This window comes from Fundulus heteroclitus, unplaced genomic scaffold (genome assembly GCF_011125445.2).
Source record: "Fundulus heteroclitus isolate FHET01 unplaced genomic scaffold, MU-UCD_Fhet_4.1 scaffold_42, whole genome shotgun sequence".
Taxonomy (NCBI): Eukaryota; Metazoa; Chordata; class Actinopteri; order Cyprinodontiformes; family Fundulidae; genus Fundulus; species Fundulus heteroclitus.
In genome coordinates this window covers 476,892-617,957 of record NW_023396835.1, presented here as the reverse complement: position 1 = coordinate 617,957, position 141,066 = coordinate 476,892, and the positions used below count along the sequence as shown (strand labels likewise).

General features: G+C 44.4%; 2 protein-coding genes across 3 annotated transcripts; both read right to left on the bottom strand.

The window, feature by feature from the left end:
- Positions 1-7,627: 7,627 nt before the first annotated feature.
- Positions 7,628-20,814, bottom strand: cavin4a (caveolae associated protein 4a). Its single transcript, XM_021312685.2, has 2 exons — positions 19,928-20,814; positions 7,628-9,540 (listed from the first exon to the last, which is right to left on the bottom strand). The coding sequence occupies exons 1-2, from the start codon at positions 20,333-20,335 to the stop codon at positions 8,989-8,991; spliced, it is 960 nt and encodes a 319-aa protein (XP_021168360.2). The 5' UTR covers positions 20,336-20,814; the 3' UTR covers positions 7,628-8,988.
- An 8,144-nt stretch (positions 20,815-28,958) lies between these two features.
- Positions 28,959-125,758, bottom strand: tmeff1b (transmembrane protein with EGF-like and two follistatin-like domains 1b). 2 transcript variants are annotated; one of them, XM_012856168.3, is made up of 10 exons: positions 125,195-125,758; positions 80,119-80,228; positions 75,549-75,678; positions 64,520-64,549; positions 56,513-56,609; positions 53,243-53,391; positions 38,570-38,629; positions 32,875-32,998; positions 31,246-31,407; positions 28,959-30,328 (listed from the first exon to the last, which is right to left on the bottom strand). In XM_012856168.3, the coding sequence occupies exons 1-10, from the start codon at positions 125,355-125,357 to the stop codon at positions 30,244-30,246; spliced, it is 1,110 nt and encodes a 369-aa protein (XP_012711622.1). In that variant the 5' UTR covers positions 125,358-125,758; the 3' UTR covers positions 28,959-30,243. The 2 variants fall into 2 exon arrangements, with proteins under 2 accessions (XP_012711622.1, XP_035987227.1); XM_036131334.1 differs by lacking the exon at positions 38,570-38,629.
- Positions 125,759-141,066: the final 15,308 nt, after the last annotated feature.

Genomic DNA, 141,066 nt, shown 5'->3' with positions numbered 1-141,066 from the left:
ATAAAACAATGCCCCCTAGTGGTAAATGTCAGAACAAAGACCCAGCTACCTTTGGTGGGAATGTTTGCTTAAAGCTAGGGTCATCAATCTTTCTGGAAGTTTGCCCAAGTCCCTTTTTGAATAACTGCTCATGCTCAAGACCGCCTTACCTGCTCTGCCGCACTTCAGGGGGATCGCGTAAAAAAAAAATCTCCACTCTCCACGCCATTTCTTTGTACTGAAGTCTTCCTCTTCTTCTCATAAACATGAATGTGGTTCGCTTTTTGCAACTTTCAGCCATGTTCAAAGTCCACGGTGAGAGTAGCAGAGCTACAATGAACGGCTAACTGCTAAGCTAACAGGATACAGAAACATTAGAGCTGTGCATACGCAGCCAGCAAGCAGAAACTCAGAAGGAACGAGCACGCACACTGGAGTTATGTGAGCGCGTCAGAATGATTGGCATGTGGGACAACCAGTAGATAATGTGTTATCCCCAGACTCGAGGGACAGAGGGACTAATTCCTGCCATTTGGTCCAAACGGCAGGGATTGGTTGGTTTTTACAGGCCTGCAGCTCCCACAGAAAATAATTTTTTTAACCTCCTTTTTCTGAATACATAATGTATTAACTACTTTCAGGATGTATGAATGATTTTACCCAGTATGACAAAAAGTGTTTCTGAACAAGTTTAGCAACTTTAGCTTCAACACAGAGGTTTTCTGTCAGAACGTCAGTCAGATCAGCGTCTAATTATATGAATGCTTTGGCTATACCTTGATTTATTTCTTTATCAGTCATCCTGCTGCAGACCTGCTGTTGTGTTTGGATCATTGTCCTGTTCAGGGCCCAGTTTGGACCTGGTGTCAGTTGTCAGATTGACTATGACTCTCTAATACTTTGGTCTTCAATCTTTTCCCCAGGGTGGAAAGTTTTATTTCATAATGAAAAGTATGGGCCTAAAAGCACGGCATGACTGAAGCATCATTAGTTAAACTTTGTAGTCCAACTGTTTTTAATATTTGCTTTTAGTATCTATTTTCCCAAGTTTTATTTTGTTTCTACATTTTATTCCTACTTCCTTTTATCCTGTTTTGTTTTCCTGTTTTAATAATGTAAAGCACTTTGCATTGTTGTTGTACTGAAATTTACTGTACAAATAAATTTGCCTTGCCTTGCCTTCATCAAGAATAAAGAAACTTTTATTGTCACAGCATGTTACCGTGGTAAATTTTTTTACAGGATATACTCAGGCTTGTGGTGCACACAACAAAAAACAGATGATAAACAATGGGTACAGTTTATTAATTTTATATTTTTAGATCGAGATTAAAGCATGCAAGACAGTCTTTGGGTTCTGCTAGTACTCGCAGCAAATCCCGAAAGTCAGACCAACCTAAACACGATCCATTGTGTTGCATTAACCAGTCACTCAAAGCTTCGTTGATGATGTATTCAAGTTTGTAGTAAATCTTGTACAATGTTCCTAAACCTTCATATACAGAACTGTGCAATGAAACATTTATGACAGTTAAGAGTGTGCAAAAAAAGTATGCATTGGCAGTATTAATGTTGTAACGTGTACAGACTCAGTCTTGTCAGCAGGGGGCGAAGTTGTTTCTGAGTCTGCTCGTACTGGATTTGATGTTCCTGAAATGTTTATCTGATGGCAGAGGGGCAAACAGTGCATTGCCAACCATTGTCAGCCCAGTGACTGAAAGGCGCCCAGTTCCTGTAGTCACCAAGCAAATCCAAACCATCATCCCTTCACCACCGTGCTTTTATATGAGGTTTCAGATGCAGCTTTCCAAACTTACATCAAGCCGCTGTGTTGTTTTTAGAGACATAAGACTTTTTTCCTTTGACTCTTCCGAGCAAACCACATGAGTCTTTGTTCTAATAGACCCCTTGCATCTGACGTCACAGTCACGTGATCGGGGGTGCGCGCCTCCATCTTGGTGGGCAGGCTAGCCTGACAGCCCGTCTACTACATGACAAAACGGGTGATTTAGAGCGTACTTTTAGTTAGTTTATTTTTGGAATCTAAGCAATGCCTACGACTTGTTGTGCTCCCGGTTGCACAGAGAGGCATTCCAAATCGTTGGAGGTACGTTTCTGTCGTTTACCGAAGGAGGAAGGACGAAGAAAGAAATGGATATTTTCAATGAAAAGAGCGCAGGCAGACACTCCCAATGGACTGGGGGAGCCATCATTCTACGACAGAATTTGCAGTCTACACTTCATCTCTGGTAAATACAACTTAATTCTGCTCTAGTCATTTTTCTACTTAAATAGCGGCGGGGGGGAGGTGGCGATCGCTACACAGGCCGCGGCGGCGGAGGTGGCTCTCCGGCCCGTGTATCGCTACACGGGCCGGAGAGCCGCCGCTGTCTGAAGCAGCAGACAGCGGCGGCTCTCCGGCAGCGGAGGCGGCAGCGGAGGCAGCAGCCGCGGCGGCTGCGGCGGCTCTCCGGCCCGTGTAGAGCCGCCGCTGTCTGCTGTCTCCGCCGCTGTCTGAAGCAGCACCCGCTTCCTGCTGCTCCAGACATCGGCGGCTCTCCGGCCAGTGTAACGATCACCACCTCCCCTCCGCCCGTTCACGGGCGCTAGTACTTCTGTGTTTACGCTGCAATGTCGCCGACACCCCCACCCATTTTAAAAAGACAAAAACACCAAAATAATCCGTAGTTTGTGATGTTTTTTTAACCTACCGGGCGGGTCTTCCTCTCTGCTTTGTGCTGTTACACAAACATGTCTGAACATCCATCCATTTTCTGACCGCTTAATCCCTCATGGCGTCGTGGGCGTTGCTGGAGCCTTTTTCCTGATATAGAATAATTGCAGCCGTCCAGTGGTTTCAGGGGTTTTCATGCTCTCTTGTCTGTACTGGCCTGCGTGTTTATAAGGCAGCTGTATGTCGTGGTACGAAACCCTTGGCCAGCATTTCACAGACTCGCTCCGTCCCTTCAGGCTTTTGCTGTGTGGATCTGGCAATCTGACACCATCAACCATCAACTTACTCTTAAAACGATCTTGTGATACGTTATCTAAAGAAGAAAAATACCTGGAGAACTCGTCATTTCGTCAAATGGCGTGCCAACCAATATGGCCGCCACGCAAGGGGTTCTGGGTAACGGAGTCACGTGGTTGCAAGGGGTCTATTGCGTAGGCTAATGATCTTTAACCTTTGGGGCGACTGTGGTTTGATGGGTTGAGTAATCGTCTTGCAATCAGAAGGTTGGATTTGCTGGGATGTCCACTCCTGGGTTGATCAGCAGCTGTTTTAAATGTTTTCTTTGTGGCCTCTTTAGGGACCATCAAATGAAGGAACATGTGTTAATCAATGCATTTAAGGAAAGTTTGACTGTAAAAATATGGTAGATAGTTGAAATGAACATCATTAGAAAATTCTTAGAACTCATACAGGCGCTAGAATATGTAACAAAAACAACAGATAATTGACTGCATGCTTACTGACACAGGTACATATCAGCGGTGGGTCTGCTGATATGCCTGCACTGCTTCTCCTCCGCCTCCCTGCAGCCAGACACCGCGTCAGCCGCCGGCCCGGCCGCCTCCTCCGGACGCGCTGCCGCCGGATGGAGAGGTAATTGGGAGGAGAGACGAGGGTGGACCCACGACTTAACCTGAGAGAGGCGGTAATGATCTGCGGCTGCCGGGGGAGCCTCATCAGCCTGCTGGCCATCATTCACTCAGCCTGTTTATGCTGTTTTTACTGAGAAATATCTCAGGTGTGAGGATCATTACACCCCTGGATGTTTTCAGAGAGAGGTGATAGGTGACAGGGTTTTAGTGTTTTCAGCTGTAAATTACCACATGGGGCTGGGCATGCTTGTCAAGGTGAGGAGGAGGATGTTTCCACCAGGCTTCGCTGCAAAATAAAGATTTCTAAGCATCAGTTTATTCTGGTGCTTCTCAATTATCCAGGTAGAAAAATACAAAAAAGTGGAGTAGGTCCTCAGCGTGGGTTTTACTTTAGCTTTTATTTTATTTTTACTTTAAACTTCTTCAACTTTAGAAATGGCCAAATAATTGGGATCTTATGTAATAGTCAAAGTAATGCAGTGGGAGGAAGCGTGTAAATGGTTTAGGATATTTCTAACAATACAAATAAAATCTGAAAAATGTGTCAGTTTTTTATTTTTTACTGCCAGGCTTAGAAACTAACCTCAGGATTCACTTAGTTTACATCATTTTCCACATCTCAATGAAGAAAATATATAGCTAATCTTCTTTTGCAAACTGTTTTATGTTTTTCTTTATTTTAATCCATCAAAATAGAAATAAGAAAATTGTTCTTGAAGCAGAGATGTATCAAAAATTAAAAGTTGTATTTTTTTCAGGCGGTCAGGCAGCATTTGAGACTTTGAGTAAGTTTTATTTAGCTGGACCGAGGGGGAAAAATGTCACTTTGGACTGGAAAGGTTACAGACCACAGAAACTAGCAGATAGAGGGCAGTAAGAGTGAAAATCATCATGAGCAGCTGGTTTTAATAGTTGTTTGTACCCAGGTGTGACTCTCTGCTTCATCTCCATTCTTCCTCTGCTCCAGAGGAGAGGCTGTGCTCCCCAACAGAAGGCTGCTTTACCCTTTCACCTGCCTGAGGAGTCATTATTTTCCCTGAGATCTGTTTGGACCAATAGCTCTCCCATGTTCACAGCAGCAGCAGGTTTGTGACTGTTTGAGAATATATTTTCAAAAGTATTTACACGCAATGGGCTTTTTCCACATTTCGTCACATTGAAGACCGAGGATGAGGGCAGGCAGGTCTGAGTTTAAGAGCTACACCAAGATCCCAAGCGTTGAACCTCTCACAGAGCTCGGGTCTGATTTTTAGGGATTTTTAAGGAAAAAGGGACGAGACGGTTGAGATGTTGAATGAAAGCCAAACAAAGTCCTGCTTGAAGTTTCCCACGAACCTCGTGGAGGACGCAACAAACGTGGAAGAAGGTGTTCTGGTCAGATGAGGCTGAAACTGACCTTTTTGGCCAACAAGCCAAAGCACACCTGCAGATCAGCATGACGACACCACCCCCATGGTGAGACAAGGTGGTGGCAGGAACCTGCTGTGGGGGATGGAGAAGCAGGTCAGAGTTGATGAGAAGACGACTGGAGCTAAACACCGGAGGAAAACGGGAAAGAAAACCAGGTTCCTGTGTTAGACTGGCCTAGTCAAAGTCCAGACCAGAGGGTGTAAAAGGTTGCATGTGAATCGACCTGAAGGAGGCACAGAAGAGTAAATTTTATAACTCACAACCAGACATCCCTGTATGAACCTCTGACTGCAAACTAAAGGCACCACGTCATGTGTTTCAGGGGAGAACGTTCTGATTTCCAGCTCCGACGCCCACATCTGACCCATTTTCTGAGTCACGTTCAAAAAGGGCCCCAAACAGACAGCTGTCAGGCTGATGTTTGCTTTCTAAAACCAGATCCATTCTATCAAGCAGAGATAACTTCACGCTTTCATGTTGCATTATGTCCAATTTATTCAGTTTCCGCCGAGAGTGAGAAGCTTAACCTGCAGTGATTGTCTGTAGCTGCTCAGTTTGATGCTGGTTGTTGAAATAAAGCTGGAAAAAGCTGCATCAGTTAAAGCTGGAAAACACTTTTTATCAACGTTTCACGCATTTAAAAAAAAAAATCTGACCCGTTTATTTTCTTCTTCAATGACGTCAAATCCAGTTTTTTTGCTTTTCCTCCCCTCTGGTTATTTACATCCAGCTCCTGTTCTGCTGATGCGTCGCGTTCTTGCAGGTGAATGTCTGTATGTGGAGCAGAATTGGGTTCTGTATTTGTGTTGTCGGATCTTTTCTTGGTTTAACTCATTCCTGCAGCTGTCAGAGCAGACAAAGGAGAAACACCGGTTGCCTGCAGCCTCGGAATGCAGCATTTTTACTTTATGAAAAGGAGCAGAGAATAGTCCTGGACCTTGTGTCCCTGCTTTACCTGTGAACAAATTTAATCTCAGTCAGACTCCTCGAGTGTTTTTGGCACCGGGGAAGTGCTCCCACTCTGAAGGGGAAAATGAAAACGTCTTAATGGAGCTCCTCTTTTCCTTCCCCGCCCAAGGCTGTTCAGCAGATTGCTTGAAGAGTTCAATTGTGCTCAGCTAATGCATAACAAACAGATGAAGCTGAGCGCAATCAGTCCGCCGTGGCGTCTCCGTCTCTTTCTCTCTGAAGTGCTGAAATAAATCAAAATTATGGTTTTTGGGACTGGATGGATTTGGCCCCGAGTCACGGGCGGCTGAGGAGGAATTCATCACAGCCGTTTCTACCTCCCCTCCTCTGAAGCTTTGATGTTTGTCGACCTGTAACAGGTGAAAAGTGGTAATATCTCTGGTTGTAAGAACAGGTGGTGAAGCTGAAATGAGAGCGAGCTGCAGAGCGGATCAGGCGATCACGTTTAAAGCTGTCGCTGCCGCGCATCGATGAACACATTCAAGCTGGTTCCCTTAAAACTGATATCAACATCACAGTCAAAAATTTTTTTTACAAATATGTGCAACATGATGATAAATTACTGAACTAAGTTTATTTAAAAAGAATAAAAAAATCGGAGAACATCTTTTAAACAGTTGTGTATATTTCTAGGCCTTTATTTTTTCACCTGAAACTTAACCTCTCCTCAGTGTCTGTGCAATTTGTAACAACATGATTTTTAAGTTTGTGCAGAAAAAGCAATAAAAAGACAAGAAATTCATACAGAGAAATGCATGCATGCATATTTAAGGGGAATGAGACCAATTAAAGCTACAGTTGGTAATCCTGTTCAGAAGCACTTTTTGTTATACTGGGTAAAACCGTCCATCCATCCTGAAAGTATGGAAGACCGTCTTACCTCTCTCTTGCGCTCTTCAGGGGGATCGTGTGCAAAAAGTCTCCGACTTCCACTTTGGTCCTTTTTCTTTCTACTGAGACCTTCTTCTTGTCATAAATATGAACATAGTTCGCTTCATGCGAGTCTCAGCCATGTTCAAAGTCTACGGTGAGAGCAGCGGAGCTACAATGAACGGCTAACACCGAAGCTAACCGCTAAGCTAACCGCTAAGCTAACCGGATACATAAACACTTGAAGTGCGCATGCACAGCCAGCAAGGAGAAACTCAGAGGTAACGAGCGCGCACACTGGTGTTATGTGAGCGTGTCAGAATGACTGACATGTGGGACAACCAGTAGATAAGATGATACCTCCAGAACTTGAGGAACTTGATGGTGAGAGCAGGAACAAAACTCTGACCAATCACTGCCATTTGGACCGAACAGCAGGAATTGGTCAGTTTTTACAGGCCTGCAGCTCCCACAGAGAACGATTTTTAACCTCCTTTTTCTGAATACATAATGTATTGACTACTTTCAACCAATCTTTTTGACAGTTGAACAAAGAAAAGCCAAGTGCAGTAAAACATATAGCAATAAAATAACCTGCAATCTTCTTTAAATCACAAAACTATCACTTTTAAAGTGTATTTGTTTTAAGTTTAACTGTCTATTATACTGTGTAATTGAATTCAACATAGTTATAAATATATATATTTAAATTAACACCCTCAAAACAGAGACCTGATAATTGGGTCAAATAAAAAAGAAATGGGTACCAAAAGAAACACACAACACAGTTGTATATATTTTTTTGATCCAGCAGAGGTGATTATTTTGTTTCTGGTGAATTTTATTAATACAAAATCACAACACAAACAATACAGTGAGAGAGACACTAACTGTTATGGTTTCTTTTCTCGTTTCAGCATTTAGGACTTTCTGAGTAATTCTATTGAAAACAAAACAGATGTCGAAACTAAAATATGGTCAAAAAATGAAAAAAGAATAAACCTAAATAAGTTTCCCTACTGCAGTACATGAATAGTAGCAGTACAAAGACATTAATACCATAGAGATATTCTCCTGAAGAAATCTAATGAACTGTATGTGTTTTAAAAGTCAAGTTTCTACTGGAAAAATTAAGAGCCTCCGATGATTGAAGAGTAGAAAATTTAAAGTCCAATCAAAGCGGTGAACTCAGTAATCATCTCAGGTGAATTAACTCAGTGCGCTGGCTGCACTTAAAAAATCTGGTCATAAAAAGCAGCAATTATTTTAACAATCATGTAAGAAAATGACCCCAGAACTAAAATGGAAGCTGTTCACTTCCAGATGATTAATTACAGACTGTTTAAGGTCAGTGCTGCTTGGAAGAGGGCTGCATTACTCTTAAATCTACATTTTTATTAGTTTTTATCACAAAAATCACGATGAAACTGCTGCTCTGGAGAAAGATTTCCAGGCTTCGTAGGCCAGATGTTGGGGAAATGTGCACCAATTTTATTCAGGTGCATCATAAATACAAAAAAAAGTTGTTTATGATGTGACAATCCTGACATATTTGTAAACAAAGACAGTGTGCAGCCTGATCTATGTTTAAAACCGACGCCGCGTGGCGTTCGTGCGCTCTGCAGGCAGCTTTCAGCTTCTAGGCGGTCGAACCTCGTTGTGTCTTCTACGCTTTGCTCTATCTAAGCTCCGGCCGATGTTCTGGCTTGCAGACGGAGACTAGTCTGACGTCAGACCAGCTGAAGCCAATTCGCCTTCTGAAACTGGACGTTTGTACAGGATTATATGTACATTTAGATAAACGACTGTTACGCGAGTGAAAACCTTCAGCATCACTTTCCAACTTCACCTTCCTTCCCTGCGGTCATGTTTAAGCGACAAACCTGCTCCGCCTCATCGGTTCTCCGATCCTTCGTATGAATCAGAGAAGCTTCCTACTGAACCCTAAACCTGATCACGTCTCACAGCTTTAGATGTTTAAAAGATTAGAAACAAACATCTGATTCCCTGGATTCATATACTTTATAAATAATTCCTTCTTTAAGATTTAAAGTCCCCCCCACCCACCCAAATAATTTCTATTTATTGGGACAACCATCTCTGATCTCAGACCTTGCTCCAGTGTCCTGCTTCCTGCTTCTAGGAGTTTTTCTGTTACTCTGATATCCGGGTAGCTCCAGCGTCCTCCACCGGTCCCTCCCTCTTTGTTTCCACAGAGCTCCCCGGCTTCTCCTCTACGGCGCCGGCTGGCTCCGCCTCCGCCTCGGCTCCCTCCTGGCCCTCAGCCACGGCCCTCTCCTTCTTCAGCTTGATGCGGAAGGTCTCTTTGGTTGGAGCTTTCTTGGCGATGTTCTCCTTCAGCCGCTCGCCGGACTGCTTCAGCCTCTCCCCTGCCTGGTGCATCTTCTCCCTCCTCTCCGGCGGCATCACCTTCTCGCCCAGGTTGTGGAACCTGGTGCCCAGGTTGTCTTTAGTTTTGCTCATGTTCTCCTTAGAGAAGGCGGCCTTCAGGGTCTCCGTGCTCTTTACCATGGACTTCTTGATTCGAGCGGCTCGAGAGGGATCTGGCTCCTCGTCTCTCAGGTACTCTTCGTCGGAGGAGAGGTCCGCAGGGATGTCGTAGGCATCCGGCTCAATCTCCAAGCCCTCCAGCCCAGGTCCTTTGGGAGATTTGGTGACAGCCACGGAGGGGACCTCCGTCTCGCCCTGCAATCACACAGAAACTTTACATCAGCGGAGAAATCTTGAACAGGCCTCAGCAATCTGAAAACATGTTGGCTGAAGCAAAAACATCTTCAGGGCAGTGTGCTCAAGTTGCAATTGCGTAACAACCTCCTGGATCAGTTTATACAACATGTAAAACATTTTATAGTTGGTTAAATATATAAATAATTGCCAGGTTCAAACACCTACAATATTTATTAAACAACACAAGGAAAAAAAAGACAACAGCCGTTAATTTCTTGCAAGGAGAACAGCAGAGAGATGCATTCAGTTACATCTTTCCTACTCTTCTGAAACATTCTCTGCTTCAGCCTCGCTTTTATTTTCATGGAGGAACCTAGTTACAGAACACGTTGCAGGGCTTAAGGAAGCAGGGAGACATTCTGCAATGTGACCTTTGACAAAATAAATTAGCAGTTCAGGTGTGCAGAACAACCTTAGCGATGGAGCATTCAGTGATCAGGAAAAGGAGGAACAACAGATGGCTGGAGGCAACTCATCACAGATAAGATAGAGCTCGCAAAAACATTTATGGTGAGGCTGTTTGTTGCACCAGAACTCACTCTGTAACGTAGGAGAGAGATATCAGTCATCTGAAAAACACTCTGATGTCGGAACAAACTCAAACCTTAAAACCTTTTTAATAATAATGAGTAAATACGTGATAAATGCAATGAACATAGTAAATAAAATAAAACATATATCCATCCATCTATTTTCTTACTCGCTTTATCCCTCATGGGGTCGTGAGGGGTATTGGTGCCTATCTCCAGGAGTTCATAAAACATATACAGAATAGTAAAAATAATTATAACAATAATTTTGTGATTTTGTTCAACAGTACCAAAAATCTCATCTGCTTCTGCAATATTTGGAATTTTCTTCTGAATTTATTGTTGGGACTCTTTTCTGGATTGTAGCAGGCAGTAAAAAAAAAAAAAAAAAAAAAATATATATATATATATATATATATATATATATATATATATATATATATATATATATATATATATATATATATATATATATATATATATATATATTCAAAGTTTTACTCACAGATACCAGACAGAAAAGTGAGGACGAAAAGCTGCAAGGAACTTTAAGCATCCGCATCAACAGCTTCTGCCAGGATTAGGATTGTTTAGACAAAATGTCTCCGTTTGAAGACGTTTCTGGATTATTTGACCTTCAGCACAGTTCCATCTTCTGCACAGATCTCTGTTTTCTCAGCGGACGGCTCAGCTGTCCACGCTCAGATTAATCTGATCTCTTCTATCCATTATGGATAAATTACTCTGCTGCTTATTAAACTGAAAGCAGCTCAGACAGAAACATAATATTCCTCAGAGATGCTGTTAGACCTGACCTCCAGCCCCTTCTGTCCGTCTGAAAACACCAGATCAAGTTCCTCTATTTTTACATATTAGGAGCTGATTGAGAGAAGAACCTGCCGGCACCGCAGCAGTAATAATAACCTCCCCGCCTGGTATCTGCTCCTCTCAGGTATTTATAATTCCTACAGAAATAATCTGACTGCACATTAACCTCAGCAGGTATTCGTCCCTTAATCATCCTTTCATTTTAACATCTAAAAAACTTGGATTTAACATTTAAAAAGACGCAGACAGCTGCTGTTTTCCTCGGCGAACAGGAGGTGCAGGAGGAAAATCCACCTGCTGCGCCCCACAGACGACTTTGGCTGTGAAAGAGAGTTAATCACGCCGAAAGCCGCGGCGGCCACCTGCAATGATCACACTCATTAATCATGGAGGCGTTGTCAGAGCGAGCCTGAATGCGGTGAACGACACGATAATTACAGCGAGCGGGAATCTGGGTCAGCGTATGTATTAATAACCTGAGAGGTGATGAAGAGAAAGAGCCACTGACAGCAGGTTCAGACCTTCAGACCTGCGTGTCTGCCTGATTACAGCAGCACAGCTTACAACCAGGCTGCTGCCCCCCTTCATCACATGGAGAATCTGAACTGCTGCTTTTTGAAAGCAAGTTCAGGTTTCTGCAAAAAAATCACTCCAGTCAGGATCAGTGGAGCTGCTGAGCTGGTTCTGACCTGGTTTAGGAAAAGAGCCATGAAACGACGTGACTTTGAGGATCTTTTCCAGCTTATATTTTACCGGACAGCAGTTTTATAACCAAGTGGGGTCCACCGGTTAATCAAGTTGTGTCTTAACGGCAACAATCTAGTCTATAATGTCTGTTCAGATGCAGCTGATGGTCATGAAGGCCCAGCAAGGCAGCTGGGAGGAAGAAATGGATCCGCAGCGATCCGGGCAAACGGTATTCAATAAAACTACAAACACTTTTTCTATAAGCTGCTTTAATCAGGATTTATGAATCCTGAAGCTAGAAGTGTTTTTCGACGGCTGTGTGTGGTCCACTGACCAGCATCAGCCTGGCAAACACCAGCACCACACAAGCTGAGCAAAGCATGCTAGTTTAACCAGACAGCAGTGCTGAACCTTGGTGTTTTATTCTGTTACAAGTTAATGTAAGTGATCAATAACCTCAGTGTGTTCAAAACATGTTATAAAGCCAAAATGCAGTTTACAGTTCGGCAAATTAAAATGAATAAGATGAAGGGATGTTCAGGCCCTTTGAATTTTCCTCATATTTTTGGGATTTTTATGTGAAAGCAGGTGACTGGATGGAGATGCACCCGTGAAAGTAACATTTTGTTGTCATCATTGTTGCAGATTCTCAGTTAGAGTTCATCCTGGACTTTGACTAGGCCATTCTATCACATGAAAATGCAGTGTCTAAACCAGGCATGTCCAAAGTGCCCCCCCCCCCCCCCCCAATTGACTTTGTAGAAAGATTTGGCCAACCAACACTTTATTATTTATAATTATTACAGACAAGTTAAAATGTTACAGTTACATGTTGGGTACAACACAAAAAAAAAACATCTATCCAGCGACTTTAACTTAAATGCAGACTTTGTTGCACTAAAGTCTGTTTGGAATGCATTTATTAAAATTGGCTAATTACAGATAGTCTAACTTGTTTATTTAAAATGATCATATTTTGTAGAGCAGATAAAAAATGTTTTGGTTATGTTCTTTTTTATTAATGTTTTGGCCCTCGAGTGCTTTTCACTTTATCATTTTGGCCCACGATCCAAAACCTTTGGGCACCCCTGGTCTAAACCATCCTATTCTGGCTCTGGCTGAATGTTTGCGGTGGTCGTCCTGCAGGAAGGTGAACCTCCGGCCCAGCCTCAGGTCTTCTGCAGCCTCTGGACGATTTTCCTCCAGGATTTTGCTCCGTCCATCTTCCCTTCAGCTCTGACCAGCTTCCTTGTTCCTGTCAATCTGCAGGGAGGGTGACGTTCTCCAAATCACTTGTCCACCACATGCAGCGTTTTGCATGTTGCCCAAAAAGTTCAGCTTTGGTCCCATCTGGTCTGTTTGTTGTTGCTCCTACAGAACTTGTGGCAAACAAGATTGCATAAATCTTTCTTTCAGGATTAGTTTTAGCTCACCATTCTGCTATCAGGACCTAATCTCTCCTGCTGCTGATTAAATGCACTAGCTTTTATTCAGGGGTGTCCAAGGAACTAAGACAGAATGCACGTGCACACCACACTTGTTAGATTTCAATTGTTGCAATGTTTTAAAAAGATGAATCATTATTCTTGCAGTTCACAAATGTGCAAAACTTTGTTGCTGTAATTTGAGGAAGTGTAAAAAAGGGGGTTGAGTACTTTTTGCAAGGTGTTATATGTGAGAGATGCAACAAAAAAAATCTCATAATCAGAATTTGCAACACCAAGGAAGTGCACAATCTGTGCAGAAATTAAAAACAGTAAATAAAGCAGCAAACTAGCTTCAAAGAATCACAAACATCTTTAAAGTGATCTGCATCAAGAACTGCATCACAGGTAAAAACAAAACGCCTTTAAAAAACATAATGCATGCATAAACACCACAGAAACATTAATTAACCAACGACACACTGCAATAAACTAGTTTACTGATGCAATAAGTGTATCAGTTATGGCTGAAATTATTGTTTTACCCACGCACGGAGCAGCAGGTCAGTGGGAATAAATTCAAAATTAAAATATTGCAAGAGAAAGCTTCACAACACTTCGTTTTTTTTGCCTTTTTATCCATTCATTGGCCTTATTTTGAGTAAAACCGCGAGCTTTTGGAGGCGTGTTTGGCTCCAGAAAATGTTCCCTGTTGTTTAACAGGTCACTGCTCATCACTTCACACAGAGCCTCCCAAACTAAAAGCCATTAACTGGTCTAAAATTAAACGTCTCAGTAACGTGTGCTGCAGCGAACGGCAGCGGCAGCCGAGGGGCTCTGAGCGCAGAGCGGCGGCCATTTATCTTTTTCTTATTACTGTCCACTATCATCATTCAGCCTCCAGCGACGAGCGTCTCCAACAAAGAAGTCCTGCTTTAATGACCGCAGCTGAAGCTCTATATAAGGACATGAAGTGAGGCCTCAGAATAACGGACAGCACATCCGTCAGGAGGAAACTCGACTCTCTGAGCGTCTCGGTGCGCAGGCCGGACTGCTCAGAGCTGAACCTGGACCCAGAGGGTCATCTGGAGGAGCTGAGGGAACCGTGTGGAGCATCTGAGCAGAACATTCATTAATGATGAGGCTTCACCTCCAGTTGGAGAGCAAACGCAGGTCCATTTCTCAGCTGACAAAAGAAAACAGCAAAAAAAAAAAAAAAAACACACTGGAAACTGACTAAAAATACCCTGAAACAGATTCAACAAAAACCTTCAGGGTGATAATTAGTCAGTGAGTCTTAACAGTGTTCCTTATATGGGTTTTTATTGTTAACATGCATCCTTTGTCCGTTTACAAGGACAAATAGACACAATAGAATAATTGTTAGACACATATTTTTTTTTTTTTGTAATAACATTGATCCATACCGAGGCAGAGTGATTAACTGAAAATGGTTTAAAATACAAAAAAGAAGCAGTTATTGGTCTGTTAAAATATGTCCTAATCAAACTTTTTGTGTTTTCAGGCGATGGGTTTTGCAGACGTTGAGTCCAGATCCATCTGTGCAGTTTTTCTTATCCTTCTTTTCAGAGTCACAGATATTTTCTGCAGATTAGCATCAATTAGCCCTTCAGCACGGCTTAGCTTGGTTAAGAAAGCTCGTTCTGACAACACTTCACCTGAAACATGCAGGTGAAGGACCCAGCCACAGTCTTTGGTGGACTGGTCAGATGTATGCTAGGCTAATGCAGCTTATTTGTGTTTTCACCTGTTAATAATGTGCTAATCCATATGTATATAAATCACCTAAATGTACATAAGTAATTTTAAATCTCTGCTTTATTTATTTGTTTTCTCTCACACTGTATATACCTTATGCACATTTTCCTCCTTTTGGTACCTTCTTTTGACTATTGAGCCATTGTGACACGTGAATTTCTCCACTGTGAGATCAATAAAGTCTAAATTATCTTATCTTAATAAGACATTTCAGCAATGTTCCAGTTGTGTGCGGACATTACGTGCAGAAAACCTTCATCGTCCTGTACCTTAATGAACTTGGCACCATAATACAGAGGGGAGTTGTGTTTTTCCCCTCTGGGTTTCCCTCAACTGGCTTCCTGATTGGCGACATGTCAACAGGCTATAAGTTTGGTTTGTTCTTGAGGAATATGACAGACGCTAGGATATCGGGCCGAGACAATCCAACATGCTGAATATCGCCAATCTGAGGTCGGAGCAGTACCGACGTCCTTCAGAGCAGACCAGATCACTCCTAACTCACAAAAGAAGGCAGGAATATCTCAGATGATTATTTTAGGAGACACCCGGATGTCCTTAAAGGAGCAATAAGTAAGACATTTACTGTAAAATCAACCTAAATCATTATTATCTGTCACCCAGGATGGAAGTAACATTCTCTATAACCAACTGGTCCTCCCCATCAACAATGTCTTAGTCACGTTTTTCTCCTTTCAAACCTAGAGGTACGGTCTGGTTCAGAGTGTAGTCCGTGTTTACTTCCTGGTTCCTTGAGCCAATCAGATGAGAGTTCCCAGGGTTCCTAAAACAGAGCGCAGCATTTGGTGTTTTATCTCGTCAAAAAAGCAGCAGCCTGCAGACATGGAAGCCAGTATGAGAAGCGGATCAGAAATAGAAGAGAAAACATCACAGACCTGTCCCGTGGAAGTAGAAACTCAGAACGGTTTCACACCGTTTAAAAACGGCACATTAGATTGTTGTGATTGGCAAGCTGTTGTTCCGATTTGAGCCACAAGGTGTCACTATTAGCTCCTTTGTATCCCCGGTGTAAATACAAATTCATTCGGGCTTCACAGCAGCGATGGACCGTTGAGGAAACGAACTGTTCTCTGTGAAGGCCTCGTTTGTGTGTGGTTCTGATGTGTAACACTGGGTGTCGGTATTACTTATTGGTCCTTTAAGATTGTCAGAAAGGCAAAAATCGGCATAATTATCTTGGCGTGTGAATCCGGCAGAAGTGATTGCTCACCTTCACTAATTGGTTTGGATGCAGCGTGACCCGATGATCCATTTTCACTTTCTTTCTTCCACAGACTTTCTGCTCTTCTTCCCATTTCAAATGGACAGCTGTATTTTATCACTGACCATAAATAAACTTGCAGTTGTTAAGGTTTACTGTTTTAATGTGAAAATAACCAATAAGTCTGTACATTTTGATGCTGAACGTTCACCTAAAAATCCATTTCCATGTGTCAGAAATACCTAGAACGTGCCTCTGCTGTTACAGAGGAACAACTCTCTGATTGGGTGACTGGAGACAGCTTTAAGCTCATTGGTTGTGTGACATCACACAATGTTGCCTAAAACTCTGCTTCTGATTGGCTGCCCCTTTCCCCCCCGAACCACATGTGTTCAGCATGTTTTTACTTTGCAACCAAACCTGACAAAGACCTGCGTTCCCAGATAGGAAGCCGGACCCAGCTGAGTCCCCTGGAACCGGACCGTTTTGGGACCAGTAGATGAGATGGATCTTTGTTTTGAGTCAGTTCCCTACACCAGTTTGTACTTTTGTGACACTTCTGTCCCCCATCTTAGACCTTTCTTTAGGCCAGGAGGAAGCTTGACTATGTGGTTACCCAACCGGGTTCCGAAACACAAAGAGGGGAGCTTCCATAAATCATGAAAGCCGGAACCAGAAGTGGGAACTTGAACTATAAGAACCTCAGGGTTTGGAACCGTTCTGACATGGCACTGTTAATGTGAGCTGATGCCTGAACTGCACTCAACAAATATCCATCCATCCATCCTGTCTATCCCTCATGGGCTTCTGAGGGTTGCTGGTACGTATCTCCAGTTGTCTATGGTGAGAAGCGGGGTTCATCCTGGACAGGTCACCACTCTATCGCAGGAACTGAACAACTAATGAGGATTATTTGTAGACTCCCTCTGCGGCGTCGGCGTCAGTAATCCTCAGATATTCCTGTTTCGCATCATTTCAGGCTCCTCTCTTCCTGTCCTTTAACAGCTGTTCTCAGGGTGAGACTGACGGACGGCCGCCCCTCGCTGCACATCGATCCGTGCGTCGCCTCAGACTGGGACCCGGGGTGACAGCAGTTTATGGCCTGTCCCTCCTGGCAGCGCAGGAGAATGCTGTGATCCCAGAATAGGCCCCTCTGTCACAGATCCACAGCAGCTGTCTGCTGCACACAGAGCTCCCGTTACTATTCTGACAACCTGGACATGAGCGGGGCCAGAAGAGCGAGGGCGTCTCTGCCTGCAGAGCTGCACACTAAGGCCAGCTTTAAGCTGCAGGCACATTTCCACACGCAGCGGAACCGTTTACAAGCAGCTGAACTGACACATCGCATTTTTATCTCAGATAACATTATTTAGAATAAAAAGGAGCTAAAAGAGAAGCAATGCGATCTGCCAAACACTAACCGGAGAGCAGGACACAGCAACAAGAGCTGCTCATTAATGGGACGTTCTACTCAGTCAAGTAAAACGGATTTATCTGCTTTAATTGCTGCTGCTGGATGTGTCCTGGTGGTGGCGCTAAGCAAACTGGTGAGGTAACCTCATCAAACGTCTCATCCGGTAAATGTTTGACCCTCATTCTGCGTTTATCTTTGGTGGAAGATCAAACGTATGGAGGGTAATACATCTGAGCAAACAATTCTATTAAATTTTATTTATATAGCGCCAATTCATGAAACATGTCATCTCGAGGCACTTTACAAAGTCAAATTCAATCATAATATACAGATTGGTAAAAAATGTCCTATATAAGGGAACCAGTTGATTGCATCAAAGTCCCGACAAGCAGCATTCACTCCTGGGGAACCGTAGAGCCACAGGAAGAGTCGTCTGCATCGTCCATGGCTTTGCAGCAATCCCTCATACTGAGCAAGCATGGAGCAAACAGTTGGGCTTATTAACCTTATTGTAAATAAAAAGCGGCGCAGGTGAACGCCTCACCGTCCCAGTCGGCTGATGTCTGAGCTAGAAAACATTTGCAACGGGGTTTATTGAAACCCTCTGGTGATATTAAAAACCAAGAAGAAGCGATGGATAGAGGGTATTTGTGGATCCAGCTCTGATGGAGCACCGTGAGGCGCATTAGCCGGGGTTTGAAAACCTCCATGAAAGGACATCCAGGATGCTTCCGTACCAAATTAATCTCCTGGGGGTCTCTCTGCTGAGAAGGTGCAGCCGCTCTGAGCTCCTCCTGGATGATGGAGGATGAAGGTCTAATCTGGATCCGCCGCCGTTTTCCAGGGTCGTCCTTGTGGTCATGACCACCTTCACCGTGACAAAGGCCTCCTGGTCACCCTTGAGCAAGGTACCGAGATGCTTGAACTTCTTCACTTGAGACAAAGAGTGGTTCACCTTTTCCTGGTCGAGAACACTGGTTTGGAGGATGTCTTCTCGTCTCTGTAGCCTTCAGCTGCAACCGCTGGTCTGAAGACACCAACCCAACCAACCATCCAGCAGAGGCGAAAGGAAAGATCCTCTATCGTCCCACATGGGGGAATTCAGGAGTCCAACCAGACGCCCTCTTCTCTACAGCTACACATTTAGGTCCTGTCCATGGAGACCAGAACCAGGACCAGAAACAAGGAGCAGCCTTGATTCAACCAATCAGCAATCAGCCCGTGTGTTTATAGGGGTTATATCTGGATGGGCCTGGCCAGCAGATGCTGCATCCATTGGCTCGCTCCGTTGAAGACACAGTTGGAGTTTTCCAGATGTATGAGACGCTAGTGGGGAATCCCATGATGCCTTCTGTTACCCTGTCTTAAGCCATAAACTCTCCCAAGATTTCATTTTAAGAGGAACTGGCTTTTAAAAACAACAGCAGCTGATTATTTCCATCAGAGATTGTGTCCAAAGTCCATTTGGTTTCTGCCTCCAGATTCGCCTTTAACTGAACCAAACTGTGACAGACGTTCCTGGGTCCAAACATGGCTGACCTGACCCAATAGATCCATCTTAGTGGTGTTGATTTGGTGGAAAAAGGTTTTATGAAAAACAAACAAACATTTTCTAATTGAGAGAAAATGCTCAGCTAGGCCCGACTAGGCCAAGACATTTACCTAAAGCCATGGAGGTAAATTACAGCCTGATTTAGGAAGGAAACAGACAGCAGTGCTTTATTAATCAGAGAGAAAGAGCTTGGTAAGATTTGTTATTTAATGCAGGTTGTTTAAATCTAACGACACATAAAAACCAGGTTAATCTGTAACTTAGTCTCCGCCCCGTCTGATCTTTCTTCTGGTTAAAGTCTGACACAGCTCTCCTGTCCGACCAACGCCGACCCGTCTTTGATCAAAGGCAAAACGCCTTCAGTTCAGATCAGCTCCTCTTTCTGCTGGACCAGCAGCTTCCAGAGAAACGCCCTGGATTAAAAAACCATGCCTCCCCGTCCGTTTCCTCCCCAGCAGCCCTCTTTGCATGCAGCTCAGAACGCGTCTCCATCTGGACGTGAAAAACATGCTTCAGGGCCATTCCTCCATGAATCGTGGAGGTTTTCCAGCCGATTGAGGCCTTCATTGGGCCCTCCTGCTGTAAAGATGAAGCTTTTTCTGAAAAGGGCTGTAGAGTCAAGGGCCCCTTATAGTTTGAACTTCGACCGCCTAATGACGAGAGTCATGGTTCATCAGAGTTAAGATCGCCCAGTTTTGCCCTCATGCCTGGCACTCAGCTACACTCCAGGCCTTTTTCACAGACTAAACCCAGTTTTAAGCTTCAGTTTTTATGTTTTTCTTCACCAGGTGAATTTGTTCTGCAGTCAGATGCGAGTCAGAGAAAACCCCCTAAACCCATCGCCTCCAGGCTCTGGTTTCCAAAGAGCGCGCTGACAGCTGGACGGACCCGCGCGGCGTCTCGTCTTACCTGGTAGATGACCACTCTGAACTTGTTGCGGGTCAGCAGCTCGTCCTGCGTGGACTCCACCTTCTTGACGCGGACGTTCTGCTTCTCCACGCGGGCGCGGACCTCCTTGACGTTGGCGCTGACCTTGCGGGTCTTCTGCAGGAGCTTCTCCACGGTGCCGCTGGTGTCGCCGTGGTCTTTGGCCAGCTTCAGCACGTCGCCCTGGATGGTCTTGATGTTGTTCTCCAGCTCCAGCTGACGCTCCTCCATGCGCTGCTGGCAGGACTGCACGTTGTCGATGATGCCGGCCACGCGCTCCAGCAGGGACAGGATGGTGAGGGCGCTGATGGGGTTGCCCGCCTCGTCCTCCACCCCGACGATCTCCAGCTTCTCCTGGACGCCTGCCGAGCGAAGCTTGTGCTGCTCCATCGGGATGTTGGGGAGAGGTTTGGCAGAGGATGGGAATCTACAGGTTGAGTCAGGAGACCTGGACCAGGAGCGTTGGGGTGACCAGCAGGAGAGCGGAGAGTGGCAACACCCAGCCGCTGTGAGCCGAGCTGGGGTCTGGGAGCGGGGGAGAGGGGAAACTCCACCTACCTCCCTTTAAAAACAGGTGTCAGGACACTAAATGAGCAGGATTCAGATCTCCATGGGATGTGGGCCAGGCAGTAAACTCAGGGTGGAGCGTCAGTGCCCCCCGAGCTAAAAATACCAACCCTGTAAGACGACACGTTGACATTTTGGGAAGATCCAAAGTGGGGGACGGTGGAAGCGGCCCTGCACCACTTTGTTCCACCCATGCACGGTGATTCATAATTTCCAATCATTTCCACAGCTGTGAAACGCGTACATCAGCGAGAGCTCAACAGGCCGTGCGTCTCTCTGCAGCGACCCAGGCGGAGAAGCTCCAGTTGTCTGTTCTGATTACTCAGAGCGGGGATGTTTTCAGGGGATTAGACGCCGCCGCTCTGGCCTTTTTACGCCCCCCCCCGGGACGCCAAGTCCAAACATTGACAGAGATTGAGATCTGAAGCCCTTTATAGAGATGACTGACAGTAACGCCCGGCTCTCCCAACACAGAAACTGATCTAGGCTGAGTACAGCCGGTGCCATGAGAGGAACACTGAGACATAACGGCTCTTTGTTATCCACGATTATCATCTATAAAACTGTAAAAACATTCAGATTTACCATATTGAGGATTTAAGTTAGCATTAACAATCGAACAGAAGCATTTTTTGTGGGTTTTCTCCATCCAGCATCTTTCAGATTTATTGTCCCTCCTGATAAAGAACCATAAATAAACTCATAATCTGAGGTTTTAACAATTAATAACAATTCCTATAAAATATAAATGCCACTGAAGTGCTTTTGTGATTTTTTTAAATTTCCTTTTTAAAGACGTTGTGTCTAGGAACTTTTAATTAGTAAGAGTCAAATTCTGATTGAATTTGACTTTGGAAAGTGCCTTGAGATGACATGTTTCATGAATTAGCGCTATATAAATAAAACTGAATTTAATTTAATTGAACAGCTAAATAACTGATAGCAATGAAACAGATGCCAGCTTGTTTTAGTCGCTCCTCAAAATGGGAAAGACAGGAGAGAACGGCAGATGCGTGTTGGTCATCATAGATCAGAAAACCTCCAAGGTCGTCGGATGACTTCAACCAAGCAGCTGGTGAATTTCAGGGTGAATGTCAGATTTCCAAATGCCTGTCAACGCATCACCAGAACCCACTTTGTACCTCCTTCAACCGACCGAGGAGTGAGTTTGTTTTCTCAGGACCAGCCAAGACCGGCTCCGGTAGTTAAATATACTGAGGATTCCTACAGCGGCAAGAAGATTTAAATAGAACCAGGGCCAAGTCTTGTAGAGGAAGACAGAACACGAAGTCCTGCGAAGGGCATTCGTGACAATGAAAGAGAGACGATGTAGGAGGAAAGATCGTCTGTGAATAAAGTCATATTCACTAAATTAGAAGCTGTGTCTCTGTGAGACCTGTCAGGTCAACATACGTTTAATTAAGCCTACAGTTCTGTATCGAACATGTTTTTTTTATTGGTCTGCTGTAATATTTGTGTGGTTTTATTCACTGTAAGCAGAAAATCACCAGCATTAATCGAAACAAATGCATGGAAACATCAGCTTGTATCGAATTAATGCATGTAAAGTGCTTCACTGATTGATGAGTTACTGAAATAAATTAACTTTTGAATAACAGTCTGCATTTCTAAAAAACATTTACAGGTACTTTTAGTGTTTTATTGTGGAATTTTAATGCAATTATGCCATAAATAAATGTGAAAGCTGCTAAAACCTGCATTTGTTGTTATATTTATGTTCAGGCAGAGTGACTAAGGACCAAAGAGCCTCCGGCTGCAGAGGCGCCTCAGTCCGGCCTGCCTGGGGTTCCAGCGGCTGTTCCTTCCTGATCTGCAGGTTTTCATGAATGAAAGCTGGAAACTGGTGTAACAGCGTCGGGCCGCCGGATCCGGTGGACCGGGCCCAGCAGCTGCAGCTGTCGCCCTCGCTCCTTCAGGCTTTAAATATATATTTACAGGCCCAGCATGCCCCCCCCCCCCCCACCACCACCACAGAAATGCATGACACACAGTGGTGTGAGGGCAGCCGGTAACTTTGGCTCCAGCATCTGTTTTATTTTAATATTCTTTTAATCATCGGATAAAACACGTGCTCCTTGTGACGCCATCTTAGTTTAGATTCTGTAACTTACAAAGAATAAAGAAAAGGAGAAAAAATAGCGTAGCAGCAACTAAATGAATGTCAGGAAGCAAACGACGGATTTAAAAATAAGGTTATTGTCTGAGCTGGAAGTCATTAGAACGGCTTTTCGTTTTTAATTAGACGGTTAATGATGAGCTCCCTCCTCTGGCAGGTGGGCGGAGCTTCAGAATAACAGCCGAGGGCCACAAGCAGCCTCGCCTGTCCCTGTGTGCAGAGCACAAAGTGCCAGAGCTCCTGTGATTGTTCTGATATCAGCACGTTTTAGCAGCTTCTGCCGTCAGCACTGCTAAAGCAGGAGAAACCCTGATGGAGATGAGACAGGAGGCAGCTCAGTTGGAGGAGCTGAGACGATGACGTGTGGTCCTGTAAACGGAGATTAACAAGGTTATAAAATCTATAGTCACTGCAGAGTTGATCTTCTGCCTCTGTGCTGCTTCACACTCCTGTCAACATCAGCTGTTTGTCTTTGAACAACGTCATAAATGCTGATTTTTTTACTCACAGTGACCAAACTGGCCAGACTGAGTATCAAACTCACAATAAAACGTCACAGTTTGTTTGGCGGTCTTGTTTTAAATCGTGATCCAGTGAGATAAAATTCACCCAAAGAGACGTTTGCATGCTGTGTTTTTAATTCACATTTGCTGCCTAAAACGCAGCCAGATATGCTGGGAACGGTGGGTTACCCGCTAATCTGGTGATGGAAAACGCACAGAGGGGGTCTGAAAGGGTCTCAGCTAGTTTTCTAGACCATTTATCCTGCTTTGACCTCCAAGAAGACCGTATCAGGATGGTTGGAGAAAGGAGCTGAAAGCTTTGCTCCGTCTCCAAAACACGAGACGTTCACCATCAGCTCTTTGCCCATCTTACTCATATTCATCACAGAGAAAGGCTGGGGGAAGACGCCGTCTCTGCTGGAACAGGTCTATAGCGTCCTGCAGCGCCGACCTGCAGGTACGAGCCTGGTGTGCAGGATGTGTGAGGTCTGCAGAGACGTTAGCTGCCCTCTGTCAGAGCCCAGACCTGGATGAGTCCAGGATGGAGGGAAGGTCACGCCTCGGCTCTCTGCAGGAGGAAGTCAGAGTGCCCGGAGAGAACCCATGCACGCACATAGAGAACATGGAGAGCATGCAAACGTCACACAGAACCATCTGTACGATCTTCTCACCTGCAGCAGGGAAACGTGGTGATGTGACTCCAGCAGATTATCCTGCAGCCGGTTTCTAACCGTAGTCTTGGTTTGATCTGTGGTCCTGATCTGTCACCTTTTATCAGAGCCAATGAGAAACTGAACCACAATCCATAGACGTTTGTAACACTGACCTTCAATCATGATGTATTTCTCTCTGTTAGACTTTTAAAATGATTTTACTACCAATAAAAAAATGAGCTGATATACAGAGGATAACTATAAGGGTATAAAATCATTTGTCTTCAGGTGGAAAGTGGAAGAAACTGACCTGAAGCCGTTTATAAGAGAAGCTAATGTGTCAACAATAAACTTTAATAATCATTTAAAATGAGCGCGTTTAATAATGATCCATAAAAACTGGTATAAAACATGGAAGAGTAGAGCAGCAGCACGGCTCGGGTTCATGGAGCCAATTAGGTGAGAAATGATGGTGCAAGTGAGACTTTCATTATTACTTTTGAGTATCTGCATTGCAGCGTTTTAATAAGTCGGGTCAATTAGACGCTGCAGGGAAAATAACAACGCAGGCTCTATAAGGCAGTTCTGTTATTGTTCCGCTGATGAATAATCACTCGGTTTACACCGGCAGATTAAAACGGACAATGAGACGGGGATGTTACGCAAGTCGAGAGGAAAAACGGACAAATCAACGCTGAACGCTACAGGAAGCAGAGAAATAAAGACATAAATCACGCAATAGAGCGGCGATCAGGTCTGAATACAGACGGATTTATTTTATCAGAGATTAAAACAAGATTCCAGGATCTACATGCAGAAGATTAACAGGCAAACACTGAGAGAGCAGGAAAAATGGCCGACAACGAGGAGAACCAAGACAGAACAGAGAACCCAGTCTATAATAGAACCCAGCCTGAAACAGAACCAACCTAAAACAGAACCCAACATGAAACAGAACCCAGACTGAAACAGAACCCAACCTAAAACAGAACCCAGGATAAAACAGAACCCAGCCTAAAACAGAACCCAACCTAAAACAGAACCCAACCTTAAACAGAACCCAGTCTATAATAGAACCCAGCCTGAAACAGAACCAACCTAAAACAGAACCCAACATGAAACAGAACCCAGCCTGAAACAGAACCCAACCTGAAACAGAACCCAGCCTCAAACTGAACCCAGCCTAAAACAGAACCCAGCCTGAAACAGAACCCAAACTAAAACAGAACCCAACCTGAAACAGAACCCAGCCTAAAACAGAACCCAGTCTAAAACAGAACCCAACATGAAACAGAACCCAGCCTAAAACAGAACCCAGCCTGAAACAGAACCCAAACTAAAACAGAACCCAACATGAAACAGAACCCAGCCTGAAACAGAACCCAGCCTGAAACAGAACCCAACCTTAAACTGAACCCAGCCTGAAACAGAACCCAACCTAAAACAGAACCCAGCCTGAAACAGAACCCAACCTAAAACAGAACCCAGCCTGAAACAGAACCCAGCCTGAAACAGAACCCAACCTTAAACTGAACCCAGCCTGAAACAGAACCCAACCTAAAACAGAACCCAGCCTGAAACAGAACCCAACCTAAAACAGAACCCAGCCTGAAACAGAACCCAACCTGAAACAGAACCCAACATGAAACAGAACCCAGCCTAAAACAGAACCCAGTCTATAATAGAACCCAACCTAAAACTGAACCCAGCCTAAAACAGAACCCAGCCTGAAACAGAACCCAACCTGAAACAGAACCCAACCTAAAACAGAACCCAACCTGAAACAGAACCCAACCTAAAACAGAACCCAACCTAAAACAGAACCCAACCTTAAACAGAACCCAGCCTAAAACAGAACCCAACCTAAAACAGAACCCAACCTTAAACAGAACCCAGACTGAAACAGAACCGAACCTAAAACAGAACCCAACCTGAAACAGAACCCAGCCTGAAACAGAACCCAACCTAAAACAGAACCCAACATGAAACAGAACCCAGCCTGAAACAGAACCCAGGCTAAAACAGAACCCAGCCTGAAACAGAACCCAGCCTGAAACAGAACCCAACATGAAACAGAACCCAACCTAAAAGAGAACCCAGCCTGAAACAGAACCCAGCCTGAAACAGAACCCAACCGAAAACAGAACTCAACCTGAAACAGAACCCAGGCTAAAACAGAACCCAGCCTGAAACAGAACCCAGGCTAAAACAGAACCCAGCCTGAAACAGAACCCAACCTAAATCAGAACCCAGCCTGAAACAGAACCCAGGCTAAAACAGAACCCAGCCTGAAACAGAACCCAGGCTAAAACAGAACCCAGCCTGAAACAGAACCCAACCTAAATCAGAACCCAGCCTGAAACAGAACCCAGGCTAAAATAGAACCCAGCCTGAAACAGAACCCAGGCTAAAACAGAACCCAGCCTGAAACAGAACCCAGGCTAAAACAGAACCCAACATGAAACAGAACCCAACCTAAAAGAGAACCCAGCCTGAAACAGAACCCAAACTAAAACAGAACCCAGCCTGAAACAGAACCCAACCGAAAACAGAACTCAACCTGAAACAGAACCCAGGCTAAAACAGAACCCAGCCTGAAACAGAACCCAGGCTAAAACAGAACCCAGCCTGAAACAGAACCCAGCCTGAAACAGAACCCAGCCTGAAACAGAACCCAACCTAAAACAGAACCCAGCCTGAAACAGAACCCAACCTGAAACAGAACCTCTTTGATTCATTTATCTGGACCTCAGCATGGATCCTGGCTCAGTATCAGATTAATTTCCTCAAAAACAGAAGTTTCAGTTCAAAGATGCACAGAAAACACACAGAAAAGAACAATACTGCCCATAAAGTCATAAAAACTTCCTGATTATACAGTTTGGAGCTTTCTGGGGAACTTTAACTGGTTTTGCATTAATTGTGTGATAAATATAAAGATAACAGGCTTTGTAAAGCTGAATAAAATGAAACAGGAAAGTTGCTGACTGCGTCTCTTTTCCAGGTTCATTTCCTGTTAGCTGTCTTTAACCAAGTTTAGAGTTTCATTTTCAGATTGTTCCTGTCAAATTATTACAGATTGCTCAGCAGTAAACAGGATGCACAGAAATTAAATCAGAAAGTCCTGATCCTGAAAAACAAACGAGGAGTAAACAGTAAAACACGTACAACGTTCAGCTGGTACACATTTATTTAAATATGTTTTGTTTGCATGAAAAACTCCAAAGGTTTTTTTTATGTAAATATTCCCCCCAATCTTCAAACTTCAAATGTCCTGTTGATTCACGGCCACAAATTAAACGGCTCACATATTTAATAACCCGTGGAGATTACACGGAGGAGACGATTATTTTCCATTTAACTCCAGGGTCAAACCTTTTGTTGGTGCTTTTATTAATGTTGTCCTTCCTGCAGCGGCTGCTTCCCTCGTTGCTTTCATTCAGCATGAATCCGGATTAGTTGTTCTGAGCGGCACCAAGACCAAAGCAGACTTCAACCATCTTAAACAAGTCTGACCCAAAAAAAAGATATATAATGTATGTCTACAAAGCTTTAAACATCGTCACATTAGCATTTACACAGAAATGAGTTATTTAGACAGGAACAGTGATCAGGGTGGGAGTGCACCAGAGGTCAGGGATTATAACACAACCATAAACTACTTATAGCATTAATACTTATGATATAAATCCATCCACAGTGGCTTGTTTTGTAAATAATAATGGCGACATTATTTTAATGTCGCCATTCTCTCCTGTCTTGTCCTTGTTGTTGTCTGACTCTTCCGTCAGAATCTGATTGGATGAACAATGACGTGAACGTCTCTGATTGGCTACAGGAGCAGAGAGCGGCAGCGCCCCCTACTGACAACACCCCCCTCTGGACACGAGGCTCCACACTGAGAACTACGGTGGCTGGGAAGTGCAAACCAGCAATACGAATCTGAAACAAATTTATGTGTCAGAAAACTTATTTTCATTTACAAATGACAAAATCAACCAGAAAGGGAGGAATCTTCATCTTCAAAGCTAACCTGGAAGTGATAACGTTAGCGTTCATGGTGACCCAATCGAGATCCGTTTGCCCGTTTTGTGGCACATTTACAAATAGATTAATGTGTTTTATTTTTCACATGGTCAGAACTTTGTGAAGTGTTTCTGAAATGTAAATTTATTTCACATTTTGTATATTTCGGTTTGCACTTCCCGGCCGCCGTAGAGAACGGACCACACGTTGAAATGGAAAACAAAGCTGTGCAATAAAACATCTTTCATCTCACACTATGATTTCAGTTTCAGGTCAGTTTCTCTGACCAGAAACCACATGGAGCCGTTCTGGTCAGAGAAAACGCTAAAGTATTGAAGGGATTCAGGTGAAAATCTTTTTTTTTATACGCTGCTGCACTTTTCTGACAGGAAATGTTTGATGTTCCGTCGTCAGGATGCGTTTCAGACAGGAAGATTATTGGTGACGCACCACCTCCTCGCTCCATTTCACCGGCTTCTTTGTAAATAATCGCCCAACGCAAATGTGATGACGATTCAAAAGTTCAGAGAAAACACAGTTTGCCTAAATCTCTGACATTTTTTAAAATTAGAGCTGCTTTGATTTATTTGGTCCTGGCTTCTCTCAGGCTGGCTGTTAGAAATCTGGACTGAAAATGATGAACGGAGGCCAGTTTTTCTACAGCATGTCAGAAAATAATTCCTCTCAACATTTTAACAGAATTACATTTCCAGTATGGAGAACCGTCTCTTTAAAGCGGACAAGGCCGATCAGCCGGCACCAGGCTGTGGAGCAGGTACTGGAAACCGGTCCATGCCTGGTTTCTCAGTCCATTAATAAAAAAATGAGATGTGAACATTTTATTCAAGTTATACATTTGTTAAAGATGATTAGAAAATGTAAACAATCTATATCTAGTGTTCCCTGTTCTACTGGAAGAACTGACAGCGGCCCGATTCTATGATGCCGATGACATCTTTGTGAAACTTTGTGACGTTTGGGGCTTGTTTGCCTCACTTTGCAGTTGTTCTGTTTTTGTTTTTACGTAAATGCTGTATTGATAACCCATCACCATTTACAGAAAGTTGATCTCTACGTTTACACAAACAGCGGTGAGCCCTGGGCTGGAAAACATGACGACGGCCCGACTTGGTTGACTTCTGTTTATTGGGAACAACATGAAAAAGGACAATGATTTACATCAGCTGGATCTTTACAGACATACCGACACGGAAACCAAGAGCTGGCCTCAAGACTTTAAAACGTTAACACGACAAAAGGAGAAAGGAAAAAGTCAAACGGCAGTAAGTCACCTGCACACCACTAACATCTTGAAGACACGTTTTTATTCCTGCTCACGCCAGCAGGAGGAGCCGCTGCGACGGTAGAGCGCGTTTCACCTATTCCACTACGCAATACGTGAAACATGTGAACTTCCCAATGGATTCCCATGTGCTTGGAATGTGTCACAGAGAAGAAAGTGTCAGATTAAAATAAAAAAAGTTCTTTACAACATTCAAAGGAGACCCTAAACCTTTTCTATATCCGTAACCGAGGAGTCCTGCGGTTACTTGAAATGCCGACAAAAAGTCCTTCATTACAATCTTCTACCTCCTGGTTACACCAACAAGGATGCAAGAAAACATTCCAGCCTAGTAGCCATTAAATAAATGTCCACGTGTCCTTTGTAGGTCCTTGTGTGTCTCCAAAAAATGCCACATTCATCATTTTAACACCGACCGCAGGGTCCTCCGTTAGCCAGGCGGACTTTCTGGGACCGGGACGAGGACGGGCCTGACGGAGAGTCCGGTAACGATTCCTGGTAAAAAGTTTAAACTACACCACGGTACACAGTTTTCACAAGTCATGCTAATTTACAGGAAGTACAGGTCAGAATCAAACGTAAAAAGCCCGCGTAGAAACTACCGTAGAAATGATGATAATTATAAATTATTAGCTCAGTTTAACCGAAGCCTTAAAACTGATTTTTTACACCAAGAATAACTGTAAACAATTTTATTGGAATGGCTGACGCCTTCTCGCAAAAAAGAAAGAAAGAAAACAGAAATTAAAATAACTACATTTGGTGATCAGCTTCACATTAATAGCAAGGAGCAGAACAGATGGAAAAAAAGTTAAATAAATATCACATTGCTCTGTTAGTTTACCGTAACGCATTCAACCGGGGCAGGCGGATGTAACGGAGAGCCGGGGGCGTTGATTCTGCTGCTTGGGGGGGGAAAAAATTATATTTCACAGCAAAAAAAAAGAAAAAAAAAGAGGAAAAATAAGGCCTCTTAAATAAAAATTTGTATTCTTCTTTTATTGTTTTTTTTTCCCAGGAGAAAAGAAATATCCGCTTACGTTTAAAAAAAGTGGCTTTCCCGCCTTTTAAGAAAAATACTTATCAAAGACAGCCCTGGCCACGCCGGGCTATACCATCCTGGAGTTAGTGTCCGAGGAAAAGTGGCCGAGGTTCTGTTTCTGCCGGCGGCCGCGGTTGTTCTTCGGACATTTCCTGGAGACACAAACAGAGAGCGGCATGTCTTACAGGGAGTTCTTCCTGCTGATTCAGCAAATAATTGATAAAATATAAATCTTATTGATCGGTCTCAATAATTATCAACAAATTCAATGCATACAATTTAAGCGCAGCCTTGGTCATTTTATGCTTAGCAACTTATTTGAATTCAAACTCACCCCTTTATTCAACTTTTTACCAAAACTGCAAGTTTTTAAAAAAAGAACACCTGCTCTCTGAACTCTTTGAAGGGGGCGGAGCTTAGTGATTGAGCTTCCTGGGTCGTTGTGATTGGTTGGGAGGATGTGATGACTGCAATATTAACCTACATGATAGGCTAGAATGCAAACGGAAGGAAAACTTTTTTTTCTATTGAACTTTTTATTGACCTTTTTTTTTCTATCATCGATATACGTCTATCGATCGATATATATTGTTATTAAACTATCGTCTAGCCTTAATAAAAAAGAAGACAAACAATGTTTTAAATCTAGTTTTAAAGCAATCAATAACTAATAAAACACTATATCAAAAGGTGTTTAACAGTTCATGTGAATTTTATTTAAAAACTGTTACAGTTTTAAGCCCTTTGTCAGCTTGGTTGTGAAATATCTGAGTTTAAAATATTGCAGTAAAGTTTTTGTGTCTTGTTTGTGGCTGTTGACCTCGGCTGTTTTTATTATTTACTGCAGAAACGTTTCAAACATCCATGTTTGCCATTTGTTATCGCTTAGATTTGAACAAAATGGAATAAAGAGCCAATATTGCATTAAGTCTTATTATTCAAAACATTTTGGTAAATTACTTTCACAGCGTATAACTTCCTGGACCAGCTGAGTAATAATAATAATAATAACAGAGGCTTTTTTGCTAATCTACGGCGGTTGTCGCAGTGAAATCGCTCGTCTTCCTACCTGGTGATGCACATTACGACGGCGACGATGACGGCGATCTGCACGGCGCCGATGATGGCTGCGATCAGGACGTAGTGCAGCTTCTGTCCGCTGGGAACCACATAAAGGATGTTGAAGTCCTGCGGCTCGTCACACTGAGCACCTTTGTATCCCGCGTCACACCTGGACCCCAAACACAGACGTCAATACACTACAATGTTAACACTTTCCAAAAAAACTAAACAAAACCAACATATATATATATATATATATATATATATATATATATATATATATATATATATATATATATATATATATATATATTTGCAATTTGTCATAGATCAAGAATTGTGCATGAGTTTGTTCAAATCAGGTCATTTCTATGAATTTTAATCACAAAAGGTAATTTTTCTTTTCAAATTGAAGAACTTGGGCTGATAAAGGCTCAATATCAAGACGATAAACAATTTCTAATTCAAAAGAAATCTGGACTTAGGACACATTTCATCTGCTTCTTACAGAAAAGAGTCCATACTTTCCACTGCAACGCGGGTCATCAGGTCAGACTGATCTGAATCATTTCTGCAAACTAGATCAGATCTATATATTCCCATATTGTGTAAAAATGAAAAATATGACAATAGATCCTGTCTCAACCTGTAAGGGCGTTGGACTGGAAGCACTGAAAATGTTCAATTATTCTGTCATTGTAGAAATTTCTCTTCTCTCTCCCTGTAACTGGGATTCCTGCACAGATTTGGCCTCGAGTGATTTGCTGGATTAGATTTCAGGGCGCAGATGATTTCTATCCAACGGTGCATGTTTATGATATCACCTCCTTGTTGTTTGGGTAAAAATCATTTTCTATTAGAGCAGAACATCAATTTTGTGCCATGAGAGTTGATTAAAAACGGTCATGGTTGGAGGTGAAGGACCGAAGTGGCAGCGGCAAGACATCCTGGAAACAATAATATTTAAATGGAACCAACCGAGTGAATCACACCAAACGTAGGAGCCGGGATGGAAAAGAGACGACGTGACAAGCACTGAACCAAAAGCCGGAGTTTAAACACAACGGGGAATAAAGGGAAACTGCCTTCAACACAGGTGAGTGGGATTTACTAATTAATGCCGGCTCTGGCTGAGGGGGAATAATTAAAGACGGCAGGATCCTGGAACAGAGGATTAACACAAGATCATGACAAAAACCGCCTCATTGTGCTCCTTTCTTGCATTTTTTGTTTTACGACAATTAAAATAAAAACATAAATGAACAAGAACAGCTTATGTTGTATATTAAGTTATTATTGTGTACAATTCATATAACCATAAATGATGGGAAACAGATATAAGACCCAGAGCTGAAATGCCATTTGTGCTAATCTTCACCAGGTTTTATTCATTTCCTAAAACTTAGAGAGTTCCTGTTTTCTTCAGTAACAGAAGATTTGCTTTCCAAGCAGTTATGAGCTGAAAGATAAAATAAAGAAAACTATCTTGGTTTGTGTTTGTGCACAAAGCTCAAGGTTGTTTTGTTTAACCTCTACAAGAGTAGCTGTGGGCTTTTTTTCAAATTGTAACCTCTAAAGTTACAACGTCGTCCTAAATGTGCAGGAAAATAAGGACTTTGAGTCAGGAGTCACTGACCGGCAGGTGGCCATGTTGAACTTGATCTCACATTTCCCGTGGACGCAGAAGCCGGCGTAGCTGTCGGCGCAGGGGATGGGCATCCCGGCGTAGAAACCCTCTCCCTGGTCCGGACCTGTGGTTTCTGAGGAGGGCAGCGGCACAAAGAGCAGGGAATGATTTTATACGGGCCAAATATGACGATACATCAGGAGGATGTTTCAGCTTCACTAAGAAAAAAACCTTCTGCACTTCCTGTTATTTGCTAAATAAGGGTAAAAAGACCAGGGTAGGATAAATCGTTTTTATACATTAATTCGAATTTGCAACCTCTCAAGATTTAGGTTTAGGAAAAATATATTAGTATATATTAAGCTTTTTACCCAAAGATGCAACACTTTATTCATTGACTTATTTTTTAAGTTGATGTGAAGTGAAGCCTGTTATTAGATGTTTAATACAACTAGCAGCAAATATTTTGTGTTATAGTTTAATTATTTAATACGGCGGGGCGGCCATTTTGTTTTATAACCATGTTTTAAAGCTCGCAATAAGTTGAGCTTTCGATTCAGGTCAACGCCCAGATGAGATTATTGAAATAAAAGTACGTTTTTAAAAGCAAGTTCAGCATTTTTTACGAGACAAAAATGGATTAATCAGATTTGGTAACATTTTATTTTTAAGCCATATCGCCCAGCCCCACGACAGAGTAAGTTTGTCTTGGTTTCTGCGTCATCTTTCTTGCATATGACAAACATGAATACTCTGTAAATGTATTATTAAGTTTTCTCTTTCAAATGTTTCCTTTTTTAAAACAACCTCAATCCATCAACCCGTAAAATTCATCCGATGTGCTTTGCTTCTATCAGAGCCTGTAAATGTAAAAGGCTATTCAAAAAATATATATTTAAATAAAAATCACTTTCATGCCAACCCTTTCTTTTATTCACATCCTAATGTGGATGGAAGAAAATAAACCCTTAATTCACACACAGAGTGACTGAAGTGATGAGAGGAAGCAGCTCTGAAGCGACGTGTGGCGCTCATTAAGGTGCCTGATGGACCCAACGCCACAGAAAGCGCTTCCTAACCAGCGTCGGGTTCCAGAGGTTCCTGAGGTGTTTGTCAGAAGACTTCATGCTTCAAAAATAAAGCCGACGCTGGAGGAGGGCAGTAGGTTTGGTGTGGCACTCATATATAAGCGGGAAACTGAAATAATCACGGTGGGTCAAATCAGAGCAGCGATCGAGCAAAAGTTCCAGTTTTACGTCTCACCTTCTGACTCTTCTCGTCAGAAATGATCTCTGAGTCTTGTTCAGGCTTTTAAATCCTGCTGATGGCTGCTCATATAAACCGTGGGCCATGCAGCCGGCGTAACTCCGATCAGGACAGCAGATGCAGAGCTGGTTAGTCAGCGGCGAACCGGAGGCCGGCGGACTTCTACGGCTCTCAGCTCCACGTCAGCTTTGACCAAAAAGGCCCCATCATCCCACCGTGAGGTGCTTCATAAAAGCTCTATGGTTGCTATTTGAACACGGATCTTTTTGGTTAACCGTTCTCAGATGCAGCTTCGGCTTCGCTTTGATGACAGGAGCCGGCGCGGCAGAACCAGCGACTGATGGATCTCCACCGCTCATATCAGCCCGCCCTGCAACTACTCACCAATGACCGCCCCCCTCAGTAGCATAGAGGCGTAACAGTGGCAGTAACATGGTAATATTTGCTACCCATGAATTTATAATATTCTAAATGACACAAACTGGTCCTGGCTGGGGAGTAGACTGATCTAAATGCCCTGTGGTCCACAATGTCATGGATATTTCAATGATTTACTCTGCAAAGGGGAGGCACATCTAAAACGGACACCAGAGGACACCAGCCGTGGCTTCGGGCGGTGGTGGTGGTTGGGGGGGGGGGGGGGGGGGGGGGCGTTTGACGGACAGTTCCTGGTCCAAACAAGCAAACAAGACGACAAGTGAAGGTCAGCAGACAGGAAACGCCTTACAGCCACATTAGATGACGGTACCCTCAGGGTTTAACCTTCGGCTGGTTGGTCACATGATTGGTCCGCCTCAATATTTAAACCGTTAGGGACATATATGATCTCATCCTGCACTGTTTTGCAGAGAAAACGACTGAAACAGCAGAAAATACTGGGCTTGCTGTGTTTCAGTCTCACTGATCTCTGTCGGGCTGTTTGGGTTGATATGGGCGATAAACATCGTCTGTAGAGACAGAGAGGCTTCCTCAGCGTCGACGGTGAAACTGTGAGCTGCAGGCCGTTCATCACTGATGCGACGCTGAGAGACTGAGAGGGGTTTGTTTGTGGAGATGCCTGATATTAATTCATAGAGCGCGCTGCATGAAATATACTGCTGCAGATCTCCTCCCTGATCTTTAAAGTCAACATTTGCATCGTGCAGCAGGACGCACGGCGCCACACATTACCCTGGTTCTGCTCCGCTAAACCTGCACGTTTACTCAGGAGAAATGATAGCGTCACATCAGGACCGGCTCTTAAAAACCCTGTTTCCGCTTTATTTCACTATCAGCACAGATTTACAGCTGCGGGCTTTGGCTTTTACGGCTCTGTTTTCCCCCTGTGAGGACTTTATTGTGTATTAAGGAGATTTTCGTTGGGTTTTCTCCTCCTCCGCGACAGGTTCACACTCAGGTTAACAAGCTGCTGAAAGGCCACGGGGATCCTGCTGGCTGGATTAAAAGCAGGAAATGATTCACAGTGCGGGTCTGAATGCAGAGGTTGGTCACGTTTGCAGCTGAGATTCTATGGGGTAAGATGACTATCAATATAAACATATGCGTAGGTCTCTGAATCTGTAAATGTAAGTCAATAAACGTAAATACATCTAAGATTAGTGTTTGTTCCTGGTTGTCAACTCATGACATTACGTGTTTCATCTGTGAGAAAACAAGTTACAAAGTTACAACTTTGCAACAGTACAAGTTCAAATTTACGAGTCGAATCTCAAATTTACAAGTCCCAAATTTACAAGTACAAATCTAGAAGTTGTTTTACCAACCACCATTGAACAGGAAGAAGAGACAGAAGACAAAGAAAACAGCACTTGCGTTCTCACAGATCATTACTGCCACCAACTGGTAGGGTGTGTAATCGCTACATCATGGGTTGTAGATTCGTACTCGTAAATCTGTGAGTTGTACTTGTATTTTTGCTAAATTATAACTTTGTAACTTCTATAATTTTCAATGATGAAATATCTGATGTCACACGTTTATGTATGAGTTGACAACCAGGAACAAACCCGAATCTTAGATATATTCACGTTTATTGACTTATATTTACAGATTCAGAGGGCTACGCATACATTTATATTGACAGTTATCTTACCCCATAAGCTTCCTCTGAAGGACTTTTTTTCAGGCTTTAAACCAGTAAACAACTTCTAAATCTAAAAAAAAAAAAAAACACTAACCGTAGCTACAAACTGCCCAGACCATCACACAGGTGACCTCTCCTTACATAATTATCTTTCACAGTGATTCATTGATAATGGTAGCTCGGAGCTTCCTGCTGTTCATTTTCTTTCAACCATCTTCATTTTTTAAAACTAATTTATAAACAGTTTAGAAATAACATTTATGGTGTAAACTCACAATTAGCGACCCTCCTGCTGTTATCACATTACACTTGCTCCTTTAGTTTAATGGACAGCCAGCACTTATTGACAAAAAAAGGTTTATTTTGTTGCTGCTGAGCCATTTCTGCGGTGATCAGCTGGATCTTTATCCGAAGCTGAAAACCCAGTCAGGCTTTCTAGTGTCTGGTAGTTTTGTTTAAAATGTCCTGGTATGTCAAAGGGACCTCGATAGCGTGCACCCCGATAGGTTCCCAGTACCTTTAGAGAGACGCAGGCCCACAGCGTCACACATCCTCCATCATACTTAGCAGTAGCATGAAGTGCTTTTCCACACATTCATCCTGGTTTATACCGCGGTCTGGGTGCATACGCGGTTCTGATTGGCTGCAGGGTGTCCATTAAAAAGTGTTAGCTTTTTGCTCTCTGTCATTTTTCTCTTCATAGAAGGTACACCTGGTCTGGCGTTCTGTTAGCTGTGACATCACCAGGGGAGGCAGATCATCCTCTATCACCATCTAACATAGAAAGTACTCCTGGGTCAATGTGAGCTTCTGTGCTTTCTGTGTCTCTGCTCTGTCTTCTCTACCATAGAAAGTACTCCTGGGTCAATGTGAGCTTCTGTGCTTTCTGTGTCTCTGCTCTGTCTTCTCTAACATAGAAAGTACTCCTGGGTCAATGTGAGCTTCTGAGCTTTCTGTGTCTCTGCTCTGTCTTCTCTAAGCCCCAGTGGGTGGAGGCAGATGAGCGTTCACACTGAGCCTGGTTCTGGTTCTGCTGGAGGTTCTCCTCCCTGTTAAAGGGGAGTTTTCCTCTCCACTGTCGCTTCATGCATGCTCAGTATGAGGGATTGCTGCAAAGCCATCAACAATGCAGACGACTGTCCACTGTGGCTCTACGCTCTTTCAGGAGGAGTGAATGCTGCTTGGAGAGACTTGATGCAACCTGCTGGGTTTCCTTAGAGAGGAAACTTTCTCACCAACCTGGAGGATCTGATGGAGTCTGACTTTGGAAAGAGACCTGAGATGATGTGTTTCATGAATTGGCGCTATGTAAATAAAATTTTATTGAATTAAAGTGACAACCATAAAAAAAAAGTTTTGGTCAAATAGCCTGATTGTTCTGAATTATTGCACTGGCTCAGTACGATTTTAACGGTGGGAAAAACATTAAAGTATAAATAACTGATTTAACATTTATTTTCTTTCGTAAATGACCATGGTATAAGCGGGATAACGGGATATCGAGGCGTCCATTATCAGAAACGAATGGACTGCGTGGAAGCAACCGCCCGACGCAAAGCGGATTATGCCTTAATTATTTCATACCCACCTGACCCAACCGTAGCTTCATCTGATCAAAGTCGGTACATTTACATGTGTGATCGTAGGACAGAGACGGTCTCTCATTGGCCGGTCTTTGCTGCAGCTCTCCTTCCTTTTACCTCCCCTACCATCCTCATCTTCTCCGCTTCTGCACCTTTAAGTGTGTTAATTGTTTCTCTGATATGGACAGTGAACAGATGTGTGCTTGTTTTTCCTATTTTGAAGAGGGACTAAAAGAGACTGACCTCTGTGTCAGGTCATGTTAATCTCCCAGGGAAACAGGAAGTATTCAGTCGCCAATTAGAAGCCCAGATACAGTCAGATTAGTCAGAATAACTAAAGTTCTTTGTATTTTATAGGAACTGTTTTCCTCACTGAACACTTCTTTAAAAAGGTTTTCATTGTGAGATTATGCGGCTGCGTTGAAAGACGAATTCATTTGAAAGGTTTTTCTGACGTCTTTGCCAGCGGAGGATGCTGCAACACATTTAAAGAGTGTTCTCACGTATAAAACCAAAGCAGGCAGGAACGCTTTAAAGATTCACTCAGATTTTTCTAAAGTAGGCTTCCCGCTGTGTTTAAATTTAGCATCGATCTTCTAACCACTGCAGAGGCTCCTGTTAAAAAGCTTTAAACTATCCTTACACCATGTTAGGTGATCCAGCTCTATGATCACTGAACCAGATGCTTTATGCACATCTGGAGGGAAACTGATGGACCCTCCGTCAACAAATAAACCAGTTCAACCTGTGGGTTCTAGAAACACGGCCTCACCTAAGATCCTGACTTTGAAGGGGCTGCTGTCGTCCTTCTTTACCAGTTTTTCTTTATCCGCTGTGGGGGAAACAGAAACAATGCAGCCGTCACATTCAGACAGAGTTCCTGCAAAACACACAGCCAGAGCTCGTCGGGAAAAAACGAACGGTTTTCAGCCGTTACCTCACCGGCCCCGGCTCTTTTAAACGGACGTCACTGTCATCGCATGACTTCCTGTTTGCTGTCTGTGAACACGAGTGTGTGTGTGTGTGTGTGTGTGTGTGTGTGTGTGTGTGTGTGTGTGTGTGTGTGTGTGTGTGTGTGTGTGTGTGTGTTGGCTACCCTTTAGGACAGAATAAAAGAAGAGGAGGACGTCGGGGGATGTTTACTCACAGTCTGAATCACACCCTGTTCATCAGAGTGGAGGTGGAGACGGGTCAATCTGAGCCGGTGTGTGTGTGTGTGTGTGTGTGTGTGTGTGTGAGTGTGTGTGTGTGTGTGTCAGACAGTGATGGGTGAAAACAAACAAAGAAGCAGCAGGCTTCTGTTGGCAGGGCCGCTGTGCTTCCTGGGAACGGTCATGTTCTCATGCCGTCTGCAGGAGGAGCTGCTCTGAATCTTAACCAGAACTGTCTCCTTATTCTGTTTTATTGTCAGGTTTGACAGGAGGCTCTCCACCGCGCCGCCTGTCTTTAACGCAGAGCTTTTCTTCTCTGGGTGCCTTGTCTTATTTAAACTCTGATTTTATTTGTCTTTGTTCATTCCTTACCAAAAGGGCTGGAGCTCTTCCTGGACGGTCTTTAGATGATCTCTGGACTTTAAAAATAGTTTTTAAACTCATTAACTGGTCTTGTTTTATTTATTTGCATTTAACCAGTGCCTGCTGCTGCTGTCTTTTGGGTTGGAACCTAAAACGTTACACATTATTAAACATCACTGTAAATTAACCTGAGCCAATCAGCTGTTAGAGTCGCAATCAGAGCTACGTGCAACATGACTAATGAGTGGATAGATGACTTTAACGGGTCGAGAGTTTATGAATTAAGAAGCTTCTGAGCTCTAGGTAAAGTATAGATGCATCTGTTGTGATGTTTGATGTAGGAGACCAAGGAGACCAGAATGTAGGACGAATATGGAGATATTTATTAAATATCTGTTAAGTAAGAAATTATGAAACCTTACAGGGAAGCGCAAGGAACAGAGTCAGAAAAACGGGGATAGACGTGAGATAACAGGAAGTGTAATAGGTTAATCCAACAGAGAACATCAGTGAACTTAAATACTGAGGGAAGTGAGGAGAATGACACTGGAAGCTGGTGTGATAATCAGAGGATAACGAGGAGCAGCTGGTAAGGTGAGCAGGGAGGCTGAGGGAAGGAGACTAATTAACACAGAGGAGCTGAAACTAAACCGATGGGAAGACATTTCTAAGAGAAATAATACATAAACTAGAACATACAGGGAACAGAATACAAGAAATAAGTAGGAACCTGATACTAAAGGAATGAACTAAAGAAGCAACACCTAGAGAACATAAACAACAGGAACACTGAAAGCAGAAACATAAAAAAACACCTCAGGATCACAACAGCATCGTCTTTTTTAGCATCAGAAATGATCCTGAATTTTTTTATCCCTGATGTTAATAATGTGATTTTAGATTCACGGTGTCCTGCACAACAACCCAGTAACTCTGCCTCTGGTCATCCGCCTGTTTACTGGCTTCTCTGTTATTCTCTGCTCCAGTGTTGTTCATACTGTTCATAATATACACCAAATCCATCTACCTCATGTACATAACACCGTACATAATACACATTTATTCCAGCGTTTTCTGCTCTCATCACAACGAGGACATTTATGTGTGTAGGTGTACGTACTTCCACATCAATGCATCCTGTTCTTTCTGTAAGTATGAGCGCATCGAGCAGTGACTTCGTGGAGCGGTTTGAATACAGACATGAAATACAGTGCAAACTTAAACATGTAAAAAAAAAAGGTATAAAAACAAACGTCTGAATATTTATAGTGAAGGTGAGGGATATGTGAGAAAACATATTTGTACGTGCATACAGGTGAATCTGCACCTGTGTTTGTACCTATGCCAATGCAGGTGTACATGTGGATTATTTATACTGCCTTACAGATGTAGAATAAATGCAGTATATATGTGATATGAGAGATAAAAGGGTGAGAGTAAAAAGAGTGTCAAGTTCTTCTCACTACATTTAAAGATCGTAACTAATTGATTTAAAGATAGATTTCATGCATTTATTAATTAATTTATTTTTGCCACACCCTGAGTTTATCTTGTTACACATAAGGGAATATTTTCTATATATTTTCCAAAATATTCTCCTTCTTTGTCTGTTTGAAATAAAGAATCTGAATCCTCTGCTCACGATCGTGTTCATATGTGTTTTACACTGCAGATAAATCATAAAAGGGTGAGAGTAAAAAAAGTGTAAAATTCTTCTCACTCCATTTCAAACTTGTACCTAATTGATTTAGATTTAGATCGATTTTATGCATTTATTTATTTATCTATTTATTTTGCCACACCCAGAGTTTCTATTGTTATACACGAGGGAATATATGTTTTCTATATATTTTCAAATATTTTTTTTGTCTGTTTGAAATAAAGAATCTGAATCCTCTGTTCATGATCGTGTTCATGTGTGTTTTACACTGCAGACCGCCTTTGATTGTTTCTCTAAACGATAAATCCAGAGTCTAATCCCTCGTATGTGTGCACACAGCTGGTTCTGGTTCTGGTTCTGATGTTTTTTCTGCATGTTAATGTCCTGCTGAAGACAGCATGTGTGGCTGTGCTGTAAACGCGCTGCTCTACAGATGCTTTGTTACAAAGAAAATCAATGACCCCCGATGGGATTGTCTCCGGTAAAAGAAACATTTTAACAATAAAACTAGACGATAGAAAAACCAGACGTACCAGTCAGAGTAAAAAGGTAAAACCTGATTTAACTGTAAAACGGACATAAAGCCAAAAAGATTGTTACGCCGTCACACAGACTTTGAAGACAACCCCGCCCAGAGGGAGCTGCGCAGTGAAACGCGCAGAAACGCAGACCCACTCATCCATTTTTAATGCTGCACCTTTCATGAGGAAATATTGACAAAATCTCGTTCTGCTCTTTGTGTCTCCTACCCTCCTCCTTCATCCCTCCATCCCCACCTCCCTCCCACTGTTTTACTTCCCTTTCATCCCCCGATCCCGCTTACAAAGAGAGCAGATGAACGCTGAATGAAAGAATAAGTGGGGAAAGTGGGTTTCTGTGCTTTTGTCCTTAATGGAAGACACACGCGGCTCGTCTCCGCTCCCTGGATGTGGACTGGGTAGACGTCTGAAATACGGGCCTTAGTGGCTAGAAAACAGGCTTTCACAGAAACCAGAGCGCCGACAGCTGAGATGCGCCGTGCATCTGCTTGAGTTACACCGGTTTTCGTGGCTCATGTATTTTTAATGCATCAGATCAGCGTTGTGTGGCGAGATGCACATCGGATCAGCCAAAGACCGAAGACCACGCATCTGCTGCTTGATCTTAGGCTCTAAGGCAGGGGTGTCAAACTCATTTTGGTTTAGGGGCCGCATTCAGCTTAATCTGATCTCAAGAGGGCCACACGAGTAAACTCATTGCAAGATTAAATAGAACTAATAAATGTGGACTTGTTGTTGATTTTTATATCAAATTTATTTCACTTTTACACAATATATTATGAATAACCTCAGCGTTTTTAAGAAAAGTATGTGCAATTTCAACAATACTTTTACTCAGTTAAACATTTACTTAAGTGCATTATGCATAAGAACTGATCACAGTGATTGTACAATGTTGAAAAACATTTATTCACTTTTTTTGGAACTTAAAAACACTGTCCTGCATGACAAAATACATCAAACAGATAAAAATTAAGAAATGATTTAAATTTTTCCACACCTGAAGCTTAATCTGCTAATTAAAACACAGCGATTTAGGCAACTGCAGATTTTAAATTAAACGAAGTACATGCTTTTTTTCAATAATTGTTTTATCATTCTCTTCCTTTTATCTCCTCTTTCTTTCACCTTTTCTTTTTTTCTTCTTGTTCCTCCTTTCCTCTCCTACTTTCCCATTGTAGTGTCCATATCATTTGAGATATTCCCCGCATGAATCATAATAAAACTATTCACATTCATAAATCAAGCAGAGCACTATGGCAAAAGCAGTACTGCTCCACTTGTGAAAGTCAAATCTGATGAGCTCTTTTTGGCATTAAGACAACAATTATTATTGCCACATTGCCAGACAGGACACTGGGAAAAAAAAATGCATAATGATAATGCATTTAGCCAAAGGGCCGGACTAAATTGTTCGGCGGGCCGGATCCGGCCCGCGGGCCGTATGTTTGACACCACTGCTCTAAACAATAACTGCTTATTTTCAGGGTTTTTAAACAAGCTGAGCTGAACTGAACGGCCGAGTCCTTTCTGTTGGAGCTCTGTGATCAACGTCCTCACATGAGAAAATGACAATTTTGCTCCTATTCAGGAAGCTTAAACGTTGCCAGGATTCAGCAACGGCTGGGAAGTGTTTATCTGTGTACCTATCACACAAGACTGGAGACAAAAAAATGACTTTACTTTTAAACAATGGAGATGAGATCTTTATAAATATAAGGCACCTTGCAAAGTTGTTGTCCATCTTCTAATTTGGTAAAACTGAAGAACTGTCAGTCCAAGGCAGTAACCTTTAAGGTTCGTAAAAGTACCTGGCAGGTTTTGGAAAGTGCCAGGTAGCAAATCACCTCATAACAGCACTCTGTTCCCGTAAAATAACCTTCACATTTTATGAGAACGTCTGTAAGTTCTAAGCAGGTTCCCCAGAAAGTACCCTGTGAGTAACCTGTAGGTGATGGAGGGAGACGTCTCTGCTTCAGGAAGGTAACCTCCAGGAAAGTATCCTGCAGGCAAAATGCAATCAAAGCTGAGGAAAATACCCTTTGGGAGAGTTTACCGTTAGATTCCAGGGAAGTAAAAATACTGCAAGTTGTAGTAAAGTAACCCGTGCGTTCCACAGTACCAGCCTCTACGTTCCTAAAAGTACCCTGTAAAGTACCCTGTAAAGTACCCTGTAAAGTACCTGTGCATTCTAGGAAAGTAACCTTTACCCTCCTGGTTAGCGAGGGCTGTGTGAAGTCTTGGTAGCATGCCTCTAAATTTAAATTCGCTGAGAAGAGAAACGACACGTTGACAAACCGGCGGTCAGATGTTCGCCCACAGTGACTCCCGTAGCTCTGGACCCGGTTCAGACCCAGTTGTCATTTGCATCAGTGAAGCACTGCATCCATTTTGCTCTATCCTGTCTGTGTTCTCCTTGAATTGGGGTCTCTGGGCTTCATCTGGGCTGAAGTGACAGCAGATCAGCAGACGGGGCCAGGTGCTCGTCACCTCAGGGTGTCACACAACCACACGCCACCGCCTTACCTCCCTCCTGCCGCCACCGGCACCGCCCCGAGCCAACCAGGCTCTTGGTCATGGGCCACCTCAAAGCCGCAGACGCTGACAAGAAATCCATAAATCCCGGCGTGTTAGGACCTGCAGCTGCACGACTGTGGCAGGCTGACATGTTGAGATTCAAAGTGAGTCTATCAGCATAAATCTGATGTGAGGAGAGACCGCGAGCTCGCCGAGGCCGCAGCAAGTCTGGGCGTCGGCTCAGGCTTTGAACTACAGCAGGCATCAAGCTGCGACTGCAAATCAGGTCCGTATGCAACGCTCACACCTCCCAGAGCATCAAAATAGCTCTGACTCATCCTCCGCAAGACATTCTCCTTCATATTTTAAAACCTTACATCAGAGACGGGCTGCAAGTGCAAAAAAAAAAACCCACAGCAGATTCAATCCTTTCTGGTTAATGGCGGGGTTAATGAACGAGCCAAAGGGCGTCTCTGCTCTGCAGCGATACCACGGAGAAACAAGCCTTCCTAAATCCTTTTAATATTTCTGCACTCTAAAACGCTGACACTCAGAAAGACCTTTAATCCCTTTATCTTGTCTGGGATCACGGCGAGTACGTTGAGACAGCGACACGTGAAGAGGGTGACTCAGCCGAGCGCTGTCGTTAGTAGCAGAAAGGAATCTGCCTGATAGGAAAGGCTGGGGTCGCCTCATAATGTTTAATAAACCCCCCGGTTTGGGTAAAAGCTGCATGCAGACGGGCGGCTTCTGGTCGATAACATCAGGCAGCAAACAAAGACCAGACTCCATCCAGCCGTGTTTCCGTCATCTGGCCGTCTGCTGGCCGCTCCAGCTGGTCTGGGAAGGAATCTGAAGGTGTTCTCCACTCAGCTGGATCTATCTGGTGTTCCCCACTCATGACACAACCCCACGATTTTAAACTCTCCCACATGAGGCTCTAACCCGGTTCTTAGACCTGGCTCTAGAGTCAGAAGCGTGTCAATCTTTGCTGCCCTTCAGTTCTCTAGAACTAGTCGTGTCCTTCTCTGCTGTCCTTGTTCACTCGGCTCTTCATACCACATTGTTTTACAAATGGAGCTTGGAGGATAAAATAAAAACACACGTCTGCATTTCCACCTTGCTAGTTCCAGGTTGGACCTCTAGTTTACATCCAGAACTGCCCGTATTCTTCATCGGATCGATTCACTAAGGTGTCAGAAACATTCCTCAGAGACGTGAAATCAACAGATTTGCTGGATGGACACCCATGATGTGAATCCCCTAAGGTGCTCCTGCAGTACGGCGAACCCATCGTCACCACGTCTAGATACACAAATGGACTGGTTGCTGCCTTACCAGGCAGTCGGTGACTGTATGTGTTGTTAACTTACACAGATGTGCAGGAGTTGTGGGTGACGGGAGTGATAAAACGTGTAAATCACGGATCGAATGGCTGAGACGTTTATGAGAAGCTCACCTGTCCAAAATGTTCAACATTTGAAAGAGGAATAAATGAAGATGGTTGGATGAATATATGATAAATAACTTTGTTCTGCTGCTACGCTGCTGGAACATGAGCTGATTCAGAAAAAGAACCAACGTCTAGATTCAGGAAGAGTTCAGGTGTTTAGTGGGAGCTAAAACTAAAACATTTACGGCTTTTAGCTTGACACTTGACCTTTAGCTTACACAACATCCACAGTGGAATCACTTCAGGGCGTATTTAGTTAAAGATTAACCAATGCAGCGTGAACTAAAAGACTGTTTTTGGTCAAAAACTCTTTGTCTGCATGCGCTTTCATCACAGCATGCAGGGTGTTTAGCAACATGTTTTTCAGTATTCCTCAGTCGACTCTAACGGCAGTGTGTGGATTTCTAAAGTATAGGTAACAGTTTTAGAGCTCATTGTACAATAGAGCCGCTCATCAGCCTGAGATTTTCCACTTTTAGTCGGCATAGACCAGAGAAACCAATAAACGGGAGCAAATGTTGGACGTTCTTACATCGGCGTGTAATGATTTGAATAAGGAGAACCCAAATGTTAGCCAGACACAGAGCTGAAGCTTTAAAAAAGGGGTTTATTAGCAAAAGGTCCAGGGGACAAAAGACTTGGCTCCAGGCAAACTCAAAAAGCAGACGAGCCGAAAGTAAAACGGGCAAGCGGACAGGCAGGCTAAACAAAAAACAGAAGGGAAAGAACTCTTACCGGGGAACTTGGACATGGGGGATAACACAAGACGTCCTGACAACAAACCAAAAACTAAAGCGGGCTTAAATAGATGACCGGAACAAAAGAGCAGGGCGGGACTAATTGACCAACACAGGTGGAAATAATAAACGGAGCACACTGACTAAACCTAAGGTAAAAAGCAAGACAAAGACTGGACCAACACTAGCTGAAATAAAGACTAATACCGGTTAAGGATAAATCCAATACAAAACGACACAACACAGAAATAAATCCTAAAACAGAAAAGTCGACTAACTGAAAATAACCAAAACCACAACGGAACATTACAGAGCCCCCCCCTCAAGGGCGGATTCTAGACGCCCTTACGTCTCTACAAAGAAACTAAATAAAAGTCTGACCGGGCGGGTGGAGGGGGCTACAGGCAGGAGGGTCAGAAAAAAAAAAGACAAAACAACCAAAACAAGAGTCCAAAACAGAAAACAACCCACATCGGGCGAATCCAAACTAACAGAAAATCTCCCAAAACAGTTCCCCCAACAGAGAGTCCGGCGGTCTTCCCGGCGGACGACCCCAGCGAATCAGGAAGTCTGGCGGTCTTCCCGGCGGGGGGCCCCTGCGTGAGAGGCTCTCCGGCGGACGGCCCAGACGTGACAGGTTCTCCGGCGGTCGTCCCGGCGGACGGCCCAGACGTGACAGGTTCTCCGGCGGTCGTCCCGGCGGACGGCCCAGACGTGACAGGTTCTCCGGCGGTCGTCCCGGCGGACGGCCCAGACGTGACAGGTTCTCCGGCGGTCGTCCCGGCGGACGGCCCAGACGTGACAGGTTCTCCGGCGGTCGTCCCGGCGGACGGCCCAGACGTGACAGGTTCTCCGGCGGTCGTCCCGGCGGACGGCCCAGACGTGACAGGTTCTCCGGCGGTCGTCCCGGCGGACGGCCCAGACGTGACAGGTTCTCCGGCGGTCGTCCCGGCAGACGGCCCAGACGTGACAGGTTCTCCGGCGGTCGTCCCGGCAGACGGCCCAGACGTGACAGGTTCTCCGGCGGACTGCCCCGGCGTGACAGGTTCTCCGGCGGTCGTCCTGGCGGACGGACCAGACGTGACAGGTTCTCCGGCAGATAGCCCCGGCGTGACAGGTTCTCTAGCGGACGACCCCGGCGTGACAGGTTCTCTGGCGGACGGCCCCGGCATGCTAGGCTCTCCGGCGGACGTCCAGGAGGCCGTCTACGGAGCAGGAACCTCGGAGACCGGCGGCGGAGCAAGAATCTAGGAGGCCGGCGGCGGAGCAGGAATCTAGGAGGCCGGCGGCGAGGTCTGGAGAGAGAGAAGACAGAATCCGGCGCCGGACTACAGGGTAGGGAAGGCGTCAAACTAAAGACTAAAGACGGCGGCGCCTGGTCACTGGTTCCCGGTGCGGGAGCCTGGCTACAGGCGACTGAAAAAGGAGCCTGGTTACAGGCGACGGACGAAGGAGCCTGGCTACAGGCGACGGACGAAGGAGCCTGGCTACAGGCGACCGAAGGGGGAGCCTGACTACAGGCGACCGAAGGGGGAGCCTGACTACAGGCGACCGAAGGGGGAGCCTGACTACAGGCGACCGAAGGGGGAGCCTGACTACAGGCGACCGAAGGGGGAGCCTGACTACAGGCGACCGAAGGGGGAGCCTGACTACAGGCGACCGACGAAGGAGCCTGACTACAGGCGACCGACGAAGGAGCCTGACTACAGGCGACCGACGAAGGAGCCTGACTACAGGCGACCGACGAAGGAGCCTGACTACAGGCGACAGACGAAGGAGCCTGACTACAGGCGACAGACGAAGGAGCCTGACTACAGGCGACAGACGAAGGAGCCTGACTACAGGCGACAGACGAAGGAGCCTGACTACAGGCGACCGAAGGGGGAGCCTGACTACAGGCGACAGACGAAGGAGCCTGACTACAGGCGACCGAAGGGGGAGCCTGACTACAGGCGACCGACGAAGGAGCCTGACTACAGGCGACCGACGAAGGAGCCTGACTACAGGCGACCGACGAAGGAGCCTGACTACAGGCGACCGACGAAGGAGCCTGACTACAGGCGACCGACGAAGGAGCCTGACTACAGGCGACAGACGAAGGAGCCTGACTACAGGCGACAGACGAAGGAGCCTGACTACAGGCGACAGACGAAGGAGCCTGACTACAGGCGACAGACGAAGGAGCCTGACTACAGGCGACCGAAGGGGGAGCCTGACTACAGGCGACAGACGGGGAAGCCTGGCTACAGGCGACTGAAGGGGAAGCCTGGCTACAGGCGACTGAAGGGGAAGCCTGGCTACAGGCGACTGAAGGGGAAGCCTGGCTACAGGCGACTGAAGGGGAAGCCTGGCTACAGGCGACTGAAGGGGAAGCCTGGCTACAGGCGACTGAAGGGGAAGCCTGGCTACAGGCGACTGAAGGGGAAGCCTGGCTACAGGCGACTGAAGGGGAAGCCTGGCTACAGGCGACTGAAGGGGAAGCCTGGCTACAGGCGACTGAAGGGGAAGCCTGGCTACAGGCGACTGAAGGGGAAGCCTGGCTACAGGCGACTGAAGGGGAAGCCTGGCTCCAGGCGACTGAAGGGGAAGCCTGGCTACAGGCGACTGAAGGGGGAGCCTGACTACAGGCGACTGAAGGGGGAGCCTGACTACAGGCGACTGAAAGGGGAGCCTGGCTACAGGCTGCTGAGGTGGGAGCCTGGCTACAGGCTGCTGAGGTGGGAGCCTGGCTACAGGCTGCTGAGGTGGGAGCCTGGCTACAGGCTGCTGAGGTGGGAGCCTGGCTACAGGCTGCTGAGGTGGGAGCCTGGCTACAGGCTGCTGAGGTGGGGGCCTGGCTACAGGCTGCTGAGGTGGGGGCCTGGCTACAGGCTGCTGGAGACCCCGGGCTGCAGGTTTCAGGAGACCCCGGGCTGCAGGTTTCAGGCACCAAAGTCAGACCCTTAGCCACCAGGAGTCTCAGAATCAACTCCTGGAGGGTATCAGAAAGAGACGTCCAATAAAGTCTCTCCCAGAGCTGGCTGTCCATGAGGGCTATCTGGGGTCTGGACTTGTAAAGAACACCATGAGGCTCTAGGTCTCCAGGGGTTCCCGGTTGTTGCACCCCCTTCTGAGGTCCTGGATGACCGAAGAGCGAAGGATCCCCCTGGGTTCCAACGTCACAGGTCCGCGACGGACCACCCTGGGTTCCAACGTCGCACGTCAGCGCCGGACCAATCTGGGTTCCCACGTCGGACGCCAGCGACGGACCCCCCTGGGTTCCCGCGTCGGATGTCTGCGACGGACCCCTCTGGGTTCCCGCGTCGGATGTCTGCGACGGACCCCTCTGGGTTCCCATGTCGGACGTCAACGACGGACCCCTCTGGGTTCCCACGTCGGACATCTGCGACGGACCCCTCTGGGTTCCCACGTCGGACATCTGCGACGGACCCTTCTGGGTTCCTACGTCGGACGTCTGTGGCAGCAGTTTCTGCTGGACCCCCTCCTGTGACTTGGGTGACGCCAAGTCCTCCTGGACCAATTCTCGGAACTTGGGCTTGATGGGAGTCGAGGGGTTGGCCAGACCCTCGGAGAGAGACTCAGGAGCCGGGGCGTCGGCCAGACCCTCGAGGACAGACTCGGGTCGGCTGTAGAAAGCCTGTAGTGCAGTCCTATAATGACCCTCAACTTCCTTTAACTTCTTCTCCAGCTCCTCAGAATATTGGATCAGTAGAGCCTCCCTGAGACGTTTGATGATGGGGGCAAAAGTTCTTATTTTGCTCTCCAATGTCAAGTACTCCGAGTCACGGACGCCAGCAGGGGGAGCTGTAGGCCTCTCAACTCTGGGAAGCGAGGAACTCCTGTCTGCTGGACCGGAAGTGGGTCGAGCCAGAGACTCGGCAGTCGGGTGAGGCCGGACTGGCTCATCGGGCGGCTGCCCGCCATTGCTGGATGGGGGGCCGGCAGACGAGCGCTTCCTCCTTCGGCGGCGAGACGGCGGGGCTAGCGGGGATGCCGGTTCCTCCCGACGGGACGGAACTGCCAGCGAAGACTCATTCGCCTCCGCGTCAGGAGGGGGAAACGGGACCGACTCAGGGAATAAGTCGGGACGGAGCTCCCAGATCATCTCGGCGTCGACCTCCAGAAAAAGGTCCGGATCCGGGATGAACGGCGATGAGGCGGACTGACAGGGTAAGTCCAATGAACAACAGCCTTGAGAGTGGGAGGATAGTGGTGCGCCGGGCTGAGTGAGCTTAGCTCCTCCAGAAAGGAGATAACGTGTCGGCTTGGGGTTCATGGGGGTCAGGACGTAATGTAATGATTTGAATAAGGAGAACCCAAATGTTAGCCAGACACAGAGCTGAAGCTTTAAAAAAGGGGTTTATTAGCAAAAGGTCCAGGGGACAAAAGACTTGGCTCCAGGCAACACAACAAGGCAAACTCAAAAAGCAGACGAGCCGAAAGTAAAACGGGCAAGCGGACAGGCAGGCTAAACAAAAAACAGAAGGGAAAGAACTCTTACCGGGGAACTTGGACATGGGGGATAACACAAGACGTCCTGACAACAAACCAAAAACTAAAGCGGGCTTAAATAGATGACCGGAACAAAAGAGCAGGGCGGGACTAATTGACCAACACAGGTGGAAATAATAAACGGAGCACACTGACTAAACCTAAGGTAAAAAGCAAGACAAAGACTGGACCAACACTAGCTGAAATAAAGACTAATACCGGTTAAGGATAAATCCAATACAAAACGACACAACACAGAAATAAATCCTAAAACAGAAAAGTCGACTAACTGAAAATAACCAAAACCACAACGGAACATTACACGGCGTACCACATTAAACGAACAGTTAAGCTGCTGTTTGTCTGCTGGAGGAGAAAATGAACATTTGTTTGCACCAAAACCACATTTAGACACAGGATGGAAAGATGCAAATGTTGTCTTTGCAGTTTGTTGAAAAGAATCCAGCATTTCTGAGGAAACCAAAGTTTCCAAATGTAAAACATGATGTTAACGCTGCTTTCCAGAACCTTCCCTGTGTGTCAGATTGCTGCAGCGCATTGATGAGGTTTGCATTAATAACTCCACATTACAGCCCCGCTCCGGCATGCTTGGTTTGTTTCCTAATTGAAAACGCCGGTGATCAGATGCATTAATTTGACTGACATGGTTTCAGTAACGAGGCTGATTTACTGAAGCGTCATGGTGCTGCAGCCCGCAGCGATCAGCGGGAGTCAAACACCATCAGTCCTCCTTCTCACTGCGTCTGTGAATCTATGAGGATTCTTTTTGCCCTGTTTGAGAGTTAGAGAACATTTCAGGGAGAAGATTTAAGTGGCAGCAACAATGATTCAACCTGAAGGGTTTATGAAAATTGTGAAATAAAGAAAAAGAACATAAAGATTGAAGAAAAACAAACAGAAAGTCATGCAGATGTACGATGAAAAAGGAAACATATGCCTGAAAGAGATCCCTGATCTCTTTCAGGCATATGAAAAAAAAGAAAAACCCAAAACAGAAAAACCCAAAAGTAAAAAAAAGTCAGATTATCTTTTTCTTAATCAGGAGCAAATCATCAATTTAGGTCTTAATGACTATATTACTATTACTATTACTATTAGCTATAATCTACAGAAAATAAAACACGACAAAAACAAACAAACGCATACACAGAGTAAATATTACAGGGGAGATACAAAATACAATAAAAGTCCAAAATTAGAAGAAATAAGGAATAAAAATGGACTTGGATGAAAAGGATAACAGTTTAAACAAATAAAAAGTGGAAGAAAAGAAAGACATGTACAAGAACACAGAAAGTGAAATAAAATTAGGAGAAGCTCCCTTCAGAACAGAAAAACATTCTCATTACTGCAAACACATGCCAGATCTGTCTGAAGGAAACAAAACGCCGCTAAATGTTTTCCAGAAGCTAAATCCTCCTGCTTCTGCTCCATGGGATCAGATCACCAGATTTTATTTTACTATTGAACGTGGATCAGCACCAGTTTAAAGACCAAACCATTAGCCCCATATCTGCGCTCAATTATAGCTTAAAGCTGTGTAAAAATATTTCACATCTGATTAGACAAAAACAGAATATCCTGTGTTTTAACATGAATGCTATCAGCTGTGAATTTTGCTTTTATCAGCCAAATATCAAAGTCTAATTACATCTTAAACACGCTATTCTTTCTGTTTGATGCTTTCTCTAATGACATGCTATCTTCTCTAAGAGAAGCTTAAAAGACTTAAAAACCTGAACCTTACATGTTTGTACACAGAGCGCTACTTTCTGGATCAAACAGTCGTCAAGCGGTATGTCTCATTCAACATGTTATCATTATTATTATTGTTATTATTGTTATTCTTCTTCTTCTTCTTCTTCTTCTTATTATTATTATTGATATTATTATTATTACTACATTGTCATAAATTTTAACTTGCTCCGGTTTAAACTGAAAAGGTTTAACGGCGCTCATTGCTGTTTTTGTTGGACGGCGCTGGAGATCTAGTATCATTTACCCAGAATGCATTGCTAAGTAAACAACATGCTGATGTCCGTGTGACAATATTTTTTTGTATATTTATAAAAACTAAACCTCTTACAGTATTGTTTTTACATCTAAAGTAGATATTTTTCTAATAAAGTTTATTGTTCCAACTAATCGTGGATCCCTTTAATATCTAATGGTGATGTCGTGTTTATTAATTATTGCTTTCATTTTTTTTATCATCTTAATGTACCTGTGAAGCACTTTGCTCAATCTGCTGTATGCAGCAGTGCCATATAAATAAAGAACAAAGATAAATAAACCAATCAGCATTTTCTATAGTGCTGTGTCATGATTTTAATTGGATTTTAAACGAGTGGGTATGAACCTGAGTGCTCAGGACTGCATGAGAGTTAAATTGATTTAAACAGAATGTGGGCAGAAACAAATTTGATATAATTGAAGATGCATCTGTTTTTGTTGTAACAGAGGCGTTATTTGTGAGGTGAGTGTTATTTCCTGGTGTGTGGAGGCGGCCTTACCGAGGCACCGTCCCAGGTGTTTGACGTCTATCTGCTCCTGCTTCATGCACGACGCCTCTCGCACCAGGCAGGGGTTGTTGTAGGAGTTTCCGTCCGTAGCGCACACCGGGTTCTCGTTGTGGCCGCTGCAGTCGATGTTGCATATGCACCTGGGGTCAGAGGTCAACCATCAGAACCACATGGCAGGAAATGGATGAACCCATTTCTGACAGGCAGCCGCCATTAGCACCGAGTCATTAACTAAAGAGCAGGTGGAGAAATGATGACACAGCTCATTAATCCTCCACCGACTGCTTCAAGACACAAAGAGTCTCTGGAAACCTTCTCTAACTAACGCTTCAGGAAATAATTAATGTTTTTTTTCTATACAATTTAATGGACAGTTTAGATAGACTTTCTGTTATATTAGACTCTGCTTCCTTCAAACATTGAGATAAATCTTTTATATCAGAATATGTTTTTGTGGAATAAACCTACTCCTTCACAACAGAACTTCTGTAACGAAGGTCAAACAATCAGAGAAGAGTGTTTAGTTTTCCCTCTGCTATGTCTAATGCTATTTTAGTCTTCAGAGACGCTGCACAGAAAACTAATAGTTCCTTTTATTGTGGTTGAGTGCAGCTCTTAGTTGCATTTGAAAAGCACAGAAGTCCCGAGCAGGCAGCAGGTTGGATGGGAACGTTTATGGATCATCAGAGGAGCGGCTTTTTAGAGAAAAGGCTCTTTGTCTGGATTCCTTTAGAGTGAGGAAAACAGGGCAGCTTCAGCAGGAAGTGACTTCATCACAGCAGAGCCGCAGATCAACCCACCACCTCCTGCAGAACATGTGTGGGAACATGTATGAACGTCACTCTGTGCCTCAGCCGTCTGATCTGGGGTCAGCAGAATCCACCAGGAAACACAGACAAGTTCCTGGTAACCCAGTTAAAACAGGAAACAAACCCGTTTTAACGGAACGGGGCGTTCATGAGGCGCGTTAACTCGTTAGCCTGGACACTAACGAGGACAGACGTCACCTTCTGTCCCCTGGAGAGCAGGACCTGGTTGTCTGCTGCGTGAAAGCCGTGTGTGCCGTATTCCTGCTGGAAGTCTGAGATCAAGCATTTTGTGGACTTCCTGATTATAAAGAATTAAAATAGTCCAGGTTTGATGTAGCAGGTTGTAAAATCAGCGTGTGAGCTGTATTAAACCAGGACGCTTCATAGCTGTATGGTTGAGGTTACTTCTTCACATTTATAATGTGTTACAGTAGATTAACAAAGTAAAACAGAGTTTACTCTTAATAATGTGAAACTAAATCTACGTTTACCTTAAGGTTAGTTTAAATTCATTCATTTATTTGATCTAAATTGCTGCACTTCATCTTTAATTTTAACTTCAGCTTTTATCGTTGATCTTTACTTCAAGTCGTAGTTCCAGCCTTTTATATTTTGCAAATGTGAGTTTTAGATTTATCTCCTTTAACTCTTATAAGCTGCTTCTTATCCTTCTGTCTATTGTCTGTATTGTTTGTGTGATTATGTAATGGCGGCTATTATTACTACTATTACTTGCTGCAAACAAATGGCCCTTTGGGGACCTAATAAATTAAAGCCTACTTGTTTTTTTCTAGCGGTAGTGTAAAAAAGCAGCATAGATAAGGCTCCAACAGTAGTAAACCACAGCCTGAATGTGTCGCCCAACATTTCCAGAAACCTCGTTGTGATTCTCTCAGGTTTTCTTCTGAGTTCTGGTCAGTTGTTCCTCAAATTTACAAAAAGCTGCTCCTCAAAAATGTTTCTGTTGTGTTTTAAGGTTGGGAAAGAAGTTGAAAACCTGACTGAAAATAGTCCAATAAGACTAAGCTTTAAATCGACAAGGCCAAAAATTATCCAACCACAATAAACCTTCTGTGCCGAATAGGGAGAGAAAATGTTAAAAATGAGTAAATATTAAAAAACATTCTCTAGGTCAGGGTCTGCAGCCTGCAGCTCCAGAGCCACCAGAGGCTCTTTGGATCGTCCATGTTTGCTCTTAATAACGTTCATTAAAAATGAGAAGGAAACAACTAATGTTCCTACATATTTATAAAACAAGTTTTTCATAAAATAATTACATTGAATTTCCACAACAGAATGAAACAAAAAACTGAATTTATTTTTGTCCTCCACATTTTTCACAAATATCAAAATGTATTCATCCTCTTTTTGCAAAAGTTGTGTTTTGCTTCATTTTAACACCTAAAAAGCTGAAATAAAACGGTGATTCTTTAACAGATTTCATATAGTAGATATTTATCTAAAACGAAAAGACGTTAGCAGATCTTAGATGTGTTTGGTAAAGTTTGCAGAGCGCTGGGCGAGCAGCAAACGCTCCGCTGTAGCTGAACGGTTTAAACTCCCACAGGGAAACCTGCTGGTTGATCCGCAGCGACGTTCAGGACGTTCAGGACGTCTTGTAAAATTGAAAGCAAAGCAGAAAATGTGGTGTTCTGGTGCACCGGACAACCAAAGAAAATATCAGGAGTCTTTCTGCAGGAAGTCTCCCTAAAAAGTCAGTTTGAAGCAGCTGTTCACTGTTTAATGAGCAGCTTCACGTTGCCACGATGAGAGACACTCAGCCTTAAGCTTAAACTTTAAAAAGCAAATATAAACGTCCTTGTTCAATCATTTTTTGCAACAACTTTGCTTTTACCTTGCCTGCAATACTAATTAGTTATGACAAAATAAGTCAGTGCTGAGTTTATCTTTCAAATCGTGTCGTCTGGGATCAGTATCGTGTTTAGCAGCACCGTTGTATAACTAAATTTAATTTTAAGATTATTTAGTTGTGTTAGCAAAGGCCTGGACTGCTTTAAAGATAGAAAATCACAGCATTAAGGTTAGAAAAGATTTATGCAGAATTTTGTATAAACGCAATGTTTGCAACATTTGCAGGGAGACGTTAGCATATTTGGGGCAACAATCAGAGTTTCTGTGTATACGACCTATGCATAATAACAGACGTGTGAGATGTTCTGGCCCAGATCAGTTAAGCTTTTAGAAATTAAAATCGATGTTGTGGCTGAGTAATTCCCTCTTAAATCAGCCTGAAATGAATCCCAGGGACACGGCAGCACCAGCCAGCTGCTCACAGCCCAGCGGAGGCTCCGTGCTCAGTCTAAAATACATCTGCTTCTCTTTACAGCAGACATCTGCTCGGCTCCCCTGGATTCCTGCTCCTGCATAAGGAGATCAATCCACGGACATTCACGAGACAAGCGTTAGAGCGTAGAGTTTTTCCTTTGCTCACCAGACGTCCTCCGAGTCCTCGTCACACTCGGCTCCATATTTACACGTGCTGCACTTGGTGAACTTCTTCCCAACGTCTGAGGCCGAGCCTTCTTCATCTGGTGGACCAGCAGACAGACAGAGAAGGCGTCACGACAGCGTGCATTTCTTTACACTCCTGCTTACCGAGGTTGCACTTAATCTTTCCTTTTGACATTTTTTCCCCACTGTGTCAGATCAAAACCACAAACAAGGTCCAGAAACCAAAACCGTTTTTTCTTGTAAATTAGAAAAGCAGGTGGAGAAGTAACAACTAAAGCAATCAGGGCAGACGTGGAGCTGCTGTGTCAGGGTGGACCGCTTTTATAGCAGGGTTACAGCACAGGCTGCACGTTCCCTGGTTTGAATCCCACACACGGCCTCCCTGGGTCCCTGAGCAAGACCCTCAGCCGAAGAACGCTGCGCACAGAGGACGGCTTAAATGCAGAGGACATGTTTCACTGGAACATATGTGAAATAAAGATTATTATTATTAGTATATTACATTACAAAGCGATTTGGCATTATAAAATCAATCATTATAAAATTAATCATTGTAAAATTAAAGATTATAAAGTCAAACTCTGTAAAATCAAACATTCAAAAATAAAACATTATGAAATTAAAGATTGTAAAATTAAAGATGGTAAAGTCAAACATGGCTAGAACTGCACAACCAGTCAGAGCTCTAATCCCATTTCTACGTTAGCTGATAGCCATCAGTAGGGTGGTCGTCATCATTAGGACTTTCTGGCTGACGTTAGGAGGTCCAGATGGACCTGTAGACCCGACTCTTCATCATTCTGACAGAGGAGCAAAGAAGTGATCCCACCTTCCTCAGGAGAATATTCCTCCTGATGAACCCCAGAGCAGCTGGGGATCCATCATGGAAGCAGCTCCCTATGGCGAGAGTTAGAGCTGCCCCGCAGGTCTGAGGTGCTCCACTTTCTACCATCAGCCAGCTTAATCGGTTTGGAGTGAGGCGGACCCACGAAGGGTCGCTGCTTGTTAGTCTCCGGCTCATCAGGGAGAAGATGCACGTCTCTGGAGACAGCAGCAGGATGAGGAACAGCAGCAGGATGAGGAACAGCAGCGGCCTCCTTCTCTTTGTTTCCCCCGGTCAGAAACACACGGTGTCCGACAAATGCCTTAACGTGCATTATCGCCTTCTGCCTTTAGTTTACCTTCCCTTTCAGTCTGAATCGTGCTTCTTAAGGAGATGCTATGGTTGTAAAGCAGCAGCAGATGAAACAAACGTCCAGAAAGTCCCTGAAAGTCTAAACTAATGCCTCCTTAAAGGAAACGTGCCGTTTTTTTCCCTGTGACCCTTTAATCCTCCTCTCCGCTCCAACATTTAAAATCCTCTTTAATTTCACCGCTGCGTCTGTTTGTGCACCAAGATCTTCACCGCTAACTGTGCTAAGTAGCTTTTTGTCGTTTCTATCTGTTCTGCTTTTGTTATTTTTCCAGAAGAATGACTTAATTTCGTTTTGACAACACCCTCCAGCTCCCGTCTGTTTTTGCTGCGGTTGGCCGTTTACCCCGGGGCGGCGTCCCGCCATCGAGACGCGCCACAGCTCAGCTTTTCTATCAGACACGGCTGAGCGTGTGAAGAGCCTCCTGAAGCTCGTCGGCGGCCCATTACCGTCGTGGGATATTGTTATTATCATTACAGGGGAAGCGTTTAATGCCATCTCGCTTGATGACGTCCATTCTCCTGCGGCGCTCGCAACGGATGATCTGCTGCAACATCAAGTGCCACGGAGCCCCGGGGATTATTCAGAGCTGCCTTTCATCAGCGGAGCCGTTTTCCCTGATTCATCAGGTGCAATTTGGCTGCAAAGCAGAAGAGAGGCTGAATCCGGCAGGGAGAAGGAAACTAATCCACGGGAAAATGTAGCAACCTCCCTGCCAATTAGTCTTTAAAATTTAGCAGAAAGCAGCAGAAACCTGACGGGAGAAGCAACAAGAAGCAAGAGAGGACGTGATCCTGGACAACGTGAGGAAAGAACACAGCAGCACGTCACGTTATCTGTCTTCAGGTGAAGGGATTCCGTATTTTTGGGTTTTAATCCTAAAGACAATAAAAGACATTCAGGAAGAACCCAGAAGCCGCTAAGGCTCAAACCTGACAGGAACTGGAAACTGGCGGCCGTGTTTAGAGGTAGAAATTAAACTCTGAGGCTCCGTCTGAACACCCTAAATTACAGCTCCTAGCTCCTTGACCTTTCATGGGTCCACAGTCAGAACTTCATCGTGGGGAGGAGAGGAGCTCTGGACTGCCGAGCTGAAATCGGACAGCCTTCAACGCCGACGTCAACGCCGGGCGATGCATTTTTGTCGGAAACGCATCGTTCATGTAACCTGACTCCGCCAGATAGATTTGCTCCGCATATCCATCTGGAAACCTTCCGTTGAAGTAATTTTGGGAAGGGGCGAAAATACTGGTTAGCTGATTGGCCTATGTTGGTGATAGACGGGCCAAATAAACCAATCAGATCAACGAAGCATATGACGTACTAACAGCGACGACGAAAACACAACCACAAGCTCTTGCTGAAACCAGTCGGGAGAAGAGCAAAAACATCTTTTCCTCTGAGAAAAGCCTCCAGAGCAGTGTTTTGTTCTTCTTTCAGTGAAGAAATACTCTGTAATTCCGATAAAACTTGCTCGATAGCTACGCTAACGCTAGTTTCATCGGCTGAAGCCGCCATGTTCTTTAGACTGAACTGGCGATCTTCTCGTTGCATCACACCTCAACCCGCCTCAAAGCCAACGCTGATTGGACGTTTGTTTGGTGAACGGCTCCAAATTTTCTTTAACGGAGAGTAGCCAGACTGATCTGCGAGGGAAACCTTGAAAGCTCGCGAGATCAGATTCGTTCATGTGCGTTTCCTTCAAATCCAGGCCTACAGCCTTCCAAAAAGAAACTACAAAATATCTCTGGAGTTTTTCGTTGATTTCTGTGTGGTGGGCTGTGCTGATACATCATGTCACGCAAAGAATTGTGGGATACCTTAAGGGTTCTTAGGTAAGGGACGTTGAGGCGTTCCTGGGCTAAACTAGCCATCCATCACTGACTGCACTATTCAGACAGAACTGATCATGGTGAATGCTTTGGCTAAAGGGTCCTGAGCCTTAGCTACATTTTGCCCTTTCAGAAAAGTTGGCAATCCTCTCTGGTGCCCTTGAACCCTAGTGGTCGCTCGTGGTATCTCACTTTAAATCAAATCAGGCCTGGGTCCATTTTCTGGAGGTAAAGAAGCTCCACATTCTGTCAGAATTAGAAAACCGTCCCATATTATCTGAGGATTTAACAATTACTGGCCATGAAAAATAAAAAGAAACAAAGAAGAAAGAATCAGATCATTTGTCAAAGAGCTCAGATTAATTCCCATGAGTTTCCGTCCATGTGTAATACAATTCAGATATTATTAATGATGCACAAAGAGTCAGCTGGGAGTTCAAAGGAGGGAAATAAATCAGCCGTAGCAAAGAAAAGAGTCCATTCATGGAGATACGCTGCAGATATTTCCTGACGGCTCTGCTGACGTCTTTCTGCTCAGATCCTGGATGTTTTACTGCAGAGACGCACGTGAAAAACAAAAATCACCGGAAGGATCGATGCAGCTAAACTGCAGAGGTGTTCACATGGATGTCCACCTCCTTAATGGCCAAAGGGCTGCTTTAAGGGGAGCTGTGTGTGTGTGTGTGTGTGTGTGTGTGTGTGTGTGTGTGTGTGTGTGTGTGTGTGGCGCTGCCTGACAGATCGGCCTGCTGTGTGTGGAGGTATCGAACATGGAGCGCTCAGTCGGCGCTCGATCGATTGACGAGGATCTGCAGCAGAGAGGCGTCTTTGTTTCTGCTGACAGCAGGACGCCCCCCCCCCCTCTGGCTGCTGTTGTTGTTTCCTGTTCAGCTTTGTTTAATATCTGGTGCAAAGGGGCGACTCTTCACTAATAAAAAAGCGATGTTTGTGCAGAGGCGTAGCGTTTTGGTCCCCGCCGCAGACAGACCTCGTTGCATTAAACAGATGCAGATTATCATCCCCATCATCAGTTATGCTGCAGACAGCTGTTAGGGGAGGGCTTCTCACTGACTGAAACTATTTAATACGACACGGTGTGGAAAATACCAGCAGAAGGAGCTGCAGGAACTTCTGGTCTGATCATCTACATGCCGCATCCTGTATCCTCCTTTTAGTCCTGGCTTGTTGGAGAACAGGAGAAATCGTCCAGGCCGGGCTAAAAACGCCGCGGGGAGGAACTTGTTGTGATGTTCTGATGAAACTAAATCTGAACCTTCGGCCCACATTCACAGCGAAGCACGGTGGAGGCGGAGTGATGCTCTGGGATTCCTTTTCTTCAGATGCAACTAGATCAGGAGAAGCTCTGAATACCAATCAGCTCTGGACCAAACCCTTCAGCTAGAAAGCCGAAGATGAGGATTTTATTTAAGATCAAGCTTTAAATCCAAATACAGGAAAGATGGGAGAACATGAGGATCAATACAGTGTCAGAACGTCCTAATCAAAGTCCAGGACTTGGCCTGACAGAAACCCAGTGGGGTCACCAGAAGGAAGGACGTATCCATGCAGAATCACAGTTTTCTAATGTCTCTCATTTCCCCAACTAAATATTTGCTTTAACGTCACATGAAATGTGGATAAAGTGAAAGACGGCAGCTTGTGTTTCGTGACCTGGAAGGACGGACTAGAAATGAGCCCAGGGTGCACAAACTTTACCGCAGCAAAGACTCTGGGATCTGATGTGTTTGTCTGTGAGGGTGAGACTCCGCCTCCAGCAGCAGGACGCTCCTTCAGGCCAGGCAGGACGGCGGGCACATATCCAAATGTTTCCAGGTTTTAATGACGATCAGAGCGGCAACATTAACGACAGTCAGACAGATTTCATTTGGATTAAACGGCGTCTGAACCTCAGGTGGAGGAAGATCAGCAGCTGGATTTTCTCTGTGGAAGTCATTCTCAATCCGGTCCATGAATTATTCAGAGCTCTGACGGCTGCTTTGTTCCCAGTTGTTTTTTTCTCTAACATCAGAACTTATTTTTATCTGAACCCAACAGCTGATTTCCTTTCTCTGTCTCAGTCCCGTTAAAGCTGAAACCAAACCTCTTCAATGGGAGCTCTTTTACCTTTATGGCTCCTTTCATTCGCTACTGTCTTTTTAATAGTTCTGTAAGGTATAAATAAGATATAATAGCCAGAAACATGCAGCAAACTTTTACCAGATGCACGTTGTCATATCATCAAACACTGAAGGGCCCCCCCCCCAGACTGGACTGAAGGAGTCCAACCAGGAGCTGCGGGTCATCTTCTCCTCTGCCATCCTTCAGTCCATCACTGCCTGGTTCTGCTCGTCCTCAACAGAACCGGTCCAGACTATCACATCTGCAGAGAGCATCGTCCTTCCATCCAGGACTAGTTCAGGTCTGGGGCTCCAGAAAAGGGCTGCTGATATTTGCAGAGGAAAATGTTTCTGCCTCCAAAGTCATTCCCCTCATGAAAATGTCAGAGTAAATTTTTTCAGGTGGAGATCACAAAGCCAGGACCAATAGTTAGCTAGAGACCACCTCATCAGGCAACTGTAGGAAAAGCTTCAGATATTCCAGACCATCAGCATCCTGGCCCTACATCCCCCTCCACTCTAGATTCAAAGTCATCGGTTTTAGTTACTAAATGTTTTATCATAGTTGGAGTTTTTGTAAAAAAAGATGGTTTTGTTTTGGATTTTCTTCTTCTGTGCACTGTAGATCATTGCACATATTTTTAATTGAATTTTTCTTAGTAAAAATAGCTAAAATAAATAAATAACTGCTGTTTTCAACAAAATAATCTATTAAAACCAAAAACTCTTATTTCTGGATGGAATCTCCCGTTTTTCACATCATTGCTCAAGTTGCACTTTAGCTGTCTGTTTAAGTCCAAAACATTTCATTAAAGTGACAGAAAAACATACACAGCCATATCGTAGTTAGAAAAAATACTCACAGAACATGTCAAAATATTTTAATATAAACGTGTGATAAGATGCATTAATGGGTATCACTTATTAATGATAACTCCCAAGAGCTCTGAAGGATAAAAACGGAGGCAAGCTTCATTTTTTGCTCATTATGCATTTGGCCGGTAGTGGTTTCATGTGAAATGAAGCCTTGAGGCTCCTCACACACACGATTCCCCCTGCTGTGAACAAAAGTGAATAAAATACTCGGGTTGTTACCAAAATCTGCCGTTAATGTCACGTTAGAAACATTTACACCGAGGAGAACTTTGGTGTTCTTCCTTTATCTGTACTCTTCGTTGCATTTTGGTCCGTCCGTCCGTCCGTCCGTTGTCTTCCGCTTATCCGGGGTCGGGTCGCGGGGGTAGCAGCTTCAGTAGGGAGGCCCAGACGTCCCTCTCCCCAGCCACTTGGGCCAGCTCCTCAGGAGGAATCCCAAGGCGTTCCCAGGCCAGCCGGGAGACATAGTCCCTCCAGCGTGTCCTGGGTCTTCCCCTGGGTCTCCTCCCGGTGGGACGTGCCCGGAACACCTCACCAGGGAGGCGTCCAGGAGGCATCCTGACCAGATGCCCGAGCCACCTCAACTGGCTCCTCTCGACGTGGAGGAGCAGCGGCTCTACTCTGAGTCCTCCCCGGATGACTGAGCTCCTCACCCTATCTCTAAGGGAGAGCCCAGACACACTACGGAGAAAACTCATTTCAGCCGCTTGTATCCGGGATCTCGTTCTTTCGGTCACGACCCAAAGCTCGTGACCATAGATGAGGGTAGGAACGTAGATCGACCGGTAAATCGAGAGCTTCGCCTTTTGGCTCAGCTCTCTCTTCACCACAACGGATCGGTACAGCGCCCGCTTCACAGCAGACGCTGCACCAATCCGCCTGTCGATCTCCCGCTCCATCTTCCCCTCATTCGTGAACAAGACCCCAAGATACTTGAACTCCTCCACTAGGGGCAGCACATCCTCCCCAACCCGGAGAAGGCACTCTACCCTTTTCCGGTTCAAGACCATGGTCTCGGATTTGGAGGCACTGATTTTCATCCCGGCCGCTTCGCACTCGGCTGCGAACCGCTCCAGTGAGAGCTGTAGATCACGCCCTGATGAAGCCAATAGGACCACGTCATCCGCGAATAGCAGAGACGCAATCCTAAGGCCACCAAAGCGGATCCCCTCAACACCTTGGCTGCGCCTAGAAATTCTGTCCATAAAAGTTATGAACAGAATCGGTGACAAAGGGCAGCCTTGGCGGAGTCCAATTTTGGTCCATTTCAGTGAAATTCATCCTCTGCGTTTAACTCGTCCCTCGGGAAGCGGCGGGCTGCCACTGTGCGGCGCCTGCAGAGCGTCCCGGGGTCGAGGGTCAGGCTCAGGGACCAGAGTGGCCTACTTGCTCCCTCGCTGAGCCCATTTTTAACCTTCTGGTTTAGAAACAATCTCTGACTGGGGCAACAGCACAAACAGTGGAGTTGGAGGCTGTTCCAGTAATTAATCTCAGAGGTTTTATTGACAGCGGCCTGTTAACCCGGACCACCGTGCATATGGGGGAGGTACCATCCCTCTGATAAACGCTCCACGCAGCGGCCAAATCAAACAAGAGACCGCGGCGGCGTCCTCACAGGCGGCCGCACAGCGCCTCCGTTGCCAGACTTGCCATCGCCGACGCTTCCAGCCTGGCTCCCGCAGGACAGAGGGGTTCCTCCTCCTCCTCCTCCTCAGGGACGGCTTAACGTCTCCCCTCAGGCTTTATTACAGGAGTTAATATGCATCAGAGGAGGTCTGCACACACATGCACCCCCAAACCGCCCCTCTTCCCATCAGAACAGACTCACAGACGCAGCAGCTACTGTTTGTGCAGAGCAGATGAAGACTCGGCTGTAATTGATTTCTGTTTGACTTTCAGTCGCAACAGAAGAGAAGCAGGAAATGAAAATCTTTAAATAGAAAGAAAAAAAAATTCCACCCAGACTCACCGTCTCCGTCTCCTGAACCAGAACCAGGATCTGTGAAGACACAAGAGACACGGCAGCAGTCAGATGTTTGCTCCGAAGGTGCAGATACCCCTCCCCCCATAACCAGGTTATTGCTTCTGATGCTGAAAGCCAACATGGATGAAGAGTCGGCGGAGCGTGGAGGCCAACAGGAGAGATTTCTGAAATAAAATCTGTGATTTATCTGACAGTTCTGGTGCAGAACTGATGGTCAGAAGGTTACACACTGCAAAAAGGCAACTAAAGGTAAGAAATGAATGAATTCTACCTTTACTTGTGCAGGTAAATAAGATTATCTGCTAATGTAATAAGTATCTTTAACCCTGGAATAAGATGTTGGAGATGAGTTGTTGCTGTTTCAAGTGTAAAAATCTTTTTCCATTGGGAGATAATCTTATTTAGCCGTTCAAACCAAGGGCAAATACACTCATTACAAGAAAATCTAACTTTTTTTTAATTCCATTTTTATTTTAAGCTTTTAATATCTCCCTTTACCCATACTGGAGTGATTCTACAACATAACACTGTAAAGATTCACCGGTTTGATCTCATAGCTGAAGGAACTGGCAGCCACTCCAGAGGGAGGAGAAGGAAGGCGGGGATTATTAGGAATGACCAAGAAATAGGACTGTTGTGCAGATTCTCAATCGTCTGAGTGATGGCAGCCACAACAGGCTTAAATCAAAGCCAAACTGACCTTTGCTCAGATTTTCTGTTTCAACATCCATCCAGGAGTTGTCTTTAATTCTGGAGGCTCGACGTTGAAGCTTAGCTTCACAAAAAAACTGAGCGAACGTCCAGTTGCCTTGATTTAAGCCTTCAAGCTGCTTTAAAATCTGCATGGTCAACAAACTCCTCCAGGAGAAAAAGTTGAAGCTCTACCCAGACCGAGCTTTTTCGATCCGATAACAAAAAGTATCCTTGGAGTAGTTGAGTTGAGGCATAACGTGGCGGCATCATGCTGTGGGACTGCCTCAGGGCCTGCAGTAGTGGACCCAAAGCACCTCCAGGTTCTCCCAACATCACCTCCATCCAACGATGAGGTGGGTAAAACTTGTTTTAAAACTTGTTTTAAAACTTGGACAATGATCCGGGTCAGAAACGGCTCCTGAATGGATAAAACGGACTAAATATCAGCCCGTACCAGGAAAGCAGCCAGTTTAAAGTAAAATGGGCAAATTTCCAGCCAGAACTATGAAGCATGATGGAGAAGTTTGTAGATGAGTTCAAGGTTAAAAACACTTTCAACCAAATGTTAGTCAGAGTCCACACACATCTGAGCCTGTTTGACTAGTATCATCCCTATAAGGTCCAGCCTGTTCTGTTAAAAAACAGCGTAGTTGTTTTTTTACATAATCATTTCACCGTGGTAAAGAACAGCCTCTATAAAGGATTAAAAGCTGTGACCTGATGCGATCTCCAGCCATGATGAGTGGGGATGAACCTCCCGTTGGTGATGAGGCTGCAGACTTTCTGCAGGTGGACCTAAGCCTGTTCCTGCAGGCCGTTTGGCTCCATCAGGAAATGCAGCGGCTGTTTTAAACTTGGCGCCGATGCACTGAATTAAAGAAATGAACTCGGCGCTTGGAGGTTCTGGCACGACGCCGGCGCCGCATTAGGAAATGGACTCCGGCTGCGTTCCTCCATTAAAATCCACCGTTTGCTGCCAGGCCTCGTCGCAGAGTCCCGACGAGGTTGTTTTTAATTGAAGAGGAGAGAGTCGGAGATATTCTGGGCTCCGTCAGCGCAGTATTGATTGGAGCTGAGAGATTTGGCTTAAAGCTGCAGGTGAAACTCTGCTTTAGCCTTTTAGAAAGAAAAATATCAAAGATCTGAGAGTGAAAAATGGCTGAGATGTTATTGATTCCCTCGGGCAGAACTACTGATGAAGCAGCATAAACACTGACTGCAGAGGTTGCTGGGAGTGTAAGAAAAAAATTAAATAAAAAAAACTAGAACAGATTTTAACGCTGCATAAAATACGGATTAGATGATTAGATAAAACATCACTTTGTAGTATTCATTTGTCTGAGAAGAGAAAGCTGTAGCCAGAAAAGCTCTGCAGTAACACAGATGTCTGGCAAAATTTGCAGCTTTTCATTTATTTTTCCAGTTGTTGTCCCAGCTGGAGTAGTGCACTGGAGAACCACCGGGGCAGAGCTTGTTTTGCACATATGAGGTGAAGACATTGAACATGAGTGGCAGCAGGGCTGGACGATACGGCAAAAAAAACTTATATCGCCTTAAACAAAACCTTTAGGAAGACTGCCAAGAATGATCTCAACAGATGCCTGTACAAACTTATGACAGTCCGTTAAAGGGGAGTTTTCCTCTCCACTGTCGCTTCATGCATGCTCAGTATGAGGGATTGCTGCAAAGCCATCAACAATGCAGACGACTGTCCACTGTGGCTCTACGTTCTTTCAGGAGGAGTGAATGCTGCTTGGAGAGACTTGATGCAACCTGCTGGGTTTCCTTAGAGAGGAAACTTTCTAAACCAACCTGGAGGATCTGATGGAGTCTGACTTTGGAAAGAACCTTGTTTGAATTGGTGCTATATAAATAAAACTGAACTGAATTGAATTATTTTGCCATGTTTAAAAAACTCCTCCAATGCAACATTTTCGAAAAACTTTCTTTAAAAAAAACAAAATGCATAAAACTACATGAAACACAGAACGTCAGTCAGCGACAAACGCTGTAATCATAGACTGTGACGTATATATTGAAATATCAGAAATGTCACATTACCTTTGTTGAATAAAGTTATAACGCAGTATATATTAATAATGAGGGGCAGCCGATTCTGGTCTAAGAAAAATAAAATAAAGGAAGGAGAGAAAACCCAGCAGGAAGTGTGAGGATGGGCAGCAGGAGATTGCTGCAAAGTTGTTTTCTCTGTTGATCCTCAACCCACCATGCTGTCATGTTTTTAGAACCCAGAGAACACGCAGGGAGAACATGCCAACTCCATGCGTCTAAGGCTAGGATTCAAACCAAGGACCGTCCTGCTGCAAGGCAACGGTGCTACCAGCTGTGCCGCCGTGCAGCCCACAAATGGGGAAGATTTTTATGGGATGGTGGATGTGGAAGTATTGTTGGTCAGAGACTGATGACCTGCTGGGAGTTTAACACACAACCATCAGCTTACAGACAATCTATTCTCTGTAGCATCAAACGCCACAGCTGAGAGGAGGCTGGGCTGACGGGCAAGGCAAGAAGAAACTGCAGTGACTACGTGTTGCAGCCGAGGTCAGCAGAACGTCTCTGAATGCGACCCACACCATGAAGCAGTCGGGCTGCAGCAGCAGAAGACCCCACCAGGTGAGCGAGGCTTTGGTTTAACCTGCCTCAACAAGGTACTGATTGTTATTTAAATGTTTCCTGGTCCGGCGAGTCTCGATTTGAGCTCATCAGGGTCCGAATGTGGCATAAAGAGCCTGAAAGCTTGGATCTGTCTTGGCTTGTGTCAGTGTTTGTTTTGCTGCTGCTGTTGGTGCCAAGGTGTGAAGGACGTTATCTTGGCTCCTTTCCTTCAGGATCATCTTCTGATGTCTGAGTCCAGAAGGAGAAGTTTCCGCCTCCCAAAGCTCATCTCACTAAACGTTTGACAGCTAGATGTTACGTTACGTTACAGCATGCATTACGTTACAGAGACTTAGACTTTATTGTCATTCAGCTGCACATTCACAATGTGTAGCTGAATTTCAATAGTAAAAAAGCAGAAGACTAAAGAGAAACTTTATAAATGGAAGTATGTGCAAAGAAAATAACTGACGGTATAAAATACAAAATGTAAGAGCAACAGAAATATTGTGACCTTTGTTTGTTTGGAATGTAGCAGCAAACCAACTAAAAGAAATAAAGACAGTTTATATGTACAGAAATGTTATTTGCAAGGTAATATGAACAATGCAACTATATTTTTTATAATAATGCCAGTATATGTGGCAGCAGGATGCTTTGCAATGATAAACGGACCATGATGGTCACATCATCCATGCATGTACACATTTTTCTTCTAAATTTTAAATCTTTTACTTAAAATTCCTTTGCGTATTTTATGTGTCCTTTCTAAGCCAGGAGTCTCATAATGAGAACAAAGATTCAAAGCATCTGGAGTCCAACAGAAGGACGGGGTTAAAACAGTCAATCCAAAGGAGCAGAGTCTGAATGAACGGGACGACAGATGACACGGTTTGGACACATCGTCCTACATTTCTGAACCTCGGCAGAAACCATTTTGTTAGAATATATTTGTTTTAGTAAATCTGTGCTTCTTATTTGTGTTTGGCTTGTTTATGTAAATTAAAATTCCAACCAAGCAGGTGTTTGTGTCAAACTCGTGATGAAATTTTCAATCATAGAAATGTCTGATTCAGGGTTTACAGCTTCTTTGTATTCTTGGTGCTCAGCTGGAGCTGTGACATCCAGAAAGATGTAAATGTGATTTGTTTTGACACCGGATTTAACGCAGACGTGTTCTGAACAGAACCCGCGGATTAAAACAATCAGAGAGCCGACTGGACTTCACACACGTTCTTGAGGCAGAAGGATTTCCTGACAATCAGCCCCGGCAGCAGCATCTTTTGTTTCTATAACAGAAAGCGATGCAGATGGGGGAAGGCATGATGACAGCAAACATTACAACATCATTAACTGTGTGGACACGTTAGCTGCTGCTTCAGTCACTGAAACCTGCTGTGGAGGCTAAACACGTCTGGTGAAGCGTGGGGAGGTTCCAGCTCCCTGTGGCGCTGTCCGGTCCTGAAACCACGTCACTCTGGAGATCAAGGAAAACCTTCTGCCTGCTCTACACAAACTGTGTTCACTAAGATAAGATAAGATAGGATAAGATAGGCTTTATTGATCTCACAATGGAGATATTCAATTGCCACATCGGCTCATACAACAAGGTGCAGAGTAGGAAAGGTGCATTCAGTTATATACAGTGAATCTTCATATATACAATGGATCAAAAGAATACAAAAAGGCAGATTCTCTCTTCCTTCCTTCCTTCCTTCCTTCCTTCATTCCTGTCCTTTTCCTTCATCACTTCCTTCATTTCTTCTTCCTTCATTCTTCCTTCCTTCCTTCCTTCCTTCTTCCTAGTTCATTTTTTCCTTAATTAGTTCCTTCTTTAACTCCCTTCTTCCTGTGGCGCTGTCCGGTCCTGAAACCGCGTCACTTTGGAGATCCAGGAAAACCTTCTGCCTGTTCTACACAAAACTGCGTGCTCAGCTCAGAGCAGATATCAGCCTAGTCTGCCTGCCTATAAGTAATGTCCTCCTTCTTCACTTACGCCGTGCCTTACCGGGTCCTGTCCTTCTTCCTTCCTCCTGCCTTCCGTCTTCCTCCTTCCTACCTTCCTTCCTTCCTTCCTTCCTTCCTTCCTTCCTTCACAGTACTTCAGTCTGTTCCCTCCTTCCTTCCTTGGCAGTACTTCCTTCTTGTTATCCTCTCCTCCAGTATTTGAATTCTCCTTAACTCACTGCCAGTCAGCCCTGATTATCAGATGCTAAGATGGCCTCTCCAGTGAGCTCTGTGTCTCTGAAGAGCAACCACGCTTTCTGGGTCCTCCTACATTTGGACTTCCAGAGGAGGGACCAAGTCGTTGTATTGCAAGTCCCAAGTTGAGTCCAAAGCCCTAAACCTTTGATAATGAGTAAGAGACAAGTAGTTTGGCCATATATGTGATTTAATCAGAGTAAAAATATTTGTGAGACTTTTAAATGGTTTGAAAACGTGTTTGTTTGCACGAACAACTGCTAAGATGAAACAAACATTAAAGACGTTTGTAAATCCTGAACCTGAAAATCGATAGAAGGACCGCAAAGCTCACCATTCAAACTCCAACTCGCTGTGGAGCTGAATGAGACAGAGCTGCTTTTTTTTGTTGTCATCATAGAATGTGGAAGAAAAGCAGGTAAACAACACGGGAAATGCAGCTTGTAGCAACAAGAGGAGGAGATCTTGGCTAATGGTGGGGAGCTGGATCCACATCTGGCCCGGCTCCATCATTGGCACTTTTTCTTTGTGATTCCTGACTCCAAACACTTTCAGTTTGACGTCATGTACGAAGTCTTTTCAGGTCAAAAGTAAAGTCCAAAGTCTTTAAGAATTTCGTCAAGTCGAAGTCCACACCTCTGTTAACTTCTCCGATGCACAAGTGTGCTGCAGCCATAACTCCATCCGGTCCTCACCAACACCTCCTGCAGCTCTGCACTTATATTTCATCTGCGGCTCAGTGAGAAAATTAAACTGCCTCCTCCTTTAACTCAAGAATCAATTCTGAGACCACAAATCTAATCGCAACAAAACCGCAGCGGATGAAGCTTTTCCACAGCTCACCCTTCTACTTTCTGAAGTCCAGAAGTGTTCCTTCATGCCGGCTTCAGGGACAAACTGTGTCGTTTGAAATTGGATTTAATTCCAGCGGGTAATAAGCACAGAGCATATTCCAGCTGCAGCAGAGCAGCCTTAGAGTCCCGTCTTCACACAGACATGAAAGTCAATAACATGACGTCTAGCTCACAACTTGTTGCATCAGTCGCCTCCAAAGCAGGGCATTCATATAAAACGAGAAGCTTCTGGCTTTTTAGTGTAAATCTGAGCGGTCGCGGTGAAGTAAAGCAAGTCAGACCTAAAAGGCTGGAACGACACATCATCGTCTGATGCAGCTGTGGTGAATCTGTTTTCTACTGCAGCTGGTTTCTCTCTCAGCAAAGCTAAAAACAAGTAATTTAAGGAGTGAAAACTGATCTGAAGTCAAATCTTAGTGAGGACTCTCACCTCATATGACCTCTGAATTCTGCTTTCTTGGGAAAAAAAGAAGAGCAGGAACTGCGGCATTTACTCCCCCTCAGCTCTGGAAAATAAACTCAGCAGAACGCTCCTTCGGCTCATAGCCTAACGGTCCAATTACAGGAAGCATAAATCTCTGGAAAAAGAACCACTGGAGGAGAGCAGGGAGGTGGAGGAGGAGGAGGGGGGAGGTGAAGAGTGGCAGTGGATCCCCAGTGGAACGGGTAATAAGAGCGGACTGCCAGGCAGAGTCTCCTGGGAAATCAGGCTGCTGCCCCCGAAGATGGAGCCGATTGTCGGCTACAACATCACCGCTGAGGTGTTACTCTAATTTTACTGAAGTTTATTCTCAGGAGTGAAAACACCGAGCTTTACTTGTGCTGCTGGGACATCTGACTCCAGAGTCATCCCAACAAGTGTTTGAGCCAAAACCTGTTGGTACTTTAATCAGAGCGAAGGCAGCTGGCTGGTCATTAAAAGAAAAAAAAAAAAAACTCTTCATCCCTCTCAGCAGTCGTTTAAGAACCTGAAAAAGGGCACACAGCCTCAACTTTGTCAATAACTGTGGGAGGTTATGGACTATTTATGTTTTTCATGGGCAAATCAACATCAACAGATTGCATGGAGCACAATCAAGTCACCTCACTAAAACAGCACTGTGGGTTTTTGTACCGATGGTAGTATCCACTCTAATATATGTCATACATTTGAGTGGCACTGGAAGCTTTAGGCAAATTAAACCTAAAGCAGAACTGTTTGTTGTGAGCATTACAACTTAATATATATACGCACCACTGCTACAACATTTTGCAGAAACTCCACTCAGATTTTATAGCAATGACCTGATAAAAATGTTACTTAAGTTATGCTTCATCTGCGCCAATGAAGATTCACCCACCTCAGACACGTGTTCCTATTAATTCAGCTAATAAAAATATTAACGAAAGGGGGTACTCATAACCTCTGTATAAAAAGCTTCCAGTCTAAGATGGTCGGACGATCATTAAGTATTAAAAACAAAACAGAAGCATGGTTGCAATAATACGTAGTATGACTCCTTATCCTCATGCACAGAATATGTGTGAATGTTCTGCATAATACACCTATTTAATTTGCGCTGACAGATCATTTCTTCATGTTTAGATAAATGAAAAATACGTTTTTGGATAAGGAAACCTTCGCAGTATGATGGTAAACAAAGTGTCTGCTGCTTTGAGATCTCCTTCCCTAGCTGAACGAGGGGAAAAAGCAATCCTGGTGATCCACTGATGAACTAGGTCCACTGATTTGACTTTTTTTGTGTGCACTTGGCAAAAAGAATACTTCTTCGGAAGATAAAACTGCAAATAACACTGAAATGAACAAATTACTATTATATATTAAATAAATATTATATTAAATAGATAATCAGTAAAACACTGAATGCTCACTTTACCATTGGGTGGAGAAGGGCTTACATTGACCACCCTGCTAGCTGCGACTCTCTTTTCCCAGGTGGCACTCCCATTTTAAGCATATTAACGCCACACAGAGGGCTGAAGATAGAAAGGACGAGTCTTAAATGTTATGTAACCATGCCGCTGATATATGGAAACTGTGTTTTTTTTAAAACCGTGATTATATTACAAACGCAATTAATTGTACAGCCTTAGTTTGAGCTGAGCTCTCTCCAGGTCGATGGTGGATCAAATCGTCTAATGTGAGGGTTTTTCTGCCCTGATAATGAGGTCTGAGGGGTAAACAGTGCATATGATGATATCTGTAGCCTCTCCATCATGCTTGGCAAAAACAAAAATGTCATCAGCAAACAGGAGATAAAGCCTGTTGGACTTTGGTCAGGGTGAGGGCTTCCAGTGATGACAGCTGGGGACATTTTCTAACTACTTCCCTAATTATCCTCTTTAGCATTAAAACATTTAGTCAAGGCCCAGCGTTAACAGAAGCAAGCATATAGCTCTATGAAAAAGCTGTAGTCTTGGTTGTCAGGTATTTTAATTTTTTTAGTTATCTTTTATTTGCTGGTTGTCTCATTGTGATCTGAGATCTCCTTTACAGCAGAGACTTGTTATGCCAAAAAGTCTCGATTTTAACACCTGTCAGAAACGTTGCAACTAATGGAAGGTAATCACAGTGTCGCCAATCAGCTGAGAAAGAGCTACAAACGCTTTCCTTACTTTAGTGAGAGTCCCTGATGTGTTTAAATGGCACCCAGCGGTGGCTGTTGCATGAATCATTACACCAGCATCACAAAAGTCACTGGTGTAAAAGAGCCGTTAAAACTTTCTAAACAGCAAAGAACTGCTTGGCCATTTTTTCTTGATAGTCATGTTATTCTTAAAGCTTATTGTTTATATGTCTCCGTCCCGCAGTCACTCCTGCAGATGCAGAAAAGCTTGTCCACGCTTTTGTCTCCTCCAGGTTGGACTACTGCAACGCGCTCCTCACAGGGAACCCTAAGAACAGCCTTCAGAAGTTGCAGTTCATCCAGAACAGCATTGCTAGGATCCTGCTCAGGGGGCACAAACATGACCACATCACCTCCATCCTCAAATCACTCCACGGGCTTCCTGTCTCACCCAGGACTGAGTTCAAGGTCTCCCTCCTGACCCATCCATGGTGAAGCCCCCCCCCATCCCCATACCTCAGGGAACTTCTCACCCCACAGACCTCAACACGTACCCTCTAGTCTGCCTGAACATATCTCCTGAAACCTCTCAGCGCTCCGCATAATGGGAGATCGGGCGTTCTGCCACAGACAGAGGATCCTTTAGGACGTGGCCTTAAAATCCACCTTTTCAGGAGAGCTTTTGGTTGAACTCTTGTACCTTTTCTTTATTGTTTTTGTTCAGTTTATCTTTGTCGTTTCACGCTTGTTTTTTTTATTTTTAGCAGTTACCTGTTTGATCACGTGGCACTTTGCCATTTGCGTAAATCTAAAGTGCATTACAAATTAAATGTGCTATTATGTCTCATTTATATGCATTCATTCTTGCTCCCTAACCTATGCTCACATACATGGTCCTTGTTTGTCCCCCCCCCCCCTCCCCCCTCCCCCAGCTCCCTGATTGTGGCTTTGTTCCTTTGTTCTCATGGTTTCTGTTCTTCTTAGCTGACCTCACTTCCTGGTAACCAAACATCAGAGCTCCTAACTGTCCTCTCAGATAGAGTCTGCTTGGATTGCTTCGCCCTTTAACACTTCATTGCATCTCCAACAGATCGTTCCTGGACTCCCTGTCCTGTTCATTTTCTTCTCTCTCACCCCTAAATCAGCAAAAGCACGACTTCAGTTCCTTTTATTTAACTCCTGCGTCTTTTTAATGCAATGCTGCATTAAAAATCTCTTCTTCTGTTTGGTTTTTAAAACAGAAACTGGCTTCAACCTGAAATCAGGTTATCTTCGGCTTTTGAAGATTGTGAAACTCATTCAGTAATCTGGTTTCTAATTGGCTGAAGAACAAATATCATTGTTATCAAATATCAGTTTCAGGATGGTGCTTCATGGGGTTATAGAAAAGAATTAGGTGTAGAAAGTCCAACGGCGAGCAGCACAGTGATACCGACTCTTTACGCTTACATCTCCCAGGTTTTTAGAACCCATCCAGAGCATCTGAGTTAAAAAAGTATTCCCAGCATTCCCAGTGTTAAAATAAAACACAAAAACCTGTGAGGGGTTTCCAGTTTTAGAGCCACCGAGCTTTAGGAGGAGTTTGATGACTCTCATCAGCAGCTCTTAATTAAAATTGATCAGCAGCTGATTAACCGGCTCGTCCCCAGAAATCAATGCGGCTGGTGATGCTCTGCAGAGTTCAGAGCAACAACAGAGCTCCCAGTCAGTTAAAAACAGGACGACGTGTGAAAACTCTGCATAACGCAACATATGACACTATAAGAGATTAAGATTAAGATTAAACGTGGTTTGCTTCTTCACATTTCGCCCAGGTTGATTAAATTGTGAACTTTGAATGAATGACTCGTTTTGAAATTCTTTCCTCTAACAATGACTTCCCACTTAAAAAGTCCTTGTACCAGGATGGATTATGATGTCTATTTATGAGGTAGAAGCTAATTATCCCTCCTGAAGAAACCTTTACCGAATCAACCCTTAAAGCGCTGCCTGGAGTGCCTTGTTGAAACTGTAGCTAACTCTCAGCTCTGAGTCATTTTTCAGCCTTGCCTGGGATCGGTGTAATTCCTGGAAGGGACTCACCGGTGGAGCAGGGCCCGTCGTGGACTCTGGAGATGAGTCTCTGCTGTTTGCAGGACGCCTGCCGCCTGTAGCACTCGTTCTGGTAGGTGTCTCCGTTGGAGCCGCACACAGGGATGTAGTTTTTGTGGCACTGCGGGTCACAAACACAAACTGGTCAGAAATCGCAGAACAATGTCAGCGAAGATGCTCCGATAATGTGACTCATTGCCCTGGAAAGTTTCTAAATCTATATCAGTTTTTTCCAGTTTGTAAAAAACAGCTGAGATCTTTAAAGGTGCATAGCCACATTATTTCACTTTTTATTTATTTATGCGTCAGCAGCTCACTTTGTTGCATACACAGTTTTTATGAAAGATTATCACATCCTGCTGGCGTATTCCGGTGCTTAACGCTTTGTTTTTGCTCAACTTGTTAGTAAAGAAAGCCTGCCATGTTTATTTTTAATAACAGAGGATAACAAGATATAACAAGGAAGTAGCTAACAGCTAAAGATATTTGATTCCAAGAGGGAAAAGACTGGAATTTGGCTGGGAGTACAGTCTGAACGTTGGTGTTCAGTGAGGCTGATGCTAAACCTGCCGAGGCTCAGACACATCTGTTTACATCTGCTAATCACGCCAGGTGCTGGGGCAATTTTTATCCACAAAAAGAACCATCAAAACATTATGAAGATATAGGCCTGGTGTATATAACCCTATTTTATCATGATCAAACGTTTTTTGGGCTTTTTTATAAGCATGTGGCTATATACCTTTAGCTCATAATAAAAAGACAAAGACTGATTGAACGCTAATTTTGCCTGCAAGATGAATTCTCACGGCATTTGTGCGTTCACAAACACACGAGAATCCATCTTGCACGGCTCAGGCTTCAACCGTTTGTCTCCGAACCACAAACGGTTCGGGCCAATCCCGTTGCAGTATTGAGGTTTAAGGGGGGACAAACCGGTGGGACGAAAGCAAGAGCGGTTGAGCTCACAGCCGGACCAACACAAACATGGCAGCACAGGAGGACGCAGGCATAGCTGCTGCTATCACATCTGCTTTGTAATAATCCATGATTTAATCTTTGATAGCAGAACAGCAAGAAGTGCCTTGACTACCTTTTCCTGTTGCGGTTTCACATAGCAGCTGCTGCTTACGTTTTTTAATTTGATACTGTTGTTGGCTAAAACCAACCTTGGTAGGCTGGCACTAGGTGTCGCTTCGCCCAATCAGCTCAGAGAGTTCTGCTGAGATTCATTCAAATGAAACGGATTCAAATGGAGCAGAACTAGATTGATAATGTGCAGAACTAAAAAGCTACACATGATCAATCTAGCTGGCCAGGTTAGTAGAACATGGTGTGTAGCAATACTTGGTAGAGGAATATATCAGTGTGTACACCAGTACTTTAGCATAGAAGTATCCAGCATTGATGTGTTTCTTTCTGTCATGCGTCGTGAATGCACAGCTTGCAGGTTAAGATTTTCAGCCTGCTGGATGGAGGCTCGCTGAAGTAGAGGCGTTCTCTTGATGCCGCTCCAAAAGCTAAAGGTCAGAGACGGTTGAATGCAACAACGTCACAATTATTTTCCAGAACAGTGTGCAGCTCTTCTCGTTTTCATTTACTGAGGTCAAAGGTCAAGTGACCATGGATAAAAACGCAGCGTCTCTCGCTCGCTGCGGCTAGAATTATTTGTTAAAAACAAGAACTTGTGCAGAGAAGCATAAATACTTCCTTGTTTTCACTTGTCATGTCTTCTCAAAGATACGTTTACACTTTGTGTTGTCAGTAGTTGCCCGTCATCATGCTGCGTTTCATTCTTCAGTTGCTATGACTACTGTTGCCAGTAACCCATGAAAATATTATAACCAAACGTTTTCTGAGTAACTGAGTTCAGCCAGTGACGCTTCAGGAAAACGAACTGGCCCGACTCAGTGTGCCACTAAAACAGGTGAAATAACCATTTCACACCAGTAGGGGGCAACAAAGTCAACACTGACGCATCAAATTGCCAAAGAAAACACTTGAGCGCAGCTAAAGATTGGCAAAATCTGTGCAGATCATGTTTTATTTGACAGATTAGGGGTTTCAGGACGTGTTAAACTCTCTGGGGGAACAACATGTTGGGGGATTTAGAAATAAACTCCCAACAACAGTGTACTTAGCGTGCGCAGAGTTGTAGCAACAACATTGTTTCTAAAAGTGTCCGTTTATTGCGCCTACATGGACAGCACAGTTTGGAAAGAACACTTTTTTACATTAAAATGCTGTTTCTGTGTGGGTGCAGAAATAAAATGTGTAAGCCATTAACTTTAAAACTCTATTCATTTTACTTTATTTAAGCTGTTAATATTTCCACAAAACACATAATAATCAACCAGATGTTAGAAAGTCAAGTTCAAGTAGATTTTAAGCCATAATAACAAAATATGTCCAAATCCCCATTTTTAGCCTCAGGTAGAGGCTTAAATACAATTTGAACTGCTGCGGTTGAGCTACATGAGGATATTCCACTGGATGGTAATGAAAGTATTTGAGCAGAGACATCCTGCTGTTTTGCATCAGGACAGCCAGCAGCTGCAGGGATGGGTTTGGTAATCCATATCCAATCACCCAGCAGGATCTCCCCGCAGGTCGGATCTCCGGTTCACATCATGGAAACTAACTACAGATTCAACCAAACACAGGCTAGGGTTTAAAAAGTTTATTTTAAAACAGAGGAATGTGTGACTGGAGCCCTGAGAGTCCGTTTAGACCAGGGGAACGTGGCAGAGACGATGCAGGCGAGGCGTTGCAGACAGAACCAGCCTTGACTGGCAGCAGCTGACAAGACCAGATGCTGCAGGTAGAAACAGGCTTGACTAGAAGCCGACGACATGTTCCCAGCGTGAGCGGAGCGAGACGCAAAAGGCAGAGCAACAGGTGGAATGACTTTAAGGTAATTAGTGGCAGCAGGTGGAGCTGATTATGGGGCTGAGTGGGGGCGGGTAGTCGACTGAGAGAAGAGGAGCATGAAGTGAGGAATAATCGGTCCAGAAAAGTCCAAACAAAAGCAAAAGCCCAGAACGTGATGATATCAGAGTCAGAGAGGTGAAGCTTCGGGTTTTCAGTTTGTCTCCAGCAGATACGGAGGAGAATCCTTCGTCCTCTCATTATCAGCTCCTCATTGGTCACCATACGCTGCAGAGCTCCTGAGGGCTGCATCCTTCATGCACAAAGCGGCGTTATCACAGATCCTTCCTCCTAACAGCTGTTAGACTTCATCACTGCTCCAGTGAACGTTTGTGTTCCTGCTGCAAATGCGATTTTTTTTTTAATCAACCTATCGACACTTCTTTAAGTTTACAAGTTTTGATAATTTAAATTAATTTTAAATATTTTTTCCCCTGTCTGGACAGTGTCTTATTCTTATTTTTAGTTTATATATTGTTTCCTTTATGTGTATCTGCTGCTTTATATTTTGCTGCTGGTGCCCCTGAATGTCTCTGCAGGACGCCGCGCACAGCGGAGCTCAGAGATTAGCTCACAATGAGCCAGGACCTCTGCTGGAGCATCAGACCGTCCACCATGACCCGCCTGCTGCTGGATTCTGAAGTCTGGTCCAAACTCCTGATTTTGTTTCCTTCAGTAAAAGCCTGGTGAAATTCTCATTTTGTAAATAAAAGGCCAGGTTTTTCTTTGGCTGCTGCCATTCTCTCCTGCCATCTGGATGCTGTCCGACTCTTCTGTTTACATCCGTATGTTTGAGCGACATCCATGTCTCCAAGCTGCCGGGGATGGGACTCTGACTGACAGGCAACATGCATTAATATGAACATTTCTAACACTTTGAATGTTTCCTAAGACAATCAGATCAGGACAAGGAAACAATAATGCTAAAAGTGCTGCCAAATAGAAAAAAAATGAAAGATGAAAATACCTTTTCCAGAAGTCAATGTTACAAACAACAACAAATCAAAAGCCGGAGGATTAAGGGAGATGATCCAAGGATCCGAGCCACAAACAAACCAGAGAGCCTGAGGATCCAAAAGAACAACTCAGGGAAGGATCGTAGATCCGCTCTCACTGGCCACCGACAACCTAACAGGAACCTAACAGGAACAGGGCTGCTAGCAGTGATAGTGTCTCTCCAGAGCTGGACTTAGGCTCCCCTGGATTAGGCGAATGATAGAAGACCTGCTGAGCAGCGAACCCTGAAGGTTATGAAGTCGATTGCTCTCTCTGCTGCTCAATGAACCACTGTCCTCTGAAAAAAAAGCTATGTCCTACATTAGAGATGTCTTGTTTTGGCAAATCTGGCCGAGAAGCTGCAGTGTGACCATCAATGAGGGCCGATCTTCCCCCAGGATGAAATAAAAGTCACTGCTGGTTATCAGAAACACTTGATGGCTGTTCCTGCCTAGGGCGGAGCAGCTAGTTAGGTTGGTGGGGATTACTTTTTCACATAGAGCCAGGTTGTAAATTAAATCATCTACCCATCTTATGTTGTCTGATAATAACATGATTTATGATCTGAATCATGTAAGAACGGCAGGGAGAGACGCCCCGCAGCAGCACAGAGCGTTTAGAAGCAGCAGATCTCTACCTGGAACTGGCAGACACATTTGAGCTGAGCGCCGTCGTCCCTGCAGACGCCTCCGTATCGGCAGGTGGAGTCGTCGCAGACCCTCAGGTCGCTCTTCTTCTCTGACACATCTGCAGGAGGAGAAACAAGCACATGGCGAGGATTAAACAGGAAGTCAGGCAGAGGCTGGGTAAAACGAGAGTTTATCTGATCCCAGTCGCCTGCTGAGGCTTTACGGCCGGCAGGACACCGCTCCACTCTGGGAACACACCCTGAATTTCACTGAGGAGCAAACGTTGCAGTGCCTTGCTAAAGGATTCACATCCTTTGAACATTTCTTAGATTTTGTTGCGCTGCAATCAGAAAATGTCCAATTAAATAGCTATACTGGATTTTATTATAGGATATCAAAGCAGATGTGGATTTCTCCACATTTTATCTTAATTTCCCTCTGGGATTATTAAAGTTTCTGATTCTGATTGTGATTGAAACAGCCATTTTATTTTGAAGTGGTCTGGGGAAAATGTCCTCCGGGCTTTGTGGGGGACTTTCTAGGTATTTCTCTGGACTTTGGTTGCTTTTCACACAGGTTCTGTTCGCTTTCTGACCATTTGCAGAGAAGGAAACCCCCCCGCCTCTCACCTGTGAGTCAATAAAGCAGAAAAACGTTCCTGAACTGAAGGGAAGCGCTGCTTTAAACAAGCAATACAAAACGTATAGCATTCATTTGCTCTCAGTGACTTGATGCTTGTCTCCCCGACGTCTTCAATCCTCTAAACTCGTTATCACTGGTGCTGGGTCACACAATTAATCCACATGGTGGATTCTGTATTGCAATAAAAGAGCTAAATCAAAGGTCTTAATTCAGAGTTTTTACTGATATATAATCTTTTAACATGTCAACATTACTATTTTACTTTATTTTAGGGAACTGGGGTGCTAACAAAAAAAGTTAATTCAACCATCAATCATGACTTTGATGCCAGTTTTAATCTTTAAGCACCAAAGAGCCTCTATTCGTTATTTATGCCGTAGAAAATGGATGAAGCAGTCATCAAATGTGATATTCATCAGCGCGTCGCTAACGAGCAGCATTTCCTAAAATGTCAGCGGTGCCTTTAAGGTCGGAGTCTGCTGCTGTTTTCCCTCAACTCAGAGAAGTTTCCCCTGGAAGTCGCAGCTTATCCTGAATCAGTCCTGCCCTTTAAAGCTTTTTATGAGCAATCAGTTAATAAAATGTCACAACGCGGCTCCTCGACGGCCGTTTGCTAATCTGCCGGAGCTGAGGAGCAGATTAAAATCCGACACGCACGCTGCAGGTGGCGGGGGGGGGGGGGAGACGATAACAGGAGAAAGAGCCGCTAACTTAAACCGCCCACGTCGCCTTGAATATAAAAGCCTCAGATTACAGCCTGCAGCTGAACTGGCTGTGAAGAACAATGTAACGGCTCATAATTACACCGAGCAGCTCCTAAAAACGGCCGCTGAGGATGGAGACGAACCTCCAGAGGACGGGTTTGTGTCCAGAAAGCTGACCTTCAGGCCTGGAGAGAATCTGACAGATGAATCAGGGTTTCACCCCACAAGGTCCTGGTTTGGGGCCCCTGCTGGATGTTTTTTCTTCCCGTAGTCTTGAGCACATTCTGTCAGCTTTTAAAGACGTCTCTGTCATTGCTATGCAGGGGATATTCGGTTGTAAACGAGGTTTTTGCAGTTTCCTTCAGCTGCACAAAGACAACTGAAACATTTGTCTCAGAGTCGTGCCTCTCGGTGCCGCCAGGAATCTGGGGACAACCTCTGACTCGGGTTTTACATCAGATGTTGAGTCTGGAGCTGGTTCTTTAGCTTTTCTTTCATCGTGTCTGCATTACGCCACGCCATATTTATCTCTAAAGCACTTAAAGTACAACAAATGCAAAAGAAATCAAAAACACGACAAATACAAGGAAAAAGTCCCATACTAGGAGACGGATAGTAACTCAGTCTGGGGTGGAAGCCAATGAGAAATAATGTGTTTTTTTAAAAACGGGTTTTAAAAACAAAGAGACGAGGCCGGACTGACCGTCAGCGGCAGCTCAGTCCACAATTTAGGGATCTGTGGATTTATACAAAGTTTTTGTAACTGATAAAAGCCTCCGGTGAGAGGATGTAAGAGAACATGATGGCATGTAAAGGAGTAACAGCTCAGATAAATCAGGGCTGAGACCATTCATAGACTTAAAAACAAACTAAAGATTTCTTAAATGGATTGGAAACTGAACAGGAAGCCAATGAAGGAACGCCAGAACCAGAGTTATGTTCTCTCATCTTCCATTGACATGCAGCAGCGTTTTGCACACAGCGAAAATGTAGATAAATGTAAGCAAAATATTCTTAAAATGAATGTATTTGTCCTTACTTTGAGCAGGTAAATAAGATGATCTGCCAATGGAATGAGTGTTTTGACACTTAAAATAAGCTAATTAGATATAGAGCGCTTGAAATAAGATGATGGAGATGAGTTGTTCCTAATTTAAGTACAAAAATCAAATTTATCTTATTTTAAAAAATCTCTCTATCTTAAAGGAAGAATTCATCACGAAACGACAATTGGTGGAGTTGAACTTTTGGGTCTCGTCGCGCTGCAACAACCAATCAGGAGCTGGATGTGACGTGGGGTGAAGGACTGCAGCGGAGACGAAGATGTTTTCATTCATCATAGAAGACAAGCTCATAGCTTCATGCATGCTCCGTTTGAGGGATTGCTGCAAAGCCATCAACAATGCAGACGACTGTCCACTGTGGCTCTACGCTCTTTCAGGAGGAGTGAATGCTGCTTGGAGAGACTTGATGCAACCTGCTGGGTTTCCTTAGAGAGGAAACTTTCTGACCAACCTGGAGGATCTGATGGAGTCTGACTTTGGAAAGAGCCTCAAGATGACATGTTTCATGAATTGGTGCTATATAAATTAAACTGAATTGATTTGAAGTTGATGAGAATTGAGTTCTGCTCACTTGAAGTCTTTGATCAGTCTGAAAATTGCGTTTTACCCAGCATTCAACCCCCCCCCCCCCCCACCAACACACACCTTCCCCTCCTCCGTTTAAAAAACACTTTTCACCCTGAAAACCCTCAACCTGCTTTCACCACCGTCTGAATTCACCTCCTGCTGCTTTTCTGCCGATGAGCAGCTGCAGAAAGCAGGGAAGCGTTTTTTTTTTTTCAGAGCTCCTTTGTTTAAATCACAATATCGTTCCTTTGGTTGTAGATGAACATGAGGCAGCTCATCCTGACCTTTAATGGCAAAACAGACGACTTTTCATTCACACACAGACACGACTCCTTTGGTCGTATTAATAGGGAAGAAACGCAGGTCTGCCGATGGCTTTCATGCTTTTAAATAAGAACCTTCAACCAGATATTCCCTGCTTTAAAGGAGCTTAAAGTGAGCTACAGACACGAGTCTGCTGCTGTCTGAGAGCCGTTCTGTTCATCGATCCCCGGTTCTCCTCAGATCTGGTGCGCTAGCAGCATCCAGACGGCCGGAGTCAGACGGAGCCATGGAAGTAGGACGGTGGGAGGCTGTTCTGCAGGGAGGTGCAGGTCTGCAGGGAGGTGCAGGTCTGCAGGGAGGTGCAGGTCTGCAGGCCGTTCACGGCTAATTAGGTCCATCAGCAGCCTGCAGCGTCAGGGCTGCTTCCTGTTTGCTGGCTCTCACTGTCTTCATACCCAGATTATACCAAACAGAAGTGTTTACGCTCCCAAGGGAGACAGACCGAATTTCTTTATCCACACAAAGAGGCGCTTCAGAGTCCAGGCTGTGTGATCTGAAGCAGTTGCTGATGTCGTTCTCCACCAGGAGCCGCGCTGTGCTCCAGGTTCCTCACCCTCATACGTTTCACAGCACAAGCGCAGATTTGAAATGCGCATAATTCCCAGAACTAAAGCAGCAGCCGTCGCTCCCGGGGCCGCCGCCCAGGACCGACTCCTCATCCGGCCCCCGGCCTGAGGGAGCTGGACGTCGATAACTCATCTCCTGTTTGGACGCCTGCAGGACCCCTGTAACCGTTTAGCACCAAAGTGCCACACAAAACGCCTGATTCCGCCCAAATAACAGGAGGAAACGTTCAAAGCTTGGAAAATGTGAAGGACAATTAGCAGCAGAGACCCGCCTGCTCCGTCACTGGCTGCCAGCTTCAGGTGTCGCAGGTTTTTAAGCTTTTCACCTAAAATCTGAGTTGGGCAGAAAAGCTTTTGGATTTTCTTTTATCTGAGAAATAAATAAACTGTTCAGAAACACACCAGCTGTGGCGTTTTCCACGTTCCGCCTCTGGTGGTGTTCTGAGTGATTTGTGACGACAGGACAGAGACAGACGGAAAGGAGGCTGGAGACAAGACGATTCTTTTGTTTAAAGTCGGATCTTTCTGGGTTTCTGTGGCGCTGGTGGCTCGTTATTTCAAAGTAGACTGACAGGAGTGGAGGTTTGAGGAAAGTTTGGTTCTTGGCAGGTTCTACAAACAGCTGCGAGGAGAGTTACGCCTTCTGGGTTTAAGCATGTAGTGGAAAAAATATTCTCATTTATATCCTTTAGATTAATTTGTATCTCTTCTATTTTGTCATTTATTTACAAAACTAAAAACTAACTTTTCCATTTTCTATGTTCATTTATTGTTTATAATTTTTTGGTCTGTTTATTTATCTATTAAAGCAGGGAGTTTTTGTTCTTTATTTAATTTTTTTATTTATTTAATAGAAATATTTTCTCTTGTTCCTGGTTGGTTGATTTTCTGCTGGGATCAGCTGGTAGGACAGGAGTCTGAGCTGCAGCAGCCAATAAGAACGCGTTGCTCACTGTTGGCCTGATTCCCTGTTTTATGGATACATAAAATGATTGTAAATTTTAATTTAATGCTATTTAAAGTAAAGACACATGAAATGTTGCTTTAACTGACCTTATGCAGGCTTGTTTAATAGAGATGCTGCAGGCAGGAAGGCTCTCCTGTAGAGGTCAGTGTCACAGCGGCTCTGGAGGAGCTGCTGACTGAAGACGCTCAGGTGCTGATGAGGAGGAACCTCAGGGTCGTTCCTAATGTTCTTCATCTTAAGAAGAATCCTGCTTTGTAAAACCGTCTCCAGAGCTTCTAGAGGAGTCCCCCGAACAGAACCAGCCTTCTTCATCAGCTTATTGAGCTTTTTTTTAAGTCACTGGCTGCCTGGAGAGGCAGCAGGTTCCTGGGTTTGAATCCCACTCTGGGTCCCTGAGCAAGACCCTCAGCCCCACTATGCGTCCCAGGGGCCCCACAGCGGCAGCCCGGGGCTCCCTGAGGGACGGGTAACTACAGAGGACACATTTGATTGGAATGACAGATAGAAATGACGATGATGATAAAGGAGCCAGCAGAGCTTTAATCCTGATAATCATCTTCAAACTATTAAAGACTCTAAGATGTCTAATATGGCAACAGTTGATCGTACATTTGGTTCAGACTGGAGAAGCAAACGTCTCCAACACCGCATTAAAGATTCAGTCCCAGTGGGTCAGATTCAGATCTTAAACTTGACCTTGGTCCATTTTGAGCTATTAATGTTTTTATCAATGAATCCATATTTAGTGGTTTCTTCCTTTTCTTCATGTTTAACATCCCTTCATCCCGCCTCGGGCTGCCGACGCCTCAATTCAAACGACACAACTCCTTCCAGCCTGGCATCAAGTGAGAGATCTTGAAACAGAGACGGGAAGACAGACGGTTTTTCTCCAGAGTTTGGTTTTCCTTTCAAAGCGGAGAGAAACCTTCTGAAGGTCTGCTGCGGCGTATTGATCCGGGTTCTCTAAAAGCCGAGGGTTTATCCTCAGCGGGGGTGTGACGCAGGCGAAGGGAGGGGGGGGGGGGGGGACATTCAAACCACCAACATCACTGATGCATGTTGGGACCTCAAATCCCCGTCACGCTCTCACACACACAAATGTTCCAGTTTTCTGAGCAGTTAGGAGGCATTAAATAAGGAAGAACGCTGTTTATGAGGCTCCCAACCACTCATGAATCCTAATGAGCTCACTTCCATCTCCCAGCCGCCTATAAAAAAATACCCAGCATCTCCTCGCTCCAAGGCTTCACAGAAATACACATTCAAGATGAGCTCTTTAAGCAAATGAAGCCCGGTTTTGTTTGTTTTCTTCTCCCTTTGGTAACTTGTGACTAACAGAGGCTGACGGCGCCTGTCAGGACGGCTGCTACCTGCAGGGGCCCGATGAAAGAGCCTGGGTGATCAAACCACGCCGTCTACGCAAAGATCAGAGAGGAAGGAGCTCAGTTTAATTTGTTGGGTTGTAACGAAACGAAAATAGAAGCAGACCGACTGAGGAGAACAGCAACGAGCCTTCAGACACGCAGAAGCACCAACATGGCGGCCGCGGGCACCAGGAAGCCCCCCGAAGAACCACATGTGGGCCATCAAGCCTGATCTAAAAACTAGCACAAGCCTCCAGTCAGCTGCTCCTCTTCCTCTTTAATCCTACTTGCATTTGCATACATTTAAAATGACAAAAGCATTAAAAACATCTTTACAGTACGTAAAGTTAACGTGAGCACTTCTAGACTCTTCTAGTTCAAGCTCACGTTAACATACCTGACCCCAAAAAGGGGAAGAGGTATGTCCGTTATGAAAAGACATGCAAATTTCTTAACTTCAAATATTAGGAATCATGCAATGACAAGCACTAATATTGACATACCTCGACTATTGCCCAGCAGTTTGGTCAAATGCCACTGGGGAATATATGAATAAATTACAACTTATACAGAATAGAGCTGCTCGTGTAGCACTCAGGTGCAGCTACAGGAGAAATATAATATTAATGCACAAAGATCTTAATTGGTTGTTGGTCAAAGATAGATTGTTCTATTCATTGTTCATTTTCATAAGACATATTTCTAATTCATAATTTCCTTCCGTTTTGTTCAAGCATCTTTCTTTCAGTGTAGAAAATCACCAGTACAGTACTAGACATGCAACTAAAGGTAATTTCACTTTACCCATAGTGAGAACAAATGCCATAAAAAATACTGTTGTGTTTAGAGGCATGAAAGAATGGAATAATCTGCCAAAACATATCCTGCTTGCTAATAATGTCAATAAATTAAAATTATATGTAAAACAGTATTTATCAAAATAATGTAACTAAATGTTTATATTTATTTATATATGTGTGTGAATATGTATGTATATGTGTAGGTATGTTCACAGGTGTAAGTGTGGAAAGTGTTTTATATTTGTCATATTTCATGCCCGCATGTGGGTACATATGTACGTTAATATGTGTATATGTTGTATATGTATTTGTATATGTGTATTTTCTTTTTCTTTCAATTATTTGTTGTATTCTTTGTTTTGTTTTTAATGCATATATATTTTTCAGGACCCCAGGAAGAATAGCTGCAGCATAGCTGTAGTTATTGGGGATCCTTTCAATAAAACTAAAACTAAAAAAAAGGTCAGTTCAGGTAGCCCTCCGTATGACACGGCAGCTCTCAGCTTCATAAAGGCTGCTGACCCCTGATCTAAAGGTTCACTGGCATCCAGCTGAGACTGAGAGCAGGAACCAGGCGTAAAGAGAACCTTTTCAGGTGCAGACCTTCATCTACACCTGAAACCATGAAAGCATGGAAGCTGGAACCAGAAGTAAAGAGCCGTTACCTCCTCACCGTCCGACGTTAAAGCAGACTAAACATCTGGAGTCACCACATCATTCCTGTTTTTCACACGTCTCAAATGTAGAAACGAACAAGCATTACTGGTTTTCATCTATTTGGGGGAGGCCAGATTATGACGTCATGGCTTTGGAAGCTTCTGATTGGTCGGTTAACATTTGAGTTAAACTGAGGCAAACATGCGCATGTAGTTTAATGTTGCTCTCCATTTGCCTTGGAAAACCAGAGTAGGAGCTGGGAATGGGGAAAAGCCGAGTAAACAGCGTTTTAGTTAATACGGTGGGAGAAGTCGGGATTCCAAAATAAAAAAAATAAAATAAAAAAAGGTTATGGTTCCAATATGGCGACGTCCAGGAAAGCTGTACGCTCCACATGCTAACACCTCCTTTAATTTGTTAAAGAGCCGCAGCTCTTACAGCTGTGCCTTGTAAAATAAACATGTTTTATCACAGCTTCCTGTTGTTGATGCGAGGGGCGGCCATGTTGGATCCAGCAATCAGCCTTAAAAACATGTAGCTGATTTTTTGAGGGGAAAGTCTGACTTTAGGGGCTGGTACAATTGATTCTTCCGATCAGAACAGATAAAATGTAACATAAGGCTACGCCCCCAAAGCACTGCATCATGGGAAAATCCCCAAAATTCAGAAGGAGCACCATTTCAAGTTGAACCAGTCCAACCAATCAAATACAGGATGAAACAGCAAGGAGACGGGTTCTGGTCTGATTCTGGGTCCATATGTGAACTTAGAACATGGAATATAACGTGTTTCTCTACATTAAACGGGTAAATGAAAGCAGATGTGGTGTTCGTTGCAGTTTCTGGTGTTTTCTTTGATTTTGCGCGTAACTGAAGCGTGATGCTGGTACTGCTCATCATGCATGAACCTTCAGAGTGTTTGCCCTTCAATAAACTCCCTAATTAGTCTCATAAAGCTTGAAAGCTGCAGCAGGACCCGACCGCAGCAGCGAATCCTTTCAAAGTTGACTAAAAAAAGAAGACAGCTGGATTTAAACCTTAGACCTGGTTACAGGGGCTCTGAGCAGATGTTGCCGGGCGACCTGCTGTCTAATTACGTCTCTTTCTTCCTCCTCCTGACTAATTGCTTTTAATTCAGCCTCCTTCATGTCTGCGCTTGCTGGAGGGCAGAGGGAACATCTGACCACCAGAACCCTGGAGCTGCTCCTGTCAGCTGCTCCTCCTGACGGATCTCCACCTGGAAACCGCCGCCGGCGCCACCGCGGCGCGAAGATAACGGCTCTGATGCTTAATTCATGCACAGCAGACTCAGACGGTTCATTCTGGGGTCTGACGGGGAGTCGGGGCAGGAAGGGACTGACCTCCAGGGAGGCGTCGCTAACAACACGGGTCAGCCTTCGTTCCTGACAGAAAGTCTCAGATTTACTGCAGACCAGTTAAAAGTTTTCATCTTGTACAGAAAAAGAAAAGCCTGAAGGAGCTCAGGTGAGAGCTGAGAGGGCTTCTGATGCAGAGACACGTCTGCAGAGCAGCTGGAATTTTATATGATCTGTTCTAACAAAAGGAAGGTTGTCTGTAATCATTAAAACATCTTAAGCTGCTCTTTAGCAACAACAACGCGCCTGTAGCTGACTGACACACTTCTCTTATGTCCAGATATTCATCCTAGACTCCTCTACAAAAGTGTCTACCAAATATAAAATGGCAGCCCACATTTTCTATTTAAAGAATAAGTTTCTAAATTTCAAAAATTGTGCCAAATTGTGCCAAAATGTTGTTTTTATTTCTGTAAATAAATGACAAAATGGAAGCAAACACAATGTATCTAAAGGATGTAAATGAGAATAGAAAATAAACGGAGGATCTGGTTCACTTTGGGTGGAAGCAGGCGAGAGAACCGGTCAGGAGAAAAAGAAACAGACTGAGAGGACGAGAACCAGGAGAGGAAACCATCAGAACCAAGGAACCAAAACACAGAAGCAAACGAGGGAAAATGATCCAATTATGGAGTTTAAATTGTCTGTTGATGCTGAGTTTACAGCAAAGACGCTCAGATGTCTGTTAAATGTAAACCAGTACTGCTGCAGGTCTAGCCTGTTTTAGTCCAGGTTTGTGATCCTGGCTCTAGGTGTACGGTGGGGCAGCGGTTAGCAGCAAAGGAGGTTTTGGGTTTAAATCCCAGCCTAGAGCTGTCTGTGACCTGGAGAGCATTCCTCAGCTGGAGGACGCTGCTGGCTCAGACCCTGAGACCCTCAGGACTTTCATCAGGGCACAGCCTGACAGACACCAAGGGTTAAACTGTTCAGATGTCACCTTAAAAGTCTGCTAACGATGGACCATCCAATCAGTTCTGGTCCGGTCAGATGAGAGACGCTCCATTCTTACTTCTGCATGTGGACATCACTGCAAAAACAGAACTAAAAATAAGTCAAATCTTCTTGAAATGAGTGTGTTTGTCCTTGATTTGAGCAGGTAAACAACATGATCTGCCAATGGAATGAGTATTTTGACTCCTAAAATAAGATAATTAGATAAAATAAGATGATGGAGATGAGTTGTTCTTATTTTTTAAGTGCAAAAATCTTATTCCTTTGGCAAATCGTCTTATTTACCAGCTCAAATCAAGGAAAAATGCACTAATTTCAAGAAAATTTGACTTATTTTTTCTTTCGTTTTTGCAGTTCATAAATGAAAAACAGAGCAATCAGATCTCAGAGAAGGACCACAGCCTGAGAAAAGTCACTCACGTACTAAATGGTTCAAATCCCTGCTGAAGCGCCTCGTTGTGCCGCTGCTCAGGCGCTCCTGCAGTAAAAGCACCAAACCATCGTCCCGCCTGCTCTGTGGAGCCGCTGCCTGTTTGCTGAACTTCCTGCAGCTCCACGTTTTCTCTTCAATTATAAAACATCTTCCTGAGGAACATTTCCACTTATTGTCGTTCAGGTTCGCGTCACCAGATCCACATCTGGACAGGATTTTGTTGCAACGCCGCAGGAGAGTTGCAGAAACAAAGCAGCAGCAGAATGTTGGCTGTAATTCATCAGAAAAGCAGCAGAACAAAGCCTAGAAAGGAAGGAAACGTGTATAAAAACACTAAATTATGTTAAAATGTTCTGAACTGGCATCCACTTGTGAACCTAACGACGGTGGCCATTAATGTTAGGAATGCAGAGATGCTGCTTCCTCCCAGAGACTCTAATGTCGCCGCCGTTCCCAGGCAGCTCTTTAGCGAGGAGCCGAGAGAGTTCATTAAACGGATGCAGTTTAATTCACTTTCATTTGAGACATTTGCCAAAAAGCTGTTAATACTTTCCGAGCTGCGCTTTGAAGCCGCGCTGGGAAATGAAGAGAGATGTCCTCGGATGCCGCTCATCTTCCTCCCCTGATTGAACGCTCTCGATATTTTTGTTGGTGGCCTTAATGGAAAAGCTATTTGCAGACATGAAGCTCGTTCAGCTGTAAATCTCGCCTGTATTTCATTTGCAGGCTGTGTTTGTGTTCTGCCTGGCCATTAGGCGGCCGGGTGAAGGCTGCAGGACGGAGAGGCCGTTCCCTCCTCCCCGCTCACCGTCAGCCAGGTAGCGGCTGGTCGGCCTGATGCAGACGCACGCCGCGGCCTTTTAATCTGAAACGCGCTGCAGATGTTTCTACGCAGAACAAACCTGAGAACTTCAAAGAGCCTCATTAGCCGTCGGCTGAAGGAGGAAAGCAGATTTCCTGCTCTGCTGGTCGCTTCAGCACAATTTGTGAACACGACGGTTACATGAATTAGTTCCTGATTTTACTGTTTATTTGTGCTTTAAATGATTGAAAATGGGCAAATATGACTTAATGTTAGCATTGTAATATTAAAACCTGCTTACATGATGCATATACAATACACAACATGGATTATAAACTAGTAAAAGCCCAAATAAACAAAGATATTTGTCATTTTCTCTAAAATATATTTGCTGAATTTCAGGGAAATGCCTTTAAAAAAAAATCAAGGACGATAACCTCATACAGTGATGTTTGTTTCTGTGTAAACTGAACACCTGATTTGGCGTTTTTAGGACAATTATCTTGCTGAAGGACCGCATGACGACCCATTACCTGTATTCTGTTAAAGTCCACCCCATTTTTTATATTCCTGTTGTTCTTCACCTCCAAGAGCCTTTGGAAGGAAACAGGCCCGCAGCACCACAGATCCTCTACCAAGCTTTCTGTAACCAGGGACAGGAGATGCTCTTCTGTCTATTCATCCTGTTTTCCACACCAGAACCATCCAGAGTTCTTCTGACGGAACGACTCAGTTCGGTCTCTTCTGCAAAGCTTCAACGGTTTAAGTTAAAGTGTTCAGTGTTTTAGTTTGAGTCCTGAACATGCAGCAAAAGCTGCGATGGAGGCATTTGGATCAAGAAACGTCCCTAAATCCATCAGAATCTGTGCACAGACCCTCTCCACACAGTCTGGCGCTTTGCAAAGGAGAATGGACCAGGACCAGGACTTTAACCTCTGGCTATGCCCTAGAGGACCTGCAGCCGGACCTGAAGGGAAGGTTGGTTCTGACACCAACCCATGTCCTCCCTGCGCTTCACAAACAGGCTCCGCTTTGTGCCGGTCGCATAGAACAAAGACAGAACCCCAGAAGCTTCTGGCTGCAGCCTGATCAACGTTGTCAGGTGGGTTCCTGATGTAGTGCAACACTGAACAGCTGTACCTGCAGATGTGGCCCCGCGGGGGGGAGCATGCACCCAGATGTGGCCCCGCGGGGGGGAGCATGCACCCGGGGGGCCGGGACCCTGATTCCCCAGCAGGTCTCCATGTTGCAGGACGCCATGACGTCAATGCTCTGCGTTCAGTTCAGGTCCAACATTTACGTAGCCAGTCGCCTTCACTCATAAACACATCTGATGAGACTAAATAGGAGCTCTGGGCCCGCTGGTTCTGGAGAACCTTTAAAAACACAGAACTCTTGTTGACCTTTCAGAAATCCAACGACACAGCTGGACACCTTGGACGTCTGCTGCTGGGGGACGAGCGTCAGCAGGAAATTAATATGTGGCCTTCTCTGTGAGCTCAGAGCATCAGAGGCTCATTTTCTATCTACTGGTCATCAGAGCGACGGGGGGGGGGGGGGGCAGAGACCCATAACACCTCCTCCGCTTTGTTAACGCGCTGAAAAGTGTCCCGCCTTTCCATTTTTACAGATCGTGTGTTTTTTTCCCTCTGGCAGCGTCTCCACATCCAGATGTTTCCATTCCGGCAGAACAGCTGCCTGCTTCCTCATCCCCTCCTCTTCCTCTCTGAATCAGCGCTCCTGTACGCCTCCACACCCCCGCCAAGCCAGCGGGTCGTTTGCATAATGGCAGCCCGCTTTGTTTCAGCGCGGGTAGATGATGGCGAGCCAGAGTCCAGCTTTCAGCGTCTTCTTCTCCTGCTGGGAGGAGTTGGGCACGGAAACATTACCGGCTTCACTCAGAGCCTCATTCAGAGCTTCATTCAGAGCTCAGCTGGAAACCAAAACACTCTGATCTGAACAATCTCCAATCTGCAGCCCGCATCGGCTCACCCTGCATGAACACCCGCATCAGGAGGCATCTGACGGCAAAAATGACGCAGAGAAAGGAGAAAGAAGTGGTAAATCTGACCCTGAAACATCCTGAAGACAAAGTTTAAGAGCAAACACTGAGACATGTTTAAATCAAAGAGAGGCAGGGGGATTAAAGTTACATAATCATCTTAAAACCATGTTTAATTATCTGAATTAAACTCAAATATGTAGGAAAGCTTCATTTTAAAACGTTTTAAATAAAATCCTGTTAAGATAATTAGTTAAACTCCAAAGGCAGGAAATTCAAAGTAATCCTATAACTGAACTGGAAACTGCTTGAACCCCAGCAGACCTACAGCGGTTCTGGTACCAGGAGCTGAAACATCAGAACCAGACGCTGGATTCAATCATCAACATTCGCCGCTGTCTCTGTCTGAGCTGTCAGCGCTGAATAAATGCAGCATGTGGTTCTGAACGGACCCAAACAGGAAGTCCCCGCTTTAGCAGCGCTGCCACGATGTTTTAGAAGTTTGACTTTGTGAGGAGCCTTGAGATGAAGCGTGTTGTGAAGTGGCGCTATAGAAGTAAAACTGAACTTTGTGCTGCTCTGTTTTAGCTGCAGGGGAAACCTCTTCTGGGAAAACTGCAGCATCTATCAGGAGCTTCTCAGCACTAAAACCGTCCAACCGCTGCTTCCATGCTCTGATCTGACACAGCGCTGGTTTCTGCAGGTAAAGATTCAGGTGTTGGTCACTAAATGCTGTGGTCATGTGGATAATCCAGCGTCAGTTCTACACAGAACTGTGTGGACAGCAACATATGCAAGGTACCAATCTGGTTTTGTTTCTCTTAACGTGTCCCGTTTGGATGTGTAGCTCTAAGAGTTAATGTCTCAATGCCAAAGAGAGTCCAACGGATTTACTTTCACAAGTGGAAAATAAATCGCCATAGTGCTCCGCTTTGTTTATGTGCAAAAAAGTTTATTAGATATTAATCTGGGATTATTTCAAGTTCAATAAACACAGGAATAGAAAGATAAAAGAGAAAGAAAGGATTAATATAGATGATGCAAAATGTTAAAAAGGAGAAAAAGTGACAAAAATAGAGGAGAGGAATAAGAGAGAATAATTTAACATCCTGGGAGTCTGCGTCTGCACCTGCTAAGAGAGATATAAAAAGTATAACAGGTACAAACAACCAACACTGAAGAATACGTAGTATTATTAAATACAAGATATATAAGTTAGTGCTGGATGACATACAAAAAAGCACATTGATAAAGTAGAAATCATATTGATCGAAATCAATAATCATCAATAAATTCAACTGTATTTAAAGTGCAGCGTTGTCCATTTTATGCGTTTCTATAACTGATCTCAGGTCAGTTTATGGACACACGGTCCTCCAGCGGTCCAGCGGATGGATTTAACCACAGAGGACCATCAGTCATGTGACCCTGACCCAGAAAGTCTACCAGGTGGCTAAACACCTGAACGATAAACACACGACCATGAATGAATTATGACCTGTTGTTCTTTTACAGCCAGTCATCCAGAGCGAAGCTTCAACGCGGCCCTGAGCACCACGCTGCCGCCGCCGTGTCCGTCTGCAGGAATGAGGATCTTTTACTGGGAACCACCAGACGCCCAACTTCACAAAGGTTCCACTTTTTACTGCAGAGATACATTCTAATCATTTATAGCACAAAACCTGTTAGTACAGAAACAGGCCGGGTCGGACGGCTTTTCTCCTCTCCAATGGTCTGAGACTAAAACTAGTGTGATGATTTAAAAGCTTTAACAGTGAAAAGCAGCTAAAAGAGATGAAATTAGTTGTTTTTTTTCTCCAGGGCTGCAGAACGTCCTTCCTCTTACTGCTGCTGATCTGTAGCTCCGGTCTGGTTTTCTCTGAAGGTTTTCCTTCACTCTGCCGGTTTTGTTTCTGTGATGAAGAGCTTCTCTTTGCATTTGGGGGCCCGGCTCAGTGTGAGAGCAGCCTTTGTCCTCCCCGGGGCGTTTCTCACAGCCTGTTTACGGCCTGTGTGTGTGTCGCGGCTGCTGGCGAGCCGCTGTCAGGGCGCCGCTGTCAGGGCGCCGCTGTCAGGGCGCCGCAGAGCCCGCTGCCGAGGCCAGATCTGCCCCCAAACTCCCGCTGCTCCCCGCCGGCCTGAAGGCCGAACAAAGACGCTCTCAGACGGCTGCGGCGGGAACAATACACTTCCAAAACCTTGATTATAAAACGGGTTCATTTAAAGCGGCTGTCAGCAAGTCAAAGAGGCCTGACAGCCCAACAGAGGCCGCACCATCGCCCCCCATTTGCATTTTCAATTTCCAGCCCTCCGCTTGTTTTATCCTCCGGTTCTGGCCTTTTAAACTGTCTGTCAGGATCAGTCTTCCTTTCTGCCTGGCGGTCTCTAACCTCAACCGCTCAGAACCCGACCAATCACATAAATCTCACACGCGGCCTCTTAACGGCCCCGCTGAGATGGAAAATTTCTCCCCCTGGTATTGATTCAGAGGCAGCGTCACAGCCCGCCCCCCCCCCCGTCCCTCTGAGCTTCTGCTGCCGCGGCCTGAAACGTCTCTGAGACACAAAACATCCCAGATTAAAGCAACTCTAAAGAAGAACACAGGGCATCTCTGTAGAGCCATCATCCCAGAAATGTGGCTGGGATCTGAATGTAGTCCGGTGAAGATCAGAGTTTTATGTCCAGCCTCTCAGGTTTTTACGTTAAATCACTTTCTGGGTCATAAAAACAGTTTTATTCACCTCAGAGTCGACTAAAATAAATGTAAGCACGTTTTGTTAAATCAAAGCGACGCGTCAATAAAACCTCCTGTGATATATTCAAAGTTATCCAAGACAAAAACAAAGGCTGCATCAAAACCTTTGTGAAAATGTGAAGATATTTTAGCTGTTGGTTCAAAGGTTGTTAAAGCTGACGATCAGATGAACTGCATCAGGTGAACTGCACCAGATGAACTGCATCAGATGAACTGCATCAGATGAACGGCATCAGGTGAACTGCATCAGGTGAACTGCATCAGATGAACTGCATCAGATGAACTGAATCAGATGAACTGCATCAGATGAACTGGACATCTGTGTTATCTAAGATAATCTGTTTTATTTTCAGAAACCCTAACAGGAGTAAACTGGTCCTGTTATGAACCTCAGCAGTCGGACCCACTGGGTAAAAAGCTTCTGTTATAAATAACATTTCTTCATTTTCAATTAAAAGCTCATCTTTTAAACTGTCATGTTTTTTTTTTTTTTGTGGAAGCGATGAAGCAGAACCAGAGAGAATGAAATAAAACCATTTGCTGCATTTAGACGCCTGACGTCTCATCAGCTTCATTCTCTCCTGTTTTCTGTTCTCATTTAAACTGATCTCAGTAGAGTTCACTTTCATTTCTGCTGTCAGACTGTAAAGAAACTCCAAACTTCTGACCACGTTCACTTCTCAGAGCCAAGGAGCCACCGTATCAGCGCCACAGCTAACCCTCCACCTTCAGCGTGAAGCACGGTGGCGGCACCGTCATGCCGTGGCCGAGCAAAGCCCAGATCCCAACCCAGCAAAGCCTGACGCGTCAGCGTTAGCTTAGCCGCCGTGGTTCGCTCTCGCCTCTGTGAGGTCGGCTTACTCTATTAATAAATAATAAAAATAAAGAAATGCATCAATGTTTATTTATATTGCAATCATGAAATCTTGCCAATGTTCAGTATATTAATGTGAGATTTTTAGAATAATTTCTTCAGGGTGATTTTTAACTGATGGTTTTGATGAAGTTGACAGTTAATCTATGAAATCTGATAAACATTAAATAATTTAAATTTAGTAAAATAATAGCTTAAAAGTATGTATATATTTGTAAAAAAAAAAGTAAGCATTATATAATATTGATAATAATAATAATAATAAAATGGTAACATTTGAAATGCAAATAGTAATTAATTTGAAATGTTGCACTTTAAAGTTAAAGAATTTAATTAGTTATTTTGTTCCTTTGACTTTAATGAATCACTTTGTGGGTTGGGATTCACTGAGGTTTTCTTAGTATTATTTTCTTTGCAGTTTGAATAAAAATAATTTATGTCATTTTAAATAACACAAGTATAGTAGTAATATTAATTTTTCTTCTTTTTAAAGTTTAAAGTTTTTTTACCTGCATCTGGACCAACTGTGAATAAAATTTCCTGATACACTACATGCACCGTCCCTCTCAAGTGGGGAAATGCACAAATTAAATGGACAACTTTATATATATATATATATATATATATATATATATATATAGATAGATATATATATAGATAGATAGATAGATAGATAGATAGATAGATAGATAGATAGATAGATAGATAGATAGATAGATAGATAGATAGATAGATATGCATCCATCCATTGTTTAGATGATGGATGGATGCAGTAAGAAGACAAGCTGTTCCATCTATGACCTGCAGCTGGTGACCGATGATGATGATGATGACGGGTTGCTTTTGACAGACTGGTCCCAGTAGGGGACCACCAAAGGTGGTCAGCAAAATGATTGGCAGATTAATCAATAAGGATTCAACCGTTAGCGTCTCCTGTTGGTAAAAAGCTCAATAATGAGAACATATTCTACCAACAACCTACCCCTGCTGCCTCAGTATTCCAATCAGCATTTCACAAAAAACTCCCTGGATTGCAATAAATGTTAGCTAATTATTAGAACCAAGCTCTATCTGCCAGGCATATATTTGGGGAAAGTCATTAAAACAAAGTGGTTTCATTACCAGGGCTGCACACGTTTTTCAGTAAAACTCTGATGAGACTGAATATTATTTATTTTCCCAGTAGCTGAAGAGGTTCTTCTTTATCTGAGGTCAATATCTGCTGTGAAAGCTGCACAGAGACACATGAACACACCGAGAAGCATCGTTAACCCAACGCTAACCAAAGGCTTTATGGGGTATTGTCTGTCTTCCTGCCACCGTGAGGCTCCGCCCTCAACATGTGTAGCAGCTCCATATTTAATTTGTTTGACTGGTATCGTCCAGGTGGAGGTTTGTGGATTTCCCGTAAGAGAAAAAAGAAGAAATCCATATTTAAGGTGACGTGTCATACGTTAAGGCCTCAATTAGATTAATTTGCTACGCAGCAAAATGCATGAAAGGTGCTTCTCTTCAGCACAGATGGTTGTTACCAACAAGACGATCCCTGCAGATTTTATTTGATTGACTGAATTATTCAAACAACGACTGGAGTTTCTGCTTCCAGTTATGATTTGGGTTTGGATGTTGAAATATGATGAAATAATGGCTGAGGGATTAAATGCAGGTTGTATACAGAGTCTGAAGCCATAATTAGCCTTTCCACAGTTTTAAGAAAGTTGCTGTAAAGAACATAAAAAAACTAAAAATGAATCCCAGTTGGGATTGATGTGCTGGTCTTTATGGTTTCTTGTCTGTTAATCTGGCAGGGAGTGTTCTGACCGCAGGAATTGAGACGCTTTCAAGGAAACACCTCCAAATTAGTATCATTTATATTGTTTTTTCTAAATGATTAAGATAAAATCCATGACGGTTGCAACAAAAAGGAGAATTTCCGTTTCATCCTTATTTCCTCTGCTTGCTGAGCAGAACTGGAAATGAGAGCAAAGACACATCGGTCTGCATGAGTTGTTTATACGGCCTTTTGATCCAGTAAAGTATAATATTTTACAAATACAAAACTATTTTCCATGTGTGGAGCTTGTTGAAGGTAACCGCTGACCTCCCCTCCAGGCTGTGTCACCGCCCCGGTTCCCCGGCTCAGAGCCAGAGGACGGACGCTTTAACCTTTGACCTTTGCACAGCCCAAATAAGGCTGACATAATAATATGTCAGGGATGAATTTATCAGCGGACATGATTTCATTAAATAACAAAAACACCAAAGTCATAACGGTTTAGCGATGTCCCCATAAAATAATTTATGTTCAGGCAAAATTTTGGATTAATTTCACTAAAGATAAAATGTGAAAGAATACAGATTATTTTTTTAATATCAAAAAGTTAAGAGTTAAGTTAAAAGTTGCTATGAGATGACATTAACATGATCCATCGACTGAACTTTGATTTTAAAACATGCTAACTGAAAGAGAACAGTTCATGTCGGATGACTTTGTCTGAAGCTCATTTTATGCTGTTTAAACCTGCTTTAAAGCAAACTAATATTAAAGCTGCAAAACTAAACCTTTAAGCCTGTTTTTCCTCGTAAAACACCACTGTGGTGTTATCAGTGACATCATAGCGTGAGCCGACACATGAACAGTTCTGTCTCAGCCTCACAGCCCCCCCCTCTGTGAAAGGATTCGCCCAAAGAGTTGGTGGAGCGACACTAATCGGGTCCCGTTGCCATTCTGGGCCCGGCGGTGGACACCAGGCCTCCCGTCCCTGAGCTCTAACACTAACCCAGCAGGTCGTCCGCCGCTGACGCCTTTAATTGGTGCACAAAGACATCCAAAGCTGGCAGTGCCTTCCTGGATGCAGATTGCTCCACCTTACCTCCCTCCGCCTCTCAATCCTCTCTGCTGATCCTGACTGAGAGGTAACCGGAGCCTTCAGACGGCACGCAGGGTTTAAAGATTCCCGGCTCGATCGCTGATCAATGGCGAGGAGGAAAGCTAAGCCCGAGCGCCGCGGAGGCTAATGGCTTCAGAGCAGAGGCTGCAGAGAACATGAGCTGCAGAGGCTCGCAGCGCTGCGGACATGTGCGTACCAACAAACCGCGGGGAAGGGGATTTATGATGGTGCAGAGTGCAAAAAAAATAAAAAAATAATGGGTTCATGTGTTATATTGGCCCAATCAGCTCCTGCTCAGACGTCACGTTATCCTTCATCTGACAGATTTACAGATTAGAGTCACGGCTTCGTTGTTTATCTATTCCAGGCAGCAACAACAACGATGCAGGCAGCAGCGTTACATCAACAGCCCGGTCCTGTGCAGCGGCAGAAAAGCTCAGAACAAACAGCCCGGGTAGGATATGAGCCGAAGGATCCGAGCTCAGGGAGGCACTCAGGAAACGCGCCGTGACTTTAAATCTGCAGGGCAGCATCTGAAAACGTCTAATTGGTGAGAACTCGTTTAACCAAAGCGGACGTTCGTCAGCGGCCGCCATGATAAGTGCTGTCTGGATAGTGCAGTCAGTGAGGAAGGAGGCAGGAAAAGGAGCCTGGATGCTTCCTATCATGCTGGATGCTTCCTATCACGCTGGATGCTTCCTATCATGCTGGATGCTTCCTATCATGCTGAATGCTTCCTATCATGCTGGATGCTTCCTGTCATGCTGGATGCTTCCTATCACGCTGGATTCTTCCTATCACGCTGGATGCTTCCTATCATGCTGGATGCTTCCTATCATGCTGGATGCTTCCTATCACGCTGGATGCTTCCTATCATGCTGGATGCTTCCTATCATGCTGAATGCTTCCTATCATGCTGGATGCTTCCTGTCATGCTGGATGCTTCCTATCACGCTGGATTCTTCCTATCACGCTGGATGCTTCCTATCATGCTGGATGCTTCCTATCATGCTGGATGCTTCCTATCACGCTGGATGCTTCCTATCATGCTGGATGCTTCCTATCACGCTGGATGCTTCCTATCATGCTGGATGCTTCCTATCATGCTGGGTGCTTCCTGTCACGCTGGATGCTTCCTATCACGCTGGATGCTTCCTATCACGCTGGATGCTTCCTATCATGCTGGATGCTTCCTATTATAGGTCCTTTAGCATAGCAACCTCGTGACTTTCCTTAAGAGCACAAAGGAGCTATAAAGAACGTTTCAGACGAAAAGTCCAACCAGCTAAACGCCTAAATCACAGTTTGGGTGTTTAAAGCTGTAAATACGCAGAGATGTTCCCAGAAGAGGAACCATTTCTCCACAAGTCAATGTCTGACAAGTTTTTTACTCGTTTAGACTCTAAATCAGCTTTTTTTTTTGGTACTTTATTACATTACTGACTGTAACAGGTCCTGAATTTGAAAGCAGAATTTCAGGATGGAAATTTTTTCCAGCGTATTTCCAGAAATCAGAGCCTAAGTTAATACTCTGGAGTAACTGGAGTAAAGTTTAATTAAAACACCAGAAATTCTATTGGATTTCCTGTTAAATGTCAGAATTTAATGGGATTTTCTATAAGGAAACAGCCCAATATTCAGAGAAAAGAAATGTGTTACAAGTTTATGGGGACTTTCTTTAAACTGCTAGAAGTGCAGTTAAATGTAATTAAGATGCTGGTGAACGGCGCAGAGACAATAAAGCCTGATTCTCTGCTTCCAGAGACAGAAAGCCTCTTTTCACGCCGTTATTTGGGGAGAAAGGCTTTAGAGAAAGAAAAGGAAACGAGTGGCGCAGCAGCGAAGGCAACACTGGCAGAATGTAGATATCTGAATGTTTCTGTGACGCTCAGAGACAGAAAAACCTAAAAAAGGGGCGACTGCTCCATGTGGATCAGAAACGGAGCTGAAAAAGGTGACGGCTGTCATCATCATCCATCCATCATCAGTCTATCCCTGCGTAACGTGACAGACGAGAAAGTTCTAAAGATGCCTCCATCCATCCATCCATCCAACCATCCCTCCATCCATCCATCCAACCATCCATCCATCCACCATCCCCCCATCCATCCATTCATCCATCCATCATCCCTCCATCCATCCATCTCTCCATCCATCCATCCATCCATCCATCCCTCCATCCATCCATCCAACCATCCATCCATCCACCATCCATCCATCCACCATCCCCCCATCCATCCCTCCATCCATCCATCCACCTCCATCCATCATCCCTCCATCCATCCATCCATCCATCCCTCCATCCATCCCTCCATCCATCCATCCATCCATCCACCATCCCTCCATCCATCCATCATCCCTCCATCCAACCATCCATCCATCCACCATCCCCCCATCCATACATCCATCCCTCCATCCATCCATCCATCCATCCCTCCATCCCTCCATCCATCCCTCCATCCATCCATCCCTCCATCCATCCCACCATCCCTCCATCCATCCATCATCCCTCCATCCATCCATCCATCCATCATCCCTCCATCCATCCATCCATCCCTCCATCCATCCATCATCCTTCCATCCATCCATCCATCCATCCATCATCCCTCCATCCATCATCATCCCTCCATCCATCATCCCTCCATCCATCCATCCCTCCATCCACCATCCATCCAACCATCCATCCATCCATCCATCCATCATCCCTCCATCCATCCATCCATCCATCCATCATCCCTCCATCCATCCATCCATCCAACCATCCATCCATCCACCATCCCCCCATCCATACATCCACCCCTCCATCCATCCATCCATCCATCCATCCATCATCCATCCATCCATCCATCCATCCCTCCATCCATCCATCCATCCCTCCATCCATCCCTCCATCCATCCATCAATCCACCATCCCTCCATCCATCCATCATCCCTCCATCCATCCATCCATCCATCATCCCTCCATCCATCCATCCATCCATCCATTCCTCCATCCATCATCCCTCCATCCATCCATCATCCCTCCATCCATCCATCCATCCATCCATCCATCCATCCATCCATCCATTCCTCCATCCATCATCCATCCATCATCCCTCCATCCATCCTGTAGTCATGGGGGGGGGGCAGGTCACCTGGACAGGTCACCAGCCAATCACAGGCCAACAGACATGCACACACCAACTCATCCCTACGACCAATGCAGAGGAACCAATGAACCTGAGTGAGGAAGCAGGAGAACCTGGAGAGAACCCGGACACTCAGAGGGAGAACAGGATGAGACCAGGCGGGATTCAAACCCAGGACCAGTCCTATCAGAAAGCCCCTTGTGTTCATCACTGGTACTGCAGCTGGTGGCACTTCATCACCGGCTTCAGCAAACCAGATGTTTACTGATTTATTGTGACTGTGGCTTGATGGGTTGAGGAGTCGTCTGGCAATCAGAAGGATGTGGGTTTGATTCCAGCTTTCCCTTGCCATATGTCAAAGTGCCCCTGGGCAAGGCACTTAACCCCAAGTTGCCTACTGAGCTGTGTCTCTGTGTATGAATGTGTTAGTGAGAGCAATTGATGTAATGTGGCTATAGTATACAGCGCTTTGGGAGGTCAGCATGACTGGAAAAGCCATAGAAGTTCAGTTCATTTACCATAAACTCCAACAGCAGTATTGAAGTAAAATGTTACAAATTAGGCTGGGCTTGGTGTGTAATTCGTCTCTCAGTCCCGTAGTTAAAGTCGTTTTTCTAGGAAAGAAAATCAAAGAAATGTGGGGAAATGTTTTTAACTGGAGACCACCGGTCTAAAGGGGGAAAGAGACGAGCTGAATGATGTAGAAATGACTTCTACTGGGAGAAAGTGCTGACACACACACACACACACACACAGAACATCCTGTGTGAACAGACAGGGGCAGCGGCTTTCTGTAGTGAGCTACAAAGGGTAAGCTTGTATTTATTCAGATGTTCAGGACTGGTTTAATTGGTTTAACGATGAAGAGCCGTCACACAGAGCCGGTAGCAGAAAACATCCCAGAGCACATTTCTGACTCCGTGTCGCGCAGCTTCATGTTTTCCCTGAATTATTCAGAGGACTTGAACCTTTCTGTGGGTTTAGTAATTGAGATGACAGCAGTAGGCAACACTTGGCCTTCAGAAAGTTTAAATTGCTGCAGGAGGACAGAAGTTTGTGGAGACGCCCCCCCCCCCCCCCCCCCCCAAATAAAAAAGACCTCCGTTTTAATCCATATCTTCTGGGTCTTCTCAGCAGACTCTTATTGACATTCAGAAACACTCGGCCACAACTATACGGAGCAAGTCTTACTTTTAACGAGTTCTCCCTAAGCAGTTGAGGAGGACTGAAGTTTATAAAAAATAAGGGGAAATATGTGACAGCTGACTTTTTAAGCTCGGTGTGGAGCTTTAACTTGAGGCCGGTCCGCGGAGTTTTAGTTTCCTCTTCTTCAGGAAGAAATCGAGGCGATCAGACATGAAACTTTAACAGGACACTTTTTAACAGGACTCGGCTGACATGCTGTTACAGGGCAGTAACTTTCTGTGCCGACACAAACAGGTGCAACAAAGGTCAGGAAAACTACCCACAAGCTGCATGCAGGTTAAATGCTGAAGATCGTTACAGGATGATCAGAAACGGGCCCGTTTGGACTGTGAAGGTCCTACAGACCCCCCCAGTGAGTCCATCCCCCCCCCCCCCACCAGCCTCCTTAAAGCCTAATCAAGCACAGGTAACGCTGTCTGATGCTCTACAGAGACCGCCTGTGTCCACTGATCTTCACTCGTCAGACGCTCCTGCAGCCGCCTGATAGCTGCACCACCGCTCCCCTGATGCCTCAGGTTCTCAGAGCAGACAGCAGCCAGCTCCTTTAAATGAAATCCTCCTAATGTGCTCCTTCATGTCCAGACTGGACTGTGTTTGTTAGAGGATACCGAAACAGGAGTTAATAAGAATTAGATGGAGCTGGGAGGGATAGAGGGACGATGCTCATATTCATCTTATCCATCAGCTGTGTGCGGGGAGTGGTGGCCTGGTGGTTAGAGCAATTCAATTCAGTTAAATTTTATTTATATAGCGCCAATTCATGAAACATGTCATCTCAGGGCACTTTACAAAGTCAGACTCCATCAGATCCTCCAGGTTGGTGAGAAAGTTTCCTCTCTAAGGAAACCCAGCAGGTTGCATCAAGTCTCTCCAAGCAGCATTCACTCCTCCTGAAAGAGCGTAGAGCCACAGTGGACAGTAGTCTGCATTGTTGATGGCTTTGCAGCAATCCCTCATACTGAGCATGCATGAGGCGACAGTGGAGAGGAAAACTCCCCTTTAACAGGGAGGAGAACCTCCAGCAGAACCAGAACCAGGCTCAGTGTGAACGCTCATCTGCCTCCACCCACTGGGGTTTGTGCCCTGAGAAGGCTGTAAGTACCCAGTTCAAACCCCACAGACGGCCACTATGGGGCCCTGAGCAAGACCCTCAGCCACAGACTGCTCCCTAAGGAGGGTGGGGGGGGGGGGGGGGAAATGCAGAAGACACATTTCATTGGAATGACGAATAAAAATTTCTTTCTTTCTTTTCCTATCATCGATATTTCTGTGTTTCTACCTCAGTGTCACCAGACTGGCCTTGTGCACCTTAGCTGAGGTTGCACCAATCATACAAGCAGCAGTCACTTGGTTTTCTAATAAATAATAATAATAAAACCTTATAATAAACCTAGCAGTGCATCTCTGTGGAGCCAGGAGGAACTTCTGACTGTCGTGAGACCCTTTCAGGGGTTTGAGCTCTTTGGCAACAACAACACGCCTGTAGCTGACTGACACACTTCTCACATGTCCAGATCTTCATCTGAGACTCCTCTACAAGTCCTGGATCACAAAAACTACTTATCCATGAGTTCACAGAAGATCCCAGAACACATGTCTACCAAACATGTAACAGCATCCCACATTTTCTATTTCAAGAACAAATTTCAAATTTCAAAGGTTGTGTCAAATTGTGCCAAAATGGCACAAAGCGATATTAACTCCGCCTGGATTTTCCTCAGTCTAAACATGTATAACTTCTCAATTACTTGTTATGTCGACACCCAACTGGCTACAGATGTAACCAAGATGTTCTAGTTACAATTTATTGTGTTTATTTCCTTCTTTACAGCAAAAGTAAGGAGTTTTGTATGCAACCATCATCCTCCAGGACCTTTATGTTAGTAGATAACAAGATTAGCAGTTTAGGCATCGTACAAGATGAGAAATGGCGAAACATTAGCAGATATTTTTCAATTTTCCATGACAGGAGCTTTGACTGGAGCTCTTTCAGTTTCATCAGCATCCTGCTCCTCCTCTTCCTCCTCCTCCTCTTCCTCCTCATCCAGCAGGCTGTGTGTCGGCGGCTGGACGGTCTCCCTCAGCATTACCAGGACGAGCAGCTCTGCAGCTGCACGCCACGTAGAAAGTGATCCTGGTCCCCTCAGCAGGAAGACAATCACTCACTGTGACACACAAACCAAACCTTCATGATTGGCCGTGTATATTCAGATTTTTTCTTTTTTTTTCAGCAGGATCCAATTAAAAGAAGGAAACTACATGAACAGAGCAGCTCTAAATCTGACAGACGAATCGTGTGCAGTCTGGTTTTCTCCATTAAACCGCCGTTTGGCCCCTGATCTGCAGAGCCGTCAGCTCAGGCTGTAACCCCCTGAATAATTGACAGCGTGCACATTAAAAGCAATGTCACAGAAATAATTTGCGAGGTGAGAACGGAGGAGGTTGTCACCAAATATTAATTGTTCTTTCACTCCGACGCCCCCACACGGCGACAGAGACGAAGACGAGCCAGTTTTTAATGTGAACATAAATCAGCGCTGGAGACGCCGCTGCGTTTCCGCTCCAGCACACGGACGGCAGCGTACAATCTGGATTCTCCTTCATCAGCAACATCAAGCCCCTCTGGTCCTGGAATCAAGACGCTGGTCCTGGATCACACGCAGAGACGGGATCTCCGGATCTGAAGCGAGCTGGGACGAGTCCTCTGATGTTCAGGGATGTTTCTGCCAAGAAACTTTAATCACCCTCATTCAGGAGGTGCGGTAAAGTTAGCCCTCACTGCAGAGCGGGAAGGAAGGGCCTGATGTGAGCCAGGCTGGATGTGACTGATGACGGCTCCCTGAAGATGCAGCAGGAAGAACCCGACTGACGGTCAAAGAGAGCAGCTCAGGCTGTCCTCTGATAATCTATTCATGGCATAACTAAAAAAAAACAGTTACAAAATTTATCTTCAGGCAAATCTATGTCTTATTTATTTTATGTGGGTGTTTACAGCTGCCGGGTTCCAGAACCTTTTCCAGATTAAAGTGTCCTACTTGCAAGACAGAGTATGTGATTTTGTGATATCTTATCTTTAACAAAGTTTAATGTTGGACATAGATAATCTGAGAAATCATGATCCCTGAGTGTTTCTGTTGGTTTTCTGATAATTTATTTGTCATAATTAACAAAGCTTGCCATATTTGGTTGTTTATGATTGCCAGTAGGGTTTTGCAATACAGTTGTACTCCATTTTGTTAAGTTTCTTGGTTATTTCTTGTGCTTCAGATTGATGTCGGTGTATTTCCTTCCTTGGCTTGTAGCTTCCTTTGAGTCTACTTCAGCTTCTCCTGTGTTAATTATTCACTTACCATCAGTTTCCCTGTTTGCTCGCCCACACGGCTGTTCCTCATTCCCCTGGTTAAACCCACTTGGATCCAACACCATTCTCCACCTTTATCTCAGAACATAAGCTCACCAGTTTTCATTATTCATCTCTTGTTCATTCTTTTACACCGTTACATTGCCTGCAGTCGCTGCCCTACAATCCCTATAAGTGTATTTAGTTTCTCAATGAATAAAAGCTTATTTCTGACAAAGAGAGCCTCTGTATTTAGCATCCCCCTGTGTTGTTCTCCAGTTAATGTTTACATAGTCGGGCCAGCCGGGCGTGCACGTACGTGCACGTGAACAGCTGCCACTCAGGGCTTAGCCCCTCCCTGCTATAAAATGCCACTATCAGAGCAGCGCAGTGATGGAGCAACATGGCGGAGAGAGCCCCATTAGATCAAAACGTTCTATTATAAAGTTATGAGTTACTTACTTCTTCACTAGACATGTTCCTCTGAAAGGTGATGCTATTTTGCTGTGTTTTTATCCTTAACAAATATGTTCGGAGGCAACACGTGAGAAGGGAAAGGAGGGACCGGGTGGCAGCCAGAGTGAAGGTAGAGAGGCTGGGCTTGTCAACCACCACCTAGTGGTGAAATATTGCGTATTGCTCTTTTAAATAAAGGGAATAAACAAACCTTTCCAAACAAACCTGCCCCTTTCTGAAAAAAGTGATTGCCCTCATTAATTAACAACATCTGGATTAAAGTCAAAGTTGATTTAATAACGAATTAAGTCTTAAAGTCTGTTTTAGAAACAATATGATATGTGGAGATATCATTTCTTTTTGAATTTGTGACATTTTATAAACAAAACATCAGATAATTTTCTGGGCTTTGTCATCAATCTGTCGTCATTTTCTGTTTGTAGCTGTAATTAGTTGAATGTGAAAGGGTGAGCGAGAGCTGGTTGGGATCCAATAAATGTCTGAAGATACCTGTTATCTATTGTTATCTAACATTATTCACCGTTATCTACTCTTATCTATTATTATCTACTGTTACCGTTAACTACTGTTATTTACGTTATCTACTCTTATCTATTATTATCTGCCGTTACCATTATCTACTGTTATCTATTGTTATCTACTGTTATCTACATTATCTACCATTATCTACCATTATTTACCATTATCTATTGTTGTCTACCATTATTGCTTCCAGAGACGCCACCTGTCACCTGCTGTAGTAAAATAAAGGACACATAAACAACTATTCTGTTTTAACATTTTTAACAGACTTGACACTAAATCCACTTCAGATTTTTGTCTCCATTTCTTTAAAAGCTGAGTTTAATTTCATCAGCTACATTCCAACCTGATTACTGTAGAATAAAGCAATCACTTAAACAGAACCTGTCTGACAACATAAAATAGCCAAAAACATCCAAGAAGGCAACAGTCAATGACATCTATGAGTCTGGAAGGTTTTTACGGACACATTTCTAAAGCTCTGGGACGCCAGAGAACCACAGTGAGAACCGTTATCCACCAACGGAGAACACATTAAAGGGTGGAGAACGATCTGGTCGTTGGCCTACAAAGATTACTCCTGGATCACATAAACAACTTATCCAGGAGGTCACAGAAGATCCCAGAACAACATCTAAAGCTCTGCAGGCCTCACTCTCTGGCCTCCATGGCAGAGTTCAAGGCTGGAACCACTTCTGACCCAAAAGAACACAATTAACTCACATTTACTGAAAATGATTGAGGCAATTCTCAAAATAATCTGATGAAATTGTGACTCGCAGTAAAGGAGCACCTGAAGGTTCATTTGGAGAACCACAGGTACGTATGAAACTGTTATTTAGAAACAGTTCTTTAAGTGAAATAATAGCGAAACAATGAGATTCCTGTAACACAGACACGTCTGCCTCTCTAACTTATGTCGCTGTTCCTTCTCTGTACTACTCTCAGAAAGGTGACTTTGGTCTGAGAAAAGAAAAGAAAACTAGGCAGGAAGTGGAGTATCATTTTCCTGCAGCAGAAACTAGCTGAAAATAATCTGAGCCGCATTAATCCACCACCGCCTGCTCCAAAGGGCCACAGCTGTGGTCAGGCACCATTAAGGTTTCCATGTTGGAGGTAAACCTGATCTCTGATTTGTCCCGTTTGAAGTTCAACCATCGGGGGTGTTTGGTGCTGCAGGGCAACGAGGCAGCGGTGGGAGCCAGTTGTCGGCACCTGAGGGCCCGAAGGCAAGCCACCGCTGCAGAGCCACCGCTGCAGAGCCACCGCTGCAGAGCCACAGCGTAACCTTCCTGAGGGTAGCCTCAGACACGCAGGGCCGGTCGTTCCACAAACACAACCTGCTTTACATGTCAACCCGTTGTTTTTTTTAGGATTCAGGTTTTCACAAACATGCAAACATTTTTCCACGATGAACAGCAGAAACATGTTTTTATTTCAGTGTCTCCTGCAGTTTTCTATAAAAGATTTGACACTGTGAATGTAGACTTTGTGACAAAAAAGGCAGCAGGGTAAAAAAAACTCATCAACAGAGGGTGAGATCTGCAGGAAGTACTACGCTAACAAGCCACCAAACATCCCTTCCTCTGATCCAACAGAGGATAGTAGGCCCGATAAACTATTAACTCTCCATTTATTAAATAAATCCAAAAATAACATGAAGACTGACAACAGACTCCTGCACAGACGGCTATTTACAGCCTCCTTCCTTCCATCTCGATTTTATGGAGCTTCTTTTCCTCCAGCTTTAATTAGACTCAGGGAGCCTCCACAAATTTATAAAGTTCACCTCCAGCCAGCTGACAAACAGCCTTTATTACCTCATGAAAGACAATTAAAAGTGTCTGTCACCCGTTAATGCTGCAGCTAATTGGTTTGTGCTAAACTAATAAAATAATTCTTTCCGGGTTGCAAGAGATCAATGCTGAGAGGAAGTGAACTGACAGCAATGAGGAAACCAATATAATCCCTAAAGCCTTTTATTTTGGGTTTCTTTCACTCTTGGGTGAGCCGATGGTTTGTCTCTAGAAGAGCACTTCGGCTTTAAGGCCAGTTTTTATTTATGATGTTTAATTAAAAGCTGAGAACCAGGGAAGAAGTTTTAAACAAACAAACTGAAATTGTTCAGGCGCTCTTCAAACAGCGAGATGCAGGCATGCAAACCTCCTAGAAACCAGCCAATATTCTCACAGCAAAGAAACTCTGAAATGAAACTAAAATAATAAAAACTAATCATGAAATGTGGGAAACTTTGAAGGCATGACTGAAAAAGAGACGGAAAGCCTTAAAATGAAACTGAAATAAAAAGAAAAACTTTGAATAATTCACTAAATTATCCCACTGCCAGAAAACCAAATCTTAACTGGGAGAAGCATCTGTGAGTTCTGGATCTACTGCAGTTCTCTCAGCACACAGGTTCCCAAAACGGGGTCCAGAACCCCGGGGAGATGATCCAAATGACGATCTACATGTCTTACTTTATAATGTCAGAGATATACTATTTTATTATAGCAATTATATGCCTTCATGTGTGGAAAATATTTTTTTTTCCATGAACATTCAAGTTTTTATTCGCAAATACATGTGTAAGAGTGGAAATTTACTCCACTGTGGCCAATAATTTATTTTCTTTAATCTTCAAAGAGCTGCTATCAATATTTTGGGGAAATTATGACAAAATAAGTCCTAATATTATGAGAACAAGGTCAAAATGCTGAGAATAAAGTCACACACTCGTTTGCATAATTGTTTCAAAGTCCTGTTACTAATATTAATTTCATGCTGGTGTGCTAAAAAGCTTTTCTTATTTTAAACGGCTGGTTGGCAGCGTTGTTTAGTAAGAGTTATAATGAAATCACTACTGTATTCACGTCATTTCCAAACACAAGAAAATAGCTAGCATAGTTGACCTGTTCACAGCTGTGTTCAGTAGGCAAAGAAACACCACAGCAGCAATGGAAAGCATCAAGGGAGTGGACCTTAAGAATTTAAACCCTTAAAACAAGCATTTCTTTCGCTGAATGATAATCTTTGATCTTGTTGTGGCATCAGCTGGAGAATTTACTCCATAAAAATACATTTATGCACAAATATGGTCTAGAAAATGTCAGCCCTGCTGCCATTATGGATCTAATAAATGTTAGAAAACACAGCGAATGGTAATAAAATGTAATATTTGCTTTAAGCACCATCTGATCAATGCTTTTCGGTGTTGTAGGCTAATGCATGATGAGCAGGGTGTATTTCCCCTTCACCTCGCTGAAACATCCTCCCACATTGATGTGACATGACTGTAACCTGACAGGATGGTTGCCATGTTGGTCCAGGGCCAAAACCAGGTAGGTGGTCCAGGACAGAGACCAGCATGGCAGCTACAGACGGCGCATTGTTAGCAGTCTTTGGTTTCTGTGCTTTTCTGCGGAGCGTTTTCTGAAAATGGGTTATTTTTGGAGATAAAGTGCAGCAAAGAAGAAAAACAGCCTGAGTCTAAAAGGCTGTGAAGAGGCAGAACATACATAATGAAGTACTCTCTGTAATCTCCAGGTCTCCCTCTGGACTCTGTTACATAACGCACACACAGATCCTCAAAGTGTGAAAGCAGCCTCACACTTTCCAAGGAAGAAACACTCAGAAAGCTGAAAGAAGCATTTCTTTAACTTTTAGCTTTGAGTCAGGAAACAGAACCTCAAACCATTTATGTTGATTAAAATTATATTTTAATTAGAAAATCAGAGGAAAGTTTAATAACAACATCTTAAAAGTTTTGTTTGGTTTGAAACTATAGAGCTTTGTGATTTTCTGTATATAACAGAGCAAAACCATCACAGGCATCATGTTATCAACAGGAAGAATGGCAGGTGAAAAACATTCAGATGTAGTATTTGTCAGGATATCACTATGATTCAAGAGCCAGGCGTTCAAACTGTGCTTGTCGATAACATATGTGGTCAAAGCGAGATGCTAAAGCTCACAGAGAGCGGCAGGAACAACTTTATGGTGGAAATAAAGGAGAAAAGTTGGAGAAACGGGGTTTAATTGCAGCTGATACCGTAATTTCAGTATTGAACAATGACATCCTGATTGCATGATTTCCCAGCATCATGCAGTCCTGCATCTGAGCAATCAAACCAACAGTTCCCCGTTTTCTTTTTACAGCTAAAATATCTCAGCAGCTATCTGGTCCCCTTGTCCTCCTAAAACAGTTTAGTAATTCAGCCGCACAAAAGAGCTTAGGAGAAAAAGCTTGACATCTTTTTCAAATGCTATTTAGACATTCAGAGTCACAACTTCAATGTTTTTTGTCACACTTAAATGTTTCAGATTAACTAAATCTAAATATCAGACAAAAACAAATTGAATACATGCAAAGAGACGTTTTGAAATTATGGTTTCATTTATTAAAGGAAATTAATTTAACAGAATCAGCTTTATGTGCCAAGTTTGTGCACACAAACATGAAAGTTTACTTTGATTCCACTTTTAAAACCCCAACAAGCCTGGAGAATAATAAGTCTGATCAGCACCTGTCTGACAGCATGAAGTAGGCCAAAAGATCTTGAAAAGCAACCTGAACTAAAATAATTCAGTTGCAGATAAGAAACAATTCACTGACATCTCTTGGTCTGGAGAGAGTTACAGAACCATTACCAGGGCCCGTCCACCAAAATAACACCCGGAAGGTCACAGCAGAACCCAGAACAACAGGTAGTCATGATTCAACAATAACAGACAGAGACTGGGTGAAAATGGCCTCCATGAGAGACTTTCAAGGCCAGAATCACTGCAGACCCACAGGAACATGAAGGCTCGCCTCACATTTACCACAGAACATTTTGATGATCTCAAGACTGTTAGGAAGCTCTTCTCTGAGCTGATGGGTGTGTGTCTCGTTATGTAAAACCATCAGAGTTAGATCTGCAGTCAGGCATGGTGGAGGTAGGATGATGGTCTGGGCTGCCTTATAGTTAATAATTCCTTTTAATTTGCTGATCTTATCCTCATCTGATGTTAAAATGTGTCTGATGATCTAAAAATTTCAACTCTGACGACAAAAAGAAAAAGAGTAAACTCTTCAAAATAAATAATTGTTTATGTCTTTGTAAAAGCTTTTTTTGGCAGTCATGTTTTCAATATAAGGAATATAGAGAATCAGAAACATGGCATCGGTTTATACTCCATTAAAGCACGAATTCTTCAGGTTCTTCAGGTCTCTTGTTACTTCTGTCACTGACAGAGAAACTAAAAGCAACGTTTCCATTTGAACATGAGGACGCTTACTGCTCTTAAAACCAGTCAAACTGCAAACTACCAAAAATACCGTATTTTCTGGACTATAAGTCACAGTTTTTTCACAGTTTGGCCGGGGGTGCGACTTATGTGTGAAATTATTACACATTTTTACCGGTATATCATTACACCTGTTATTTGCACACCAAACCACAAGAGGGCGCTCTAGGCGTGTGTTGAATCAGACGTAAGCGACGTAGAAGCGGAAGTGCCGCATCTTCTACCTCCAGAGTTAACAGAGTTATTTGAAAGTGACACAGAGGCTGAAGATTTCACTGGATTTTAGTTATTTGGAGTGACACGGGCACTTTGGTTAACTTCTTAGCATGTTATTTATGCTATAGTTATTCTGAATAGCTTTTAATATGATATGTTAACATACCAGGCACGTTCTCAGTTGTCATGTAGCGTAAGCTAACCGTACATTTATTCAGCCTGTTGTTGCTTCCGTTCTATTTTTATTAAAAATTGCCTTTCAAGATGACATGTCTGTTCTTGATGTTGTATATTATCAATTGAATTTCCCCCAAAAATGCAACTTATACTTCAGTGCGACTTATATATGTTTTTTCCTTCTTTATTATGGATTTTATGGCTGGTGTGACTTGTACTCCGGAGCGACTTATAGTCCGGAAAATACGGTAAAAGCATATTAAATGAGAGTATTTCTTTAAGTGGTCGTAAACCGGTGTATTTGTTTGTTTATTCTCCCCCTGTTATGTTTGGGAGGTTTTTTATTTTAGGCACACAGCTCAGTATTAGAACCGTAATGCAGAACGACATGAAGGTTTAGACCCGGGATCAGAAAGCCGACAGACTGAGCTCAAATAAAGATGCCCTGCCGTTTGTGAGCAGCGTGGATGTGAAGGTGCAGCAAGATGATTAAGCCTCTGTGTCAGGAAGGAAGAAAATGTTTTTTTATGTGGTGCAGCGACTCTGAAAACAAAAATCCTGAGTGGAACCCGGTCAGAACGTCCCACCGCCGCCTGTCATCAATCAGGACGATGCGCCCGGAGACACTGAAAATTAGCCCACATGTAAAACCGCGGAGCCAGAACTATGATTGATGTCGCTTCCTTCCCTCTGATGAGGATAATTTCATATCTACGTTGTTTGCTATGGCGGGAGACGAAAAGCAGAAGGAGTTCATCATCCTGTTTGTTCCTGCGCCGCTGTGACCAATAAAACGCTCGTTAAACAGCTTTAACCCAAAATCAAACCAAATCACTCCTGGAATCCTAAAAATGTTTCCTCGCATGAAGAGTTTCAGAGTTTTATACGAACAATTAAATCTGAGCTGCATCGGGAAGTGGAGACCAAACACACATTAACGAATGGGGGAAGCAGCTGGCCATGTTGGTCTGCAGCAGAGAAAGGACTGAGCGGCTGTAATTTATCATTAATCCATGAGAGCCTGATGCAAACGTACAGCAGCGATACCCCAACAGCACAAAGAGAGGCAGAACACAAACTATGGTGTCTGTGTGTGTTTGGCACCAGACATCTGAATTATAGACCGTATTCTAGCTTCTGACCGATGGAAACTGAACTCCTGGCATCAAACAGTGGTCTGCTGAACAGAACAGAGAACTTAGCAAAGAACTGCTTCACACAGAGGATCACAGCTTCTTCTGGAGGAAATATTAAACATAAAACACTTAACGTAGGTCTTAAGAGTGTCCTAGCTAGACAATCTGTCTGAAGAACCCGTGAACGAGTACTTTTGGGTTTTTGAAGCACTGAGGACCCAATCACAGACACATAGACGGCCATCTTCTTAGTATGCGGATGATTTCTTGAATTTAAGGCTAAAAAAATGTAAGAAACAAGCACAAGAGGAAGTGCAGAGTGTCGTTAGAGAAGAATAAAACAACGGATGCAGGAGCACAGCCTGAAAGAGAACGGGCAACAGGAGGATCTGACCAGGAGGCAAATAAACTGACCGGCTTTTAGCTTCTGAGGAGGTGATTGATGGACATGAGAACCAGGGCAGACCAAAGCAGGAGTATTTAGTGAAGCTGGCAGAGGAACTGAGCTTAAGAGCTGAGAGAAAGTGAAGACGGAGCAGCGATCAAAACAGGACATGAAAGGCTCTTACATAACCAACCACTAAAGACTGGTGTTAAGAATCTTAACCAAGGTGCAGAACACTAGAAATAATCATTAAACCACAGAATAAACCACGTTGTGAGTGAGAGAAAGCAAAAACTAATCACAACCCATAAACTAGCTAAATATAAAAGACTCCTGGATCATGACTGATACACTATGACCAAAACCAACCAGAACCTCTTTAACACTGTCTGCCAACAGGTAAACCCAGCGGACACGTGACATTCTGTCCGTATAACAGTGAAAAGGGTAAAAACTACTGCAGAGAACCATGAAGTAGACCAGGAGGTTACGTTCCTTTCTAGAACCTGTTTGTCCCACTGAATGAGTTTGTGGAGCAGGAAGTATTGCTGTGGACAGGTCTGGAACCGTTGGTCCATGATGACAACGCCATAAAAAAAATGTCAGGTAATAAAACAGTAGGAAAACTTGAGAAAACTGTTTACTGAGAAGTAATATTACAGGTGCGAAATAATCTCTACAGAACGCAGAAAAGGACTTGAATTCAGTGAAAACGTGTTTCAATCCATTGACCAACAGATTGGATTAAAGTGACGCAAAATCAGCTGCTAAGATGTACAAAGCAGCACAAGTACACTCAACAACTACCAATAATACACAGTACTACCATAAATACACGCAGAATAGCAAGATAGGGAAAACTGACAGAAGATGCAGAAAACTAGAGAGATACATAAAACAACCACAAACTGAGCTTAACCAAAACAATAAAAAAGTTCTTTATGTTGAATTTGTATTTTGGTTCTTAACTTTTAGTCTTTCTTGTGAATCTAAAGGTTGCAGGACACCGGCCCTGGAGGACTGAAGTTTGGGAACACTGGTGTAGACCCTAATTCCACTCTTATTTTGGTAGTCTGGTTCTTTTTGTGCAAATTGTTTTATTTACTTCCTGTTTTGATGAACTCTTGTGGTATCGGTGTGTTGATAAAACACACCAGAACCCATCTAGTCCCCCTCCCGCCTCGACCATTCAAGACCGACCCAAAACAGGTCGGCCAATCACGTTGCAGTATTATGGTTTAAGGCGGGACATACGGCTGTTAATGACAGCAGGAGCTGCTGAGCTCACAGCCCAACCAAAACAAACATGGCGGCACCGGAGGGCGAACGCGTAGCTGCTGCTATCACATCTGTTTTGTCTGAATCCACGATTGTCACGAGTCCAAATAAGCAAGCCTGCAACTTACCAAATCTCCATTTAATAGCGTGATTGGCTAAAACCAACCGGGCACTAGGTGTCGCTTCGCCCAATCAGCTCAGAGAGTTCTGCTCCTTTCCCCAAACAGATTGGATGTGAGCAGATCCAGGCTGATAATGTGCAGAAGTAGAGTGCTACACATTATCCATCTGGTTAGTTTTTCTCTTTCATTGCATCTGTTTATTTTGTGTTTTGCCACATTTTTGTGTTGTTTTTTTCCAGTTTGGTGTTTGCACAGCTCTCAGGTTCACGGTCGGTAGTTTTTCTTCTCATTCCTTTCTTCCTGCTGTCTCGGTGCCTCTGGTCCCCTCAGCTGTTTCCACTCTGGAAATGAGCATCGCCTGTTTCTCGTCTTCCGTAACGACTCTCCCACTGTATTCCTCTGTGGTTCTGCAACATCTCCATTATTAAAAACCTTTCATTTTCCATCCTCTCTACCTCCTGCTCACAACATTCTGCTCTATTATTCACATCTTTCTAACGCAGAGTTTACAAAGGAGCACAAAAGATACCACCAAGTTAAACAACAGATTACCAACAAAGACAAACGAGGCCCACTAAGTGGCACAAACTAAATTAAAGATAATTACAAACGATCGATTACAGCTTTCTACAACAAAACTAAATCATTAGGAGACACAATCACAACAGAATCATAGAAAACAACTCAAAGCATACTGATAATTACCAAAAAGTACAAAGAACACAGATGACACATAAAGATATCGAGCCATAACTTAGCTGGAAGATATTACAAAAATGAATCAAGTAGGCTTAAAATGCAAAATTCTAAAAGGCTCCAAATTGCAACCAAAAAACAAAGAGACCCCGCACTAAAACTCAGAGGATCTAGATTTATCGTGCTGATGGTTTGTTGTTATTTCCACTTATTCTGCTGTAACCAGCCCAACAGACCTGCAGCCCAGCTGGCAGAGACACGCCGTCACTGTCTGAGCTTCAGAGGGGAGGCATGATTGGAAAAGTAATCTCATCACAATGTTTCATTACAAAACATGGGGGAGGTTTGATGAAGTGACACGCCGGGGCCTCCACCTGCTGCGCCCCGTTTAGCACCGGCCCAGAGGAGCCGGGGACGCCGCCTCCATCAGCGGGCGCTCCAGACCAGAGCCCCGGCTAAACGGCGCGGCTGTAGAGCGTAAACAACGCGGACAGGACATCAATATTCATCCGCGGTCCTGTTAACGTCGGCGCGGCTGCTGAAAATTTAATCACGCCTATTACACTTTCTCCGAGTACATTTGTCATGTTGGAGTCGCCGGCGAAGTCGAGCGAGCGTGCTCCGTGAGGCGAGGCGGGAGAGGATCTCCCAGGAGCACGGCGCTTAAAAGCCAAATTATCTGCCATGATTTCATTTGTGTCGGTGAGGGCGAAATAAAACCTGACTCAGCTCCGCCAACGGAGCGAGGAGATAAAAAACAACTGGCTGGCATAAATTTACCAAGCAGCTCTGCTGTTAGTTCCAGCTGAGCTGCAGCAACAGGCCTCCCTCCTTCCTCCTGAGTCTGCAGCAGCGAAGCACCGTCACCTCCTCTACCGCTTCAGCGCGCGTCCCGCCAAATGTTCCCGCCACGTCAGAGGACTCCTTCACAAAGCTGGAGCTGTGTTTATTACAATCTGTTTCAGTTCTGCTTCTTCACTTATAAAAAGCGTAGCGGCAGTGGTCAGAAACGGCGGAGATCAATAAACATCTGCAGTCCATGAAGTCCTTCAAAGACATCAGCAGAAAATGCCAGAGGACAGAGGTTAGCTCTGTAATCGCAGAGAAAATTTTCAGAATCAGTTATTAAATCAAAATGGATCTTTGTAAATATAAAATATAACATTTATTGGTGTTTAGGGTTCATACTAGATGCCACTTCTTGTCAAAGTTTGAGCTGCTTGCTCCAAATATTCGATACAAACTACTTGGTCCTGACAGAAAATGCTTAATTTTTTAGTTAAGTATTCACTAAATTAAGATTTAAAACAGTTTCCTCATGATATCAACAGCAAAGGAAGCCATGGCTGATTATTATGTTTAATTTGATAAACGTTCCAGCTCAGTGGTAACAAGTTATACTAAATTTAAATACATATAACTTGTGATCCTGCTCTGCTGTAGGCCTGCATGTTAAACATGTCTGCTAGCATCAGGTTATTGGTCTGCTGTGTGTCCTCCAACATGGCCGACAGGACGTTTGTTAACATCTACAGAATATTAAGATGAGAAGTTATTTAGCAAAAATGTTATTATTATTTTGCTTTTACCAGCTGACTCCTGGTTTTACAGTCACTGGGACCAATAGGTGGCGACGATGCTCTAAATTGTTTGTCAAATTCATTCATTCATGTGTTAATAAACACATTCATGTCGTCTGATCACCGAAGATCTTTGATTGGTGGATGTTTTTACACATTTTCTTCACAACTTTCTTCTAATGTTACATTTAATAGGTAACAAGAAAGTAAACAAAACCTTTTAGAGAACAGGTTTGTAAATCGCAAACTAATCACCACCCCAACTTATCTAAGCGCATGAGTCAATTAACACAATAAAAACAAAGATCCATAACTTATGACATGTAAAATTTAACTTGATTTTCAAAAAATCATGCATTATTATTGTTGTTTTTGTTAGATGGTATAAAATATTCCTTCAGGCGGATATGTTGAATAGGTTGGACGATGCATTGCAAATGTATTGTTGCTGCACTATCAGTGTTCACATTTTGCACAGACCATCTAGAGTGCAATGCCTGTTATCTAATTGTTGAAGCGCTATGCATCCAGGCTAGCTAGCTACACGTCTAATACCGTTCATGATATTTGTTGTTTAATGCAGCGGTTTGAGAAGATAGAGAGGTGTTAAAGTCTAGAAGAAACTGCAGCCATGTTGTGTCACTGCCAAACCATCAGAAGTTAGACACATAGGACTTAAAAAAATATCTCAAATTGAGATGGAAATGATCATTGGTTGTTTTTTTCAATAGTTTGTAACCTTTTAAATTGTAGCCTTGTTGTTATTATGACATCACAGATATTATTGCATGTTTTTCTAATCCCGTGCAGCCCTCAAGCTGAAAGACACTTTGACCCTGGTTTTCCTTTCAGATGATTTGTTTAGAGCAGAAGGACACCTGAGGCGTTTCTCTAACTAGACTATGGCTGCTATGCTGCAGGCAGTGTGATTAGCAAACCAAGGCCCAGGTTGGAGAGGAAGAGCAGAAGGAAAACAGGACAAAGCAAACAACGGTAAAATAAAGAATCAATCATTTCAGTTCAAATACACACAGGAATTACATTGAAACGACTCGTTTTGGACAATGAAAAAGGACAGAAGAGCACCAGGATGCCATGAAAACAGGTCAAATGTTGAATAGCTGGTATGCAACTAAATTGTAACCATCTAAAAAGGAGCTGGTGTTATTATTCTGTTCTCCTCAGGGGCAGCTGGTGATATTTCCTTTTGTTTTGGGTGGGAAGGTACTAGAGGTCAGAGATTACAACACAACCATAAACTCTACTCAAGAAATAAATACCTCTATGGTCACTTGCCTGGTCGATTCAGGTCTAAATTCCTTTATCTGTTTGTTCCTCCAGCAAAAGTCTTGTGAAGTTATGATTTTGTGAAGAAATGACAGAATGTTCTTTTCCTGCACCGTTCTCTCCCGTCTCATTGATGTTGCTATCTGGCTTTTCCGTTTGCATCGTGTGTTTGAGCGACACCTGCGATGTGTGCCTAAGCTGCTAGTCATGTGACAGATATCCTGAACTCATCTGATTGGATAAAAAATGACTCAAAAAGTACTGATTGGCTACCGGGGAAGGGAGAGCTGCGTCGTGAGCTGCACCCTTTAGGTAACCAATCAGAGACCAGCATGAAGTCACACGGTCAGTCAAAAGTTTCTGAACATAAATACGGACTCATTTGGTCATCTGCAAAAAAAAAGACCTCAAATAGACCCAAAACAAAATAGGAATCCTGAAAAATCAAAAAATAATTTTGTGAGAGAACAGATGCAATATTACTCTTTTTTTCATGACTTACATTTACTTTGTCCTTAGTATATTCCTGATATTTTGATAGGGGCAGCGACCTGGCATTCCCTTTTAAAAAGCTGGTTTTGTGTCACATAACAAAAATAAAACATGTTGGAAAACAACGAGAATCCAAACTGTCTGACGTCGTATTGCTGCTGCACCTTCTGCAAGAAGCAGCCGCCAGTTTGACCCTGAAGTGTTGAGTGAAGCCAGAAAGCTTTGGGATCATAAGAGGCAAGGCGTGAGACCACAAACAAAATGACATCACCAGTAAATATGCTGCTGAATTCTGGTGTTTAGTCAAAAAGGTGAAATACATTCAGAGAAGTCAATAATGGATGAAGAGGCTGGCCCAAATGGTATCCTGCCCCCCTGATATGTGATTACCCCTAAAATTCAGTCACAGGTAACCTGCAGCTATAAAATAGATTTAAAACTATTGGCCCTCTGATGCGTTGACAGCTTGTGAAGAAAAGCAACAAAGAAAATGTGATTTTAAGTAAGAACTTGGTATTTATAAGTAATCATAAAGTGTTATAATACTTGTGAAATGTTTCTGTCTACCGCAGCAGCTGTGGAGAGATGAGGTGTACCACAGGGAAGACTCCCTGAGTCTCTGTTTTTCAGTCACTGGGTTCATCTAAACCAGCCGTTTACCCTGATGGGTATTACATTCTATGCAGATGACACACGGGTGGACATGTCAGTAAAACACAGATTCCTGCAGGCTGTCTAATCCCACAGATTGTCTGTTCAGCTTTACATACCATCAGCCACAATTTCCGTCAAGTTAAGTCGAGTCCCCACAACTTTGACCCAAGTATGCTGCCACAACTATCTAACCTTTCCATTGGAACACAGTTAAGAAATAAACACTCTCATGTGTGATGAAGATTCTCTGCCTCACCAACATCCAAACAGAGTGTTGAGAGGGTCTTTTATGAAACTGCTGAAGTCTTACAATAGGATTTCATAAATAATCTGGTCAAGCACATTCGTTCATATTAAAATAAAAGCCATGATCTGACTTCAGAAAGCAGCTGCACACTGTGACGACTGCATTGCTAGTTGCTCAGCTGTCAGCTGGAGTTTTCTCTGGATGGTTCATAGTCCAGTTCAGACTCATTACTGGGACCTCACAGAAACAGAATATCTTTAATAGCCCCATTTGGCTGATGAAATCACCCCAATTAAACCGGTTTCTGGCTTCAAAACCCAACCTACAGTTTTCCGTTTGGTAAAACCTCGACTGAGCTCATGAGCTTCGTGAAAACCCGATGTAACTTTGTAAAGAACGCCTGAAAACTGCGGACACCTGAAAGCCAAACTCAGTTCAGCCGCTGGTGTCAGAAACAAAACTATCCTCCTCTTCCTGCAGCCATGTTGACAGTCCAGCCACCGCTCCAGTGATGATTAGTAGTCTGCGGTAAATGTTGATGTTTCTCCGAGGCTGAGTTTTCCCTGCAGACCAACGAACACAGCAGCCGGCTGCTTCCACCCAAGTGCCAAAAGCCATTTTGTTCTGTTCTCCTGCCACGGCGAACGCCTTCTTCGCTGCATTTCTGCAGACAAACAAGACTTATGAAGCTGTGCGCTCACTTATTATCCTGCATCAACTCAGTGCAGCACAGTCGCTGCCATGCATGGAGGCAGCCGGGGGGGGTGAAAGAGAGAGCTGCTGCTAAAAACGAAGCCGTTTGGTTTCTTGGATGACCCGGAACGTTTTTGTTTGCAGTCCTGATAGGAAAGCCCTCCATTTACCAGAGCAAACAGTCTATTTCAGTCCATTTCAGCTTTCTTATATAAACACGACAGAGGTGAGTTTCCTCGACAGAGCAGTGACTGCCAACACTCATTTACACGATACTTTAAATATTTATTAAAACAGGAACGAGGGGATAACAGTGAGATGAGTTTATGAATTTTATATCGGGATGCAGCAGAATGTGATTAACCTCCTCAGACTGATTTACATCGAGTTTAACTGGCAGAAACCATTAAAGCTAAAGTCGGATGGGTTTTTTTTTTTTATGCGCAGTCGGTGAGCTCACAATGAGCGTTTCATAAAATCACATCTTAAAAACAAAATGGGAAAAACTATTTTTAGAATTATTCACAGACCCAGTGAGTTGAAGCGATTTAAAACATTTAACTGCAGACCTTTTACCGTACTTCCAGCTTCAGAGGTTGATCTTACAGTTCTTACTGATGTACATCTCACATTTTAAGCACAAATCAGTGAATAAACAAGAAATAAAACTTTCCTCTTATTTTCAGAATCAGTCTTGTTTCTCCTTTGCAGTTAATTAAAGGCTGCAACCTTTATGTGTAGAAAACTAAGTGACGATGCACGCAGGCTTCATGTCAGTGTCTGACTGTGGGACCTGAGGTTGCTTCATGCGTTACGCATCAAAGTTTCCTCTCTGTGCATCTGGGAAAACTTCTAACTACAAGAACAGTCCTGTGTGGAAACATGGCGGACACGAGCAAGCGCTCTTTCTGGACAGAAGTTTATAGATATAGAAAATTTTATGAGTCGACCCAAAACGATCACCGTGATCAACAAATCGTTAACAATCGCCATCACTCTCAGAAGAAGGCAAGAGGATTAAATGTTGAAAGCAACCGTTTTGTACTTGTACGCGTAGTACGCCTGGTGCAGGAGCGCAACGCTGCCCTCTAGAGTCCAGGAGAATAGCGCTACTTCGGAGGAAGAGCCTCACGGAGCATAAATGCTGCAGACGTTGTGTCGGCATTTCCTCTTTCAGAGCAAATCTGCTCTGACGCTGCAAGGCAACCAGACCCACCATGATGTGTTTCACAGCATTCATATGAGAGGAGTCAGTATTTCAATATAAGTGTGAACTCAGGGTACGTTTTTTGAACATTTATTTGGTAATTTTCTGCTTCAAATTTAGGAAAAAACTTTTTAAATCGCTGGGAGAAAGTCCAAGTTTGAAGGTTCAGAGGACTTAAAGATTTATAGTCTTTTTTTTTTAAATGTCACCTTTTCCACATTTCTGCTCACAACATATTAGAGGTGAAGTGTGTATTAGACGTGTGCCGAGTATGTAAATAAAACAATATGGTTTAGGTTGGGAAAACGGAGGCTGGAACAGGATTAGTACAACTTATCAAAGTATTTCCCTGCCTCCTCCAGTTCTAAACACAAAACATGGACCTGAACCTGTGAACGCATGAAAGGCTAAACCATGAAAACACACCAAGACGAGGCCAGCGGCAGTCAGAAAACACCTGGACGGTTTTCTGTGAACGCCGTTTGCTGAGCTGACCTCTGAGCAGTCCTTATTTTCACCGCTTTGGTCCAGAATAACCAGGCGGCACAGTCAGGTTCTGCTTCCCTGCCTGTTGACGAGCTTCACTGAGCGTCTTTGTTAACTGTTGCCTCTGTCAGCTCATCAGTGGGAATATCTGGACCTGTCAGGTCTGCAGAAAGCATCTCCAGCTGCCTGCAGTTCGCTCCTTTGTCTGCGTGTCGTTCAGTCAGAGCAACCAGATTCATCCTTCATGGATCTCCACGAGGCCGAAGCCCTAATGAAACATTTCCATTACGGAGAGCAGAGCCTGATTTGGTTTAAAGGCTTTAACCTAATAAAAAAAGGTCTTAATGATGAAGAACTGCACTCTGATCTCTTTAAGCACTTGATCCCCGCAGAGACACCGGAGGGGATCAGGAGACCATGCGGAGCCTCGGCTGGACAGGCGTGAGCTGCAGAGGCATGAAAACTTCATGGTGAGGGCTGCCATGGTTTAGACCGGGGTGCAGGTGGAGCTGGTGGAGCTGGTGGAGCCCAAACAGGCCAACAGGGGCAGGAAGGCATGCCCTGTTTGCCCCTGACACCCACAGCTCTGCAGACCCAGCCCTGATGTGCAGCTAAAAGTGAGACCAGAGGACCCAGGAGTCCTCCTGCCCATCATGCTGCTTCCTGCTGCAGCATCTCCTGCCTCAGCACCGCGCACAGACTCACTTCACCACAGGACGCAGCTGCCTTACCTGAGCACTCCTTGCCTTTGCCTTTGCACTCCCCGCTCTGTGGCTGGTAGGACGCCCCAGCCTCCGGCAGGCGCAGCAGCAGGGCCAGCAGGTAGGCGGACACCAGGCACAGGACAGCCCCGCCCGGGCGCCGGCGGCACCTCCCAGGGCCCGTCAGCATCATGGAGACCACCCGAACCCCGCAGTCGCTTCGGTTCGGGGACGCGTTCGACGTAATTCCGGGACAAACGCAGGAAACAGCGCGGTGGGTCCCGCAGAGGAAGAGCGCCAGACGCAGGAGAGCGGAGAGCCAGCGGGGCGCCGCTCGGGTCTGAGGTGGTGAGACTCCTGCAGGATTCCGCGCTCAGGAAGCCTGAGGGGCGGTCCGGCTGGTCCAGGATGGAGGCAGCGGCTGCAGCATCCTCCCTATCCGTCCCTCCTCCGCTCAAAACTCCGCGTCTTCTACGGCAGCTCTGCCGGCAGCGCGCTGATGTCACACTAAACCCTCCGAGTCCCGAAAAGCACCGGGGCGCTCCGGCTGCGCGTCCACCGCGCGGCAAGAGGCGGCGAGGAAGAGAGGCGGCGCGCGGAGCGAAGCGGCAGCTGCAACCACAACAAAGAGATCCGGACTGAAGAGGAGAAGGAGGAGGAGGAGGAAGAGGGGAGGACAGTCTGGTCACGTGAGAGGATGCAACACTCCCCTACACCTCCACGCCTCTCCGCGCACACGCACGGGCGCGCACCAACAAACTGCAGCAACGCGGCTGAAGGAGGCGCGCAGGAGGCGCGCAGGAGAAACATGCTGCAGGTTCCAGCCTGGTTCATGGCGCATGTAGACAGGTTTGAACCAAACTGCCCTGGAGCAACACCAGCAGCTGGGAAGATAACGCACCATCTGATCAGAACCACCATGTCTAATCACAACATATTCCACCTTTATTCAGCAGTTTTTCATTTCTTACTCAGAAGTTTTAGACAAAGCTACCAGGCAGCGATGTTCTGGCTAGATCAGCACTAAATACTCACGTCTGCGCTGCTAATTAAAACAATAACCGCCTTAAATATCAGCATCTAATGAATTACGCGACACATTCACACCACTGTCGGTTTATGAAATATCATTTTGTAATTTATTTATGTGTGGGTTTGAATTTGACGCATTTTGAAATTAAACTTGAGTCAACCACAACTAAAGAAACTTGGTGAAGGTAATGTTTTTAATTTTCTCTAATTTCTTCAAAAAAAAAAATGCAAAAATGACTGAATATCGATTATAGTGTAGTTGATTACACTATAATCGATTTATATTAAATATAGAGTAATCAATATTAATTGATTACTCTATATTTATTATAAATTGATTTTAGAGTAATTTTCCGGTCAGATCAGGACTTTCTATTTTAGTATTTTCACTTTTAAAGGACATCTAGTGGCTAAAGTTGGAAATCACACAGCAATAAAATAATGCATAATGCCTTCATGCATCTCTGGATAAAACCAAGAAGAAGCTGTGGATCTTCCTCTGGTCAGGAGGAACCGGTCTACAGACCTTCCAGTGAGATCTGGACCTGCAGGGCCACTTCCAGCCGTTTCCACCAGGAAAAAGGCAGGACCAGTGATCCAGACACTGAATGAAACCAAAGCTGTTCTGGTTCCTAATTCCAGTTTCTCACTGAATCTGTTGGTGAAAATCTACAGAGAAACATTAAAAACAACATAAGATGGAGGCGGTTTAGTGCTTCTGATCCATACAGCCCAACATCCCTCCTCTGTGGCGCCTTTGCTGGGATTTAGATGTTGGATTTATGTTTTTCAGGAAATAAGATAGTTTGACATTTCAATTTCTGTGTTTGCTTTTTGATGTTTTTGTATGTTTTTTCCATTTTGAGTCACTTTTGGTGACTAAGGAAGCATTAAATCCACAGAACCAGCGTCATTTCTCAATGTCAAACATTGTTCTGTAGGAACCAGAACTTTTTACCAGCAGCCAAGAGATGTAGAACAAAAGAAACATTTTAAAGAAGGATGCCAGCCGGATCTGTTTTGTTTAGCAGCAACATGGAAAGGAAAATGATGCAGGAGAAGAAAATCTCTGTGGATGATTGTTGAATTCCCACCTCACTCTTCATAAATGTCACTGGGTCCATCTGCTCTGCCTCCATAATTACGCCTTCAGTCCGGCATTCATCCTGTGAAATGTCTGTTTCTCTCTGACTTTGTCTCCGTGCCGTCGATGCCGCTCCGTCTGCACAAACAGAGCCCAACACGACTCATTAAACCCTCCGTGTTGACTGGATTAATATTTACACAGATCCATTCTGGACGCCGCTGGCGCTCCTCCAACACGGACCAGCAGACTCATTTTGGCTGGCTGCCTCCCATCCAGCGGCTGCTGGTGTGCCGGCTGCCCGTCCCTGGCAGCAGGCTGCAGGCAGCACAAGTGTCGGTCCTCTGTTGTGCTGTTGGACACGGCTGGTTCCACGTCAGCAGCTTTTACTGTTCTCCTGGGCCCCATCACCGCCTGCCAGACGGCAGAGTGAAGGCATCCCGTCCTAAATCACCCCAGACCTCTGCCAACAGCTTCCAGGTTGGGGTTAAAGAGCTTGAAGAAGGTGGGCAGAGGTGGAGCGGAGCAGAGATAAGGAAGAATGATGATTCGCTGCAGGTCCGCCTGACAGCAGGCAGCAGAAGAGCAGTTTCTATAAAGGGTCTGCAGGCTGTGTGTCTGCAGCTCTTCCTCTCAGCCTCCAGCTGGTCAATGGTGATGGAGGCCCATCCCGGCCCGGCTGTCCTGGAGGGAAACCAAACTGGACTCATTTGGGCTGAAATGTGCTTTAGGGCCACCACTCCACCCTGGGAGGGAGCCGGTGTAGGAAAGAGAAAGATGAGTTCAGGGGTACAGCTGTACATTTAGACTATTTGATCACTATTGCTCCATGTTTTCTAATAAAAATGTCCTCTGCATCCAACACGTCCCTCAGGGAGCAGCGGACTGACGCTGCAAGGCGCCTGGGCAGCATTCAGCAGCCAAGAGTCTTCCTCAGAGATCCAGACTGGCAGTCAGTGGGATTTGAACCGAGGACCTTCCCAGAACGCACCTTGCTGTAAGGACTAGTCCGCCACTCCCTGTATGCTGATAAAACAGGCTTAAAATGAACGGTTTACTTTAGTGGGACTGTTGTGGTATGACTGGAATGACTTGAATGGTACCAGATTATTGGTCTGAATCCTGATCAGATTATTTAATCTGTAATCTGCAACGGAGCCTTAAAATCTGAGGATTTCAGCTCAGCTCTAAAACCGTGGATCACAACAAACGTCACGTCTCGGTAACTGAAGCAAACTGGTCAGGTTCATTTATAATAACATAGAATCAGTTTTTGGTCAAATTCAGCCCAATTTATTTAAGTTCGTTACAGTCGAGCGATGCAGAGGATGCAGGTCCAACTGCAAACAGTCCAGTTTGACCCACATTATATCAAAGTAAAAACATTTTTTAAACATGTCCTTAAGAATTGTTGCCTTAATGTCAAAGAGAGTCCAACAGATTTTACTTTCACCAGTGGAGCATTACTGCTTTCCTCCAAAGTGCTCCACTTCATTTATATATGCAACAAGCTTTGTTACATTTTATTTTTGGATTATTTCAAGTCCAATGGACACAGAAACAGAAAGATTAAAGAGAAACAAGGGAAGAGAGAAAGGTGAGAGAAAACGTTAAAAGGTAGAAAAGGTGACAGAAATAGAGCAGAGGAAAGAGAGAGAAGGAGAAAACATCCTGGGAGTCTGCTCCTACATCTGCAGAAAGAGATACAGAAAAAATAGCAAAACCAGACAAACAAAAGGTACAAAAAAACAACGCCTTCATAACGTCTCAATCAGTCATTACAATTAGGAGCATTTAGTGGAGACCTGAGATGTTCCAGGAGAAGGGGCAGCCCAAACCCAACCTGACAAAGAAACAAGTTCACTGTCACAATCACACGTTCCCACCCTAACGCCCACACAAGCAGACCCATAACCACTCAGTCTAATAAAACACCAGAACAGCCGTCCACCGCTACCAGCTGGGGCTGGACCCAAAACACAAAGAAGACATGATCCAGGAGTACCTGCTGTGGGAAATGTATCAAAGAAACACAGCTAACACAGCAGCACTGAGCAAGGAGTACTTTCTATGATAGCTTAGAGAGATTGCTGCAAAGGACGTCCAGCTTGTTAGGGTCCAGCATCCTTCCTGGTTCTTCTCTCAGTTCTTTGGGCTTTCCTGTTCTGAGTTCTGGACCATCCAGCCGGTGGCGTCAGTCGTTCATTGAGCCGAACCAAAGGTTGCTGGTTCTAGAGCTTGTCAAGGTAGATGTTCTAGAGCCTTCAGCACCGTCTGGGTGCATAGAGTCCTCTGGTGAGCGTGTGAACAGGCGGAACCACACAAAAAGACATTAAATCAGACTAAAACTGTTCTACTCTAAATCATCCAGCATTACAAAAAATATTTCTATTTGCTCAAAGTCAGCATAAGAGATTTATTCTCTTTAAATTGACGAGTTTATATCCACTTAGATTTCTACTGCTTTAAAAGTTGATGCTGGCTTAGCTGCACAGCTACGGCAGCCATAACCTGCTGCTTCTATCAGAGACACCGCGGCACAAAAAAGAGAGAAATCAGCCGAGATATCAGAGAGAGAACCAGGCACCTCCACACGTCTGCTTAGACCTTAGGAATCCAGCTACCTGAGGGTTAAATTAGGGTTAAATTAAATGTCAGCATAAAACCACACGGGAAAATCCAGCCAGTTAGTCTTTGGAGTTTTGTCTGATGGAAGTAAAATGAATTATTTCTTTGATCGTAACGGTAACATTTAGAGGGAAAAGGGAGAAGCTGGAGGAGTGAACTCCGTCCCTAATGATGTACGGAGGAGGCGGCATCATGCTGTGGGAGTATTTAACAGACGAAGGGACTGGTGCACCTCCAAAAACATGGCTCATCATCAGGAATTAATATAATCTGGAAATACAGAAGCCACGTCGCAAAACATCAACCAAATTGTTAAAGCTTAAAGAGAAATCGGTCTTTCAAAATGACGACCACCAAATTACAGCTGATATGTCAGGATAACAGGATAACTATTGTGTGCAGAAAACTTACTCAAACTACGGAAATGGACGTCAAATTCTGAATTTAAAGAAAGTCCTGAAAATATATAACTTTATACATTATGCAAGTAGAAGGTTTTTGTAATTTTAAACGATGTAAAACAGGAAGTGTTTACTGTGATTTAATGTCAGAAAGTGAGCAGAGAAACAGTTGTGAGTGTCTTTTTTTTTTAAATCAGTAGATTTAAATATCTGGTTTCAACTGTACACGTTGGTTCAAGTTGGACATTTCATTAGATTACAGCCTTCACACATGGCCGGATGTCTCTAAAGCCACACAGAAACACAACAATAATGTTTTTTTAATGCAGATTATTGGAATGAAACCATCCTGGAAGCTAGCGGCTGACATAAGCTTCCTCCAGAGAGTCCAGGCCTCTGAACCATAGGATCCGTCCCAGAGGAGGTCACCCTTCCACATCCTCTGGGGAGGCAAGGAGACCCTGAGGAGGACCCTGGTCTTTATGGAGGGCTCTGGATGTCCCTCCTGGGATGGGAACACTTGGATGAGCTGGGGGTCAGATGTCTCCTGGACCCGGTCAGATGTGCTGGATGGATGCAAACTAGCAGCCTTAGCAACATAAAAAACATCTGTGATGATAACCAAGACCTGCTCACGTACCTCTGTACTCTGCCTTTACCTCTAGTCCTCACTGCTGACATCATGATGAATAATTTGCAGCTCGTTAGCTAATGCAGAGTCAGAAGTAGGTCGCTCCTTAGACCGCCGGCTCCATGCTGGGCAGAAATCGTCTCCTGCTGATCCCAGTGCAGCTCTGACTCCTCCGTTTATTAACTTATTCACAGCCGAACACGTAAAAGAAGAGTTTTACGTCTTCACTAACCATTCTTCACTGTTCTAAAGACGCAGTCTGCAGCTATTTGGCTGGAAGATTTGGTTCTTGGAAGACTTGCTGCACATTATAGACGACGTGCTTCTAAAAAAAAACATATTTATAAGAAGCTGTTGAAGGAATCTGTGAGAACATCATCCTGTGATCTGTGCTGCTGGTGCCTTTCTCCAGCTGCCTTACCTTGATTATTTATTTACAATAAAAAATGTTTGTTCCAAAAGCACAAACTAAGATATTTAACTGGGAAAAAGTGTGTTAAAAATGTTGCAAAGTTGACTGAACTCCCCTAAAACTATGCTGGCTGTGATTTATCCATTTTCGTTCTTTTAGGACAGAAAATCCAATCATTCAAGGATTTTGGAGGCTTTTCAGTGAGGAAACTGAAACTGGACCCCTTAAAGACCCTTGATTTTAGGAAGGGAGGTGGGTCGTTCTTTAAATACCTGGTGCTTCTTCCCAAATATAAAAAAAGGCAATGAAATGCTTTTCATTTAAGAACAATAGAGCTTCAATGCCAACAAGATTCCTATAGTTTGTTTTTAAATTCAGTTATTTAGAACAGTGGCCCTCAAACTGGGGTTCCTGGATCTCCGGTGGTCCATGAACCACGGGTTGGGGGTCCGTGAACTACATGTTGTTGGATGGGTTGAGCTGAGTAACACAATTTACAAATATTTAACTCTGTCCACTTCATTGAGCTGAAATTTCAGCTGAAATTAAGAAGTATGACAACAGTTACACCCAGAATGAGAATCTAATCTCCACCAAACCTCTAATATTAGGTGTATTTATATATATTTTTAAAAACATCCAAAACTCCTAAAGTATTTAACAGAACAAAAGGCTGTTTAAAAATATTATCAGCATGAGGAATCTAAAAGGGTCCTTGGAAACATTTTACCGCGGCTAAGGCGTCCCTGACCACGAGAAGTTTGAGCTCCGCTGATTTAGAGGATAGAAACTGGAGGTGCAGCTGATTCTTAATCTGATAATCCTTTGTTTCCTCAAATCTGTAACAGGACTCGTTAACTGTTAATATAGTTTAGTGAAGCTTTCAGCTCACAGCTAGACTGAAGCATTTCATCTGTGATCTGCTGCTGTCAGGCAGCCGGAGGGAAACTCTGGTCAGGATGTTCAGTGGACCTGTCTGGGTTTGTCAGAGGATGTTTCTGACCTGGAAAGCAGAAACGCAGCAATCCTCTGACAGAAGGATTCACAACCAGAACCTCTCTGTCAGCTTCTTCCCCCAGAAACTTCTGACTAATTTCTCCTGAAGCTTCAGCAGCTTTTCTTCATCTGTTTAGGCTTTAGACGGTCAGATTATTCCTCCGCCATATGCCGGCCTTCATGCAACAAGCCCACCACCCAGCAGCCAGCGCCGACCCGCTGGGTCCGCTGATTATTTCAGAGAGCCGATGATAAACGCTGGTCCGTTTGGTACCAGAGAGGAAAACAGAAAACTACAGACTTTCACCCATCTCTGAATTTTATTCTATTTAATTTTTTTTCTTTTCAAGTAATGCTGAATAATTCCTTTAATAATTATGTGCAAATATCCCTTATTTCACCTTTCAACTCATAAAATGAGAAAAACCTCAGACTCTGCAGCTGAAGCTCAGAGGAGAAGCACAAATCAGACTGATGAAGGTGAGATCTGTCTTTTTATTCATCGTTTTACTGAAGAATTAAGCTTCTGGTGACAAAGCAGGTCTGAAACCTGAAGAAAGGAAAGACGAACCACTGCATTTACTCCTGGACTACAAGGGTTGCTGGTTCAAAGCTCCTGGAACACAGACCGCTCCTTTTCCTCCTCAGTGCAGCAGCACACCGTCCCTAAGAGACGAACCCAGAGCTGAAGTTACTCTCAGTGGGACGATAGAGGGAAATATTTATTTATGTGGAAGCGGAGAGAATGGAGTTCACACAGTCCTCTGGAGCAAACACACAACAAAAAGCTTTTTTTGGAAAGATGAAAGCTGGAAAGATGAACATAAATGTTGGAGTGAATGTAGGACAAAGCGAGGATATGAAAACCACGACTACACCAAGGAAGCTGATTAATGACGGCCTGCGGGTGTGAATGCAAAACAAAATTATAAAAAATAGTTCAGAAAAACGACCAGGTGGGTCAGAAAGGTGTGAAGATGTAAAACCTGGACAAAGAACAAGTTAGAATACCGTTCAAAATCAGCCAAATATAACACTAAACTATAAGACCTAAAGCTGAAAAATATCAAACATAGACAAACAGGAAGACCGTGGAGCAGCTGGGAGCTGATAATGGACGATGCAGCAGAACATTCAGGTCTGCAGCATCAGACCCGATAATTAAAGAACAGGTGAAATGAGAACGATAGAGAACGTTGGCTTTTTCTCAATTTGGACAAAGATTTCCATAACTGAGAAACTGGTGGTATAAAATTTAACCAAGTTCTAAAAAAAATGAAGAACAGGTTCTGGTGACGGTGGCAGAAACTTTACTTTAGGTAGATCTACAAACTAAAGGAGAAAAGTATGGGTGTGGTCACCTCCTGTCCACGTAGTCGTGACTTCTCTACAGTATTATACTATAAGGTGGTGGGTGGGGGGGGGGGGGGCAGATAGAAAGAGGAGGATTGCAAATGGGCAAAACTGATTTTATTAGCTCCCCTCATAGTTATCTCTAATTGGCTTAAAGCATTTGTTGTGGATTGGGCGACTGTGAGGGTCTGTTGTCTCGTTAAGATGATGTGAGAGCAGGAAACACTGAGAAATGTAACCAGTCCTGGTTTCTCCTAAACGTTAGACTGATCAGGGTCAAACGATATGAAGACGTTTAATCTCCTGATGATGGGGAACCTTCATTTCACGGGTGTGGGGGGTGGGGGGTGGGGGGGGTCCTAGCTGGTTCTGGGCTCTGCTTCTGATCCTGACCGTGGCGTGCTGCCTTTAATTTCCTCCACCATCTGTGGCGGCAGCTCTCTCACAGAGCTGCCCCCCCGCTCTGCTGCAGGCTGCAGGGGAGACGGAGGATAATCCAAGGCTTCCTGCAGGGCCCACAGGGCTGGGGGGGGGGGGGGGGGGTTCTCTTTGCTAATCATCAAACCACCGTCTGAATGCAGGACTCAGGTTTTAATCTGTGTCCTGGAAGCAGGTCGTTCCTCAGAGTCGCTGAGCTCTGTTCGGCTCCTGTTGGGTCCGTGTGACGCGTCTCCTCTGATGTTCCCTCAGAACCTCCGGGTCAGAACCAGAACCAGAACCAGAACAGACGCGCTTCAGTCTGTGCAGAGCCCACAATGCACTGCTGTCCCTGCATGTCACCCAGACAGGAGCGTTCAGGACCGGCTGCTTCCACAGAGCTTCACGTCACATGGAGGTTTTCTGGTTGTTGGCTGGAAGCTCCAACTTTTCTAGCAATCCTCTCACATGAAGAGTTCTCCGGCCTCTCTGAGGATCTCTGACTGCTTTTCCAGTCCGGTACGCAAACATTCTCTGATGTTTCCCTCAATGAATCCGACCAGTGATTCATGCCGGCTGCTAAACTGGAGGGATGAGCCAGTGTTGTGTCAACACGTCTGTTATTTAGCAAAGACCCAGTTAATTTGCTTTTAAGCCTCTTTGTGACTAGCCGGCTGTCACAACCACACAATTATTTTCTCATTTCTTTTATGCATAATCCCCCAGACAGCGGAGTGTGACGGAGAGAAAATAGATTTAGGCTCCAAGAAGGTGAATCCACTGGTCAGGAGAAATGCTTCTTCACTGGCTGTGTTAGCAGGAAGCTGGACAGGACAGGTTGGTGTTAAGGACGTCTGACAAACGCTCAAAGATTTGGGAAAAGAAAAGGTTTGAGGAACTGCTGATCAGGACAAAATACCACTGATGAAGCAACGTCTGAGCACCTGAGTGATGTCTGCCAAGGTAAGGAGTCCATCACCTTGGCAGACTTCACTGAGGCAGCTGAAGATCTTTCTGGCAATAATGTACCGATATATTTAGATATTTTGAGGCCACCGTGGTTTATGTGCCTCTAAAATGTTGCATGAGAAACTTGAATGTGGCAGACTGAGGTGTTGGTCCATCAGAACAGCCTTATTGGGTCAGGACTCTTCAGCCAAAGCAGAAGTGTGTCAGTGGTCTCCATGATCAGAGCTGTGAGAATAGTGCAGTCAGTGAGGAAGGAGGTAGGAAAAGGAGCCTGAAGGCTTCCTCTCACGGCTAGTTTAGCACAGGAAACACGCGAAGGAACTACAAGGAATCCCACAATCCTTTGTGTGACTTGATGTATCAGACAGGCGCTCACAGAAATCAACGGAAAATGTCCGGAGAGAAGAGATCACACACTTTGTAGTTAATTTTCAGAAGGCTGTAGGCGCGGCTTTGACTCACAGCATCCATGTAAGTTACAGTCATGTAATGACGTCAGTACATCAGTCTGAAGCTCCTTCCTCCCCACAGTAGAGTTCTGACTGTTGATAACATGAAAGGTCAGGGAAGAGCAGCTAGGAGCTTTTATTAAAGGTATTCAGATGGAGCCATGAAGCAGTCACAGGAGTCCACTGCTCAGCCGGGTGAGAGGGTGAGGAGGCTGATCACCAAACCTCCACACATCCTGGTCATCCTGGAGGTGCCTTAGGAATGAGCAGGGATGACTGTGATTGGCTATCTGGTCCCAGGAGTGTCTGCATTTTCATCCCAAACTCAAGCGCAGTACAAACCTGTCTCTGATCCATTTGGCAGGTCGTGTAGAATCTCAAGGTGTTGCTGTGAAAAGAAGAGTGTCGCGATCAAAATCGGAGTTTTCAATTAATTTAATTTTAATTCCATTTTATTTACATAGCTCCAATTAACATCACGTCACCTCAAGGCTCTTTCCAAAGTCAGACTCCATCAGATCCTCCAGGTGAGAAAGTTTCCTCTCTAAGGAAACCCAGCAGGTTGCATCAAGTCTCTCCAAGCAGCATTCACTCCTCCTGAAAGAGCGTAGAGCCACAGTGGACAGTCGTCTGCATTGTTGATGGCTTTGCAGCAATCCCTCATACTGAGCATGCATGAAGCGATGAATAGAAAGCAGCTCTCAGGCCATTAGTTCTCCACTAAGACTCAAGCAGCGGAGCTCTGCCCTTCATCCCACGGGGGAGTTTAACGCTGCGCCTCACCAGAAGGATCGGGCTCAGGTGGTTCTGATCCGGGTCGTCCCTGGATTCCTTGTTTTTCAGGTTTTCCACATCCGACTGGGAGGAAATGTCTGGAGCAGATCCAGAACCTACTGGAGAGACTAAATGGTCTGAACTGGAAGTTAGGATCAGAGGGGATGAGGACATGAACGTTTGAGCTTTTTCTTTCTTTGCTGATCTGATCTCAGACTGATGGACAGAAGTTCTTATTATTATTTTCAGTCACTTTCAGGCCGTCTGTCCTCCTCTGGTCTTCTTTTCTCCTCGTTACTAAAATTACGTTATCTATAACTAGATGCTCCATCCGTGTAGGAGAGTAAGTTTAGAGCATCAGTGTGCACAGACGTTTAGTTTTACATAACTAATGCTCGTCATAATGTTTTAATAACTCGACCTTTCCTCGGTCAAAAGAACATAAACTGACCCTGTTCATAAAATCTGTCATGAAAAGATAAACGGCTCATAAAGAATCCATTTTTATGTCGGCTGGATCAGTCCCACATCAACGTGATTTATAAAGGTTATAAAGATTAAAGCCCGGTGTGTCTGGAATCAGAGCTGCAGGAAACTTTTTTTACAGACGTGTGAGCAGAGAGCGTTTTTACCCGGTGCTGTGAGGCCTGGATGCAGATCGGCCCTGAAAACCCGTTCTACCAGGCTCCCTGCATGCTGGTCTGAGCTAATCTGTAGGTCTGCAGAAAGGTCACGACCTCTCTGCTCAGACTCCTCTGGTCCCGCTCTGGGAAGTCATGTGACCTTTAACTTCAAGGCTGAGTCGTTTCCAGTCGCTTTCACTTCATTATAAGACCACGTAAAACTGATTGTGGGATATTTAACTGTAATAAAATGTCCTTAATAGGTGGAGACCTCCTGAGATGCCTTGGTGTTGATTGTAGACACCTGTGGCCAAGGAGACGTTCATAATCCATAATGTGTGGTAAGCCTCAGGTTAATTCAGTGTTTTATGAGGTCTGAGTGAAATGGAGACTCAACTGTGGATGTGTGCTGAGGAAACAGCTGTAAACGCTGCTGCTTTGGCATCCATCCATCCATCCATCCATCCATCCATCGGCTTTCATTTATCCCAGATTGGGTCACGATAGCAACAGTTCCAAGATGAAACTCCAGGCCTCCTTCGCTTGGCTTGTTTTAGCTTCTTGTATCCAGGAACTCGTTTTTTACATCATGATCTATTCCCTATCAGAGGTAAGGGTTGGTGGATCAAGAGCTTCACTTTTTGGCTCAGCTCTTTCCTCACAACAACAGGCGGTTCAGCAGCTGCATCACAGCAGATGAAGCCCTAATCAGTCAGTCCATCCCTCGTTCCATGCCAACATCACTGCTGAACGAGACACGAGGCAGAGACTGACCTCTGACCTGAAGGGTTCTCCTCCGCTCCACCACCTCCTCACTCTGCTTCACCAACCCAGGACCAAACTCTCCTCTGTGGGAGGCGGGGCCCTCCAGGCAGTCGCCCCAGAGACCCTGAGAGCCCCACAAAGTGTGCAGGTCTTTAAAAAAAGGCCTTTTAGAAACTTTACTCTGATTTTAATTGTGTTATTCGGTTAATGGTGATTCTAAAATGCTCTTTTTAATTTTTTCTACTTTCCCGGGTTGGTTTTAGCCCTCTGCTCTGTAGCACTTTGAGATTTCTTTGAAATGTAAAGTGCATTATAAATAAAATGTATTGTTATTAGGGGCCAATCCACCTTTTTCCGGCCTCAGACGTAGAGGATGTGACTCTCATCCCGGCTGCTTCACACTCAGCAGTGAAGCGTTCCAGTACAATCTGGAAGTCGTGACCCAAAGAAGCCGACAGAACCACATCACTCCTAAAATAAGATGCCATTTTACGGTATTTAAACCAGACACCCTCCTCTCTACGACTACGGCCTGAAGTTCTGTCCATTAAACAGGATTTTTAAAGCCAGCAGTCCTGGAGGAGTCCACCTAGCACCAGGAACAGGCCCAGCTGTGCTCTGAATGTGGACACAGGTCTTACTTTGGTTAAGCCAGGATTACAAAGCCATTAAAAGCCACCCAGATACCCCGGATTCCCACTGCACCCCCGACAGAAAACCTCAGAGGACAAAGTTAAAGGTGTCCACAAAACACCAGGAGACAGGAGAAGCAAACTGCCCTGACCTCCTTCTCCTCTCACTTTTCTTAGCAGTAGTCAAAAGCCTCCTATGATGAAAAGCTCCTCGTTAGTATGGTGGTGAGTGTCTCCGCCTGTCCAGAAGAGACGGGGTCTGAGTCCCTGACAGAGGAGTGGTGGGCTGGTGGGTAGAGGACAGGATGATTGACTCCTGGAGCCTCGAAGGTCAGAAGACTCTGGACCACAGGTTCTCCCTGGGTGCTGCTCAGTGTGGCAGCACACTGCCCCCTGTGGGTTAAACGTGGAGACACATTTCCTGCCACGAGTGGAGTTACTTAATGAATAAACGACCAATCCCATGATTTCTCCCGGGCGTTTAACACAATTCAACCTGATCTGCTTTGTCAGAAACTCCAGAAGACTCAGGCGGAGTCCTCAGCAATCGCCTGGACCAGAGAGGACCTGACAACCAGACCGGAGTTAGTCAGACTGAAGGGTTGAGTGTCTAACGGGGGGGTCAGCAGCACAGGAGCACCACAGGGGACCGTACTCTCACCACTCCTCTTAATTTATACCTCAGACTTCCAGTACCAGACAGACTGTCACCTGCAGGAATACTCAGACGGCTCTGCAGTCATTAGACGCATTAGAGGACAGGAAGCTGAATACGGGGAACTGGTGGACCTCCTTCTTGCATGGTGGATAAAACAGAGGAGAAGGTTGTAGGGAAGTCAGAGGCTTCTCCAGATCAGCTGTGAGACAGAAGACAGGAGATCCTTCCTGCCTGCAGCCATCAGCGTCTACAACGACTCAGTGAAGAAACGCCATGAGTTACACCTTTGGGATTAATAAAGTATTTTTAGAATTAATTAAATGAGGGTAAAGATCTGGTTTGCTGGTCCACGGCCAGAACTAAAACCACCCTGCTCCTCCTGAGCCTCCTGCCAGGAACCCTCATGAACCCCTGATAACAGGAACATCCTCTCCAGTTTCCTGTCTGAAGGTTTGGCTCTAAGCACAGAAACTAAATTAGTGGCAGAGGCTTAAAGTCAGCGTTATGAACTCCTCGTCATGAAGCTCTCACCTCGGGTCCATGAAGCCGACCCGGTTCTGTCTGGAGGAACGGGCCAAAATGTTCAGTTTGATCCTCCATCTGTTTATACAGCTTAGCTAAAAATCTGGTTTCAACTCTATATGAATGAAGAAATGATGCATTAACAGACTGCTTGGTGCTTTTTTCCTGTATTTCTTTTTCTTCTTCAGTAAGTCACCTGCAGATGGCCACAGAATTAACTTTTCATGACGTTTTAAACACGGATAATAAACCCGGATGATGCCGATGTAGCTGGAAATGGAGATTGTACAGTTAGATCTGAGAATATCTGTCCACCGACCTGAAGTCCTTCTGTCGCTCCCTGACTGCGTTAAAGCACATCTCAGCATTTTCATACAGATAATCCATTTCCTGCCGGGATTCTCTCGCCTCCCTCCATTTTCACTCACATCAGAGCCTGAGGAGGAAATGGCTTTCTCCCTCCATCTGTTGCAGAGGCGCCTCGCTAATTGAAAGCTGAATCTTTTCAAAGCGAAGCAGCTTTTCATCTCCACAAAACCTGCCTGATCAGAAAAAACAGGAGCAGAAGTGAAGCGGGACGCGTCACAGACCATGTTGGCTTCCTGAGACTCGAGCCCTGAATTCATCCCGCCTTCGAGGATGAAAGCGGTGAGCTGATGAACGAATGAAGCTTCCTCTGCTGCTGTCAGCCTCTAATGACGCTGATCACCGGCAGCTCTGGAGGGATTGCTGAAAAAGACTGAAAAAGGCCCAGAGGTGGGATAATTAGCCAGAGGTGCTTTAATTTTCCCAGCATTCCTCTCCTTACACGTGTTTGTAGATTCAGTGACAGCACGTTTCAGACCTCAGCTCCAGCACTCATGGGTTTTCCTTCCTGTTGACCGACAGAATCTGTGGTTTCATGTCCACTTCCAGCTTCACCAGAGGACCCTAACAGAACATGTCCGCTGTTCTGAGGTCCGTCACTGGGACTCGTTGACTCGTTGTCCACAGAGGACTAAAAAGAACCCGATGGTAAAACGTCTGGAGAAGTCAGAGTCTGGCTTCCAAAGCTGGAAACACGGTGGTGGCAGCAGAGGGTTGAGGGTTCGTTTCCCAGGAAGCTGCGTTGGTGCGATGCAGATGTGGAACGAAGCGGAGGAAAGAATGAAGGACGACAGCTTCTGATTCCTTTAACCTCAACCCAACAGCGAGATCTGGGCTCTGGAACCTCTGGGTCTTTGGAACTTCAACTGTAGCTCATAACTAATTTAACAGTAAAGAAGTGAGTAATGTTTTCAGTTTTATTCAATTCCTTTTTATTTATAAAGTGCCAATACACAACACATCATCTCAAGGTTCTTTCCAAAGTCAGATTCCATCAGATCCTCCAGGTTGGTGAAAAAGTTTCCTCTCTAAGGAAACCCAGCAGGTTGCATTAAGTCTCTCCAAGCAGCATTCACTCCTCCTGAAAGAGCGTAGAGCCACAGTGGACAGTCGTCTGCATTGTTGATGGCTTTGCAGCAATCCCTCATACTGAGCATGCATGAAGCGACAGTGGAGAGGAAAACTCCCCT

Coding starts and splice junctions, on each gene's coding strand:
- cavin4a (XM_021312685.2), bottom strand. CDS start 20,335: ATGGAGCAGCACAAGCTTCGCTCGGCAGGCGTCCAGGAGAAGCTGGAG. Junction 9,541..19,927: donor TCAGAGTGGTCATCTACCAG/GTAAGACGAGAC, acceptor GTGTGATTGCAG/GGCGAGACGGAGGTCCCCTC.
- tmeff1b (XM_012856168.3), bottom strand. CDS start 125,357: ATGATGCTGACGGGCCCTGGGAGGTGCCGCCGGCGCCCGGGCGGGGCT. Junction 53,392..56,512: donor GAGGACTCGGAGGACGTCTG/GTGAGCAAAGGA, acceptor CTCTGACCCCAG/GTGCATATGCAACATCGACT. Junction 30,329..31,245: donor GTCGTAATGTGCATCACCAG/GTAGGAAGACGA, acceptor TTGTGTCTCCAG/GAAATGTCCGAAGAACAACC.